General features: G+C 27.9%; 4 protein-coding genes and 1 long non-coding RNA gene across 5 annotated transcripts; 4 read left to right on the plus strand and 1 right to left on the minus strand.

Annotated features, from left to right (window-relative positions):
• The first annotated feature begins 5,025 nt into the window (after positions 1–5,025).
• LOC136081402 (uncharacterized) lies at positions 5,026–7,679 on the plus strand. The gene is made up of 3 exons (XM_065798716.1): positions 5,026–6,201; positions 6,774–6,918; positions 7,534–7,679. Exons 1-3 carry the CDS (start codon positions 5,026–5,028, stop codon positions 7,677–7,679), a joined length of 1,467 nt encoding a protein of 488 aa, XP_065654788.1.
• Positions 7,680–11,467: 3,788 nt separating this feature from the next.
• Positions 11,468–14,162, plus strand: LOC136081034 (uncharacterized). Its single transcript, XR_010638833.1, has 3 exons — positions 11,468–13,402; positions 13,722–13,910; positions 13,986–14,162. It is a non-coding gene; the product is annotated as an uncharacterized LOC136081034 (long non-coding RNA).
• A 6,531-nt stretch (positions 14,163–20,693) lies between these two features.
• Positions 20,694–23,286, plus strand: LOC136081403 (uncharacterized). The gene is made up of 3 exons (XM_065798717.1): positions 20,694–20,833; positions 22,228–22,943; positions 23,255–23,286. Exons 1-3 carry the CDS (start codon positions 20,694–20,696, stop codon positions 23,284–23,286), a joined length of 888 nt encoding a protein of 295 aa, XP_065654789.1.
• Positions 23,287–56,466: 33,180 nt separating this feature from the next.
• LOC136081404 (uncharacterized) lies at positions 56,467–59,672 on the plus strand. Its single transcript, XM_065798718.1, has 5 exons — positions 56,467–56,629; positions 57,258–57,392; positions 58,404–58,660; positions 58,733–58,890; positions 59,450–59,672. The coding sequence occupies exons 1-5, from the start codon at positions 56,467–56,469 to the stop codon at positions 59,670–59,672; spliced, it is 936 nt and encodes a 311-aa protein (XP_065654790.1).
• Positions 59,673–71,838: 12,166 nt separating this feature from the next.
• LOC136081860 (uncharacterized) lies at positions 71,839–102,021 on the minus strand. Its single transcript, XM_065800156.1, has 9 exons — positions 101,942–102,021; positions 99,496–99,544; positions 89,552–90,040; positions 88,958–89,446; positions 88,813–88,848; positions 82,108–82,596; positions 81,515–82,003; positions 81,370–81,405; positions 71,839–72,366 (listed from the first exon to the last, which is right to left on the minus strand). The coding sequence occupies exons 2-9, from the start codon at positions 99,542–99,544 to the stop codon at positions 71,876–71,878; spliced, it is 2,568 nt and encodes an 855-aa protein (XP_065656228.1). The 5' UTR covers positions 101,942–102,021; the 3' UTR covers positions 71,839–71,875.
• Positions 102,022–144,179: the final 42,158 nt, after the last annotated feature.

Genomic DNA, 144,179 nt, shown 5'->3' on the forward strand with positions numbered 1-144,179 from the left:
GACAAATTCATTTTTATTAATCAATGCAAAATTATAGCCTTTTATAATTCTTTCAATATTTTTTGTACAGCCATAGCTTACTTTAATAGTGTTTCTGTTAAAAATTTTGTGCAATTTATTAGACGGAGGGAAATGTTTCTCAACTAATTTTAAAAACACTTTTTCAATGTTTGTTGAAACATTTTTGCTATACGGACAGTTAAACCAAATTATATTTTTATTTCTATTTTACTTTTTTGCAATTTTTGTTTCAACTTTTAGCTCGAAATTTTTTCAAATTTTAACTCTGCAGATTTTTGTTGATTTTTTATTGTTGTTGATATGTTTACCACTTAGTAGATATGGGTACCACTTTAGACTATTTTTGATATTTTTATTTAATTTTTTTTCTCCTTTTTTTTTGGATAGTTGATATTAGGCTTAAATAAGTTATTAGAAGAAATACTTTCAACTTAAAAATAATTGATAGTTTATTGAAATAATTAGAACTAGGCAAGCTGAAAATAATTGTCATTAAAATATAAGAAATGCTACTTGGTAAGAAGAAAAAAATTTATACCTAAACTACTACATCATGGTTAGACGAGTTAAAAGTAATTATCACATAAATAAAAGAGATAACCTAGATAAGATTAATCATTCTCAAAATGTACGAAATGCTGCTAGACAATCAGAATATATTGTGTAGCAAGAGGTGATACTATTATAGATTATAATTATTTAGGAGAAATGAGCCAGATCTGTCAGCATTGCTGTGCTTAAAAATTTCTTGATGAAACACATTATTCTGCCATGATACAAAGGTAGTTTTGCTTCCATTTTCACAATTTCTGCAAGATTTACAGGAAGTTATATCATAATTTTTATATCAATTTTGCAATTCTAATTTTGGTCCTTCATTTAGATTTATTAAAATATCAACTATTTTTATTTTTAGAATTTACATATAAAGACTACAAAGGCTATCGCTTTGACAAGCTTGGTCCTTTGACCCAAAGATCTTTTTAAAGATGGGTGCAGTATGGGGGTCAGACCATCCATCATTTAGATGGGGTGGTCAATACCCCATACAGGGGTTGAAGTATCGGATAATAAAAAACTTTCGCGTATACAATTAACAGAAAGTAATCCTATTTATGTGTGCGTGTATATATATATATATATATATATATATATATATATATATATATATATATATATATATATATATATCTATATATATATATATATATATATATATATATAAATATATATATACATATATATATATATATATATATATATATATATATATATATATATATATATATATATATATATATATATATATATATATGTATATATATACAACCTACCAAAACGCTAATATTCGCCATTCATTCTTTACATGTTTAGTTTTAATTCCGTAATTAAAAATCCACTTCCATGTTAACAATGAATAGCCTGGTTTTTACATTAAAAGATTTCTAATATTCGCAACTATATTGCTAAGTGTTCATTATCGTCACTTTCAACATCCTATTTTAAAATTAAGCGCTGCGACCGTGAAAACCATGTCGTTTTTAATGTTAACATTTTTCAAAGTAACAAAACATAATGGGTTTAAGAAAATGGCAAATAATAGATTTATGATAGTCAATTTTGTTTTCTTTAAGTCAAAAATGGAGCGCTTTGGGTTGGTGTTAAAAGTGAAATGGATACCAATTTTCTTCATTTTAAACAACAATCTTTCATATTCTGCATTAAAAAAAAAAGGAGGGGGGAGTGCAAAAGTGCACTAACGCCTATTATTTAAATATAAGTTATTTATATATAATCATATACCTTTTCATTTTATTTTTATTTTTTTTTGTTATTCACCTCCTCAAGGCCGAGAAGGCTAATACAGATGAGGAAACTACTTAATAGTGGTTATAACCCTCTCTCAACTCTATAATTCCGAAACACGAACCTTGACGAACAAGGCCGCTGCGCGGAGAAACAAGTTGAGCGCGGTATTACCAGGGACGTGGTGGGGATCGAACTCGGAACCTCTTGCTTATGAAGCTAGCGCTTTACCACTACACTACTACCGCATAATACCTACACATACCGGATCTTAATATTAATACTTCAGAAACGTTTAATGTTTAATGCCGTTTTATTAGTTATGCTTTGAAAGAACGCGTTCTCTAAATGCACGCGGTCATCGGAGAAAGATCTCTTAAGCGAGTTGAAACTTTTTTCCTTATGAAATTTAATTATTAGTTTAGATATATTGCATAAAGAATCATACTAAGATAAATAATCATTGTTAAGATTATATTATAATTGAAGTAAGTATATAGAATAGTTGTATGTACATTTTTATTAGATAAAGTAGAAAGGATTTAAATGTTTATTAGATGAAGTAGCGGGGATTTTAAGTAGAAAGGATTTTAATTTTTTAAATCGTTTATATTTTGTTTGTTTTAGCTTTTCTTTTAGCAGTTTTTAAATTTATAGAAGGAAAATAGGGGTATGGATGTTATTTAAAGTTATACTAATGCTATTTCCATAAAATGGTTATTACTACTTTAAAATTTCTGTGATGCTATTAACTATTTTTGTTCTTTTTTAGAAAATTTAGAAAAATTAAATTAAAATTTGTGCCAACACTGACATGGCATGTCACATGTTATTATATGTAAAGGTTAAATTTTGTTATGAGGATTACAGTTCTTATGAAAAAAAAAAAAGGTAAGGAGTATTGTTTGTAAATTTGCATTTTGCTTATTTTAAATCTTTTTAAATTTTTTCGAGTCGTTTTTAAAATTTTTGTTTGTACACGTTTATTGTTTGCATTTATGCTTTTTTGATATGAATGTGTATGTGGTAATAAGTGCTTTATAGTTGTTTTATCAATGTGTTTTTATAATAATGTAAATTGTTTTTTATTTTTTGTGTATGTATCAATATGTGTTATACAATTGTTTTTAAAAATGTGTTAAAATATGTATATAAGGTATATATTTAACCTTACATACATATTTAAGCACATTTGTTGTGTTTAAAGTTAGTTCATATGTTTATATTATGTTGTTTCAAAGTGCTGTGACTTTGTAAACGTGTAGAGTAAGATTTGTCAACTTTGCCAGCCAAGTGATGTACTTATAACAGAGGGTTACACGATAGTCTTTAGTGGCAAAAAATACATAATAATGTATTTTAACAAAATTTTGCTTAATGTTGTTACTTATGTTCTGTTAAATATCCATGTTATCTTACTTACTGTTATAAACATATTATATTAACTTATGGTGTGTGCTATTGTTGTGTGTTGTTGCTGTGATGTTTTTTTGTTATCTTTTGAGTTGGTACACATTTGACTTATCTTCATGTTGGTGTCCATTTTTAAAAATGGTAAATAGGTAATTTTATTAAAAATCACTGCTATTATTCATTCTCTTAAAGCCAATACAAATTATTCTGCCATATATACAATTTGTTTTATCTCAATTTAATTTTTTGTCTTTAGCGCTGTTTACTACATGGCTTTGCTATAAATATTTTGGAACCATGATGTTCCAGCATAAATTATTTTGTAAAAGCTAACATGAAATAATAATATTTTACAACTGCTACTCTGGTAAATCACAACAGCTTTTCTTTATAAGGTGCATTGATTTTCATTTTTTGTATGTAATGTTTTTCTTATTTATTTACTTATTCATTATATTATTTATTTTAGATTTACCAGATAATGTATTAATGTGGTATAGAAGAACAAAATTTTGTAAAGTTTTGTGAATTTTTGAAAAAAACGTTTACTAATAACTTTCTTTGAAGAAATAATTTTTAAGTTTGCAACAAAGGGTTTACAACGTTTTTTTTTTAACTTTTCTTTGTTAGCAGTATGTTTATTATTAGAATTGCATGTTTTTAATAATTTTTTTTTATTATTATTTGCTAAGCTAATTTTTTTCCAACATCTCCTAGCTGATATATATATATATATATATATATATATATATATATATATATATATATATATATATATATATATATATATATATATATATATATATATATATATATATATATATATATATATATATATATAAGTCAAAGGATTATTGTGTAACTTATTCAAAATGAAAGTTAGTTATATAAAAAATTATTTGTGTGGGCTATTTAGAATAGAAAAAAATTTATATAAAAAAGATCGCAATCTTCAGGATTCCTTTAAGATTTTTTGTTACTACATTCAATTAAAAGTGAAGTTAAATGGATGATATTAGGCTAGAGGCAGATATTAGTTTAGAAAATGGAAATGTTAATAGACAAGTTATTTGTGGCACAAATGAAAGAGATAGACTTAGGCGAGATGAAATTAATAATGGACAAAATGCTGCTCGGCAAGCCGTAAATAATTCAAGCCCAAATGAGGAGAGCTTGGTTAGACGAGTTAAAAATAATCGTCGCAGAAATGAAAGAGATAGGCTTAGCCGAGATGAAATTAATAATCAACAAAATGCGAGAAATGCTGCTAGATAGAATATAATTATTTAGGAGAAATACATTATATTTGTCAGCATTGTAGTGCTAAAAAATTCCTGATGAGACACATTTTTCATGTTGTCATAATGAAAGGTAGTTTTGTCGCATCCTTTGCTATTTCCACAAGATTTAGAAGATTTATTTAAAGGAAATTATGCAAATAGAAATGCCAATCTGAATATTTAAAGTGTATTAGAAATTATAATGCCTGTCTTCCTTTTGCTTCATTTGAAGCTAATCTAGTTTAACCCATGAATCATGGGCCGCCATGTTTTAGAATATGAGGTCAAGTTTTTCATTGTATTGATAATTTAAGACCAAATCAAGATGTTTCGCCGACATATTGTCAATTATACATCTATGATCTACTTGCAGCAGTATATTTTAGAATGCAACAACGTGGTAATGATCTTTGCTTAAGTGATTTATTGTTTTGATTGCAAGTTATTATTAGTGAAAAAAATCCATTTGCTCTTGCATTTAAAAACTGAAGTGGAAGATGAAGAAATGGCTGAAGTGGAAGATGAAGAAATTTGTCGAGCAGCTATAGAAGGTTGCTCAGTGTCAGTTGTAAAAATGTCTTTACTTGAAGAGCATGATAGACGTCGCTATAATCTCCCTTCACATAATAAAGTTGCAGATGTATTTGTTAGTGAAGATGGTGCACCACCCGCTTTCAGGGAAGTTGTTATTTACCCAAGAGGTAGTCTTCTTAAAACTATATCAAGTATGTCTGCCAACTTAGATCCTATGGTTTATCCTCTATTTTTTCCGAGGGGTAATGCTGATTGGCATAATCAATTGGTTCACAGCCCTGAACGTACTACATTGGTTAGAAATCATGTTACATTATCTCAGTATTACAATTATAAATTTTTAGTAAGACAATTTTTTTCTTCACTCTTTTATGGCAAAAAACTGTTTCAGCAATATACTGTTGATGCGTATGTTAAAATTGAAGGCCAGCGCGTTGGTTTCATCAGAAATAACCAAAACAAACTGAGAAGCGAGCAGTATGATGCTTTACACGAACATGTAAGCAACCTTGGAAATGATAATAATGTTAGACCAGGGCGTGTTGTAGTTTTGCCATCAACTTATGTAGGAAGTCCTAGAGCTTTAAACGAAAACTTTGAAGATGCTATGGCTATAATTAAAAACTATGGTAAACCAGATCTTTTTATTACTTTCAGTTGCAACCCAAAATGGTGCGAGATAACTGAAAATTTATATCCAGGTCAGACTGCAAATGATAAACCTAACTTGTTTAATCGAGTATTTATACTCAAATTAAATAATCTTCTCAATGACATTTTTAAGGACGGTGTAGTAGGGGAAGTTGTAACACATGTTCAGTTTATTGAGTTTCAAATGCGTGGTTTGCCACATGTTCATATTTTACTTCACTTTGCAAATGATAATAAGCTTGAAACAGCTCATGATATCAATAATTTCATATCTGCAGATGTTCCAAATCCGATTGTTAATCGAGACCTCTATGACGTTGTTAAAACTTGCATGATTCACGGTCCATGTGGCGTACTGAATCCAAATTCTCCCTGCATGAAAGATGGGGTGTGCAGCAAAACTATCCTCAAGAATTTAATGCCGATACAGTTGCAGTTCATAATGGTTATCCACTCTATAGACGTCGTGATAATGGTTTGGTTATCAATATTAAAGGTTACAATGTAGATAACCGCTGGGTGGTACCTTACATTCCATGGTTATCAAAGAAATATCGAGCTCACATTAATGTTGAAGCTTGCATGTCTGTAGAGGCTGTTTAATATTTGTATAAATACATATACAAGGGGCATGACTGTGCCAATATTTCAATAAATGAACAAATTAATCATAATGAAGTAAACACTTTTTTAGATTGTTGTTATGTACGGGCACGTGAAGCATTGTGGTGAATTTTCAAATATCCAATAAGTCATATGTCACACACTATTATACGCCTTAAGGTTCATCTACCTGAAAATCAATTAGTGTATTTTAGAGAAGGAGCAGAACAAATGGCTTTAGATTGTGCAGCTTAACGTGATACGCATCTAACGGCATGGTTTAAGTTAAATACTGGAAATGAAAGAGCACATTGCTATTCGTATTTAGACATTCCTTATCATTTTATATTTACTGATAAACATTATAAATGGAAGGTTAGACAAAGCGGTGGTAATAAGGTGATCGTAAGAATGTATAAAGTTAATCCAACAGGAGAATTTTTTTTTCTTAGACTGTTACTTTAGCAAGCAAAAGGTGCAACATCTTGGGAGGATGTGCGTACTGTAAATGGTATTGTCCTTGAAACATTTCGTGAAGCATGTGTTTTGAAAGGTTTGTTGCAAGATGACACTGAATGGCAGAATACTCTTTCTGAGGCAGTTTTAACACGTATGCCAAAGCAAATTAGACAGTTGTTTTCATTTATTTTGACCTTTTGTGAACCTGACAATTCTTTGCATCTCCGGAATACATACAAAACTTTTTTGATGGAAGATTTCATTTACCGCTCAGTCCCACTTCTAATAGCTGAACAAGGTACTCTTTATCAAATTGAAAAGATTATAAATCAAAGTGGTTAAACGCTGGCTGGTTACAATCTGTCTGGTATTGATGAGTTTATGCGCCTAAATCTAGAAAATTTTGATGAAAATGTTCAACAATCTATTGACAAAGCCAACAGAATGAGACTGTTGTTTAATGTCAATCAATTAAATGTATGTAATACTATTGCTGCTGTACTGAATGAGCAACCAAGTGTAGAAAATCAATATTCTAGATTTTTTTTATGGATGGACCAGCTGGTAGTGGAAAAACCTTTACTTACAATTGTTTGATTGCTGAAACCATAAGTAGGGGCTTTAAATCTGCTACAGCTGCATGGACTGGCAAACTCTACTTACAAATGGATCTACATTGCATGGCTTATTTAAACTTCCTGTTCCAATATTTGATAATAGCACATGTAATGTAACTCCTAACTATATTCAAGGGCAATTTTTTAAGACAAGTTAGTTTGTTTTTTGCTTGATGAAACACCCATGATACCTAAACATGCCTTAAATGCAATTGATAGGTTGTTAAAAGATATTTGCAACAACAACTTTCCGTTCGGAGGAAAATTCATTCTTTTTGATGGTGACATCAGATAAATTTTGCCTGTTGTAAAAAGAGGACAACCAGCTGAAATAGTAGGATTGTGTATAAAGTGTTCTTTGCATTGGCCATGGGTGCAGAAGGTTGTATTAACTGAAAATATGAGAGTGCAAAAAGGTGAATTTTCCCATTGGCTACTAAAACTTGGGAATGGAACAATACCTATCAAAGAAGAGGATTCTTTTAAAGGATGCATTGAAATACAAAATCAGTGCATTATTAGAAAAAATGAATCGATTGTTGAAAAGAGTTCTGGAGATGCTGATCAAAATAATTATTCTAAACGCGTGATTTTAACACCAACTAATGTTGATTCATTATCAATCAATGAAGAAGTGCTTGAATGTCTGGTGGGTGAGATCAAAATTTATTTAAGTGCTGATCAAATCGATACTGATGACCTTAATGAAATAAATAACTTTCCTGTTGAGTTTTTGAACAGCTTAACTCCTTTAGGTATGCCACCTCATTGGTTAAAATTGAAAATCGGTTGTGTAATTATGCTACTTAGAAATTTAGATTTCAAAGCTGGGCTATGCAATGGTACTTGAATGAAAGTTTGTGCTCTTCAAAATAATTATATTGATGCAGAGGTTTTGACAGGTGTTTCCGGTGGTAAACCGGTTTTTCTTCCTCGAATTCACGTGGCTCCATCAGATTCTAATTCACCTTTTGTTCTGAAACGTCGTCAGTTTCCTGTCATTTTGGCTTTTTCAATGACAATTAATGAAAGTCAAGTTTAAACGTCTGATAGAGTTGGGGTATATCTCAAAAATCGTGTTTCTCTCATGGTCAACGATATGTTGCATGTTCAAGAACTAGAGCATTTAATTAATAGTTTGTTTTTCAAAATTGATAAACATCTCATTTATAGTATGGTAGGTGGAAAGTGTTACACAAATAATGTTATATTTTCTAATGTTCTCAATTTATAGTCTTTAGATTTTTATTTTGAAAATTTACTGTTTGTAGATTGTGAGCACATTTTGTATGTATAACTTTATTTATTATTTCAGTTTTTTTTTTCATAGTTTTTGATGAATATATCTGTCATTTAATATTGTTATAAAATGTGTTTATATGTGTTATATAAAATCATATTTGATTATAGTTGTATATATGTTAAAATTATGTTGTTTCCATGGTTTTAAAGTGGTGTGACTTAGCATTATGTTGAGCAAGATTGATAACTTGCCAGCCAAGCGGTGTACTTATAGCAGAGGTGTGACTTGGCAGCATTTGGTGCCAGGCGGTGTTACTGCTTTAGAGCTAGGTTGTGTTGTCTAGCCTTTTTTTTAATTTTTCTGGAAACACATAATGTCTGTTAATGTTTAGCGTAATGTGTATGAGAGAGTATGCAACCTTGATCTTTAAATCTAGGGCGTTTTAATGTCCTAAATTTGAAGTAATTGAACAACTAATATTGAATATAAAAGCAAATATACTTTTATGTATTTATATGTTTAGTAAAAAGATAAATATAGTTAACTTAAAATTGGTTTTCTAATTTTGTCTTTCATATTTTAATTTGGTTTGTTGTTTTCGCTGGATTTTAGGATCAAGGGTGCAAATATTTTATTGTTATGTGTTATTGTTGTGATGTTTTGTGTTGATAGACTGCTTGGCTTACCTTCACGTTGGTGTCTATTGTTAAAAATTAATAATTGGTAGTTTCATTATTGAAACTTACTGCTTTTATTTATTTACTAAAAGCCAAGACAACATTTTGCTAAAAATGCAATTTATATCTTAATTTGAAATTTGTTTTTTTTAGTATTGTTAATCCTTTTGTACTTGGAAACAGATTTTATAGTTACATTTTCGATAAATATTTATATTAACTGCCATGTCAACATAGGTTACTATAAATAGGTAAATCAATTTTGAGTTTTTATGTGGTATTTTTTTTTATTTTTTGTAAATATGATATCATAGTTCCATTTTTTTTTGCTTTAAGATTTGCGGTTGACGCATTTATACGATTTATAAAAAAAAACCTGATTTCCTTTTATTGTAAATTTTTGTCAGTAAAAATGATATAAATATATGCAATTAGTTCAATTTTTTTTAAATTTCTTTATTTTATGCCAAATAATTTGTTGTACGTAACTTAAGGGAGGTTTTTAAAGAGGGGTCGCAATTAAAAACAAACGAAAAACCTTTAAATACATGGAGAGTATTGTCGTTTTGCGCATTTGTCAAATACCAAGTTACTTAAATTTTATAACGGGTTTAACTAATTAATTAGCTTAGTTTGCATTTGCGACACTTTTGAGGAAAGAAAAAATTTTTATATATTTTAAACTCTTATATATATTAAAAAGAAAAAATTCTTAAAAATGTAAATCATTGTTTTACATTTTATTATTTTGGTAAAAGGTCTTCATCAAAAACTTGATTACTCTTAATAAAAATAACTTTATTCTCCTGGCCACCATTAAGGCAAAAACGAGGAAGGGAGGTCCTTTATTAGTGTCTAAATTTTTACAAGAATTAAATTTCGAATAACAAAAAGAATTTTTGGTAGCTGAATGTGATAGTACATGTGATAGTAAGTATAAATGTGATAGTATAGTAAAATAAACTATTTTCAGATTTTTTGGCTCATAAAATGGATTTAAGATTTAATTGATTGCGGTTAAACCGCAATAAATAACAATTAGAAGGTTATATGGCCCAAACGAAATATGCGACATAAATATCAAATGTTTATTTTATAATATATTGTATTTTACGTCTGCTGACGATCTGTGCTAAAACAGGTCGAAATATCATTAAAAAAAAAATTAGTACGATGCTGTTTTGATATTTCATAACTTATTATATATTTACGTACTTCAAGAAATGTCGCCTAAAAACTTAAATATTAAATTTGTTTTTTACTCATTCACAAAAAATGGAGTTAAGGCAAATTGGCCCTTATGTCCAGATATGTTTACCGCACATATTAGTAAATAAACTAATTAGTTGCGTAATGAGTTACATGCATTTATGAGTTATCTTTGGCATTGATTAAAATTGATGATTTGTTTATAAATAGATGAGTTATTTTAGGCATTGATTGAAATTGCTAATCATAATGTAATTAATTAAATATGCTAACCGTAGTTTAATTTGTGATAATGTAATGCAATAAGTTAAATGCGGTTTTACTTTTTTGTTACTCTTGGTTGTTTTGTAACACTTAGTGATCAACAATTTTGTTTGTGCGCTAATAGTTTTTCTTTTGCTCTGGAATTTTGAGATTGGAATTTCCAGACATTTAAAAAAGCACGTTTTTATTATATCTATTTTAATACATCTTATCATATCTTTTAAGTAAGTTATATTCTGTTTAATCATTTTAATAGTTTACATTTTTTTAAAACTTAATATGTCTATTACCTTTATTAAATTTGTTTTTAAGCATATTTTTTTTTTTTTTTTATATCGAATTAATAAAATGTCTAACATTGTTGAAGATGAAGGTTTGTATTTATTTAGATGTGTATTATGCTACTGATTTGTATCATGTTACTTAGTTAGTTCTTAAATACATGTTTATTTTTAGTCGCTGAATTACTAAGAAGTAAGTTTTGTTCCATTTTGTTATAATTAAATGTTATAAATTACAGTTCGTATAGGTTTGTTGATTTAAATTAACTTTACAACAATAAAATGGTTTAGACGAAAATTTTTGTATATTAATTCAATCCAGAAAGATTAAATATTTATTTTAATATGGAAGTAATTAAAGATGTTTAACAAAGAATCGGCTTCAATATTTGTTTGCTTTTCTGTTTAGATGACAATATTATTATTGGAAAGTAAGTTAAAAAGCACTTTTACTTTTTAAAAAGGAAAAGAATTACTTTTTAATATTTCTGTTTTTTTTGAAGTAGGTTTAAAATTTCAGGTTTTTAAAATCATATGTATTATAATCTTAAATATTTTTAATTACTAAAAAAATATATCTATGTTAAATTTAAACCAGGTTGTAGAAAATAGTTATAGTTTAATGATAAGGTTGAAGACTGTTAAAGCAGATTAAATAGATCAAAGATCAATTTAATCTATTTAATAACCTACTACCAAAGTAAAAATTTACTATCAGTTGTTTGTTTGTTTTTCTGTTTAGTTGACAACAATGAAGAGAGAGGTTGTAAGTTTAAAAGGATTTTAATTTTTTTATAAAGTAACTAAAATGTTTTTTAAAATTTTGTTGTTGATTTTAAAGTAAAACAGTAGGTTCTCATAATTTTATAAATAAGCCCAAGAACTTAGGTTAGGTAAAATTATATCGTCAATAATAAAGAGAAGAAATTTAAAATTCCCAGCAAAAAAACAGCTTTTTATTATTTTACATCAATTTAGTTTATTTAAGATTTATTTTCTTTAGTTGATCAAGAGAGAGTTAATAAAGGTATTAGCTACATTAGTTAAGTGAATTTATTTTTAAAAAGTTAAGTAGATATTTTAACGTCTATACATTTAAGTGCTTTTATTGTTTAGACACAGAATTGAAGACTGAAATAAGTCAGTATTTTTGCTATTAGATATTTGTTAATAGGAATTTGTTTAGTTGTACTGTAACTGGAATTTTAAAACTTCAAGTACTTAAGCTTTATTTTCTTTTTTCTTTTAGGAGAGTTGGAAAAAAAACTAAGTATAAATTATATGATTAGTATAGTCAAATAAATAAAGCATTTATATCTGTGTACTCAAAAGTCCAAGACAGTTGTCACATTTTAGAAATTGTCCAGGAGAGAGTAAATAGTAAAATAATTAATCTTCATTGGCTTATTCTTGTGGGTAAACTTATGTTATTTTTTTCGTGTTTTATTTAATTTGTCTTGAGGCACATGAAATATAATTTTGACAAAAATAAAAAGTTTAATAAAAAAAGTGAAAAGTCATTTCTGGACTACAGACGTTTTTCCTTTGAACATTGTGGGGACACCAGACCCTTTATATTGACCAAACTTTGTTTCACACTGTTGTAGAAAAACAGTCTTTATACCTATATAGACGCTGAAAAAACTAAAAAGGTGTCATACATAAGTCATTTTCAAAAAAAAACTGGATAATCGACCTTTGTCTTCTGAGGTACATATATTAAAATTTAAAGTTTATTTTAGTTTATAGTTTTGGTTTCGTTTATAGTTAATTTTAGTTCAGTTTTTGTTAGTTTTAGCTTCAGTTATCTTTTTTCTTACTTTAAACAACTTCATGGAAGAAATGAGGGGAATAGGTAAAAAAATTAATAGTTATATATTTATTTATATGTAAATATTATTCTATCAATTATTCAGGGGTATATTTTTTGTAATTACAGTCTGGTAGAAGCATAACTGGTAGGGCTGTGTTTTAAATTTTGTATATTTTTTCTGGATAAATATGTGCAATAGGTGAAAGAATTGTTTAATATAAATATGACATTTTTAAACTGTTTGAATTTCACTCATATTTTTATTAGAATAAAATTTTTCACAAGTTTAACGCTCTTTAATTTACTTTTTTTTTATTTCTATTATTTTTTGCATCCTCTTCATCCTGTGAAAATGGTGAGGTTATGCTTTATATTTTGATTTAAAAAAATTGTAAATATTTTTTCAATTTTATTATATCCTTCTATTTGTAATTTTAGAGTCGTTAACATTTGAGGAATGCGAAAGATATTGCTTCCAACACCCAGGGCCTCTCGGATAGAGGTCCTTCGATAAGTGGTGACGTAATGGCGGTATGGATTTTTTTTAAATTTTTAATTTTTTTTTTTTTTAATTGTTAATTTTTTTTTATAATATATTGTTATATATTTGGTTGGTTTTTGTCTTTTTTAATAAAAATTTTATTTGCTTTTCACCAATTAAACTTATATATAGTTAAATTGATGCATTACCCAATCATCATAATATGATGCAACATTCTATTTGTTAAAAATAATTAATTGGTAGTTTAATTTATTGAAAACACTGCTTTTAAAATTTACTATAAGCCAAGACTATTTAGCTATATAAATGCTATTTATTTATATCTCTATTTGATTTTTTAACTTTAAGGTTTTTAGTTTGGCTCCTTGAAGCATTCGTTTTTTTGCCTTTTAATTAAAATATTTTAAATCTATTGTAATGTCTTGTAAATTGAACTAAAGTTTACTAAAAGCCAACGTGAAATAACGTCATAAAACAACACCGACTAGCTGCATCATGACAGCAGTTTAAGTATGACATCAGGCTACCAAAAAGCAGGTAAATTATTTTCCAGTTTTTTTTTTGTTTTTTTTTTCTTTTATGTCTACTTATCTGTTACAACTTTTATTTTAGGTTTGTCATATGACGTGTTAATACAATATTAAAGATCAAAGTTTACATATTTTTTACGATTTGTTATGCACATGTTTGATTGTAAATGATTTTGATTTGTAAATACTTTTTTTTGTTTGAAACTTATTTGTACTCAATTGCTTAGTTATTTATAATAAATTTATTTAGTTGTGTGCATTTAGCGTTTTAAAGACAATTTCCTTTTTCAAAGAAACATGTATCAAGGGGATACCAAATAATTAATAACTCATGGATAATTTACATTCACTTCATATTAATCTTATTAATTAAAGTTCATGTTATAAAAAATATAACATGAATTTAGCTTCACTTTTTCGTCAATTTAAAGCATGATGAAGTGTTATTAATAAAAACGTATTGTGTTGAACTTTGTAATGTCTTGGAAAATGGTTCTGCCATACACTGATATGACCTATGTCAGTTGTAAATTACTCAAATAACGTTAAATAATTGGTAAATTAATTTATTTTAATTTTGCAGATGGTTTAAATTTTTAATTTGAAGGCGTTTTTCTTACATGGTATTAGTCAAGATTTCGCAACTTTAAATTGTGGAAAACAGCCACTATAAATTAACAGACCGACCGTAACCCGTATTACGGGTTGCTTTCTGCTGGTTATTATAAATAATATAATTATTAAATTATATGTAATATATTACATATAACATAATTATCATATATAATGTAATATATATAGTTATATATTAATTTATATATAAGTTATTATTATTAATAGTAACTTATACTTACAATCCTTATCTTGTAAATACCTATAATACATAACTTATGTTTACAATACTGATAAAATTGTTATTGATATGAACTTTTGCATTCAAACTTAAATTATAAAACTTTAAATTCACTTGATAACTTTAGCATATATAACGATAACTAAAAAAAGTTATTATATAAATCATGACCAAATGCTTATTTATTATAACTGAGTTATAGTAAGTTGAACACTGTTTTTATTTTCTGTAACTTAATTTTAAAATGTTGGGATAAAAGTATAAAGTTTCAGGTCATAGGTCTTGTATGATATGTATCTTATGTATATCTTCTATTTTGCAGCATGTTTAAGAATACTTCTGCTTGGTGCTCTCTGACTGTTAACAATATTTACATACTGACATGAGTTAAAGTGACTTCAACAACCAGAATATACTTTTGATAAATATTAGTAATGACAGGTTAGTAATATAATCATAATAATAATGGTAATAACTTTTATGTGTTAAAATAGTGAAAGACTTATGTATGATAGAGTTGCATGAACATTGGGGGACAAATGTAATGTAGTAAATATTACCGTTGTTTATAACCACGATTAGAGTAATGTAAGAAAATATTATTTTTATCTAAAAAATATTCTGCAAAAGTCAATATTTTCTTAAGTATTAAATATTATAAAAAACACTTATTAAAAAACAAACATATATTATAAAATAAAAAAATAAGTATTCAAGTATAAAAAAAACTTATGTTAAAGGATATTATGATAAAGTATTAACTATGTTGTCAGTAAGTTAGAAGTTGCAGCTGATATTTCATCTTCAGCTTTAAACTCATTAGCTTCAAATTAAAGCTGAAGCTGATCAAGTCAGTTCAATCAGTATGATTGAACTGACTTGATCAGCTTATAGTAAAAGAGAATAATACTCCATAAAAATTTTAATTTTAAAAAACTTGTAGGAAATTATTCAATGAAAATTTAAATAAGTGACAAAATTTTAAATAAAATTTGCAAAAAGTTTTTGCTGTTTATAAATGTTGCTGTCAGAGCCTAGGCCAAGGACTCACGTATTTGGGCGACCCAAATTGGATCTTTAGAGACTTGATTAAAAAGCGGTGCCCAAAAATCTAATTCCATTTTTGATTATCTACGTAATAGTTCTATTTTTAATTATCTACGTAATTTTTTGGTTGAGTTCAAAATTTTTCCAAAAGATGGTTTTATTTATTAAAATATTGAGTATGAAATCAATCTTGCTGTTATCATATGTGATGCACCAGCTAGAGCATTTGTCAAGTGTATTAGTGGCACAATTGTCATAACTGATGTAAGCATTGTGTTCAGAAAGGAGAGTAGTGTGGCAAGAAAATATTCCCACATATTTTATCAATTTTAAGCACTGATTCAGATTTTTGTCATTAAAAGAATTCTGAACATCTTAGTGGTGTGTTAAATGAAATGAAATTTTTTGACATAGTGATAAAATTTTCTTTAGACTTTATACATATAGTATGCTTAGGGGTATGCGAAGACTCATCAAATTATGGTTAAATGGACCATAGGTAATAAATTGTCTGAGATTACAGTCAATACTTTATATGGCGGATTGTTCCAGATATGTCATTGCATTCCAAGAATATTTTTTAGAAAACCAAGGTCTTAATTAGATATTAAAAAATGGAAAGCAACTGAATTTAGACTTTTTTTAGTATACAGTTGTTAAAATGGGATGATTTAACCAAAAATCTATTTAAGATTTTTAGTACTTTCAGTTGCAGTTCCAATTTCATGTTTTATTTCGTTGAAAAAATATGTTTATTTCGTTTGTCAGTAACTAACTCATTGTGTACAGTTAATTTGTAAACTTTACGGTAAGGATCAACTTGTTTACAAAGTCCATTCTTTAATACATATATGAAATAATGCAGTTAAAATTTAAGTACTTGATAGATGTCCCTCGTTCAAACACAAAACTTTTTTAGATCAATTAAAAAAGCTTGTTCAAAGAACAAAGGGTTGCTCAAATAAACACGTACAAGGGTATAAACAGAAGTTTAGTATTCCTAATTTTGATGGATCAGTAACCATTGCATTGAGATACTGTTTGCAATTTAAAATTATCAAGGTTTGGAATGTTTTGTTTCAGCTAATGAAGGTAATAATTGTTTTGAAATTACAAAAAAAAAAAGTTTAGTTTAAACGGTTTTAAAGAGCAGACGAATCCTGTGATGAATAGTTTATGTTTGAGGAATTTGCAATTTTTTAGTCGTTTATATTTATGTTAGAGTTATTTGAATTGGTAATTATTTAGTAAAGTAAAAAGACAAAAATGGGAAGAAAAGCTGTTTCAGACAAGGTACGATGGCAAATTGTAGGTCTGCTAAAAGATAAAACAAAAAGCCAACGAGAAATAGTTCAAATGTGCAATGTTTTGCTTAAATGTGTACAGATAACATTGAAAAACCACGAGCTACATAATGATGTCAAAGATTTACCAAGGCTTGGTAGACCTTTAAAGCTAACTTCAAGAGACCAAAGTTATCTCTATCGAAAGGTTAAACAAGACCCTAAAATTTCTTACCGCGAACTTGCTGAAGGGTTCACATATACGCCTGGTAACGTTAGTGTTAGTAGATGGACTGTACAAAAATGCTTTAATAAGTAAGGTTTAGATAGCTATGTCGCTGCTTGAAAACCACTTTTGCGTGTCTCAGATTGCCTAAAAAGAATAAAGTAGTGTAAAGGAAGACTCCACTGGTCTTTAGAAGACTACGCCATAGTTATCTTCAGCGACAAATCCAATTTTGAGGTGATAAATTGCAAGTCAAGATTAATTATCAAGAGGCTAGCTGGGAAAAAGTTCAAGAGTGTTTTTTTGTACAAAGGGTACAAGGCGGAGGAGGATCAGTTGGAATATGGGGATGCTTCACTCATAAAGGAACAGGGTCATACAACATTTATAACGGCTGAATTACCCAGTACAACCTCAAAGAGACCCTGGAAACTTTTGCCAACAGCCAGAGCCTTTTACGAAGACGACAACAATGGATTTTTCAGCACAATGGCGCTACAGCTCACACTACAATCTCGGTTAAAGAGTGGATTGATCTGAAAAATATTACGGCCATGCCTTGGCCAGCTCGTTCTCCGGATCCAAATCCCATCGAGAATAATCGGGTTTGGATAGACAAGAGATTGGTTAAAGAGAGCATAGTCAGTGTTGCACAATTACAGCAGGCGTTAGAAAAGCTTTGGAAAGAGATTCCAAGAGAATTATGCATTTAACTAGTTGCATCTATGCCTATACGTGTTCGTGCATGTGTGAAAGTTTTTTCGAAGAGAAATTTTAATTTCTTTTTAGTCCGAACAGGATTCTGGCTTTATATCTCTACTTTTTTAAAGTCTGTAGTGTCCAGAAGCACTAAACATGTTTGTTGACTTATGATCTGCTATAAGAAAAAAATTCATTGGATTTAATGACTTGAAACTTATTGTTTTTAAGCCTGGAGTCCCGGAGTCCTTGCCGCCATTATACTTCGGGACTCCGGGTTCAAAAAATGATTGTTCCTCTGACCTACAAGTCCTAATTTTTTTCTTATTAGTAGTCCATAAACTTATTTATATTTTTAGAGCTCCTGGATACCAAAAACTAGGATAAAGTAATCTTTTTGTGACTTTCAAATCCAAAGTCCTTTTTGGGACTCCGTATCCCTGATATGTATATATACAGGGTGTAAACTAGGAATAATTTTGATTCATTATTTTAACGAAATTGGGAATTTGTCGAAATATTTCCTAATCTTACCAGTCCCTCATCCCCCATCCCCTTTCAACCCGCCAAGATTAAAATGTGTTTGTGGGGTCTCCTTATTTACTTCTTTCCCTTTCTACTCCAAATAAAAAATACTGTAACATTTATCTAAGGTGAATATGAAATCAACACAAAATTAAGTTGACTTCATAATGACACGGCAAGTTAAACTTTGATTACTAAGAATTATGTATTTTTATATTATTTTAATCAGTATATATTAGTTATTTTTAAGAATTATATATTTGATTTTATTTTAACCCTAATATATAATTACCGCCTTCGTTTTAAGAGTATTCTTTCAAATATATGTTTAAAGAATCGTTTAAAAGTTTGCTTAAATTTGACTGTAATTTTAAATATTTTTTTTAAATAAACCAATCAAGTTATATATAAATTTGCTCTTTCTGTAAATTTTAAAACTTAAACGTAGTTTTTCAAATTTTCAATGGGTAAACCTCGTGGGACGCTTACGGGATACCCGGCGGGTATACCCACATGGGCCCCAGAGGAAAACCGCAGCATAATCCCGATTGGTCCCGATTGCAAACCCAAATAGGTCCTTTACGGTTTTGAAGTACAGGATTCCATTGGGACCCATACGGGATACCCAGCGCGCATACCCATATGGGCCCCATATAGAAACAGCGGCCAAGATCCGGGGGGATACCGTTGGCCTTCCCATACGGAACCCAGTTGACAACCCGTATGGGCTCCGTACGGTACCCGTATGTCAAAGTTGGCTGGTTATACAAACCCAAAAATAAAAATAACTATTTAAAATTTAGTTATTTGATAAAAGTATCAAAAAAAAGGTTGGTTGCCAAGGGCGTAACTTTTTTTTAGTAAATTTTTAAACTTATAATCAAAAAATTTTATTTTTAACCTATATTTTGTCATTAAAGCCATATCGTGTTATATATGGTTGAAAAGCCAGTTAAATTTTATAAAAAGTTAGCTAATAAAATAAAATAATTTTGTCAATGGAAGTCGCTAACATTTTACCAACCTAAGACTTATAAATTTTAATAACCACCTAAAATTTATAATTCTTTTTATACAAATTAAATTAATTTACAAACCCAATTTAAATAAATTATAACATATTTTCCTTTTATTTTAAAGAATACTTGCCCAAACCTAAACCCTCACATCTACTGTGCCTATCCCTATTTAAGTCAGTATACTCCACTGTGACTATATCTAAATCAGTCGATTTATGTATGCAGTAATGCATTTATTCTATGAAACTTTGAAAGATGAAAATAAATAACAAACTTAACTATAAATTAACAACAACAATAGTTAAAAACATAAAACTACTCAGAAAAAAAAAATAAAGTTAAAAATAATAAATCTCCCCAAAAAGGATTCGAAATGCAGCCCTGACAGTAATCCTCAAAAAAATATTACTTAAACACCTACGTCAGTATATTGATAGCGAGAAAAGTTAAGGTATATAAACATTTTTCGCGTACAAATAAGATTTTTATTATGCACCCTTATTTGTACGCGTGTACAAATAACGACTTTGAATAATATATGCTCGTACATACATATATATGATATATGTATTTTAAACACAGGCGCATCTGTATAACATTTATGTGTTTAATAATGTATAAAGCATATATACATGTACTTTGATTCATAAATAGACAAATACATGTATATACTCATTCATATATGCTTGTATATATATACATATATATATATATATATATATATATATATATATATATATATATATATATATATATATATATATATATATATATATATAGATAGATAGATAGATAGATAGATAGATGATGATAGTAGTATGTTGGAAAAGCGTGATAAGAGGTTAAGAACTTTTTGTTGAAACGTTAAGTGTTGATAGTCGAGAGGGGGCCGTCGTCAAAATGAGAACTCGTGGTCAAGTGACGGTAAAATAGTGAGGAATAAAAAAATGTCACGAATTTTAATTTAAATAAATTACCACCATTATCTATTGGAGGATCAGGTTTATAAGGTTCAACTACTGCCATTGTCGTTCTACTACTGCCATTGTCGTAAACAAAATACCATCATTATCATTAAACAACGAAGCGTGACGAAAAGTTTATAAAGAGTGAAAAAAATCAAATAGGTTCATATTCAATGGAATCGAAAAATAAACCGTTGCAACAATTTCAAACTCCAACGACAATGGCAGTAGTTCAACCTTATAAACCTGATCCTCCAATAGATAATGGTAGTACACATGACTCGCATGGGAATCGTATTCGAAATTTTGAAGTGTATTAATAAAGAAAAAATATTGTAAATATTAGCACTTTCGAGCTTGTTTATTGTTATTGTAGTGGGAGGATATTTATTTGGAGCGTTATTGGCATCTTTTATATTACTTGGAAAAATGTTGGGATTATATATTTGTGATAAAATAATAAAAAACGAATTGTAAAATTTTTATATATTATATATTATAAATGCTATTTTCCAGTTCTATTAATTCCGTAAGAAATTCCACCAGAGATAGCTCCACCCAAAACAGCTTTACCAATGGTAGGTAGAAGAGCGCTAGTAAAGGAAGATAAAACGACTTTAGATACCATTCCTAAAAGAGGTCCTAAAAATTTTCCACCCATTTGTCTTGTTTTATGTTTTTTATAATGTTTTTTATGTCTTTTTTTATGTCTTCTTTTATACATTTTTTTTATCGCGGTATAAGAGATGATAGTAAAGTTGGTGCTAAAACTGCAGTTAACAATGGAAGAAATTTACCATGCATGCGTTTTCTTAAATGTCTTCTTAAACGTTTTCTACCTGCGCCTTTTAATGGAGGAAAATAAACTCTTCCTCTTCCTCCTTTTCTATGCATTACGACATGTTTGATGTCAGTTAAAGTAAATTTATATTATAAAGTTGTGTTTTTTTAATATGATCAAATTTAGTTTTTTGCATTTGTTTCTTTTAAGCTACATACCAAGAGTAAACTTTAAATTTTCTTAAAGTGTTTGCTTAATCTCCTCCTCGTAAATTTTTTCGTCTTCTTAAGCGCTTTCTACCTGCGCCTTTTAAAGGAGGTAAATAAACTCTTCCCCTCCCTCTTTTTTTAAATTAACTTTTTTTTATTTTACAAGCGGTGCAACAAAATTTTTTACGCATTGCGTTGTTTTTGAAGATAATCCAAAGCGTAACCTCCTACGTTAATTTTAGTAGACGTTTAGCAAAATTTTTAACTTTGGTAAAATATTTTCCTTTCCGTCTATGATGTCGTGCGGAACCTCTATGATGACGACGATGATGACAACGGTGTCCGCTACTTCTTGCACGCCCGCGAGCCATGAACCAAGGAAATAAAAAAAAACAAGATTTATGGTTTTTAAGATTTTTTTTAGAAATAAATAGTCGTTTGCTTATAAAATAATGAATACAAATAGGGTTCGTTTAATAAAAGTAAAAATGTTTTTTATAACAAATTAAGACAATTTAAATTTGGTAGGAATATAGTTGACTTCATATTCGTCTCCTACCCCGCTTTCTACAAGTGCAGCTGGATATTGCAAATACATAACAAGTACACCTTTAAATTGATCTGTAAATTGTACATTGATTTGAAACGATATATTTCCAGCAATTGTGGCAGGAGGTTTATCATAGATGAAATTAAGTCAAAAAAATTTTACTATAGTAGCCAATTGCTAAAACACAAAAATGATATACAAAAAACTTGGAACATAATAAAAGAGGTTATAGGTAAAAAAGATATGAGTATTAGTCGTTTACCAAAAAAACTAATTATAAATGACTGTGAAATTATAAAGGACACAATAATTGCTAATTCGTTTAACCATGCATTTGTTAGCACAGGTCCAAGTTTAGCATCAAAAATAAATAAAAGTAAAACTTGCTTCAAATCATACCTAAACTCTAATAATAATATAATGGACAATAATATGCTAACAGAAACAGAATTGCTAGATGCCATGTACTTACTTAAACCAAATAAAGGTAATGGAGTAGATGATGTAAGCAGTAATGTAGTAATTAAATCAATGCCTTATTTAAAAATTCCGCTTTTGCATATATTTACGCTCTCTTTAAACCAAGGAATCTTTCCCGATAAACTTAAAATTGCAAGGGTAATACCTATACTAAAATCAGGAGATGAGACTAGTGTCTCCAATTACAGGCCTATCTCCATACTATCATACTTTTTAAAGCTATTAGAACACATTATGTATAAAAGATTGTATTACTTTTTAGATGTAAACAATATTCTCTATAGTAAGCAATTTGGGTTTAAAAAGAGCCACTCTGCTGATCAGGCTATTGTTCATCTTGTTCATGATATTTTTAAATCATTTGATGAAAATAAATATACATTAGGTGTATTTATTGATCTCAGTAAGGCTTTTGACACTGTCGATCATTACATTTTATTAACAAAATTAAAAAACTATGGTATTAAACATATAAATATTGCGTGGTTTAAAAGCTATTTGTCAAATAGAAAACAACACATTTCTTATAATGAAGGTAAAACAACCAATATGAACATAACATGTGGGGTTCCTCAGGGATCTATATAAGGGCCACTCCTATTTCTCATTTTTATTAATAATTTAAGCAAAGCTTGTACTGAACTAGATACAATTTTATTTGCAGATGACACAAATCTATTTTATGCACATAATGATATAAATATTCTGTTTAAGTCAGTAAACAAAGAGCTATTAAATCTTACTGAATGTTTTAATGCAAACAAATTATCTCTAAATGTAACCAAAACAAAATATACTTTTTTCCATCGTTTTCATGACCGAGATAAAATTCCCTTAAAACTTCCAAAACTTTGTATTGCCAATCAGGACATAAAAAGAGAAACCACTTTAAAATTTCTCGGCGTGTTTCTTGATGAAAATGTGACGTGGAGAGATCACATACAATATCTCGAAAATACAATCTCAAGGAACATAGGCCTGCTATGCAGAGCTAAGCCTTTTTTAAATCCAACTTGCTTAAAGCTTTTATATTTCTCGTTCATTCATTGCCATCTTAATTATGCAAATATTGCTTGGTGCAGTACAAATAAAAATAAAATAAAAAAGCTATTTAATAAACAAAATCATGCAATCAGAATCATTTCCAATGTGGGCCGTTATACACACTCCCAAGCATTTTTTGTTAATTTAAATATAATGAATGTTTATCAATTAAATGTCTATCAAGTTCTTATATTTATGTTCAAAATTAATAAAAATATATCTCCTAAAGTATTTTACCCATTATTCAAAATAAATCAGAATAGATATCTCACCAGATTTTCAAATAACAGTTATATTCAACCCAAAAGTTATTTTGCGGCGACCGAATTTTCAATTTCTACTAGAGGGCCGAAATTATAGAATAAAATATAAACTAATGAACTTAAAACAATTTCTATGCTAAATGAGTTTAAGAATTATTTAAAGCAAAAACTACAGATGATCGACGTAGCGCTCAGCTTTTTCTGAAGTTTTAATGAGGTAAAAAAATAAAAATATGTATATATATATATATATAAATATATATATATATATATATATATATATATATATATATATATATATATATATATATATATATATATATATATATATATATATATATATATATATATATATATGTATATATATATATATATGTATATATATGTATATATATATATGTGTATATATATATATATATATATATATATATATATATATATATATATATATATATATATATGTATATATATATATATATATATGTGTGTGTATATATATATATATATATATATATATATATATATATATATATATATATATATGTATATATATAATTATGGTTTATAAGAATTATTCACATATTTAAAGGTACATGCTGGTGTAAAAGGAAAGCTTCAGGATTATGCGTATTTACTTGCTTTGCTTTTTAGTAATATAGTTTCTTTGCACAAATTCCTTTTTCTCTTTTTTTTAATTTTTCTTAACCAACACAAAAACAAAAAGTTAAAGTAGGACTTTAACTTTTTGTTAAAGATTGATTTTTATTCTATTAAGTCTTTAGAAAAACGTTTTATATTATATAGTGTTGCGTTTTTTAAGTTTTATTGTCTTATATTTACGGTATAGACTAAGGGGCTTGGTGATAAGACCAATTATGTCTTCTTCTTGCCCCTGCTATTTGTATTTATATTATGCTTTACGACTTTAATAAATTTATATGGCAAAAAAAAAAAAAAAAAAAAAAGTCGCTGGTGGTGTAAGTGACTAATGGTTTGGAAGTATTAGTAGTACTAAATACAATTTAGGATGTCTCAAAAAACTATCATCATCACTATTATAAAAATGTGCAAAATTGTTAATATTAAAAGCAGAGGGTGTATTTCCTTTAGACCAGGAAGCATAACTTCTCCAAATCGACCATTGATCGTCTTGCTTTGTCAAATCGTATTCAGTAGTATCACCCGATGACTTAACAAATGTTCTTCTGTAATTATAAAAGCTGATTTTTTTAATAATGTTGCATGACATTTCAACCGGTGTAAAACAACCTTTGCTTAAATGATCGCTTTCTTTTTTTGAATTAACGAAAAATATAATGCTGTGGGGCACAAGATCTGCTGTTTTTATACTTCCCAAATTGACAGAGACTTCTGTAACATTTTCTACATTGGTTACAATTTGTTCGTAGTGAGCAATACGTAGTAAAGTATACATTTCGTCTTTTTTACTGTTGAGATATAAAGATTTTTCCAAGGGTAAACTGGGTTTGAGTCTATACGTATTGCAGTAAATTATTGGGTTTTTAATAGCCACCCCTACATTGGCAAGCGCTGTTATGTCGGCGTCTGTAATAGGTCTTACCCATTCTAATAGCTGATTCATATCATTTTCAATAAAAAGTTCCAATCTAATTTGTTTATTTTTTCCAAAGTATTCTTTCATTTGAAAAATTTCACTCAATAAACTCAAAGGTACTCTAAATTTACATCCTTTTTCTCCAGTCATGAAAGCATTATATCTATCTCTTAGCGCTGTTTGATAACCAGCAGGTACCACAGTGGCAGGTGCTGTTGCATTAAGAGGTCTAATGAGTCCATTAGGGTCTGCAGCTTGTATAAGCGCTTTGGTTTCAGCAAAATTTATAGGGTTTGTAGCATTTTCAGTGTCTTCAGTTAAACCTAAATTAGGATTAATCATCAATTCTCTAAAAGGTTTCATATAACTTTTTTTAATCAGCATTACTCTAAAACGATCATAAGAACGATTAATGACAGCGTTGTTTGCACAAAGAGTAGTATTTTTTTGATAATTGGGATAAAATTTGATAGTTTTAAATAACGCATGAATAAAGTTGTTGGAAAGACTTTTTTTGCTAATTCATTGTCTGTTGTAGCTGTAAATCTTGTTTGCGCGCTCAAATTTTTATAAAGAAGTAAATCAAAATCCAAATACCAACCTTGTGGATATGTCCATTCGTTAAGTATAGTGGTAAAAGAAATTAAATTAGCCATATTCGAAGTAAGATCGTAAAAAAAATTTTGATTGTTAACAGAAATGACTTCATCTTGAGCTTGAGCTGTTTGAAAACCAGGATATTTTTTATTTAATATAGCTGTATATTCTGCGCTAATATTACCACTTGTTGCTTCTTGCAATAAACGATTTTCACGGTCGGCTTGTGCTAAAAAATCTTCAATAGTAACATGACCGTTTGTATTGGGTGTATAACGATTACCGTCACCATTTCTCATATATTTAGCTAATGATCCGATTTTTTTTTTAAAAAGAAAAAATAATAATTTTTTTTCTACTTATTTATCCTCTGATTCTGAAGTGCGTTTTTTAAATGGTATTTTTTTATTTTTAACGTCTTTTAAAGCACGAATGTAACCAAGTTCAATTAAACTTTTTTTATTCAATTTTTTTTTTTTTTTTCCGTTATTCTGCATGAGTGGACTTGATAAAATGGCTCTTTGTTGAATAACGCAGTTTCTACATAATCCGTATATTTTGTCAACTGCATTGACTTCTTGAAAGCATTGTGAACAGATGTGTAAAGGAGTTGATTTCATTTTAGTTTTTTTTTCAACAGTTTCTTGTTCTTCTGAACTTTCGGTTTCAGATTCTGAATGTTTTCGTTTTTTAGGTTTGGGTTTGATTTGTACATTTTTTTTCATTTTCTTGGGAGGTTTTTCTTCTTGTATTTCTTCTTTTTTATTTTTTATTTTTTTGATTTCATCCAATTCGGATTTCATGTTTAGTAATTCAGATTTAGTAGAATATTGAGTAAGTTGATTTTGTAATTGTTGCATATGATTTTTAATTCGATTGAATTAATCTTTAGGATTTATTTTTGATTCTTGCATCATTTTTTCTTCTAAATTGACTAAATTTTTACGATATCTTCCTTTGGCGCAAGAGAGACTTATTTTTTTTTGTGAAATAGAGAGAGAAAAAAATAACAACTTTTTTTTTTATATATTTTCTTAATCATAATAAAAAATAAAAGACATTAGTTTATACTGATCAAACATTTTAATTGTAAAACGGAACCATTTGAATCTTTAACGTAGGATTAAAAAAAACGGTAGAACTAAGATTACTAAAGGTAAGCGGTTCAGATTTTGAATTGAAAAAAGACCATTTTGTTTGTTTCCAATCGTCTCTATCGTTGATATCAAAGGTGGATAATTGTCCTCGAATAGAAGTATTACGATCTTTTGTAAAATCAATATTGGTGGTGACTTGAGTAGATTTAGTATAGTCTAATAAATTGAAAAAAGTAACAATTCCAGGAATATAAATTTTGTTCATATACATTCCACATTGCACAGCTTGATCACATTTAATAAAAATGTAAGTGTCTGTAGTTAAAGGAAAATTGGAAACGGTGTTATTAAAGTTACTAATTTGAACGAGAGCACAACTAAGAAAGCCAGTCTTTTTTTTTGAATTTTAAAATCTGCTGACATAGCGTTGGTCATATTTTGATCAACTTGCATAATAAAAGGATTGATTTGTTGAGTTAAACTGTATTGATCTCTTTGTAAAAGTAAAGTATAAGGTATAGGATTGTTTCCAACAGGTTGATACATTTTTAAAATGATATTTTTTAAAGGTAAACTGTCTGTCCAAGTTTGTACAATAGTACCATCGCTCTTTTTTGATAAATGAATTGACCATTAAGCGAAGTGCAACAAAATATTAATTCTGTTGAATTGTTTCCTTGTAATATAGCTTTGACACTATTTAACCATGTTTTATGACTTGGTGTAGTAGCTCTTTCGAAACTAGTTGTAGTGACAAGAGGTACTTTGATGGTATTTGAAAAAAAAGGTTTGCTTTGTTCGCAATATATTAAAACTTCAATAAAAGTTTCTGCGCTATATTTAGCGATTAAAGTGCTATCGGATGTCCATATTTTATAAATGTTATCAGGTAAGTTTGAAGGTAATAATTGAAAGGGAGTGCCTTTCATTTAGGGAGTACCAGTAGAAACCCTATTCCATTTATAACTGGTATCATAATCTGAAAAGGAGTTACTTTTCATTTTAGAATAGGCGTTACTTTTCACAAGTAATGTGCTAATTTTCATGGGTGATAATAGTTTTCTTTAGAAGGATGGTAAAGAAAAAAAAGTATAATATTTTAAAGTTCCGTCTATAGGATCAGGAATGCATGAAGGCACACCCTTTGCTTTATTTGTAAGATATTTACTAAACATGTTAAAATCGGGCCCTGCATAAGTATGATCGTCAAAATTCAAGTTATTTAAATTGAGATTGAGTAAATTGTTTGTCATGTTTAAACTTTCGGTAAAAACATCCATCATTTTTAATTCTCTTTCAGGCCATATGACTTGATCTACGTTAAAAAAAGGTAAAGGTATAGAAGCTAACGGTATATTTTTTAAAGTATAACGATAATAATTTCTTTTTGATGTTAGGGAAAATAATCTTCATAAAAACTTGTTAATAATTCTGTAGGTTCTACGCCTAAATCAGCTGCTGTAACATAGATAAGTTTTGTACTAAATCCAGTTGGAAAAGCAGTTGTAAAAGCAGCTTTGATAATATCTACAAATTGTAGTAGTACTATTTTTTCATTGCTATAAACTCCAGGATAAAGTGGGTTTTTAGTGTCGACATAATCGTTCCAAATTTTCCATAAAGATTGAATACAAAGATTGACATTGTAAGGTGTGTTGAAATCGTGTAGATTAGTTTCTACGTTATATTGGTTGCCTTCAAAGGGTATTGTGTTGGTGTTGGTTATTATTTTTAATAAAAAGAAAGCAATTTGCCACGGTACAATGTGTTTCATTTTATATTTTGTGCTTTCTGCAATAGGTAAAAAGTTATTAACATACACATCTAGATCAACACTAAGAATATTATTGTCGGCGGTTAAATTTGTTCCAGTTAACGCCGGATTTTTATAATTGGGTGAGAGCATAACATGAATAAAAGGTCGAACAAAGGTTTCTTCTATACCATGTAGAATAGTTTGTCTTTCGGGTGAAATAGCTGCTATTTGTGCGGCGGTTAAAAGCGGATGTTTTGCATAAATTAAATAATTTTTACTAGTGTGAGTATTTAATGATATATTGTATATGTTGTCGTATAGAGAATTAGTAGTAATATAATCAAATTGTAATAATTTTGTAAAATCTTCTAGAACGTACACACTTGCACTTGTTCTATTTGAAAAAAAACCGAAATAAGATAAACCTCTTTCTTGTAAAGGCGAGATTAGGCTAAGGGTTTATCGAATAGGTTGTAAAAAAAAAGGATTTCTTGCGTATGCGTTTCTTTTTTTATAATACCATAATAAATTATAATTGGTTCTATTACTAAATGGGGAAGTATTAACGTTAAATAAATTTTGTTGAACATTGTTGTTGCTATCTAAACTAAACTTTATCATGGGTAAATCAATTACAGCCGTTTTGTATCTAAGCTCAGTTCAAGCATCAAATAAATATTTTGGATTAAAATATTTTGTTGATGAAATTTTACCATCTTTGTTATAAACTCTATTTAATTTAGAATTATAAAGTTCTAAGTTTCTAACAAAAAAATCATCTTGATAGGCGGTGGGTGTCATAACGCCAAAGAGTTTACCTCCACCTGACGCATTAAAGGTCCACATATAACTCAAATGATCGGCGTTCATGTTTTCCATATCTAATATGTCATAGCAAGGAAACGTGTTACCTGGTTAGGGTATATGATTGGTGTATAAGACAACATTTTTATTAACAAGATAAAAATATTTTATGAGTCTTGTAGGATTGCAAATCATATCGCTTTGAATATCTGATAACATTTTTTTTATAGCAGGTTTGGATTCCATTCTTAATCCGTAATTGTTTTCAGAAAACGATAGGTTTTCGTCTACTAGAGATAAATTAGTAGGAACATCCGTACTCGCTAAATGTAGAATGGTATTAATATTAAATGTGGGTTTTTCGATATCGTTGGGAGTTAACGGTAAACTAAAATCATTTAAGACATTATAATGCACGCTAGCTTCGTTTTTATTTTTAAATGTGGGTTTGTCGATATCGTTGGGAGTTAACGGTAAACTAAAATCATTCAAGACATTATAATGCACACTAGCTTCATTTTTATTTTTAATTTCGCTAAAATAATAAGTAGTACAATATATTTATTTACATCTAAAGCATCATCAAACGTTAAATTGTTCATTTTTTCTTTTTTTCTTTTTTTCTTGCAGTCTTTTCTTCAAAGGTTTTAAAAAAGTATTAACATATTCGCTAAAGTTTTTATAGTAAATGTCTTTATCTTCTTCGTTAATAGCTAATAAATCTTCTCGTTTTATTTTGAAAGTCGTTTTTAAATTGCCTACTAATCCAACTTTATAAATATAAACGGGTAAATAACCTTCTAGTGAAGGGTTAGAGCGTTTAGAGACTTTGATAATAATTACGTTTTTGGTAGTGTCCTAATAGTGTTGATTACGAGTAGTTGATTTGCTAAATGTGTCTTTGGGATCTACTTTATATTTTTTTAAGTAACATTCAGTTCCAACGGATAGAGGTTTATATATTTTTAATTTTTCGTTTTTGTATTCTTTTTCTACTCGATGAAACATGTTGGAAAAAAAATGAAGACCTCGTCTTTTGTCGTCGCGGTATTGATCGACAAAACGAAGAGCTTTACCTTTGGCGTCGTCAGCATCCAAATCTTCAGGAGCAATACCACTCGTCACTTTTTATTTTTCGTTGAGTTTTTGTTCCTTGTCCTCGATATAAAAGCTCCATTTGTTTTTTTGAAGTTCGCCTTGTTTTTTTAATTTTTGATAAAGTTGTTTTAAACGTCCTATTATCGATTCGGCCAAGTAAGCTTTTCCATAATTTTTAGAACTAAAATGAACAATGTTTTGTTCATAATACCATTCTTCCATTTTGTAGTTAAAAAACTCTCTACCTTGATCGGTTTGCAAGTAGATAAAAGTTTTATCGTCTCTTTTAATGTCTTCAAAAATATGTTTAAAACTGCTCAGCACTTTATCGGCAGTGTTTTTACTGGTAACTCTCAAATACACTTTTTTAGATACTCCATCTACAACAACTAAACAAAATTCAGGCCGATGAGGAGCAAAATTTAAACTAAAACTGTTCATGTCGGCCAAATCAGCTTGAAAATATTGTCGAGGTCTATCGTATGAATATTGATGCGTTTCGTAAACATAAGGTTTTCTAGGCGCTTGTTTTTTAACGTTGACATCCGTTGTTTTTTTAAAAAGTAGAGTGACGTATGACCAAGCTGTTATGAGACCGTTCCATTTGGCATAAATGGAACTTTCTAAAGGCGCTCTTAATTGTTCATAAATTTTTAAATCGGTTGGATTTTTTGTAAACTGTCTCATTGTAACAAAACTTTTTTAATTTTGGGTACGTCTGTTAAAGCAAACAAACGACTCGATCATTTGGTGAGTTGATCTTCTACAAGGTTGTCAATAGCATCTCTCAATTTGTCGTCCTTTTCTTTTAAAAAAAATTTTTATATGTTAGAATGGCTTTCGTTTTTTATCCTCTGCGCTTTTTCTAATTAATATCGATTCTAATGGTTTTCTTTTTATTCCTATTGTCAGTCGTTCTTTTGTACTTATGCTAGTTTCGCTATCATCATTTGTAGTAGTGCTAGCAGTAGCTCCTATTGGTTCTGGTAGTGCAGTAGCACCTAATAATTCAGGAGCAGTTTCAGGTGTTTCAGTAAGTTCAATTTTAGCTGTTTCAGTAGTTTCTTCTCCTTTTTTAGTTTCTATTGGTGCTAAATAGGGTTCAGATAATCGTGGTTCTTTTTTGGGTGTAGGAATATGTAATAATGAAGACTTTTTTAACGGATGAGTGAATAAATTTATTGCTTTAAAATTGGTAAGGAGTTTTAAAGCATTGGCAAAATTTTCAACATTATTAGAGTCCACTTCAAAACATTTTTTATAAGATATCAAAAGCGAATTTAAACGAGCAAGTTGAGAATTATACAATGTAGCCATAATCACCAACACTTCGAATAAACTTTTTTCTTCTATTGTATTTTCTGTGCTGTAAAATTGACTTGAATTAGATTCAATATGTTCCAATAATCTCAACGTTCCTCCTTTAGCACAAGTTTGCTCTACATCTTCTTTTAATAGGACTACATCTGTTACATCTCTAAAAAGTAAAGAAGGTACAGGGCTGAAAAAAGTTTTAAATGTTAAATAGAGCATAGTTTCTCCGATCGGTCTGTTGGCTAATGCGTTTTCGTCATAGTTATTTAACATTCGAACATAAATATCTTTATTGGGGAGTAAATAACTGTTCACTTGAATGTATTCTCTCAAAATTTCAAATTTGAAACCTCAAAACATTTCGCCATATTGTATACATCTTTGTTGAATAATGTCTTTTGTTTCTGATAATATTTCAAAACCTCTCTTTCCACCAAAACTTTTATCGGTTATTGATTCGCTTTCTATAAAACTAGAAGTTATAACAGTGTAAGGATCTCGAGCTAGAACGCCAACATATACACCTTCAGATGTTAATTTAGTTTCGTTTTGGAAGGTTATGTTGTATTTTTTAATAAAACTCCACAATTTCGCAAAAGTAAGTTGTCTTATTTGATAATAATTGGCTGTTATTCTCATGCTAGCTACAGAGTGAGAAGAGGTTAGTAAAGTTAAAATTTCGTTAGCATAAAAGGAATATTGTTTTGGATCGTTTATTTTTTGAAAGGCAAAGTTGGTGACATTGTTAATAATACTGGCTATGGATTATTCTACATCTACAACATTGGCTTGATATAAAATATAAATTTTTAAATTGTTCAGATTGGCTTTTTCGTTTCTCGGTTTATAAACGCGTTAAGAAATTTGATGTGATCCAAACCGATAATTGGCTTGATTTTTATACATATCGACGGGATGTTTAGGTAAGTTGGGAATTGTTTTTACAGATTCGTTTTTATAAAGCTGTTCTAAAATTTCGCTCGAATTGGATGTTTCGTGAAAAATTAAAAATTTACTAAGAGGTGTCAAGGTAAAAATTTTTTAATGAGTTGATGGAATAGTGTTTAAAGAAGTAGAATGCGGTAAAGTGTTTAATGTAGATTGAATAGAGGAGGGAGGCGTAGTAGCTAGAGAGCTGTCTTGAATAGGATATCTTCTTAAATTTCTCATCATTCTTAAAGATTCGCTTGTATTTCTTTGATCAATATAGTCATCGAATTCGCTTTGTTTATTCAAATTTAAAATAGTTTTAAAAGCGTTAGCATCTCCTTTCGCATTGAGATATGTTTTCCATTTTTCTTGATCGCTTATTAAACTTGTAGCTAGATCGCTGTTAAGCATAGTATCTAGAGGTGGCAAAGCATTTAAATTTTGTTTATGGCTTCCCAGTGGGCATAAAACGTAAAAATGACGTCTTTTGAACGTCTTTTTAACGTTGTGGACGTCTTTTGAACGTTCAAAAGACGTCTATTTTTAGTCCCGTGACCAATGGGTTACTTCACCAGCAATATGATTTTCAATATTGATAGGATTTGCATAATTAAGAGAAGATGGTAAATCATATCTCTGAATAAGTTGAGATAAATCTGATCTGTTTGTTTCTTCCGATTCTAGGTTTACTTTTGGGTTTTCTTGTTCATCCATTTGTAATAATTTTTTATTAAAAACATCCATGTTGTAGGCATTTTTGGCTAATATTTTACGTAAAGTTAATAAAGGAGACTCGTGACAAGGTGTATTTATATATTCATGTTTCATAAAAATACAAATTATTTTGAAGAAAGAGTTCTTTTTGACAATAATTAACGTCAAACTGTTGTCTTAATAAATCGATTACAGTTTTTGTAGGTTGTATAGTGTCGAATGAGATTAATTTATTAGCATAATAATTTTTCATTTCGTGATAAAGTTTAAAACGAGTAGAGTTGAAATATTCCATTAAAACGTCGTAATTGTTATAAAAAAAGTCTGATAAAGCTTGATTTTTATCTTTTCATTATGACTTTTCCGTTTTCGTTAAATTTTGGATACGGATACAAATATTCCTTTGACAAAGAGTTTAATTTCTATACAAACGTATTCTTGAAAAGCATTTTTTCTTTTTTCATGATGACTTTTCCGTTTTCGTTAAGTTTTGGATACGGATACAAATATTCTTTGACAAAGAGTTTAATTTCTATACAAACGTATTCTTGAAAAGCGTTTTTTATTTGTTGTCTATCGTGATCCGATAAAAGTTCGCGTTTTATTATTTTTACAACTTTAAAACGTGTCAAAATTTCTTTCATTCATATTTTAATTTCGTTTTCGTCAATGTCTTTTTTTCTAGTTGGGAATAAAAATTTGTCCTCGAACAGCCAACTTTTGTCGCATGGCTTGACGTTTAATCGCTTTGTTGGAAGGATTGCATAATTCGTTATCGTTTTGGAAAATTCGTAAAAATTCTTCGCTTTCTAAATCATTCAGAATCAGAACTGGGTCCACCGTCTGAAGATTTGTCTGAAGATTCGCACAATCCATATCGTTTTTGTCTTATGATTTCTTCGAGTAGGTGTTTTGCTTTTTCGCTTTCTCTCCATTTTCTTTTTTTTTATCGGATGTTCTTTTTCTTATTTTTATCGTTTTTATCTTCCTCGTTATGTTTATTCTCTTTCTCTTGATTATAGTTGTTGTGATGAGATTTAAGATAATAATGATTTTTTAATTGGATCTGAATCTAAATTTTCTGGACTTTTAACTGTTACGATATCATAAGCTTCTAAATTATTTTTAGAAGATTCGATAATATTTTTCCATGTTTTGTGTTGAGATTTGCAAGGTTCTCTCATTTAAATTACAAACAACATTTCAGCATCAGGAAATTTTCCACAATGTAATAATTCTCTAGCCATAGTCAATTTTCCACTGTTTGTAGGTCCTGTAATAATTGTACTTTCAAGATATACATCTTCAGTAGGTTTAAAAATATTAAATTTAACTTGTGAATTGGTTTCTTCGTCTTTGAGTTCAGTTTCTTTCGAAGTTCCTTTTAAATAAAAGTCATGAAAACCTTTTTCGTTTAATATTTCGGTTATAGATCTACCATCTTTTTTTTCTAACGGTATCTCCGCAGGTTGTTTTACAGTTTCAAGTTTTTGTTCAAGAGGTTTTTCTTCTTTTTCTTCCACTTTTTATATAATTAAAAAAAAAAATTTTAATTTATATCTTTTTTTTTACAAAAAAAAATTTACGAAAAACGGTCTAAAATAATTTTTTTAATGTCCATTCTTGGTATGTTATCCAATGCGTAAAGTAATTGTTCTTTTGTCTAGTTACGAATCCATTTCTTTATAATTTGAATACTTTTTTCTTCGATATATTTATAATCATCGTCAATAAAATCGAGTTGATTTTCGTGCTCTTTTAAATTTCTTCCACAAGGTTTCCAATTGATCGCCAATTGTCTTGCTAATTCTGTTAGTAATAGTGTCCTCTATTAAGTTATAATTCGTTTTTTTTCTCTAAAAGACAAGAGCGATTATAATGTATTCCATTAAAATCTTCACAATGCTCACAATCTTCTTGATAACAGCCTAGATGACATACAAAACTTAAATATTCAAGTAAACATTCTGTACAACAACTTAAAAATGCTTCAGGGATTAACTCGCGTCCGTTTAGAGTGATTAGAATTAAACGAGAAGTAAAAAATTCTTTTTTATCGTGATAATATTGAACTTCGTTTTCTGTATTTTCTACTAAATAAAATTTTTTTAAACCAATTTCTTTCAACTTGTTTGCGAGTTGAGGGTTGTTAATTTTTGATCAAAAAAACAAAACTCCATTTTTTTTATTTACAAAAAAAATTTTACAAATTTATACTCTTTTTAATATCGTATAATAAAGGTATCAAAACTTTTTGATTAAAGATCGCCATTGTATGATAACGCTCTGATTCTTTTATAATATTTTTATCAATTTGAAGTCAATTTTGAATGTGTTCATCGCTACAAAACTTTTCTATCTCAAGTAAAACTTTTAAATTGGCTTCTGGTATCGGTTTCAAAAGATAATGATCTCGAATTTCAGTCATGACTCCGTCATCAAAAACATAATTTTTTGTGTATATCTTTTTAAAAAATCAATAAGGGTGCCTTTGTATTTTAACTTGTTTGTAATTGACACCCATTCTATTTTGTTCGATAGGTTGATTTTCTTATACCACTGGAAAAGGAAGTTCTCTACACAATCTTTTTGCAGAAAAGGTATCAAAGCCGTTAACATAATTTGAAAATAAGAGTTTAGAATTGGGTACTCCTTTAGCTTTATTTTTGTAATAGTTTTCTTTTTCTTCGTCTCCGTTGACGCAGTTAACACTATAACATTCAGGCCCCATAGCAAAAGCTTGACCAATGTAATAAGGAGGGGGTATTTCGTTTTGTAAATGATCAGTTTCTTTGGCGTAAAGAGTGGAATAAAAAGGGTGAGTTTTTTTATAATTGGAATAATCCATCCAACGATCTCCAAATTTTAAAAAATAAATCCATTCTTCTACTTTTTCGCGAAACGTTGAAGAAAGCATATTGTTTTTCTTTTGCGTAATGAAAAAACAACCAGAATCAGTATCTGTTACTACTAAATGTTTTTCAGCTACATGATTTCCTAATACTTGTCCCAATTCCCAACTAAAACGTCCAACGTTGAGTTTAGCATAAAATAAAATTAGTGAAGTCACAATACGTAAAGATTTATTACTGAGTTTGCATTTTTCCCTGGTTGTTAAGATGAGAGCATTTTTATGATCTTTTGATTTTAAGAGTTCAAAGACGTCTTTCACTTCATGATGATTGTTTTCATCGTGAAATAAAATACTTTTTGTTTTGACATTGCTTATCAAATTAAAAAGAACTTCTTTAAAATAATCGTCGTAATTAAAATCTATAGTGTCGTAATAATCTATACATACTTTTTTTTCAAAAACATCCACTTTATTCTTTTGGGTTCAACACCAATAAGCATGGCTCCGTTATATAATAAATTTTGAAAATAAAAAGGAAGTAACAACTTAATACTTTCATCCATTTGACCTTCTCTAATTAAAACATGGCGAATGTTTTGAAAGTTTTCAATGATGTTTTGAAATGCTTTTTCTTCGTGGTTGATAAAAGTAGTATTTAGTTTTTGTGCAATTTGTTGACTTAATGCTCCGTAATGTCCGTTAATTTGTAATTTGCAAGAAGCATCGACTACCTTGTCACCCTTTTTAATGGCTTCTTTTCTTTTTTCCATATTTCTTTTTACCAATTTTTTTGCTAAAGGACAACGCCTTAAAGTTGATACTTTATAAATTTTTTCAACAACACATCCACAGCACGTAGTCAACCAGATTAAAGTGTCTAAAAATTCACTAGTTTCATGCAAACTTAATTTCATGACCAATTTAATGGTTTTGTCTTTTTCTATACCATAGGTTCCATTGTTTTTGAGATAACGTTTAGATACAATTTCAGTTGGAGAATAATTTTGTAATGATATAATTTCTTTTTCTACCATGGGTGAAAAACCTCCTACTTGATTTTGATACTCTGGTTTTATTGTAATTTGACTATGCACTAAAACACTAGTTGAGAATCCGTTTAAATTAACACGATAATATTTTCGAATCACATCGTCTAAAGTAATGCATTCCAAATCAAAAGAATATTTAATGTGAAAAGGTAAAGGTTTTAATTGAGTTCCTCCGTATTGACCATTTTCGTCCATAAAAATTAAACAACCTCCTAATACCCTGTTTAATCTAAGTTCTTTTATTTTAGGTTCAAAGTAATCTGTATCAATGGCGTATTTTTGTGTACCGTTGGTTGACATGCCACCTCTAATACTCTTTTCAATTATTTTTTGATGTTCGTTAGTCGGAGAAAACTGAGCAGGAATTAAACTGATGGCAGAATTTAATTTGTTTATATAACTAAAAATGCTAACATGATTAAGATATGAAATTTTGTAAATTCAAATGTTCTTGCATTAAAGTCAATCATAACAGAATCTAATACTACTGTGTCGAGTACAGTATAATTATGCAATAAGGATTTTAATACTTTTAAATTTAAAAAGTTTCACAATTTTTGAACACCTTCATAAACTGCTTTGATTTTTTTAATTTCTTCTTGTACGTTTTTAGACTTCATTAAATCGTTTGGAGCAAATAATTCAAAAGGAGGTAACGTTTTATATTCAATGTTTAATAGTTCGTTTGCTATTTGCGAGTAAGGATATAATGTTTTTTTAATAAAACAGTTTTTTAACTCTCGATTGTCAGTTAAATAATTAATTTCAGGATGAAAAGGACGTAAATGATGCAACATGGTGTTGACAATTTGATTTTGAGCTTTTTGAGATATTATACGACTGGCTTGTTCTAAGGGAACAGTTTAAAATTTTCAAGCAGTCTACAATTTTAATATGTTCACCGATGCAAATAATTTTAACTTTGCTCACATTTTTAGATATAACAAAAACATCTTTCATGTTGGTATAATTTTTAAAAGCGTTAAAAGGTGTAGTTTCAGATTCAGCCAAATGACCGTTTAACGGAATATCCAAAATATTTTTCAAACCTTCTACAATCATAATACGGTTATCAAAAGAGAAGATCAATGTTGACTATATCTGCCTAAGTTTTTGTTGCAATAATCATGAACTAATCCATAAAATTGTCCTGAAAAATGATCGTGATCAACAACGAGATAATCTTCAAAAGCGTTGAGAAAAAAATTGCATTTATTTAAAACGTTTTCTCTATTTTTTTCATCTTAAATAAAATCGGATAAACTAAACTTGATTTTTAAAAGACTAAATTGTTTATTAAAAGAAACCAACATGCAATGATACCATGATTTGTAGACGGGTGGCTTCAACTTTCTCATAAGAAACAAAAAAATAGGTTATCTGTATTTTGACTTCATTGATACATTTGCGAAAGATTTTGATTAAAAAGTAGGGATCATCTAACAAGTCCATATATTCTTGATCAAAGTATACTTTGAGTTGATAATCGGTCATGATAAGGGAAGCCAATTGTTTCATATAATCTACAAGTTCTTCACTGGTTATTCTCACATAACCACTTAACAAACCGTTAGTGGCAGGTAGTTATTTAAATTTTTCCCACCATCTACAACAAATGTAAAATAAACTTGATAATTGAAATAAATCTTGTTTTATGTTTTCGCATCATTGTTGATTAAATAATTTTGAACATTCAAAGGTAACATGAACAATTCTAAACGACCTACTCTTTGAAACATAATATTAACAATTTGAATTCGTTTATCGTTGTAAATACGAATTTCGTTATGATTTAATCTTTCTATTTCTTGAAGAGTCATGCGGGAAAATTTATTTTTATAAATATTAGATTAACGTATTTTATCTGCAGGATATCTACAAATACAACATAAAGGATTTTTTTCTTGCCATATTAAATTTCTTTCTTCAGGTGATATATTTAAATTTTGAAAACGCAGTAAACTAATTTCATAAGCAAATCGAACCAAAGTATCTGCTAAATCTATTAAATCGTAAACTCGTAATTCCATTTTTAAATTTTCATTATTTTCACGAGTCGAATTTAACTTTTCCCACAATATACGTCTGTGTGTTTTGTGAAGTTATGAAACTCCTGGTTGAAAATAGGCAAGTAGACATGTTAAAGGATTTCTTTCCAAACTTTCAATAGTATTTTCATAACAAAAAATCAAATGAGTGATCACGTGTTTGGTTCATCCAAACCAAAACATTCTCTTGCCAATGTTTTATGAATGCATATAATGACGATGGAATGACAATGATAACTCAACTCAGATAAAGGTTTTACTTTGGAAGTGGCATTTTCTTCAGACTTTGTAATCGTTTCACAATCAAACGTCATTAAAAAAGGAAATAAGTTTCTACTAGTACATATGAACGAATTTTGTGGACGATAGTGACTAATGCAATCGCCGTACGTAAATTTGTCCGATTTATAACAACCTTCACATTCGTGTGTCTCTGTATTAAATTTTTGTCCGCATTCTGAACATTGAAAAAGAACACGCGACTTGTTAGCAGAAAAATGTACAGTAGAAAATTTTTCATTCAACATGCTTATAGCATGAAAAGAATTGTTTTTTTGAAAAATACAAATTTTTATAGTGTTGTTTGTTTTTCTCCGTTAATTGGCTTTATTTCTTTCCTCGTCATTAATAAAAACTCTTTGAGAATCTTGATCGTCTTTGGTAATGTTTGCACTTTCGTAGACCACTTTTAATAATTCTGTAAGAGTACTTTTCTATTGTGATAATAATTTAGAATGCAATAAACGAATTTTGCTATTACTTTTGTTAACGGCAAAAATTTTAATGGTTATACGATCAAAAGAATTTTTATAAGCAAAACAGTGACACAAATCAATCAAAGTCTGAAACGACATATTTTTAGATTTTTCTTTTAAATTTTGTAAAACGTTTTTCCAAGCCAGAATATTTTGCTCATCTTGATCTTCAAACAGGAGTTGTAAAATATTTTCCTCTGAATATAAATCGCTCGCATTTTTTTCCAACACTTTTTATTCCGTTCTTCAATTGTGCACACATTCCATCGGCGAATTAACAAAAAGATTAGAAAAGCAGAATAAAAACATAATCCTGGTTCAAACAAAATACTATAATCTAAAAACATTTTTCTTTTTCGTTCATAAGAGAGTTTAGTATAAGACTGACCTTTTAGCGAGTTTTACCATTGTGTTATAGAATGAGGTGTATACCATTTACCAAACCATTCGTCTACATCAATTTCTTTGCTCCTCTTTTGTTGATTTTTAAATAAAATTATTTTTTTATTTTTTTCTTAATGTGTTTTGTTGTGTTTTTCTTTGCTCCTTGGTTTCTTTGGTCCTTTGTTATCTTTGCTCCTCTTCTGTTGTTTCTTAAACAAAAATTTTTAATTTTTTTCGTATTATGTTTTGTTGTATTTTTTCTTTTTTTGATTTTGTTCATCTATCGTGAGCAATTTTCTTTTCAAACCTGACAATTCAAAATCTCGTAATTTCATCATTGATCTTTCTGTTAAATTGGATAGAGTTTTAATTTTAATATTACATAATCGTATCAACCTCCATATGCTATCGTTTTCTAAAATATTAAAAACAGCTCGCACATTGGTATCTTGAATAAAGCGTAAATTAGTCGGTCCTTCTAACGGTCTTGTTAAATAAACATGTGAATTGTAACAACGCTTCATTATTTTACAATAATCATCTTCAATAGATTTGCAACACAAAGTAACAATATTATAACCAATTAATAAATTTTGAAACAAGTTAGTGAAATGAATACTATTTTTCATTTGCGTTTCTAACCCTTCCATTATTTTTTGTTTTACGCGATAAACAATTTCATCAGGACTTTGTGTTTCTGAGTGAAGTTATGATTCTTCCACAATATCTTCATCTTTATAATCATCTTTGATGTAAAAAAAATGTTCAGTGTATATACTGTTGTTACTAAAATTACTTTCCTCAGTTTGATATTCAAATTTCATTTTTTTATAACTAAAAAAAAAATTACATGTATTTTTTATTAAATTCCAAAACATCAGAATTGACAGTGATACTTTTAAATATTTTTCTAATTTATTATTATTAATTATAAAAATGTCATTAATATTACAAACTCGTGATAAAGAAACATAATAAAGACTATTAATAAAAGCCTTTGAATTAAATTGAACAACTGCTTTATTCATTGTACTTCCTTGAGCTTTATGAACAATAAAAGAAAATACTAATTTTAAAGGTAAACCAAATCTTGAGCCTACAACAGAGTGAGAGCAATCTAAAATTTAAAAAAATTGATTCCTTCATCAAGCCATTGAAGCGCTTTTTGTTGTTGCAAAGATAACATTTTTTTATTATTTTGCTAAAAAAATTTATTTTGAATATAAATACATAATAGCATATTTTACAAAAAATATCATAAAAATAATGTTCTGGTCAACGAGTCTTTCCAGTTTATAAGATAAATCGCCTTGTCCATGAACCAACAACAAAAACTTTACAGCTAACATTTCATCTTCTGTCAATAGGTTTTTTTGTTTGCATAATAACTTGAGCTTTTTTTTGTTATCATTTTCTCTTATTTTATTCATCTAAAAAAAAATTTTTTACATATAATTCACTTGTTTATCACAATATATACAAAAAATTCAATATATAAAAAATATATATAAACTTTACTTTAAAAATTTTTTATTCTTCATATAATTTGAACGTAATACAATAATAAAGTAAAAAAATTATTTTTCATATATATTTGTATCTCCTTGAAGATTCATTATATTCTGAAGGCATAATCTCAATATTGTTCTTTTAACATTTGAAACACAAATTTTTCTCTTGACAAGGACACAAAGCCAAAGAAAGAATTTCGCTTTTATGATATTCATAAGTATTTTTCAAAAAATCTTCTGACAAACGAATTTTTTTTTTGCTGCCAACATTATATTATTTTCCATTTTTTTATGTAATCTATAAAAAATTTTGAAAAAATAAAAAATTACAATAATGTAAAATATTATTAATTATTATTAATATATAAAAAATGTTTAGTTCTCTTCCTTCCATAATTGTCAAACGGTGAACGTATAACCGCATTTTTGATTATTTTACACTTTGAACACATATTGTTCTATTGACATGGACATGATGCCAAACTCAAAATTTCGCTTTCAACACGTTCAAAAATTTTTTTTAACAAATCTTCACTTAAACCTAATTTTTTTGCTGCCAACATTATATTAGTTTCCATTTTTTTATTCAATCTAAAAAAAATTTATTTTAAAATAAAAAAAATTTACAAGAAATTAATTTGTTATTTCCATTTGATATTTGTTCACGAGATCGTTGTCGTATATATATTTTTTTAATTTTATAAATATTTCTCGACAAGCACCACATGCTTCGAAATCACAAAGTTCTTTATAAGTATCGCAGGGAACGGAAGTACAAATCGCGCAATCGTTTGTAGAAGGCATATTTTTTTCTAATTCACCACTTGGATCAGATTTTGCAACATAATCTAAAAAATCATCAAAATCGAGACCTATTTTGTCTACTTCTCTACTTATATCAAATTTTTCCAAGATTGTTTTTGACATTTTTTTATTGTGTAATCTAAAGAAAAAAGTGTACATATTTAAAAAATTCTACAAAAAAAACTAAATCCAAAAATTCTTCTTAATTCAACATAAATATAACAAGAATTTAAATTACAAAATACACAATTAGGGGAACAATCACACTGTGCTATTTTACAAAGAGCTTCGTATACAAAATCACGTTTTTTATAAATAACTTGGAGTAATGTTTTCGTAGTCCCTATTTTTTTTGCAACTTTTTCACCCATTTCAGAAGCCTGTTTACTTAAACACCAACCTAAAAATGACAATTCCGCAAAACTTTGTAATAAAATTTCTCTTTCATTTTGAAAGATTTTTTCTTCTGAATATCTGATAACTCGTAATTTTTCCGGTTTTATTTGACGCACTTCTTTTACAAAATCATCAAATTCTTCTTAAGACATTTCTTTACGATGAAAATCTTCCAAACAGCCCCATTTATCTAAATCTTTACAAACATTTTTGTAAATATCACTTCCCACGAGTTCAAGATTTATGTTCACGATTTTATCATTAACGATATGAGATATTTCTTTACGATAAAAATCTTCCAAACAGCCCTATTTTTCAAAATCTTTACAAAGATTACTGTAAATATCACTTCCCATGTGTTCAAAGAGAACAGGTGCAAGATCAATTTTATCATTAACGATACCAAAACTTCCATCTACATTTTTAACAGTTTCACCTTAATAAAACACATCCATTTTTTCTTAATATGTAACCTAAAAAAAATAATAACAAAAAAAATTTATTTATAATAAAGTATAATTTTTAAATATTTCAAGTACAGTTTCTTTATATTTTTTTCGTGAATATAACGATGAATGAAATCATAAGTTCCTTTACAAGATTCACCAAGACTAAAACCAGTACAATTTTCTTTTGGACAATATTCTGCTTCTCCCATTAACCTTCCTATCGTTTGACTTTGATCGTGAATAGCAGCTGTTTTTAATAAAAGTAGAGTGATTAGATTTTCAACATGAAATTTAAAGTCTGACATTTTTTTATTATGTAATCTAAAAAAAAATACAATAAAAAAAATAAATTAAAATGAATTATAAAATTTCATCTCTTTCTTTTTGTTTTTCTTTCTCTTCTGCTAATTCTCTAATAAACCATTCGATATTTTCTCAATTTGTAGTAAATAATTTGTACACGGCTTGCATATACAGTTGTGAAGTTTTTAATCTGTCTTTAAAACCATCTTTCTTAGCATTTTCTCGTATTAATTTATTCATTTCATCTATAGCTTCTTTTAATCTGTTAACATGAAAATTTTTAATAAAATGTTTAGCATCTTTACCATATTTAACATAATATTTGATCATTTTATATTCAAAAGCAATATCTGCATTCAATTTATCCAACTTTTTGTATTAATGAGACAAGTATTTTCCACAATGAAACTCTGTCAGGAAATCCATTTTTATTAGTTAAACCTAAAAAATACAAAGTGTTTAAAATACAAAAAATTTAAATAATACAAAGTTAAAAAAAATTTTCACTCATTAAGAATATTTATAAAAGTAGTGATAAAATAATTTTTAATTGTTTTTTTTAACAATAATCTTTCTTCGTGCTTTGAAATATATTGAAATTCTTTCATGTCTACGTTTGTTTTATATGCGAGAACATGGCTTCATCTCTTCTCAAAAATTCCTCTTTTTCTTTTGTTACTATAAACTCATTTTCTTCAATTGCAAGATTGCAAATGACAATCATGTGATTTATGAATTCTATTAAAAAAATACGTAGATTTAGATAATTTTTTATCAGCTCGTCATTTTTATTTATAATTTCCGTTATTTTTTCAAACTCTCCCAATATTCCTTCTTGATGATCATCTTTGGTTAAAAATTCCTTAATGATAATAAAATGAAAATAAAAAACAGGTGATAATTCTTCCAAAATCTTCCACAATTCCTGTTCAGAATGATGTAGTTTGTAGTATTTGGTAATCCATTGAATGCGATCTTCAGACCAATTTTCATTATTCATTTTTTTTGATTATTTTTCTAAAAAAAATTACAATAAAAAATTAAATAAACAAAACACTATCATGAAAATTATTACTTGTTAACATTGTTCTTCTTATCAAATTTTTAAAATAATTTCTGAAGCATCTTCTACAATTTAAAATTTTTTTATCGTTTGGTGTTATAATAATATCATTTTTTTGATAATGATAAAACAAATTGACCGATTTATTACACTCTGTAAACATTTCCATAAGAAGTGACAAATACATGTTGTGTATTTTGATATCCTCCCAAACATCAGATAATAAACCACTATCTATAACACAAACATCATTTTTGATTTCTTTTATTTTATCATCATTGATTTACTCAATTGAGCAGCATCAACCATTTGTAAAATCTTTAAGACCTTTTGAAACGTATTATACATAACGTTGTTTTCTTTTTCAACCAAATGCCAATTAATTATTTTCATGTTTTATCAGTTAATCTAAAAAAAATTAAACAGATAAATGATTAAAATTACATTCTATATCATGAGTTTCTTCAATATATTTATAATAAAAATTTCTGCAATAAATCGTATTTCCTTTAAATGATTTTAAATGAAATTGCTCTTTTCTTTTAAATTCATTGTTGATTAAAAATCTAATTCCATGAGACTTAAATCGTGCCTAGTTTTTTTATTATTACATGTGTCATGAATCCGAGTAAAAATTTCCAAATATGCATTTCGTTTATTTAGCGAAATATTTTGAACCGTTTGCATAAAAGATAACTTCATATTATTAAAATCATTCACCACTGAAATAAGTGAATGAGTTTGAGAATTTACAATGTATACATATATTCTTGATAATCGATAATATTGTTCTTGATTATAACGCAAAATACTATTCCAACTTAGTTTGATATCATACCAGCAATTCATTTTTATTACCAAATTTTTATTAGTTAATCTAAAAAAAATTAAACAGTTAAATTATTAAAATTATATTCTAATTCGTGAGTATAAACATAATGTTTAAATTCAATATGATTATAACTAAAACTTATTAATTCAGACAATTTTGTTGCTATAAGTTTTAAATTTGTTAAATAATTTTGAATACTATAATCCTCATTTATTATAGTCATTGATGACAACAAATTTTTAACAGAGTCTTCTGTACTTTCACATTGTCGCTGAATATCAACAAAAACAACCAAATATAAACTTAATGAAATAGTTTGATGAACAGCTCCAATAGTTTGATAAAAAATCATTTTCATTTTAATCAAATTATCAAGTGCGTCACTATATGAAATAAGTTGATAGTTTTCTGCATATGCAAGTATTCTTTCTAAACGAGTATGTTGATTACAATCTAGTTTTTTAATGTCAGCCCAAGCAAATCTGGTATGATTTTCTTCTTGCTTTAGTCTGAAATTAGTTTCCCAAGGATGTTCGTCTTTATTCATTTTATTAATTTTCTAAAAAAAATTACAAAAATATTTATACTTTTTAAAAAAATACCTTACAAAATACCTTATATTAAAAAATTACTTAATTTTACATTTGATATATAAATTATTTTGAATTAAATAATCGTTAATGTCTGCTTTTTTATAAAGTTACAATATCCATATCCAACATTTTTTTCATTTTTTACAGGTCGTTGAAAAGACACATTATTTTCAGTAATAAAACTTTTTTTCATTTGTTTGCCATTAGGTTTACATAGTTTAAATGTAATGACGTGATTTATAAAAGGCCATTTTAATATAGCATCATAAGGTGAGGATCTCATTATACAATCCAATATACAATATACAATCCAATTTCTTCTTCCTCATGGCTATCACATTTCATATTGATATTCATTTTCATTAAAAATTGATAATATTTATAATAAAATGGTACACTATAATAAGCCTTGCTTTCATTTTTTAATTGCTCTTTAAAATTTTCAAAAATCCATATCTTACAACCATGTCCATTATTATTGTGCATTTCTTCTAAAACGGATACTCGAAAATCTAAATTCATTATCTTCTCATTATACAAACCATTAAATAAAATACTCGGATTGTTAGTATAAATGGAAAATGAAGGTTTACTATTCCCTGCAATTTTATCAGCCATAATTTTTACTGATCTATAAAAAAATTTATACAATATAAAAAAAATAATACAAAAAATTTATTTTCCAGTGAAACCAAACCCTTTCTTTCTACAACTTTAATCATTGACGTTTTTACTTGACGACAAGAACATCCATCAATTTCTTTTACATTTTTTATAGCTTTAAATATTTTCACAAATCCCATCTGAGCAACAGCATCTCCACGTTAAATAATATAATCTTCTTTTGAATGATTCATTAATATGACTTTAATTTCGTCTTTATAATCTGCGTCTATTACTCCTGGAGAATTTAACACCACAACACCATATTTATAAGCCATACCTGATTTTGAATATACATGTCCTGCTAAACCTGAATCTATTTCATCGATATAGACTCCAGTACTTACTAAAACACGTTGGTGTGGTTGAAGTATATAATCCATTGTGCTTCTTAGATCAAAACAAGCACTCTCTTTTGTTTCATAAAAAGACCAATCTCTAATTTCGAGTCTTTTAAACTCTTTTACTTCATAAAGAGACCATTGATCCTGTTTGCGATGTGCATCTCTTATTTTAATCATCTAAAAAAATTTAAATACATACATTATGTTTTTGTTCTAAAGAATAAACAATATGTTCTCTTTTTTCATTATGAGAAACAATACAATTTTTACAAAAACTTAATTTACAAAAAAAACAATTAAAACAAAACAAATATATTTTACTACAAAGTTCACAGTGTCCAAACCAATAATAATAAAATTCAAATTGTTTTAAATCCTTTTTGTTTAATGGTCTAATAAAAAGTTCATTAATATAAGGTAATAAAGGTATACCAGTATTAAACTCAGTATCTATCCACATATTTAAAAATAAATCATTTATTTTTTTTATTAATTTTTTATCGTACTCTTCTTCAAGTAAAATTTTTTCTAATTGAATACTACCATCAAAATGTTTGTATTTTAGTTTTACAATTTCCATTCTTGTTCTTTCATAAAAACTATTTTCTTCCTTTTCCATTTTTTTGCAATATAAACACATTTTTTTTTATATCTCACTGACTATATCAGAAGATGTTGATGATTTGAACAAGTTTTTTTTCTCCTTTTTTATATAAAATGGTAGTCATAACAACATCATCTCTAGTAATAAAATAGAATCAAAGTATCAAAGTACAAAGTTTAAAGTACATCACACCACATTTTGAACTTTAAACTCTTCATAAAGAATTATTATTTTTTTTAAAAAAACTTGTTTAGTACTTATTATTTTTTAATCTCTCTTTTTAACTCAAACAGTATAAAAGGAGTTCATTTTAATTTAAAAATTTATTCAAAATACAACTAAACAAAAATGACAGAGTTTGAAACTGTTTATTGCAACGAAAACACCTATGTCAAATTTGCAGATTTAGCAGCTGCTACTTTGTGGCTTATTGAATTTAAAGAAGAAAAAAATGTAAAAGATAAACAATATTCTACTGTTCCTCTCAAACCACTGACACAATTTAACTATGTTAAAAAAGAATTGATTTACAAACCAAAAAATGAGGGTTGTTAAATATTACTACCATGGAAGTACAGAGATATGTGTGATCTCAACAAAACAAATTATTTATTCAGATCCGAACTGAAATTAACAAAAGACGACAACAAATTTAAAATGTCCAAAGGTGAAGTTACTATTAATGTGGTTTTTAAATTTAATCATAACAAAATGACCAAAAAAGTATTGAAAAGTTGGATGGATAGTATGCAAACAGCTCAAAACAGAGCCTATATGACAGTGGCTTACCCTAAAACTCTCATATTAAAATCAGTCGAGTTTAACAGTTATTAGATTCGATTAGCAAAAGAAGATGATGAGGTTCATGTTACAGAGTATGAAAGATTATTGGCTGTAGAACCGTCTTTCCACAACACTATGAATAAAAATGGTGTTCCTAGAATTATAATCAGAATTTGAGAAAAGCTTGTGAAGAGTTTGCTCAAACAGAAACGAGTGAAGCAAAAAAAGCAAAATTCGAAGTACCAGAAGCAAAAGTAGAAGTACCAGAAGTACCAGAAGAAGACGAAGAATAATTTCTTTGTAATTTTTTATTTGAATTAAAAAAACCTGTTTTATTAATAAAAAACTTGTTTTTTTTTCTTATCTATTTTCCTATATAAAGGCTAAAAATAATAAATTCTAGTTCATTTTTGAAAGAGAAAATGGTTAGCAAACAACTCGACGAAAGTCTCATTAAAGCTGTTCAACTTTTTTACCCAGATAATGAATTACATCCTATGTTGTTTGAATTTCACCATTTAAATAACACGTTTGAAGAATGGCAAGAAATTATATTTACTTATTTAAAAAATTTTAACTTGGAGTTGAACTTGGAAGAAGAAAAATACAAGGATTTGTATTATATATTTATAGCTAAACACTATGAAAAACTGTCTTCATTTGTTTGAAAAACCTTCTCGTCGTTATATGAATTTTGTAGAACAATCACCTTCATGGAGAACGAGCATGTTTGAAGTATGTCGCAAGATAAACGATGATCTTTTAAATATAACCAAAACACCAGTAGAAAAACAACATGAAGAATTAAAAATAAAACTAGAAGAGTTTATTAAAGTATATAAACTTTATTACAAATCAAAAAACATGGGCAAGAAATGTACTTCATGGAAAAGCAAACTTAAACAGTCTTTAAAGTATTATATTTTGTTTCCTTATCTATCTAGCAAATGAGAGTATGATAACTTGAAGAAAAATTGTAAAATATTAAAAAAAGTTTTTCCTGCTTGCATGAACCAACCGCCTTGCTTTTCGTTCAACGATAAAGTTTTTCATAATGCCTATTACACCATTTATACACCTGCTCCTATTTATGAATATTTTATAGAAAAAAAAGTTCACCAAGAAGGAGATAAAGTTTACATTTATAAAGCCTTTGAACGATGTAATTTTCACGAAAAAAGTTTAATAGAAATGTACCCTACTGCTCAATGGTTTTTTTTCTTTAAAAGAAACTTTAAAATTTCAATGGTATTATACAGAAAAGAGGACGAAGTTTATAATTACAATACTAACGAAATAGTGTCGAAACAATCTATACACAAAAACACTAATTATACCAAATATTATGTGACTGCGAAATAAGGATTATAAACAAGACACTTTTTTTATTTTTTTATTTTTTTTCCATATCAAAAAGTTGATATACAAGTTTATTAACATGAAGTATATTGTCAAAACATTCACATTTTTCTTTTTTTTACACGTGTGCGCAACGAATATTGTCTTTTATTAAACGAATAAAACTTTCGTATTCAGCAACACTAAATTCTGTATATTGTTTTATGTTTCCTGTTTTAATAAAACCATTAACAAAGTCTTTTAAATAAGATGCAAACATAAATGTTTCATATTTTGGACAGTGTTCGTGAGTATGTTTTTTCGTATAGCTATGTTGATAATGTTCTAAACATAAACTTTCATTGTTAAAATAAGTAGGTACTTAACACAATTTTGGAAATAGTAATCTATTTAAATCAAATGTATATATTTTTTGATCTTTTATTGTAATCAATACATCTTTCTCCATGTTGCCACCTTTATAAAACACGAGATTAGATTAGAATTTTGAAAATATTGATTTTAAGTAATCCACAACAGAGCAGCAAAATATAATTTCGCTGGTATATTTGAAAGTAGGATAGTACTTTAATCCATGAATATTGTTCAGACAGTATAAAAATACTTTTTATCTTTTTCTTCCAAGTTTTCAAATTTTTCACAAGGTATTACTTGTGTGTGAAAAAACTTCTTATCACTAAGTGAACGTAAACATAACTCTCTAATGCAATTTCTTCCCCACGCATGGATCTCTTGATTAGTAATAAATTCAAAATCTAACAACCTCATCTAAAAAAAATTGCTTTTTTATTAAAAAAGAAGCGTATTTTTTTAATAAAATGAATAAAAAAGTATAAAAAATCAATTTTTAAAAAATTTTTACATACTTTTTTATTAAAAATGAATCGCGTTGATAGCATCATTAAAAAAATTCATAACAATTGCGCAGTGTGCGCGCTAGATGAAGTGTCTAAAATATACAAACATTATGAACACAAATCTGGAAATTCTTCACCTTTATCTGATTATATAAAAGAAGAACATTTTACAGATAAAAAAATCATTTGATTTTCTACAAAATGTACTCGATTCTAAAAGAATAACATTAAATTCTTACAGTATTGCAAAATGTTTTAAAAACAGTCAATTTAATAATTTACTCGAAAATCCTCATCTTTGTCCTATTCATCTCAACTACTTTGATGATTTGAAAGAGCAATTCGGTGATAACTATATAGCTGAACTCTATAAAGCCAAGTTTACAGTTTTGCTACCAGACAGAGAAATCAAACCTACTATGGATCAAACAGACGGTGATCAAACAAACGGTTTTGTAGATACGTTTACTACAAAAGTAATACCTACCGTCTCTTCTTTGATAGAAAAACTAGATGGAGCGTTAAAAAAGAAATCTGTTAAAAAAAACATTGAAGGAATTATAAAGGAAGGAACCAGCGATAAAAAAAACTTTATTTGTTTATATATTACACGCTATTGTAACTATATTTATTACGAGTTTTTTTAGTTTAGAAAAAGAAGAAGAATAAAAAAATTGCTACAGATGAATCTTTATCTCGTTTTTTTAAAAATTCAGAATTTAAAATTTATTTTATAGGAGTATATGCTTTTGACGAGCTAAGTCAAACAAAAACTCATATTCATATTATTAATCAAATGAAAAAAAATGGTTCTTTTATCATTTACAACAATAAAACAGCAAAAAAAGCAGGTCAACATTGGAGAGTGTTGATGAAAATAGACAAGGGTCATTTTATTTGTTTTGACAGTTTAGGAGAAGAAAGTGTATTGCAACAAATTCCAAAACATTTAAGATTTAATAAATATTTGTTTGAAGCAGTAGAAGAAGTCAATAACAATATACAAATCAACACTATTAACATAAACTACAATGAATTTGAAATTAATTTTTATATACGACAATCAAATCATTTTCCTACAGAATGGACAGCAGAAAATCGCGAATTTTATTGGTTTACCAAATTTATTTTAAAATATAGTGAAATCACTGGCAATCAAAACGCATTTTTTTCATACAACAAATTTCCTTTTCAATGGAATGATAGTAGTTTATGTGGAGCATTTGACGCTAATTTTGTAGCTCTAGTCTTTCGCAGTGAAAATGTATTATATACTGATCAAATTTATTTACCTTCATTGTGCAGACTGTTAAACCATTATTTTTATGAAGTAACAACTCTTCATGCCTCTGCAATAATTCAACTAAATCTCTATTCATTTTTCCAAATTATTAAAAGAGAACTCTTTCCATACCTTGATAACACTGCCAAATAACTGTTTGAAAAAGACATGCAATTACATTTACATATGAGAAAAAAAAAATCTGGAACGTGATCTATTGTCTATGAAAACAAAATAAATTCCTTTGACTTATGATATTTATGAAAAACAAATATTGGCACAAAATGCTATTGAAAGATTTTTAAAAGATTCTGAATTCTTAAGAACAAATTATGAAGCTACGTGGGAAAAATTATTTGTATTGGATATTCAAGCTATTCCATCTCTGATGAACGAGGAAAATATTTACTACATGATCCAAACTGAAATGGATAGGATTTATGCAAACAATTACACACGCTTCAAGACAGCCAATTAATTTTTAGATGTTCCTATTGATGAGTGCATGACTAAAAAAGAAATAAAAAGGCAGTTAGCTCTGAATTTAGTATAAACAATCATGAAGAGAACAGCACACACGCTACTTGAAGACGTTGTAGAAGAAAAATGTTTTACGTGTAATGGTTATGGTGAGCTGTTTTTTGTGATATTAAAAGAAAAAAAAAATAATACATTGTTAAAAGATTGTACTATACACGTATTAAACAACGAAGTATGGATTTATAACATAAATACAAAAAACAGTGCAAAAATACATCTTCACAAGACGTGTTGTTTAACTTGTATGGGAAAAAAAACAATTACCATAAAACGATATAAAAAGAAAAAAGAAGAAGAAAAACAATACTTTATTTATACATGTTTATTCTGTAGATGAAATAAAATAATATTTTTTTACAACTGTCTTTTTTTTAATATACTTCAAACACTTTATCCGGAGGCATATAAGGGTTGGCGGGTTTTGTAACAACAGGAACAGGAGCAGTTTTTGCTTTTTTTGCCTTTCCACGCTTTTTTTATACCGTATAACAGTGAACCCACTTGCAATGCGTTGGTTACATTTTTAGGGGTTATAAAATCAGCTAATCCTCTTCCTCGTCGGACTCTTCCTCGCTCACGTATCTTAGATCTCTAATGTCTTTTCTGCCTTTTTCGTCGATAAACCATCCTCCAAGAGATTTTAGAACTAACAATAAAAAATTTTTTTCACTTATTTCAATAGAATGTTCTTCTCCATCTTCATATATAAACACAATATTGAGTTTATCATTGGAACGAGTTACTTTAATAATTTTTCCCTGTTTTAAACGATGTGACAAGGAAAAATCTCCCTTTGCATTACTAGTAGCTTTAAATAGTGAAATATAAAAATCAGATAATTGTGGAAACGGATAACAATCCTCTGCATAAGTTTCAAAAGTCATTTTTTATAACATCTACTTCTTCGAGTAGCCAAATGTTAAATGACTCTTTAATAACATCAATAAAGTCTTCATATACCATTTCAAATTCGTGGTTGATTTTATCATAAATAAAATCAATATGAGCGTTTTCGTTAGAGCGAGTTACTTTAATTTCAGCTAATCCATCCAAACGAAATACTAATTTGAAATTACCTTGAACTTGTTTTAAACCATCATTTGCTTCAAACTTGGAAGCTTCTACATTCATAATAGGTTTATAAAATTCCTTTAAACATGTTTTAAACTCCACTTTTTTTTCTTCAAATGAATTTTTTTTTCAAATGAATTTTTTTATTTCAAATCCAAGCTTATAGTATTTTTTTTAAAAAAACAATAGAAAAAACACCATTAAATATTTTTTTTTATCAATTTATTTTTGGTATTTTATTACCAACATAAAACACACCGTCGTTTATATGTGAAAGACAATATAACTTATTTACAATTTCAAAATCTAATATAAAGCCACAAAAAAATGGATGTTTTCAAGTGCCCGTTTTCTTTATCACCGCTTATGATTTCAACAATACCGTTTTCGTATTCATAAGTAAGTATATAATCACCAAATGCACTAGTATCTGTTCGTAAATTTTTGAGTTTCTCGTTCTGTTTTCATATCTTTTCTTAACCATTGATATTCTTTTAAATTTTCTTGTACGTGTTGACGAAATTTTTCAATAAAACAATTTTCACAATACTTTTTAATATAAGTTTTTCTTCTCGCATGTTTACACACTTTTGTTGTGTTCATTTTTTGTAAATAAACGTTTTGCAGAGTTGAGCTTTTTTATACTTATTTTCTAATCCGATTAAAATATAGTTTTAAACACACCACCAAGTACGGGTATATTTCCTAATAGGCTACCAAGAATACCTTTACCATGCTTTTTAAGTATACGTTTTCGCCCTTTACCAATTAAAGAATGATGAGATCTAGGGTGAGGTCTCGATTTTCGGTGAACAAAAATATATCTTTTAGCAGTCCTATGACCTCTATGCCTTCTATGTCTCATTTTTAAAAAATATTTCTTTGTTTATCGCGATCCACTTTTATTAAAACAAAACGATATATCGGTTTTCCTACTCGATCCATTTCGCGATTTTGTTTATTATTTATATACTTGCTTTTTGTTTTTCGATAACACATCAGTGCTTTTCTACAATATTTACGCTTTATTTTTTCAAATTTTTCTTAATTCTTCTACGTTTTAGTACTCTTAGTTCTGTATTATTAGGATCCGTTAACTCATTTTCATCAAATGAGATTCTATCAAAAAATTCAAAAAAAGCATCTCTATGAAAAGGCCATTTTCCATCCAGTGTATATTTGGGTAATTTAGAAGTGTATTTAGGTCTTAAATTACTTTTATAATAGGGTGGTCTTGAAAATGAATTCCGTCTTACAATCATACGAGAAAAATCAATGTCATCTGCGCTCATTTTTGACTTTGACTATTTTGACTTTAACTTTTGCCTTTATCTTTTTTGACTTAACTTTTTTTGACTTGTCTTTTTTTTTTATATATCTTTTTTTTTACAAGATAAAAATAAAGGTGTCACCCTGACACAACCTTACTTATTCCATCACATCCATTATCACACACTCGTACGTTCACTTGTTCTCACACACTCCACATTACATCAGTGAGCGTTAGCCCCCGGCTCAGTGAGTACCCATCCCCTGCTTTCAGTGAACGTTTACCCCCTGCGTTAACATTGAACTTTCTAGTCTTTCTAGACATTACATCAGTGAGCGTTAGCCCCCTGCTCAGTGAGTACACATCCCCTGCTTTCAGTGAACGTATACCCCCTGCATTAACATAGAACTTCCTAAACTTTCTAGACATTACATCAGTGAGTGGTACTAGCGCTCCCTGTTATAACATAGAATGATATGATATGCCTTAAGCGAGATTTGAACCCACGGCGGGTAAATGTCATGGCGTTTGAAACATAGTGCGGAATGCGAATGCACTATGCTACGTCAACGTGATGGTTCATGAAGTTTTGAATTCATTTAAATTAATATTTTAACACTTTACGCTGAGTTTTTTCTTCGCAGTGTTTTTTAAAAAGTTGTTTACTCCGTTTTTTAATCTCTTTAATCTTGTTCATAAAAGCGTTATTAAGTGTTTCTAAATTTAACTAGCATGACACAGCATTTTCTTTTCATTGCATAAAGTTAGATCACTTTGTCTTTTATTTCGCATTAATCTGTAGAGATTAAATTTTATACATAAAAAGCGTGTTTCTTGCTAACAAAATCAAATGGCTCGAACAAGAATTGTAAAACGTTTTATAAAAATACAAGAAAAAAATCTAGAAAACCAGAACAAAATGGCGGAGTTAGAGTTAGAATTTCTGGATAAACCTATCCTAATTGAAGACGACGTTGAGGTATGCGAAGGATTATTTAACACAAAAAATAACACGGAAAGCAAAAAAGATGAAAAAAATGATCATAAAATTGATTTCACCATCGAACAAAATAAAAAATTGAGTCTTTTTTTATATTATTTTTATTTTTAAAAAATTTTGCAAGTTTTTTTATTCTAAAAGAGTTTTTTTATTTTTTAGAAAAAAAAGAACAAAAACAGAAAAAAATATGATGCAAAAAGACTTCACCAACTTACAATTAACAAAGTTTTGAATTTATCTGAAAAATGATAACTTTTTTTAACATAAATATATTATTTGTTTTTATTTTTGCGTCTTATATTTGCTTCTTTTAATTGGTGTTTAATATCGACATATGATTCAGCAGTATGAACCCAGCGTTTTATTCTTTTACCAACTCTTCCAAGTTTGCGGTTTGTTTTATTATCTTTATATCTATTATTTGTTCTTCGTAAACAAGATAATAATCTTTTACAATTGCTCGGTAACTACTGACTTTCAGTCTGTGTCGATGTTAAACTCTGTTTTGTACTTGTTTGTATTTGAACTGCTTTTTTAGTTCTAGGAACTGTTGTTTTTGTACGCGCCATATTGACATTGTTTAACGATCTAGGAGTATACCTTATTTTAGGCATTTTATAAAAAATGATATTTTTTTATTTATATATATTTTAGTTATTACAAAAAATAATGTAGTATTTATTTCTAAATGAACCTATTTATTTTTGTAGTTATAATGAGATATATTACAATTAATAAAATTCAATACGAACTTTTTAATGATAGTCTTAATGACCAGTTTTTCATTATACAAGATGGTAAAAAACGCGGCATCAATCAAGTGTTTGCATACAACGCAAAAAGAGGTAATTGATTTATGGTTTACATGTAAAATAAAAAGTTATTTTTTATAATGCTATTTTTTTTCTTATTGATGAAGAAAATTAAGACTAAGTAATTTTAGCAAATTTGTACAAAACTATGTACTCGAAAATGTAGAAGCGAGGCCTTCCCATACCCACACCCGTCGTAAGTTTAACTTTATTACTTTTTTTATTAATAAAAAATAAATACAATTTTTTATAATATTTTCCTCTCCTTTTTTTAGATAGTCCGTATCCAGTAGGCGTAAATAGACAAATCAGTGCCTCTCACTCTGACTAATCCCCTCGTATGTTTAACTTAATACTTTTATTTATAAAAAAGTATAAATTTTTTTTTTAACATTCTCTCTCCTTTTTTTTTTTAGAGAGTCCAGATCCTGAAATTGAAAACGATTAAAATATATATTTTGTAACTATTTTTTTTTAGAAAAAATTAATAATTGTCTTTTTTATTTCATTTATCTTTTTTATATTCAATTTTTTTATACGATTTTTTATATACCCTATTTTATGTATAATAGAAAAAAATGATTAAAGAAATAATAATAAATATGAGCAAGCAACTCAATGTCGAATGGAATCAACTGCCAGTATACTTAAAATTTAAAAGAAATCAAATTAAAAAAATAGATGACAATTATATAAAAAACTCGGATAAATTAAAAATTATTTTAACAATACTCGTATTTCAACACAACACAAATAAAAAAAGAGCAATAAAACATTTATACTTTATTTTATCAATGTGGGAAAATGAAATTGATAATGAAAAACTTTTATTTAGTTTATCACAATGTAAATTATTTATAAATAATTATTTACGATAAATTTTTATAATAAATATTATATTTTTTTTTAGCAAAAAATTAAAAAAATGAATATTACACGAATGAAACTCAAAATCACAAAAGATTTCAAAAGTCAATGGGAAACAGTTGCAGAATATTTAGAGTATTATTTGGACTATTTGTTACCACGACTTGTTATTGTCAGACAAAGAAGAAAAAGTAATAGAAGAAATAATGGAGTTAGAAGAAATGTCAGAAGAAGAATACGAAATTTATTTAGAACAATTACTACAAGAAGACATAGAAGACATAGAAGAAATGGAAGAAATGGAGGAAATGGATTTTATTGAAGAACTAAAAAAGCAAATGTTAGAAGAAGAAGTAGAAAAAAAAGTAGATCAAATAGAAAAAGAAATTCACGAAATTATCAACGAAATGAACATTGAACAACATCTTATTGAAGTTATAAATAAAATGGATGATCTCCCCAATTTGGTTTTATTTTTTTTGTAAATATATCTTTTTTTTTTTTAGACAACTAAAAAAATGAATAATAATAATGATTTTGATGATACGTTTCCTGGTTTTGGTGATGTCTTAGAAAATGAAGAAGAAGTAGAAAATATGATATTTAATGACGTATTTCATAATATAAACGATGAACATGTGATATTGAACATTGAAATGGACGAGTTTTTCCTTTTATTTAACCTGGTTGCCATGTTTATTAATTCTTTATATTTAATCATTCTATTTTTTGTTAAAAACTGGTGTATTTTTTATTATGTTTTTTTATATATATAAATGTTTTTGTTCAGCAACTAATAAAAAAATGGACAAATTTCCATGTTGTTTTTGTGATGAAAGTTTTTCTATGGAACAGCTCATGGATCGACAACTCAAATGCTCCAAAGACAAATTGGAACAAATCAACCTTCATGACTGTTTTACATGCAAAAAAAAAGTAAAAGATTTATTAAATCACGAATGCGATTTTGAAGTTCTCAAAATGGGACCCAAAATATGTTTTTTTTGCAACACTGTTATTGATGACAACTATTACGAACACTCTGTTATTTGTTTCCATCACTATAAAGATCAACAAAATCAACTTATGGAACAAATTATTCAAGATGGTAAAACAAACTTAAACTATTTAAATCTTGCGTTCAACTACAACATGAATAGCGTTAAAAACCTTCAAGAAATTATTGCCTGACAAATTGCTGATTATAAAGATATTTTATAAAGGCAAAGAGAAGACGACAAAGAAATTAAAAATTTAAAAGAACAGAATGCTAAATTACAACAAACCTTGGAAGAAACCAACAAAGAAATGCTAGAATTAAAAAAACTCACCTATGAAAACATGACCATGTTAACAAATCAAGAAGATGTACAAAATCTCAATCAAGAAATTATAAAACTCAATCAAATCGTAAAAGAAAACAGCACAGAATTCTTAGTATTATAAAAATCAATTCAACAACCAAAAGTAAAACAACACCTCTTTAAAGACAAACATATCATCAAACACGATCAAATGAATCTAAGACTGCTATCAGATGAAGCTTATAATTCGCAAGCTGTTTACTCACCAGAAGGGTATTATTATCGAATAAAAATATATACTCGAAGCACAAATGTAAACAATTTTGCCATTTTTTCTTCCAACTCATTCGAAGCGACCTCAATGATGTTTTAAAATGGCCCTTTGCCAAAAAAATAACTTTTACTCTAAGAAATAATGATAATTTTTTCGCTTATACCATCACACCTGAAAATTATATTCAAAGTTTAAACGCAAGTTCTTTTGATAAACCTACCGAAGAATATAATAAAGCTGTTGGTTTCCTTAATTTCATTTCGCACGAAGAACTAAAACAATTTAATAATAATAATAATTTATTTATTACGATTACTATTCAATAACATATTTATGTAAAAAATGGTTTTTTCTCATTTTTTATATGTATTCATATTTTTTATCTCTATTTTTTATACATTTTTTTTTTTTAGATTAACTAATAAAAAAATGAATATAGTAAAAATATTCAGACAAATCAGTCTTGAACTAACTATTGCCAATGTGAAAAGTATCAGGTTTATGTTGAAATTACCATTTGGAATCAAAGAAAAATTAAAAACTGCAATGGATATCATAGAATACTTTAAAGATAACATTATAGAAGACGAACAAGGACATATTTATGAAACTATGAAAAGTAAATTAGAATTTTTACTTGTAATGTGTAAAGCTATTCATCGTTTAGACATTGTGAAAAAATATAAAAATCAAATACCACGATTGCCAACATACAAAGAAAGCGTAGTTAAAAATCTACCACCTGTTTATTCTCCACCAAACACATTTTATCCAAGTGCTGTCATTGAGGCCAAGCAAGAAGAACTTTTCAAATTTTATCATTTTCTCAATGCTGAACCACCTGAAGCACCCGAATGCGCCCAAGAACCTGATTTTTTCTAAAAACTTTTTTTTGGGAAAGAATTCATAGTTTTTTACTTGTATAGTAAAATTATGACTTCTTTCACAAGCATAATTTTTTTATTGTATTTTTTATATATTCGTAATTTTTACATCAACGAATCCTTTTTGAATTTGAACAATAACAAAATAAAATCTTTTTTTTATTCGATAGAACCCAACTACCCAACAAATGGAAAAATAAAGATGAAATTAGATTATTATTTTACAGCTATCGTAGACACATCTTTAATGAATGGGTTGTCAAAAAAAAGAAACATTATTTTTTCATCTTCAAAGACGTTACCTTTACAGATTATTTCATTTACTTTTTACAGAAATATCGTATTTTGCCGATCCATATAAACAACTAGAAACATATTTAATGAAAAAACTATATCATTTAGTAATGGAATATATAAACTGGGCAAAAAAACAATATTTTTATATTACAGAACCTTGTTTTATTCATGTTAATATTGTAAATAAATTTTTTTAATTTTTTTTGATAACTAATAAAAAAAAATGCAAGTAGAAAGAAAAAGTTTCGAAGAATACGATATGCATTATGAAAAATGGGTATAGTTTTGTGGACAAACAAGACTAAACTATAAATATGAAAAAGTGCCTACGTTAAAACAACTGTGTAAAAGAAAAATGGGTTATGCTAGAATACTAGTCGAAATTGAAGCATTTTTAAAAAAACTACCTAAAGTGATACCATTTGAATACTACGATAGAAAATATATTATTTGGGATCAATCCTTTTACATATCAACTCATTGTGGACCTCGTTTTTTATATAAAGAACATTGAGAATTTTTTTAAGAACAAGCCTTTTTTATATATATAAGCAGTGAAATATTTTCATCTCATTATTTTCAACCTTTTTTAAATAATACTGAATATGATCATTTTTATATTTTATTAAAAAACTATGTAAATTGGGCTAAAGAAAAATATAATTTTATTTCATCTCAAAATTTTGTACATATGAAGGATGTTATTTTATATTTATAGCTAAAAAAAAATGAACAAAGCAACAAAAAGTGGCTATGCCAAAAAAAATCAAGCCAAAAAGTAAGAAAACAAATGAAAGGTACATTCTTTTCTTTTTTTTATTTTTTTTAAATAAAATTTTTTTTTCTATTTAACCTATTTTTTGCTTTTTTTCAGCCATGTATCCTTACTTTTTCAAAATAAATAAAGAAGCTTTACAACATTCGCCGTTAATAAACCAACGCTATTTCTGTGAAAAAAAATGTGGCGGTTGCCAAAGTTGTAAATTGCGAAAATAACTTTTTTTAATTAGAAATATATATTTTTTTATTACATTTTGTCTTTTTTTTATTCCTTATTTTTTATTGCTTTTTTATTCCTATTTTTATACAACTTTATACTAACATTTTATCTTTTTTTAGATAAATAAATGTGAACTCAACGCTCCACCTTTCGAATTGAAACCATCTAATATAAAATTAAAAAGACCTCTCCGAGGTCTTGATTTTGAAAAATTTTTAAAACTAGAACTAAAAATCATAATAAAAGAAGAAAAAGAAGCAGAAGAAGAAGTGTGGTTATGTGACGCTCCACCCTTTGAGCTTAATTGTAAATATTTATATGAATAAATTTATTTTTTTATTTTTTTAGCTAACTAATACAATCTCTGGAAATTCTAATTGTCTGGTGGTAAAAAAATTGTTTTATCTAGCGAAGAATTACGATTCGTAATAGAAATGTCACAAAAATACAACAAACCACTTTTAATGAACTCGATATTTATAATCACTACATCACGATTGGAAAAGAATCTTACCCAAACATGACCTTTGAAAATTTTGTGAAAAAAAACTAGCCTATTTTCAGAGAAGAAAAAAAGTCAGTATTGTAACCATTTTTTTATTGTAACATTTTTTCGTTGTAATAGTTTTTATATGAATAAATTTTTTCTACACCTGAACCTCTATCATATCTGCGCGCGCATCACGCTTCATTAAACAAATTAAAATTTCTAACCCTTCCCTCACTATTTTACCGTCACTTTACCACGAATTCTCATTTTGACGACGACCCCCTCTCGATTATCAACACTTGACGTGTCAACAAAAAGTTCTTAACTTCTTAACACACTTTTCCAACATACTATTATCATCAGATAGATAGTTAGATAGATAGATAAATTTATATTATATAGATGCATATTTTAATGCCAACTCAATCCGTGTTTTATTGCTAGAGTCCTGTAATACAGGACTGTAGCAGTAAAACATGGAGTGGGTGGGTATTAAAGCTTTCTATATGCTCTAAGACTAAGTCCTGCAGAGGTTACATGAATCTTTCTCTGTTAAAGCCATGCCAAGTATAATTAAAAGAATTTGGACACAACTTTTTACAAAAATACCCCTGTTTTTTTTGTGTAGCACTGTATTTTAAATATTATTTAAATTAATTTTAGAAGTTTTTGAAATATTGCTAATATCTTTTAGGTTTTTAGAGAATATTCGAATATTACAATTAAATAGTTGAATACTATTTTTTGTACGTTTCCTACTAAATATAAATAAAAAACCTTTCCATCAAAGATTCTATTTAGCATAAAAGAAAGTTCACATTAAAATTAAAATAACTTTTGAATAACTAGTTGTCAATTTTTTTAACAGAAAGAACCCAGGTACAAGGTACACTGTCGCATAACTCATTTTGGAGGTAATATATAGTTTTAACACTCGGAGAAAAAAACTTCCACCCTGATGCGATAAGGAAGATCGCGATTTCTTGAACAATATAATTACTCGGTTTTAATATTTTATTCCGTTTGCAAAAGTCGAAGAAAATAGAGAGCAAATACGTAATCCATATGAGTGAAGAGACATAAACATATAGTCTTAAATAGATACAAACTCTTTGAGTTTTTCGTATTCAGCGTCTTTTTATTAAATTCAAAAAATTACTCAGTTACTATTGTTTAAAGAACCACCGGCTACGATAAACCAATTATACTAAATCATCGTCTGTTGACATCGCAACGTTTAGATCCGATAAGAGAAATAGCACGAAAACTAGTTAACGGAGCAGGCTAACAGAGGGTTTTTAACAGAAAAAATTATTAGAGCGGTTAATATACAGAGTCTAAACGAAAGGATTAGAATACTATTTACTTTCGTCCGTTTTAAAACCGGCCGTTTAGAGTTTTTTTCTTAACGATCACTCATATTCTCCGTTAGTTTAACAACAACAACAACAACAACAAGAACAAAAAGCAATATATTTACCAGAAATATAGATGTTTTACATAAGAATGTTATACGTTATAAAAAATATTTGTACAGTCTACATTCTGGATGGTTCACTCTCATATAGCTAGGCTAAATCGAGGAGAGCGACCATGAACAAAACAAAACAAAAGAAAGAAAAGAAAAAAAAGAAACAAATAAAATAAATAATACACTCACAGAAGGTTGCAACTAGTCTACATTCATATTTGTATCTTATATAATTTATATGGTGATTTATCTACTATCACCATTGATACTATTGTTGTTTCTATTTATTTTGATGTAGCAAGTAGTATTTTAATTTGGTTTTGAGAACATATTTTTTAATATTGCTAAAAGGGATTGATTTTAATTTAAATTTAACGGAGAGATAAGAATACGGTTGCTGAAAAACCAACTTTTAGTAGCTAAATTCAATAAAAATATGCTCTATAAAATAATTTTATTTTCCTTTGCTTTACCTAATAATAGAAAATTACTTATTTGCATTATTTTATTTTAGCATGGTGATAAGCACTGAAAATAAATTTATTCATGAAAATAAGTAACTGACGTTAAAAGTATAATTCTTCAATTAAAATGTTTGTTAAAGTAAATTACAAACATTTCACCTAAATTTTGGAAAAAAAACTTTGTCTATTGGCTCTGAAGACGTTTTTTTTTATAAAGAAAAATTGTTTAAAATCTAAAAATGTTATTGCGGCATATTTAAAAGTTCGCCACAATAGTATAAATTTGAGTTTGATAAATAATAAATATAGCTCTTAGAAAAATCTCTTTAAATTATCAAAACCATAGTTTCAATGAAATTTTTAATGAATTTATTATTATTTATATTTAGTTAAAAATGCTTTCTCTTCCTTAATGTTTAATATGGTATCAACGCCTTAGTAACAGCTCTGATTTTTGTAAAAAATGATTTCTTAAAAAACGGTTTTGAAACTATTAACTAAGAAACCTATATTTAGACAAACATAAACAAAATTAGGTCTTATTGACAGGTCAGTTAATACATCTTTTGAGACTTTGATTAAAATCGCTTCCTCTTCATCTTATGAAATAAGTATTTGCGTAATGTTTTCAAAATTGTCTTCTTAATATTTGATTAGTGCAACCCAAGATCCCCATCTTGTTAATTTTTGGTGTTGGTGGTAAATTTTTTATTATTTAACTTTTATTTTACTGATTAAACAATATTACAATTTTTCATATAAATTAAATAACATTGTAAACATAAAAAACCTTTATAAAAAACGTTTTTAATCTTTTTAATTTATAATATATATATATATATATATATATATATATATATATATATATATATATATATATATATATATATATATATATATATATATATATATATATATATATATATATACTGTTATAATCAGTCAGGGACTCAAAGAAGGTAAGGATGATGCGTTTATCATCACAACCATTTCATAGAGCCCCTTTTGTCACTCATTAAAATGAAAATACAAAAAACACTTTATTTTTTAAAGTAAAATAAAATTTAATAAAGCAAAACTCATTTTTTTTTTTTTTTTTTGTGTAAAAAATTGAAAACAAAAAAAAATTAAAAAATATAAGAAGAAGAAAAAATAAAAAGTAAATAAAAAGAAAAAATACAAAAAAATCTGAAAACAAGTCCTGTAAACTATAATTAATATGTCAGGAATTAAGGAAATGCATTTTAGTTTGTTGTTTAAACGATGAAGGGCTTTTTAGATTTTTAATATTTTTATTTTGGAAACGATTCCATATTGATGGACGACAGTTTGTAATTAGAAAATTTGACTGCTGTGATTTAATTTTTCCTTGTAAAAACTTTTTACTCCAAAATAACACACTTTAATTGTCTTACTCATGGATTACATAGACTATATGAGCAAATGCAAAATATAATCCAAACATTGATTGCATTAAATGTAAAAAAAAGTATTTGTAAAAGCTTTGTCAAAAGAAATGTTCAAATATTTACAACCTGCGTTCAAATACCAGGAACGACTATCAAGTCGTTCCTGGTATTTGAACGCAGATTATACTTTTCAGAAAAAGGTATCAGGAAGTTATCTGAAAAATGCTTGGTCGAAGATTATACTTAAAAATGAATATCCGTAATGTGTTAAGTTTCTCAAGAACCATCATGCTTTTCATCATTGGAGCCGGGCTTACTAACCAGTTTTAAACAATTAATTGCTTTGCATACATGGTTTTGCAGACTTTTGCAGATTAGGCCAAAGCCTGGTTGTAAATATTTGAACATTTCTTTTGACAAAGCTTTAAAAAATACTTTATTTTACATTTAATACAATCAATGTTTGAATTATATTTTGTATTTACTCATATACTCTATGTAAACCATGAGTAAGACAATTAAAGTGTGTTATTTTGGAGTAAAAAGTTTTTATTGCTTGACCAGCTTTTGCCATATATGGTACAACATTAAAAATGAACGGCGAAATAGTGTAGTCAAAATTTTTACAAAAACCTTTACAGATTCATCGAAATGTTTTTGCAATAGTTCTATGATAATGTTCTCAAGTTTAGCAGATATGTTCTCAAGTTTATGTTCAAGATGATTTATGCTCAAGATGATATGTTCTCAAGTTTAGCAGAGCTCAGAGAAAATTTTTGTTTGGCAAATTCCTTTTCTGGATATAATTTTCTAGTAATAACATTTTCAATGTATCTTCTTGAATTTTTAGTTGTTTTATCAATTGACATCCACAAATAACAGTCGTAATTTTTTCTTTTAATGGCTTCAATACAAGATTTAGGTTTTAGACGGAACTTCCTGCTCTGTATACTTATGTAAGAAATCTGTAATCATTTTGTTACGAATTTTTTAGGGGATATTTCAGCAGCATCAAAAGCACAACACATGTCATGAGAAAACTTTGATATCTGATAGAACTGCTTGTATCCCCAATTGGTTTCTGTGATAAAATTGGTTTTTTTTTTATTTTATTTACACTTTTGCCGATAAAATAAAAATTTACAGTCGTAACTTATAAAAAAACAATTACATGACCGGGGCTAGAAGAAGACAAATTTAGTCTTATCATTAAGCCCCAAAAAATGCGTCATTACTAGACTAAAGATAGTTTGACAACAAAATATGGATTTAATGTATATATCTCTGATATATATTATAAAAGAAAATTTAAATATATCGCATATCGTTTAAAATTTACAGTTTTTCAAAAAATAAGATATAACAATTGCTTTGTAAAATATAAGAAACAAAATTTATTAAAATATTAAATGACAAAAATAACATTTAAGAATTAGTTTGAAAAATAAGAAGATATGATTTTATATAAAAACATTTTATTGGTAGAGCATTTTATAGTTTAATTTATTTAATTATATTTATAATACTTTTGATTGCCAATTAAGTAAAAGCAAATAAACAGTATAAAATATAAGTAAAAGATTAATAAATAACGCAAAAATAAAAAATAATTTTCTCAAAAAGAAGATTATCATTTAAAATGATAAAAATATATGTACAATTATTGATTAATTATGTATTAATAATCTAAAGTAATTAATTATTTAACGATTAATTATTGATTTCTAATATAAAGAAGTTTTATTAGAAAAAAATTAATTCCTTTTCAGTTAACAAAAGTAATTGCTTAAGTTTTGTTTTGAATTAGTTTAGAGAATAATTAGTTTTCATTTCATTATTTAATATTATATTCCACAACTTTGGTCCTCGGTTTGCAATAGAGAATTTAGTAGCGGAATAATCAGTTTTGGATTGAATGTAGTTGTATTTTGAAAATCTAGTAGGGTATATGTGATTTATTTTTTCAAAAATTGAATAAAATAAAATTGTTAATATATTTTTATCAAGTTTGAACATGAAAATAAGAACTTGATAGAGGTTTAGTTTATATACATATAGGATATTGAGTTCATTAAATAGTGTTTGTGTGTGTGAGAAGCGATCTACGTTTGAAATTATCCTTATAGCCTATTTTTGTTTGCTAAGCAATTTTTTTATTTTCGTCGCGTTAGTGCTACACCAAGCAATGTTCGCATAACTGAAGTAGCAATGAATAAAAGAAAAGTAAATGTTTTTTAAACAAGATCGATGTAATAACTGCTTTGTTTTGTACATTATACCTAAATTTTTTGATATTTTATCTTCAACTACACCTATATGTTTCCTCCAGGTTACATTTTCGTCTAGAAACACGCCTAAAAACTTTATTGATTGCTCTCTCTTTATTAATTGATTGTCAATAAAAAGGTCCGGAAGTTCTGAGGGAATATCTGATTTTTTATGTAGGTAATGGAGTAAAATGTATTTTGTTTTAGTAATATTTAAAGATAACTTGTTTGATTTAAACCATTGGGTTAGTTTGTCTAGTTCTTTGTTTAATCTTTGGAATAATATATTGTTATCTTTATTGGAATAAAACAAGCTGGTATCATCTGCAAATAAAATTGTATTTAAAATGTTAGAAAATTTATTTAAATTGTTTATATAAACAAGAAATAGAAGTGGCCCTAAAATCGATCCTTGAGGAACACCACATGTAATTGACTCATGATTAGTTTTTCCTTCATCATAAACTATATACTGCTTCCTATTAGTCAAATAACTCTTGAACCAGGACAAGTTAGTATTTTTTATACCATAACTTTTGAATTTCGATAGAAAGATTTGATGATAGACTGTATCAAAAGCTTTACTTAAATCGATAAAAAGACCAAGGGTATACTTGCCTTCATCAAACGATTTAAATATGTCCTGAACAAAGTGAATGATTGCATGATCGGTGGAATGACCAGATTTGAATCCAAATTGTTTATGGTAAAGAATATTATTTACATTTAAAAACGAATAAAGCCTATTATACATAACTCGCTCTAATATTTTTGAAAAAAACATAAGAATTGAGATTGGACGATAATTTGCAACTTCAGAAGGATCGCCTGATTTTAAAATTGGAATGATTTTTGCAATTTTTAGATTTTCTGGAAAAACACCATGTTTTAAAGATAAATTAAAAATATGTAATAATGGAATTGTGATGTATTTTATTGATTTAATAACGACATTACTTCTTATAGAATCGAAACCTACACTTTTTTTGGGCTTTAACAAAGACACTGTGTCTAATAATTTATTTTCCGTAAGTTTAGGATTAGACATAACACTAATGTTGTTTGAGGTTACGTAAGACTTAAAGTGTATTTTAGAAGTTGCTATATTTGATGATAAAATAGGACCTATATTTAAAAAAACTGATTAAGTGTTTCGGCCACTAAGGATTTATTTACAATACAATTGTTATTAACTTTAAGATTTTTCGGAGGTAAATTACCGTATAAACGTTTTCTACCGATTACCTCCTTTATATTTTGCCATGTTTTTTCGAATCATTTTTGTGTTTAAATAATTGTTCCGAATAGTAATGTTTCTTTGAGCGTTTTAAAACTGATTCATATAACCGTTTATAGGTTTTGTAATTAGTTTCATTTTTAAGAGTTTTTTTTTTAAGAAACTTGTTATATAAACGTTGTTTTTTTTTTGAGGATTTAAGAATGCCCCTCGTGATCCAGGCGTTTAAAAGTGTTTTTGTTTTGATAACTTTAGTAACTTCCGGGAATGCTTTATTATTAAGATTAAGAAATTCAGTTAAAAAGATATCATATGCTTTATTGGCATTTAGATTTAGTTGTAGGGTGTCCCAGTGACACCAGTAAGAAGTTTATGAAAATATTTGATGGAAGCGTCGTTTACTAATCGTGTTGTAAACAATTTTTTTCTATCACTAAGAGCATCATAGTCGATGCATTTTTCCGATAGAATAAAAATAGGGAAGTGATCAGAAATGTCAGATTTAAATATACCTGTCCTTATTTTAATATTTAAGAAATCATTTGTAATAATTTGATCTAAAGATGTTGCACTTTCTCTAGTTACTCACGTTGGTTTATTGATTAAGGGAATATAACTATTTTGAAAAATTGTGTTAAAGAAGTTCTTAATGTTTTTATTTTTGCCGTATTCTTATATATTAAGATTAATGTCACCAACAATATAAACCGATTTATTTAAAGATGATTTTTTTTTAATTATACTTTAAATGTGATTTTCAAATGCCTTAATACTTCCTGAGGGCGGTCTATATAAAGCATGGATGACGATATTTCTTGAAGTTTTATTAATAATTTCAACGCATAAAGATTCATAATCATTAGTGGTTGAACTTAACTGTGGTTTCCTTTTAAATAAAATTAAATTTTTTATGTATAACACAAACCTCCACCTTCCTAATTTGATGCTCTAACTTGATGAATTACTTTATAATTAGGTAATTGAAAATTGGAATTGTTTTCAATGCTTACATCGTTACACCATGTCTCGCTGAGACAAATTCTCTGAAATCTAATGTCAATTTTATGTAAAAATTGTTTCAATGAAATTTTTTTGAATACTTCTAATATTAATGTGAAGCATTGAAAACGAATTATCTTCCATTCATTTATCAATATTTTTTGAATTTGGGTTATAGTATATCGGGCTATTATTTTTAATTACTTGACTATCGTTAAAAAAATTATAATCGGGATCCGAATAGTTGTTTAAAATTATTGGCTTTTTCTGTGAATTAAAATTTATGTTTGATAAAACAATATTATCAGCCATTTTAAATAAAAAAATAAATCAATATAAATTTAACTAAAAAAATTAAAAATCATTTAACATAATTTTTTTTTTCTAAATTCTTTAACAATGAGCTTATCATATATAACAACAGAATATTTACCGTTTATCCTATGCGTTTTGCTTTCTTCAAGAAGTTTCTTTCTTATTATAGTAGTTTCTAGCCAAAAATCCTCGTTAATATAAATTCCAGAACCTTTTAGTTTGTTGGCGTTTTTTAAAATCTTTACTTTGTCTTTATAATTTAGTAACTTAATTACAATTGTTCTAGGCATTTTAGTATGGATAATACCAGTTCTGTGCGCTCTTTCTATGATTACATCTTTTACATTGAGGTTATTTTCAAGAAGGTTTATTATTTTTACTTCCGTATCATCCCAGTTTTCGTTATCATTTTCTTTGACTCCTTCGATTCGAAGATTGTTTCTCCTTTGACGATCTTCTAGCTGTCTAAATCTATTTTTTTCATTCTCCCCTATGGTTGCATTCGACCATATTTTTTTTTCCACATCACTGACATTTTTATCATTTATCAATTTTTTCTCCAAATCGCTGACTTTTTTATCATGGCAATCCTGATAAAACGTTAGACTTTCTTCAATATCTTTTTGTATTTTTTCATACTTTATCATCTGCTTGTTTGTTTTTTTAAGATCGGTATTTCGGTTTTCGTTTTCCTTTTATAAAACTTCACAAGAATTGTGAAATTTTATAAAAGGAAAACGATTGGCGATTTTTAATCCATTCTAACCAATTGTGTATCAGCTTCTTTAAAAAGTTTAATTTAATTGAGTTCCTTATTATTTTAAATGAGCTCAAATCATAGTTCTTAAAATCTTCATATTGACATTTAGGGATTAGCACATAGTTAAGTTAACTAATATTAGTTAAACATATAATTATATATCAATATTTATAATAAATTAACTAATTTTAAAAGAAAACAAATAAACAATATTTTACTTTTTACATTTTACTCTTTTGCTTTTATCCGCAAAAACATGAGTTATGGGAAATTATTTAGGGTTTAAAAAGAATATTTAACTAATAATTTATTTAAAAACTAATTAAAAATGCTTTAGGGAAATTAAAATATTAATATTGAAAAACGCTAAATTATTTCAATAATCTTATTATACATATATCTTCATTCGTATTAACTTTTTTGTCACAAATACCTTAAACAACTAAGTTACATTTTAATTACTCTTTACCAAACTAAGTTAAACTTTATTGACAATTTTTAAATTTTTTACTGATCCAGCTTGAGTAGAATACCACTCATCACCTAGGTAAACCTTGACATTTTTGAATTCACGTGCATCAATATTTCTGACAGTAAAAATAATATTGCCATTTAGACTCACTTCGTAAACATAGTCTGAATAATTAAGTCGCTGACGTATTTCGATCTTTGACCATTGGTTTAAAGGCAACGATGAAGTTGTAGTAAAGAAATAATTTTTTTTTCCATTTATAGCAGAAGCAATCAATAACTTTCCCGACCCATCTTCGTGGAACCATACACCTGGTGTTCTATCGCCATAATTTGCTAAATCCTGTCCGATAGTCATATGAAGCACACTATGCCATCCTGTTTGATATGAAATTGGTTTAAGTTCAAATGAAACACTGTATTGTCTCTTTAAGAGCATCAATGTCGCAACCAAGTTGTTTTTTTTAATCACGACTTCTGATGCATCGTCAATATAATCTAAAAAACCAAAAAGTCCTTTAGACATTGTTTATAAAAACTAATTACTGCAATATATATATATATATATATATATATATATATATATATATATATATATATATATATATATATATATATATATATATATATATATATATATATATATATATATATATATATATATATTATTATTATTATTATTGTTATTATTATTAATTATTAATATTATTATTATTATTATTATTATTATTATTAATGACCACGGAAATGATATTTAGTTGAGAAAAACCGGCAACATTTAAGTTTAGTATATCCGTAAAATGAAAAATTTTTGTTTAGCAGACATACATGGAACATATATTAACTTGAATGTTCTCGAAACATCTCGGTGCGGAAGATTAAAAAGTATATTCGCAAACACTAAAAACCCGCCAAATCTACGAACAAACTAATTCTGTTAGTTCAAAAAATACGCTGACTGACATCTGCAATGCCGTAAAACGTTTTTTAAACTATTATTTGATTGCAAAAACAAGTGTTTTAAATATATATTTCTTAAATAGTCAAAAATTTGAACGTTTATTAAATATTGTTGATTTTATTAGTATAAAGTTAATAAAACTAATTATGAAATAAACATACAGGTGGTTTCTGGATACTTAACACAAACATGCATACAAAGTAACTCGCGGATGAACAAGCACTATGCCTGAGGTCTCGAGAGAACACAAAGATAAGTATGTATATATATATATATATATATATATATATATATATATATATATATATATATATATATATATATATATATATATATATATATATATATATATATATATATATATATATATATATATATATATATATATATATATATATATACATATATATATGGAAACTTATTAGATATAAAAAAGTTTTTAAGTTCTTAGGTATTTGTTTACTAGCTATAAACATTTTTGCTTCATTGCCATTCTTATTAACTCGTTATACCAAACGTTTTTGTGTTTTAAATACTATTTAAAATTAAAAAACCCTCTCACTAAACGTTATAAGTGGTATTGTGAAGCGGTTCCGCTTCCTCTTCATAAAGTATTTTTATCCTTTTTAATTGGTTTCTATCTAGTTAATTTAATTTCTACAGTAACACAATGATTTTTTTTATTTCATTTGTTCATCTTACTAAGTAGAATTATTTCAAATATATTAAAATTTTCAAACCAAGCGAAACGTAAAATAGTTACTAAAAAAAATTAACTTTTTTATTTATAAAATAATTTAGCTTAAATAAAACTATAGCAAGTGTTAATTTTATTAGAACATTGTTAGACTTTTCGGGGCCGAGGACTATTTTTAATTTGGAGTCCTTTTTATGTGCCACAGCGTAAAAGTGTCTAAAAAAAAAAGATTTCTTGACTATTTTGGGGCCCTAAACATTGTGGGGCTTAAGGATATAGCCCCCTTTAACCCCAACCCTCCTTATTCCAGCACTGGAAATAAGAAATGATTATATGTATAAAAATTATAATTAGCTCTTTAATAAATAAAAGAACATTTGTTTAATTATAAAGCAATCGTAAGATGTTACTTTATATAAAAAATGTCGCTTCATTTTATAAAAAAAATATTAAAGAGTTATGTTTAGAATTTATTTGTTCTAAACGTAATTTATTTTGCTTAAAGTTTTTCGCGTTAAAAGTTATTTTCTTTTCCTAAAATATTTTTTTGTAATTGTCTCTTAACGGCCCAATTAATGTTTTTTACGCTTTATTTTTTGTTTTTTAAAATGTTCTTAAAAGGACAAGAAAATCTGGCCCGTTTTGCGCAAATAAATATTATTTTTGTGGTCAGTTCGCTCCCACTTACCGAGGAAGCCTGGCAATGAAGTATTACTTTTATTTATTTTTTATGTTATTGAAAAACCTGAACCAATGCAAAATACTGCTAGTACCAATATGTTAGATGAAATAAAATATTGGCCACATAATAGGTAAAAATTAGAGAGTTTTATAGATGTGATACTACTCAAAATTTTGTTTAACTGAATCTTCCGAAATTAATTTAACTTTAATTTAACTGAATGTTACTATTTAAACTTCAACTTGCTAATTATAGCAACTCACTTCACCTGCTTGCGTAGAAAAAAAGAAAATCAAATTTGCACCAAATAGAAAAGTTCAACTATTATTATGCAACTTGGTGTCTATGGTACCAATACATATGGGTTAAATAACTGCAAACAGTTTGATGACAAAAGCAACAAAATTAATTTGAACATACAAAAGCTATCTAATTTTAAAAATAAATAAAAAGTAAATCTAATGTAAGAGTAATTTACAATAGATACAGGAGATGAAACTAAATATAGAAAAAATGAAGTACTTGTTTCAACAGGAGAAGTTAAATCATCAACTTAAAAAACAGTCAACCTCATACTTTATTTAAAGTCATTCGACTACCTAAATTTACTTTAAAGTTTCCGAGACAGAAAAGATGACTGACAAAAAGATGTATGAAACAACAAGAACTATTAGAATATATCTTCAATATAATACTTTTGGTTACTATTTACCACGTTTGTTTATTTTGTGTATGTGTGTGCGTGAGCTAACTATTTTCTATGGTTTATAGCTACCTGATTTATAGCTAACTGGTTTCTATGGTTGATTTAGCCTAAATTAATTTTGAAACTTAATATAGAAACCATTACCTTGCAGGAGCAAAACCATAGTTGTTAAAGTAAATTTAATGTTTTTAAAAAAATTGAAAAAGCGGCTACTTAAATATTAAAGCTTTAATTTTTCTTGATTAATTTTTTTATTATGATTATTTTCAAAATTTTCATTTTTATTTCTTTAGATGTAATTTCATGTACAGTGAATTTAGGACTATTTCACTTTATTTTTACACTTAATATTTAATCGTATGTGGTTATTTTGGTTTTATTAATTTTACAACTGATATCATTTCAAAACCACTAAAAATGTCTTAAAAGAATCATTTTTTAATTACGTCAGTATCTAATCCTAAACTACCAACCAAAATGTTTATTTTTTAGAATAAAAATTATTTTGTTATTTGTTTTGTAAAATTTGGACAATTGAACCACAAGTAGCAGTTTGAGTGATTTTGATTCTCATTTCTAAAAAAAATAAAAACCTGTCCAAATATGCTATATAAATAAATCAGATATGAGGCACATTTCTAAGCTAAATGTAAAGTTAAAAATCTTACAAAGTTTACAACAAAGTTAGATGTAAATTAACAAAATTTACATACAAATTAAATACATTTAACTTTCGCTGAGAGTCAGAACTATCAACATTAACATAATTTAAACAACAGTCTTATTTTTAGAAGGTATGAAGAAAATGAATAACAAAATATAATAAAAAAAAATTTAAGTCAAGTTTTCCGGGTTTGATGAAATATACCCAGGGCCTTCCTTATTTATGCTGTTTCTCTAATATGTAAACAATGTAGAGTATTTTCTTTCTTTAACTAAAGCTCATTCATACAATATGTAAAGCACTCTCTTCAAGTTTTCTTAATTCTACCTTTACCATTTAATCCTGAAGCTGCTACCTCTCTACATGTTGGTACCTAAATCAATTTAATCTTTTTTTCTAATCTTACTTTATACTTTTGCCATCTTCATGTCTCTGTTTTATATACCATCTGCAACTTTTTAAGTCTTCAGTTAACCATTTCCTAGTTTTTTAACTCTATATTTTATTTTAAAGTAAATCATAACTTATTAGGAGTTGCTTGCAACCTTGTTGGAAGTAAATAAGAGTTTAAAAATATATAAATTTATGCCAGTATTTAACAAATTGTAAATGTAAGTATAAAGTTATAATTTAAAAAATGTTTTGAATTTTTTCTACCCCCAGCTATCAACCCTTGTTAAATCTTTTAATTTTGCCGGGGACGGGTTTTCAAAAAGTCTCAATTTTAGTGGGGCTCCTGTCACTTCCTATCTACAGATAAGAAGTTTTTTTAAAAATATGCTGGTACCTAAATCATTTTAATCTTCTCTAATAAACATTGTTGAACAAGACTTTTTTTTCTAACCTAGCTTTATTACTCTAGCCCATCTTCATGTTTCTGTTTTATATACAACCTACAAATTTTTAAGTCTTCATTTAACCATTACCTAGTTTTTTAACCCTATCTTTTATATTAAAGTAACTCATAACTTATTAGGGGTTGCTTGCAATTTTTTTGGAAGTAAATAGGAGTTTAAAAATATATAAATTTAAGCCAGTATTTAACATATAGTAAATGTAAGTATAAAATTATTATATAAAAAACGTTATAAATTCTTTTCTAGCCCCAGCTATCAACCCTTGCTAAATCTTATAATTTTGCCGGGGCTAGTTTTCCAAAAAGTCTCATTTTTAGCAAGACTCTTGTGACTTCCTATCTACAGATTAGAAATATTTGGAAAATATATAGTGCAATAGCATCCATAAAAAATGTGTTTTCAAAAAAATTGTCAAGACTAAAAAGAAAATGACGCGTTGATCATACATACATTTTTCCTTAAAGGAAATGCCCTGCCACATATTTGTAAGACACATAATACCTTACCCTTAAAATGGTCACTAAGGCAATGATAAATAAACAAACAACATTGTTATAATAGGCATAGATGACACTATAAAAGCTGCCAGCAACAAACTTTACATTTAAAGGCTAACCACATAACTGTTCAAGGACCCATTAGAAAGCATAGAATGTTTACAACAGGTTACTGGAAAATTTTAGCCACCCAAGCAGCAACACTGCAAGATATATACCTATAAATTGGAAAGTTCCGCGCTTCTATGTACCTGTACTTTGAAAGAAATAAAAGAATCTATCGATTTCAAGATTATCGACTAAGCCATTGACTGCTCATCCACATTGCATCATCTTAATGAAAAGAAAAGCAAGATTCTCAGGTGTTCAGCACATTTAATTCTGAGTGTGAATCAGCATGTCAATGAGATTTCGTAAACAAAGAACAGAACATTGGTGCACAGAAGCTAATACCATTTGCTGCCAGAAAGGTGTTCGAGCGAGGCTCTAGTAAATACACCTTTGGTCTTATAATTATTGGTAAACTAATGTTGGAAAGAAGCAGATTAACATTCATTGAAAAACATTCTCAAAAAAACATTGTGAGGACCAATAGATTTCTAGTAGATTCTTTTTTCACAAAAAATCAGTGAGTTTGATATTCCTGAATATCTTAAATCAGCAAAAATGAAATTAAAATCAGAAGATGCTGTCATATACTAAAGTCATAACATCTCAAGACTACTCAGAAGTGTCTAAACTTGAAATTAAACAGTATAGCAAAGTCCTTTAATAATAATGAACTAATAATTATCTGAATGTGGGAAAAACGGAAGCAATGCTATTTGGATCTAAGAAATTATAATACAATGTACTTTGTTTAAGTTATAAACAAGAAATTATTAAATTAATGAAACAAAAAAAATACTTAGGTTGAATACTTGAACCAACGCTACATATAGGAAATCAAATTACGGATAGCTATAGAAAAGCGTGCAGTCATTGAAAATATTTGAGTAAATTAAAGATTTTCCTTCCTGCAAATGATGCTCTCCAGATTTATAATCAAATAAATGTTCCAATATTAACACACGATATAAAAATCGATCTTAAGTTTACAACAACATACTAAGCCAAACTATGTTTATTTGACAGAAGAGCAAAAGAAATAATTGTTAGCCATTACAATCTTAAGGAAATCGAGAAAACCATCAAAAGAGACTCATGCTTATTTGTAAGTGTTTAAATAATGAACTTTATGAAAGTTTTACTGACCACTTTAGAACCATTAAAAAAAAGAAATGTACCATACAAAGAATATTGTCAGAACTTCCGAAAATAAAACTCGAAATGACGAAAAACTCTTTTTACTTTGCAGGAGCAAAACTTTTAAACAAGTTACTTTTAAACATTAAGAATACGGCAGAAATAACATTACTTAAAATAAAACAACGAAATAACCACTTTTTTAAAGTAGCATTTTACAACCTTCAATACTTTTTATAATTTTGTTATTTTCAGATATTATAATTTCTGTTTTAAGTTTTAGTTTTTAAACAGGACACGTTTTTGTTATAAATTCTGTTGATAACAGTATTTATAACAAAAAGTGTATACCCATGTAAAAATACCATTTTAATAAAGAATAAATAAATAGACTAGAGGCAAATTTGTGAGCATAGGTGGTAAACTCAAAAGAATGAATTTAACAACTGAGGATCTCAGAGCCTTGATTAAATGCAGAAAAACTAGAATACAATATCATTGTATGAATAGGTAGAAATGGTAGCAGGTAGCTTGAAATAATAAAAGCAATTGTAATCATTTTCAAGCTTTTATCGTAATTTATCGTGGCATTTAAAAAATCACGCTTAGAAAGCTGTAGATATTCCCAACTTCTAATTGTAAAAACAAAGAATACAATATTAAGCATAGAAAAATGTTTTAGACAATCCAGCTATTCAACTTTTTTGTTGCGCACATGATTAGATACCATTTGGAAAGCAAAACAAATTTTATGTTTTGATTTGCCATCTTCCATATATTAGTAGAAAAATGTCATTTTAAACAAATTTATTTAAACCAAACCGAAATGTCAACAAGGAATTCTTTAAGTGTGATATTTGGGCTCAGCATCCTTGAGAGCACAAGAATTCACCAAGCATTTATAAGATTTAAAAAAAAGTCCAACCTTATTTAAAAAAAAAGGATATTGAAGACAGGAAAAGCATGAGTATGAAAATATCAATCATAAATATCGCAGCAAAAAATCTAAATAATTTAATCAACTGGGAAATAGTGGAGATTTGTGAACCATTACTTTTTTGCTTTGTGTATTAACAATTATTGAGCGAAACTTACATATTTATGGTCAATCTATTAAATGCTTTGTCAAAGAGGTGCCAAGAATTGTAAAGTTAGTGTATGGAATTGAGGAAAGAGATGGTTTCATAAGAGCTACACATATACATACACACATAGAAAACTAATACTGTATGCCAATCAAAGTAAGACATACTTAATATTTTAACTTTATGTTAGTATGTGTATAAAATATACTTTTACATTATTAGGTGTAAACTTTAAAGATTTAAGAAACAAAAATCTGTCATCTATGGTCTAAACATAGTAAGTTAATCGTCTTACTTATTGTAAGAAACATGTGTAAAAATAAATGAATAAAATCAGTACGCCAAACTAAAAAAAGGCAAAAAAAAAAAAGAATAATAAGGACAAAAGTATAGATTGCAAAGCTTTTTTTTTTAACAAGTTCACTCCAAACAAGGCTGCAAGCAATCACTGTTGAGCTGTTAGTAAGGAAAGAATATTGTTAAAGAAAAAGGAAATAATTGACAGAAGAATTGAAAAGTTGAAGATGAAGTTAGGAAAAGATGATGTGAGAATTACAGAGCATTGGTGTGTGGGGGAAAAAACTTGACGAATAAACATGTTTAGAGCATGAAAGGACATATACAGTTAAAGAATGCGACTTTGCTGAATGATAAGTCAAACATGAATGAGTTTAAGTTAATGGACCTATAGTTTTGGTTGAAAACAGCAATCATGATAATATTTGTAGAAAAAAGGAAGTGGTGCAATAATACATCAATGAGAGAGTAACTCATGCTAGGCAGACGAAGCAGGTCCAACTATGTTTATAGTATGTTTTTGGACCTGAACTAGAAGCGAAAGAGCATCATTAGAAGTACCAGCCCAAATATGACAACAATATTTCAAACAGAGGCTATTAAGAGTTTTGTACTTCGCATTCGATTGCATATATGGTTTTCCATTACAGGTTAGTTATAAATGATAATCCTAGAAGGCATAAGGAAAAGGACTCAGTGAGAAAGTTGCCTCAAAATAATATAAGAATGTCCGCAATATTACGGTTTCCAGTAAAAAAAAATAAGTTTAGCTAGTATTAAAATTCACTTCGCCAAAGTAAAATCAGGTTAATGATGGATCGTCTGTTCTTAGCAATCAAATAGACTTTTTTTCAAGACAGGAAAATAAATTTATGTTATTATTAAATAGGGCCACTTTAGATGTATGTTTGACTGGAACGTTATAAATGTATATAAAAACAACACAGGATCAATAAGAGAGCGTTGAGACACCCCAAAATTTAGCGGAAAGGATAAGAGGAGTATAAGCCTTATAGAATAACATTAATACTGCGATTAGATAAAAAAAATTTGAATAATTTCAAAACATTCCCAGAAAAACCATAAAAGCAAGCTTATGGAATAAAAAACATTATGCAAAACTTTATAAAAACTTTTATTGTGTCTAGAGCAATGGTCCTTGCCTCGTCACCCCCATCTAATGCATAATAGAACCTTTCAGTTACATTAGTTAGCGAGTCCGCTCTAGAACAAGAAGACCAAAAACCAGATATTAGAAACTTGTTAATTAAATACTCAAAAAACATACAATTAATAACAAGAAAACGGACCAAACAACTGTTGGAGGGGTCGAAATATTTAACCGAGTTTTAAAAAATGGACCCACAATTGCATATTTCCAGAATCCAGGAAAAAATGATTTAGTTAAACTATTAAATTATTTAGAGAGGTAAAAAATAAAATAAAGATAGAAAAGGGTTTTGGAAACAATTTATAAAACACTTTAGTCGGGATAACAAGCTGTAGCAGAGTATAATTGAGAAAGACTGTGGACAACAAAAGCCAAAGTATATTGTCCATTTTTGGATTATTCAGATTAACTGGAACAGCAGAAAAAGTGTGGCTATTAAATTCAAGATATGAATTAGAAAAAATTTGCCTAATATCAAAAATAAATAACTGCGTACCTAAACCAAAACATATAGTGAACATATCTACATTGACTAATAACTAAATTTATCATTAAGAAAGAATGATCAATTAAAACAATATAATTGAAACAGCATTTAGGCATTAAAAAAGTAAAAAAAAGAAACATTATTTTTTATACCTGCAGGCAAAATAATAATTGGTTGCAACTCATTATCTAAAAAATATGTTACAGTAAAGAAACGTATAAAAACATATAGCAAAAAGTATAGTCTCAAAATCAAAAACAGATTGAACACAAAGAATGGATTCAATTAAAAACATACTTGAAATACCATTGATAATAAACAAATTTCTAGTTAAACCATCTTGAACTTCATACCAAGGAAAAGATGCATATACTTTCACGTTATCAAAACTTTGAACTTGGCTATTGTTTTCAGAAAAGACAACTTCTCCATTTAATCGAATTGTGTATACATAAACTGAGTTTCTTAAAAACTGACTTATTTCAACGTAAGACCACTGATTTAATCCAATCGGATTTGTAGTAAAAATTCTATCAACGTTACCTTTAAGTGGTGCAGATATAAAAAGACCATCTGTTCCATCACCAAAAAACCAGATACCGGGAACACGATCATTATAAAGACCAAATTCAGAACCAATAGACAAATGAATAACACTATGCCAATCAGCAACAAATTTTTTTGGATAGACATCAAACGAAACTAGATACTCTTTATCTAATTTTGGCAAAACCGCAATAAGTTTTCCTTTAACAAATGGAATAGAAACGCTGCCAACAAGGTATTCTACAAAAAAAGTACCTTTTAATAGTAACAGATATAAAAAAAACTTTCTAAAATGTTATTTGACATTAACAAAAATACCACTCTAACAAAAATCTTAAGCTTACGAGTATTTCCATTTAAAATTTGAAGGTTAGAGATTGAGCCATCTTGGCGAGCATACCAAGGATCAGAAGCATATACTTTTACGTTTCTAAAATCTCTAGCATCTGAATTTTCAACTCTATGGATGTTAACACCATTCAGATCAACGGAATACCAGTACTTGCCATCACTCAAAAATTGATAAATTTTAATACGAGACCATTGATTTAATGGAAGTGGAGTTGTTGAAACAGCATAGTTATAATTACCACTAACTGCAGCAAAAATAATAAGTGATCCTGAACCGCTTTCATGAAACCAAACACCTGGAATCCTGTCACCATAAGTTCCTAAATCTTTTCCCAAAGTTAAATGAAGAACATTAATCCAGCCCTTAGTGTAACTATTAGGTTTAACGTTAAAATCCACAGTGTACTCCTTTCTCAAAACATAGAGTGTTCCAAGTAATGATCCTTGAGTAATGACTAACTCGTTTTTATGGTTGATAAATTCTTAATAAAAAAAAAATTTTAATATATATCGTTTTACAAAAAACTAACTACAATATTTTTTATATTACTAGTAATTGTTTTCATTAACTTTAGAAATAAAAACCATAATACTTATTTTACAAATTTCAATTTAAAAAAAAATGTAACACCTATTTTTAGGGATTTACAAAGGCTGTGTGTGTGTATATGTATATTTATATATATATATATATATATATATATATATATATATATATATATATATATATATATATATATATATATATATATATATATATATATATATATATATATATATATATTTATATATATATATATACATACATATATATACAAAATATATAAAATATTATTATGGTGTATTATTAATATAAATACTCTTGTGCGTTTGAGAGTGCTCAATATCATTAAATAATAGAGCAATATTTGTTTATTTGTATAAAATGAATAAAAACAACTTTTAATGGAACTCTGAGTTTCATGCCTTTCTGCAATCATCAGTCATTGTGTATTTCGTCACTTAAAAACCGTTTAAAAATTACAAATTAAAATTCTAGTGGAAAGAGTTCTGACGTTACAAAAACAAGACAAAACAATGACAAAAAGACGTCAAAGGCTTTAGTCCCCGGTGTCGAATAAGGATAGTAAAAATTTCTTTTAATGCCGATACTTTGATACTATTTCGTATCTTTTTTTTAAAAATGTTTGTTTCCATTATAAGACAATATATGAAATTTCTCGCGGAGGCAAAGGTTGCGAACTTTAGATGTCATCGTAAACGTAAATATTTATGGTACAACCCCCTGTTTAGCAACAATGTTGAAACCAATGCTTTCCAGTAGGACACAGGCTTCATAAAATTTTTTATCGAAACTATATTAAAGTTATCTATAGTTGCATGCCTAATGTCAAGTCTTTAATAAATGCACATAAAAATAAAAATTTAAAAAGTGATAAAAATTAAGAATCAAAAAAATGCAACTGCATAAACGAAAAAATTTGCCCGTTAAATACCCATTCCTTTCATCAATCCTAATTTTACAACATCATACCAATCCAAACTATGTTTATTTGACGTAAAAGCAAAAGATATTATTGGTAGCATTCACAATCCTAAATAAATTGAAAAAACCATCATAAGAGACTCATGCTTATTTGTAAAAAAGGGTTTAAATAATGAACTTTATGAAAATTTTACTGATCACTTTGAACCCGTTAAAAATAGAAAATGTAACATACATGCAATATTGTTAAGACTTCCAAAACGAAAACTCGAAAAAACAAAAACTCTTTTTACTTTGCTGGAGCAAAACCTTTTAACGCATTATCCTTAGACATTAGATTACGACAGAACTAACATTATTTAAAAGAAAAACTAAACAACCACTTTTTTTAAAGTAGCGATGACATACACATTTTACTTATTTTAATACTTTTTATACCTTTTGTTATTTTTACCTAATTTATATTTTAAGTTTTTGTTTTTAAACAGGACACATGTTGCTAATAGTATTTATAACAAAAAGTGTGAACCCATGTAAAAATATTATTTTATTTATACATTTGAATAAATAATAAGGTATATAAACATATATTTTAATAAAGAATAAATAAATAGACTAGAGGCAAATTTCCTCTGAAGTGAAAGTAGTAAAGCAAATGGAACACAATTTCATAGAAACTGTGAATTTGTAAACAATTTTATCATTGTTAAAGTAAGACGACTAAAAGAAGATAGCCATCTGGACTCTAAATATAAAAAAAAGGTAAAAATATACACGGTGGACCGCTTGCAGATAAAAACTTCAAATTAGGGAGCAACAACTGCAGCAAACATTTATCAAAAAAGAAGAGTGAGCATAGGTGGTAAACTCAAAAGAATGAATTTAACAACTGAGGATCTCAGAGCCTTGATTAAATGCAGAAAAATTAGAATACAATATCATTGTATGAATAGGTAGAAATGGTAGCAGGTAGCTTGAAATAATAAAAGCAATTGTAATCATTTTCAAGCTTTTATCGTAATTTATCGTGGCATTTAAAAAATCACGCTTAGAAAGCTGTAGATATTCCCAACTTCTAATTGTAAAAACAAAGAATACAATATTAAGCATAGAAAAATGTTTTAGACAATCCAGCTATTCAACTTTTTTGTTGCGCACATGATTAGATACCATTTGGAAAGCAAAACAAATTTTATGTTTTGATTTGCCATCTTCCATATATTAGTAGAAAAATGTCATTTTAAACAAATTTATTTAAACCAAACCGAAATGTCAACAAGGAATTCTTTAAGTGTGATATTTGGGCTCAGCATCCTTGAGAGCACAAGAATTCACCAAGCATTTATAAGATTTAAAAAAAAGTCCAACCTTATTTAAAAAAAAAGGATATTGAAGACAGGAAAAGCATGAGTATGAAAATATCAATCATAAATATCGCAGCAAAAAATCTAAATAATTTAATCAACTGGGAAATAGTGGAGATTTGTGAACCATTACTTTTTTGCTTTGTGTATTAACAATTATTGAGCGAAACTTACATATTTATGGTCAATCTATTAAATGCTTTGTCAAAGAGGTGCCAAGAATTGTAAAGTTAGTGTATGGAATTGAGGAAAGAGATGGTTTCATAAGAGCTACACATATACATACACACATAGAAAACTAATACTGTATGCCAATCAAAGTAAGACATACTTAATATTTTAACTTTATGTTAGTATGTGTATAAAATATACTTTTACATTATTAGGTGTAAACTTTAAAGATTTAAGAAACAAAAATCTGTCATCTATGGTCTAAACATAGTAAGTTAATCGTCTTACTTATTGTAAGAAACATGTGTAAAAATAAATGAATAAAATCAGTACGCCAAACTAAAAAAAGGCAAAAAAAAAAAAGAATAATAAGGACAAAAGTATAGATTGCAAAGCTTTTTTTTTTAACAAGTTCACTCCAAACAAGGCTGCAAGCAATCACTCTTGATTGTTGATGTTGACAATCACTCCTTGAGTAATGACTATCTCGTTTTTATGGTTGATAAATTCTTAATAAAAGTAAAATTAAGCTTTATATTGTTTTATAAAAACTGATTAAAATTTTTTTAATTTGCTAGTAATTTTTTTCATGAACTTTAGAAATGAAAACCATAAATCTTATTTTACAAATTTTATGTAAAAAAATGATGTATTACTCATTTTTTGCAGATTTACAAAGACTGCGTGTGTGTATATATATATATATATATATATATATATATATATATATATATATATATATATATATATATATATATATATATATATATATATATATGTATATATATATGTATATATGTATATATATATATATATATATATACATAAATTATTGTACGCTTTTCTATATATATATATATATATTTATATATATATATATATATATATATATATATATATATATATATATATATATATATATATATATATATATATATATATATATATATATATATATATATATATATATATATATATATAGAAAAGCATGCAGTTGTTTAAAAAGTTTGAGTAAATTAAAGATTTTATTTTTCCTGCAAAGGCAGCTCTTTGGTATAAAAAACAAATTAATGTTCTTATTTAAATATACCATTTTAACATCAATTATTATTATGTAATTTAATAACTATGTTCATTTGACTAAAGAGCAAAAGATATAATTGGTAGCCATTACAATCTTAAGGAAATTTAAAAAAAAATTAAAAGAAACTCATGCTTATTTGTGAAAGAGTGTTTAAACATGGAACTTTATAAAAGTTTAACTTATCAATTTAAAACCGTTAAAAAAAAGAAATGTACCATACAAAGAAAATTGTTATGACCTCTAAAGATAAAACTCGAAATGACAAAAACCCTTTTTGGTTTGCAGGAGCAAAACATTTTAACGAGTTACCTTCAGACATTTGATTACGACAGAAGTAACATGATTTAAAAAGAAAACTAAACACCCACTTTTTTTAAAGTAGCACTTTACTAATTTAATACTTTTTATACCTTTTGTTATTTTCAGTTGTTATAATTTCTGTTTAAAGTTTTGGCTTTTAAATAAGACACATTTAAATAACAGTTTTTTAATTAAAAGTGTATAACCTGTAAAAATATCATTTTAATAGATAATAAATAACTAGACTAGAGACAAACTTCCTCTGAAGTGAAAGTAGTGAAGCAATGGGAACACATTTTCATTGAAATTGTGAATTTTTAAACAATTTTATCAATGTTAAAGTAAGAAGATTTAAAAAAGATAGCCATCTCGACTTTAAAGTTACGAAAAAGGTAAAAAAAAAAATGGTGGACCGCTTGCAGATAAAAATTTCATATTTGGGATCAACAATTGCAGCCGACAAAGAAAGTTTCATAAGAGCTATACATATTCATACTCACATAGAGAACAAATACTGTGTGCCAATCAAAGTAAGTTTTATCTAATATTTTAAGTTAATGTTAGTATGTGTAAACAATATACTTTAGCATTATTAGGTATAAACTTTAAAGATTTTAAAAACAAAGAATTGTCAGCTATGGACTTATCATAATAAGTTAATTGTCTTACTTATTGTAAGACACAGGTGTTACAATAAATGAATAAAATCAAAACGCAAAACTAAATTAAAGCAAAAATTAAATAAATAGGACAAAAATACAAAGGCATTTTCCATAGCTATTTTTTTTTATCAAATTCACTCCAAACAAGGTTTTAAGCTGCTTTTACTGAGCTGTTAGTGAGGAAACGATATTGTTAAAGAGTATGGAAATAACTGACAGAAGACTTGAAAAGTTGAAGATTATATGAGTTAGGAAAAGATGATGAGAGAATTACAGAGCATTGGTGTGTTGGGGAAAAAACTAAACGAATAAACGTTTTTTTAGAACATGAAAAGACAGATACAGTTAAAGAATGCGACTTTGCTGAATGATAAGTCAAACATGAATGAGTTTTAGTTAATGGACCTAGAGTTTTGGTTGATGACAGTGACCATAATAATATTTGTAGAAAAGTGAAAGTAGTACAACCATACATCAATGGGAGAGTTACTCAAGCTAGGCAGACAAAGCAGGTCCAACTATGTTTACAATTTCTTTTTGGACCTTAACTAGAAAAGAAAGAGCATCATTAGAATTACCGACCCAAATATGAAGAAAGTATTCCATACAGAGGCTATTAAGAGATTTGCACTTCGCATTCGATTTTTTATACGGTTTTCCATCAGAGGTTAGTAGTAAAAGATATTATCAGAAGACGTAAGGTAAAGGACTCAGTGAGAGAGTTTCCTTCTAATAAAATAGGAATATCCACAGTATTGCAGTTACCAGTAAAAAAATAAGTTTAGATAATATTAAAATTCACTGCCCCAAACTGAAATCAGACTCATGATGGATTAATACTGCGGTCAAAAATAAAAAAGTTTAATTGTTTCGAAAACTTTTCCATATAAACTAAATGAAGCAAACTTATGGATCAAAAAAACAGTATGCCAAACTTTATCAAAAGCTTTTAATATGTCCAGAGCAATGGTCCTTGCCTCCTTACCCCCATCTAATGCATAATAGAATCATTCAATTACATCAGCTAGCAAGTCAGCTCTAGAACAAGAAGATCAAAAACCAGATGTTAGAAACTTAATGAATAAATACTCAAAAAACATACAATTAATAACAAGAAAACTGATCAAACAACTGTTGGAAGGGTCAAAATATTTAACAGAGTTTTAAAAAAAAGACCCACAAAAGCCATTTTTCAGCAGGCAGGAAAAATGATTCGGTCAAACACTTAAATAAATTAGAGAGATAAAAAATAACTTAAACATAGTAAAGGGTTTTGGAAACAGTTTATAAAACAATTTAGTCGGGACCACAATCTGTAGAAGAGTAATTGGTTAATTGAGAAACGACTGAAGACAACATAAGCCAGAGTAATTTGTCAAACAATAGATTAATCAGTTTAACTGGAACAGCAGTAAAAGTCTGGCTATTAAATTTTAGATTTAAAATTGAAAAAAAATTTCTTTTTATCTGAAATAAATAACAGCTTACCTTAACCAAAACTTTTAGTGAATATAGCTACATTGACTAATAAATAATTTTATCATTAAGAAAGAATGATCAATTAAAACAATATAATTGAGACAGGATTTACGCAATAAAAAAGTGAAAAATTAAAATATCATTTTATATACCTGCAGGCAAAATAATAACTGGTTGCAACTCATTATCTAAAAAATATTATACAGTAAAGAAGCTTATAAAAACATATAGCAAAAAGCATAGTCTCAAAATCAAAAAAAGATTGAACGCAAAGAATAGATTTAATTAAAAACATACTCGAAATACCATTGATAATAAACAAATTTCTAATTAAACCATCTTGGACTTCATACCAAGGATCAGATGCATATACTTTCACGTTATCAAAACTTTGAACTTGGCTATTGTTTTCAGAAAAGACAACTTCTCCATTCAATCGAATCGTGTATACATAAACTGAGTTTCTCAAAAACTGACTTATTTCAACATTAGACCACTTATTTAATTCAAGCGGATTTGTAGCAAAAACTCTGTCAACGTTACCATTAATTGGTGCAGATATATAAAGACCACCTCTTCCATCAGCATGAAACCAGATACCGGGAACACGATCACCATAATGACCAAAATCAGAACCAATAGACAAATGAATAACACTATGCCAATCAGCAACAAAGTCTTTTGGATAGACATCAAACGAAACTAAATACTCTTTATCTAGTTTTGGCAGTTCTGCAATAAGTTTTCCTTTAACTAATGGAGTAGAAATGCTGCCAACAAAGTATTCTAAAAAGAAAGTACTTTTTAATCGTAGCAACTATAAAAAAAAATTTCTAAAAATGTGTTTTGACGTTAACTACAACGCCATTCTAACAAAAATCTTAAGCTTACGAGTATTTCCATTTAAAATTTGAAGGTTAGAGATTGAGCCATCTTGGCGAGCATACCAAGGATCAGAAGCATATACTTTTACGTTTCTAAAATCTCTAGCATCTGAATTTTCAACTCTATGGATGTTAACACCATTCAGATCAACGGAATACCAGTACTTGCCATCACTCAAAAATTGATAAATTTTAATACGAGACCATTGATTTAATGGAAGTGGAGTTGTTGAAACAGCATAGTTATAATTACCACTAACTGCAGCAAAAATAATAAGTGATCCTGAACCGCTTTCATGAAACCAAACACCTGGAATCCTGTCACCATAAGTTCCTAAATCTTTTCCCAAAGTTAAATGAAGAACATTAATCCAGCCCTTAGTGTAACTATTAGGTTTAACGTTAAAATCCACAGTGTACTCCTTTCTCAAAACATAGAGTGTTCCAAGTAATGATCCTTGAGTAATGACTAACTCGTTTTTATGGTTGATAAATTCTTAATAAAAAAAAAATTTTAATATATATCGTTTTACAAAAAACTAACTACAATATTTTTTATATTACTAGTAATTGTTTTCATTAACTTCAGAAATGAAAACCATAAATCTTATTTTACAAATTTTATGTAAAAAAATGATGTATTACTCATTTTTTGCAGATTTACAAAGACTGCGTGTGTGTATATATATATATATATATATATATATATATATATATATATATATATATATATATATATATATATATATATATATATATATATATATATATATATATATATATATATATGTATATATGTATATATATATGTATATATGTATATATATATATATATATATATATATATATATATATATATATACATAAATTATTGCACGCTTTTCTATATATATATATATATATATATATATATATATATATATATATATATATATATATATATATATATATAAAATAGATATTTTGTTTAATCGAATTTTATATACGTACACAAAAATAGTAAAACGCACAGCTTTGCGTATTTAAAAGAAAAGCGCATACTTTTTGCATAATTATGCAACCATTGTTAGGAACTAAAATATGTTTTAAATTAAAAGCTTTGAATACTTCTAAGTTAAAAGTTTGTTATTTTCATTTTTCTAATGTAATCTTTTTTTCTTTTTATAGTTTTTTTAAAAAATGGTTTTTTTCACTTTACAAATATTTTCGGTTTGAAAGTTTTTAAGAAAATTTAAAATTTCGTGACTTTTTTTAGTTATGTATACTCTTTTGTTTAAAAATATTCTAAAAACAAAAGAAGTTTTTAATTACTTTTTTTTACGCAGCGAAAAAGTTGCTCCTTTTACTGTTTTAGTTTACGAATATAAAATACGATTCAACCTAGATAATGTATTATTATGGTATAATAATAATACAAAAGGTCTTGTGAGTTTAACAGTGCTGAATATTATTAAATAATAGAGCAATATTTATTTATTAATATAAAATGAATAAAAACAACATTTAATGGAACTCAGAGTGTCATGCTTTCGGCAATCATCAGCCATTGTCTATTTCGACACTTATAAACCGTTTAAAAATTACAAATTAAAATTTAAGGTGGAACGAGGTCTGTTGTTACAAAAACAGTACAATACAAAAAAAAAAAAGATGTCAAAGGCCTCAGTCCCCGGTGTCGAATAAGGATAGTAAAGTTTTCTTTGAATGCCGGCACTATAATACTATTTCATATATTTTCTTTATTAAGTTTACTACTTTATATGACAATATATGAGATTTCACGTGGAGACAAAGTTTGCAAACTTTAGATGCTTGATTTTAAGGCTTAAGTCGTGCTATTATTTTCCACGTAACAACAGGTTTTATACTTTTCGTTTTTAGCATCCATATTTCTTTTGGGATGTTCAGTGTCATTTTTATATTTGGGTACATTGAATGATTTAAGATGTTTGGCATACCTTAATTTAAATGTGGTTTCACTTATACCAAAATAAACTTTGTCTTTGAATTGAGGATCTCCAGAATTTACAGTAGCTTGGTATACGACATTGTTAGAAAGGCATTGGCTATTTAACAGACAATTTTTTTGTTTATGCAGTTGCATTATTTTTATGTTTTATTTTTATGGCTTTGTAAAAGTTTATTGTTATGTGCATTTATTAGAGACATTAGGCGATTAAAAATTCTATGAAGCCTGTTTCCTACTAGAAAATGTTGGTCAATTAAAGCTAAGAAGCGATTTCCAATTTTCGTTTCAACATTTTTGCTAAACGGGGGTTTTACCATATAATTTTACGTTTGCAATGTCTTTTTTGATTTTTCTTTATTTGCGGTTGGTAAGTGAGTTTTGAATTGTATCCTGATTTGCGTGAAGCCTCTTCATACGGAAGAATGGAATTATTGAAAACAGTTTCATTTACTGTCTTAGTGAATAATCGTAACTCAAAAGTGCGAGGAATCTCTTTTAATATATTAGGTGGTCTGAGTCAGATTGAACATACAAAAGTTGGTTATTAGATTTACAATATGGTTGATAAGAACTGTCAATCAGGTTCAATGTTACACCAAGATAATTGGCAAGTTTAATATTACATTGGATTGAGATAAGTAGGATGTTACTTTTAAAAATATGTGTAAAATGATTTTTGATTTTTTCCATTTGTTGGCCGCTTTTGTTTTCAAAAATAACAAGTCTGTCGTCACGATACAAGCCAAAATTATTTTTATCGTTGTTGAGAGAGCTGAAACAATATAAAAACACCAACTAGTTCTCACACTTCAGCTCAATCAAATGCTCCCATTGTGACATCAAACAATTCGCCTCTTTTTTTTATTGAAGCTTCATCGTTTTTAAAAATTAAAGATTTTCTTGCATGATATATTATTTTTTTATCGTCGTCATTTATAACAACATATTGTTCGGCGAAATTGATCGCATTGGTAAGAGTGTTTTCACTAATAGATGGGTAAAAATCATTTATATCATAAACTAGAAATTTGCAAAGGTGTTTATTTTTGATTTTTGTAAACCAATCTATAACAAATTGGGTGCTTTGCCATTGATTCAAGCGTAGTTTATTTTTTAATTCGTGAATAATTTTAAATAAAATGACTTTACTAATTCTTCCTATTTCGTTTTTCAAGGGATTCAAATAGCGAACTGAAGAGTTGTTAATAAAATTATCCTTATGGTCTTTGAATGTAAAAAAACAGGCGGTAGATACGTTTATCTCATTATTGTTATACGCTTCATGGTGGATTAAAAGGTTTTTGCCTTCCTTATTTATATGATCTTTTAATTCTGGCATCAATTTTTTGTAGGTAAAAGTAATTGTGTTTGTTAACAGTTTGTTGCATTCATCTTTAGATAATTTATACAAATTAGATGTTTTGTCTTCCTTTATTAATTTTTCATGCGACGTACGTATAGATTTTTAACCTTTTTGCATATTATTTTAAAACTTGCAGTTTACGTTGCAAAATTTTATTGATTTAATTAAGTTTATAAGGTATTTTTCGAAAGAAAGCATTTCATTTATTTGTAGTGGGGATTTGATGATTTGATTCCGTAGTCTGTGCAATTTGAATAATTTCTTGGGTAGTCATTTATGAAAAAGAACGTCTTCCATCTTATTTTTTTTACGAGCATTTCTGTTTTGTTTTGGTGTTTTAATTTATATTCTTTTTCAGATGGAATCGGTATATTTTTGATTAAATATTTCAAGTTTATTATTTCCATTTTGTTGACGACTTGAGAAGAATGCTCAACTTGTAGGAGCAAATTTATACAAAATAGATAATGTATTATTATGGTATAATAGTATTAATATTACGAAAACTCATGTACGTTTAAGAGTGCTAGATATTATTAAATAATAGAGCAATATTTATTTTAATTATTTATTTATATAAAATGAATAAAAACAACTTTTAATGGAACTCTAAGTTTCATGCCTTTCTGCAATCATCAGTCATTGTGTATTTCGTCACTTAAAACCCGTTTAAAAGTTACAAATTAAAATTACGGTGTAACGAGTTCTGACGTTACAGAAACAAAACAAAACAAAAACAAAAAGACGTAAAAGGCTTTAGTCCCAGGTGTCGAACAAGGATAGTTAAAAGTTTTTTGAATGCCGGCACTTTGATACTACTTCATATCTTTTCTTTAGTAAGTTTTCTCCTTTAGATGACAATATATGAAATTTCTCGCGGAGACAAAGTTTGCGAACTTTAGATAACATCAAAAACGTAAAATTGTATGATACAACTCTCCGTTTAGCAAAATTGTTGAAGCTAAAATTGGAAATTGCTTCTTAGCTTTAATTGATCAACACTTTCCAGTAGGACAGAGGCTTCATAAAATTTTTAATCGAAACTATATTAAAGTTAGCTATTGTTGCATGACTAATGTCAAGTCTTCAATAAATGCACATAACAATAAAATTGTACAAAGGGATGAATTTCTAACAATGTAGTATACCAAGCTACTGCAAGTTATGGAGATCTTCAATTCAAAGACAAAGTTTATTTTGGTATAAGTGAAACCACATTTAAATTAAGGTATGCTAATCATCTTAAATCATCTTAAATCTTTAATGTACCCAAATATAAAAATGACACTGAACTTCCCAAAGAAATATGGATGCTAAAATTGAAAAGTATAAAACCTGTTGTTACATCGAAATTAATAGCACGACGTAAGCCCTACAATCAAGCATCTAAAGTTTGCATCCTTTGTCATCGCAAGAAATTTCATATATTGTCATATAAAGGAGAAAACTTGATAAAGAAAAGAAATGAAATAGTATCAAAGTGCCGGCATTCAAGGAAGTTTGTACTATCCTTATTCGACACCGTGGGATAAAGCCTTTGACGTCTTTTTGTTTTTGTTTTGTACTGTTTTTGTAACGTCGGAACTTGTTCCACCGTAATTTTAATTTGTATTTTTTAAACGGTTCTTAAGTGACGAAGTATACAATGGCTGATGATTGCCGAAAGGCATGAAACTCAGAGTTCCATTAAAAGTTATTTTTATTCATTTTATATGAATAAATATATATATATATATATATATATATATATATATATATATATATATATATATATATATATATATATATATATATATATATATATATATATATATATATATAGAAAAGCGTGCAGTCATTTAAATTATTTGAGTAAAGCAAAGATCTTCTTTCCTGCAAAGGCTGCTCTTCAGATTAATAAACAAATAAATGTATTTGAAACCGTTAAACCCTTAGAAATGTACCATACAAAGAATATTGTTAAGACTTCCAAAAATAAAACTCGAAATGACAAAAAACTCTTTTTACTTTGCAGGAGGAAAACTTTGAAACGAGTTACTTTCAGACATTAGAATACGGTAGAACTAACATTATTTAAAAAAAGAAAACTAAACAACTACTTTTTCTAAAGCAGTATTTTACTAATTATAACTTTTTATAACTTTTGTTGTTTTTAGATAATTACAATTTCTGTTTTAAGTTTTAGTTTTTAAATAGGACACATGTTGATAACAGTTTTTATAACTAAAAGTGTATACCCTGTAAAAATATCATTTTAATAAATAATAAATATACAGACAAGAGACAAAATTCCTCTGAAGTGAAAGTAGTAAAGCAATTGGAACACAATTTCATAGAAATTGTGAAATTGTAAACAAATTTATCATTTTTAAGTTAAGAAGACTTATAGAAGATAGCCATCTGGACTCTAAAATCATAAAAAAGGTAAAAAAAAAAAAAAGCATGGTTGACCGCTTGCAGATAAAAATTTCATATTTGGGAGCAACAATTGCAGTAGACATGTATAGAAAAGAAGAGTGAGCATAGGTGGTAAATTCAAAAGAGTGAAACAACTGACGATCTCTGAGTCTTGATTAAAAATGCAGAAAAATCAGAATACATCATCATTGTAAGTTTGAATAGCAATTCAGATTCGAGGACTCTGGAATTATTTGAATTACTCTGCAAATGTTAGAGATTCAGTAAGAGAAATAATACTGCTATATATTAAAAAAATGTAACGCCTTGGATATGTATACGTAGTTAAACTAACTGTAGTTAGTGCTTGTAAGTGGTACAATAGATTCGTCTCAACCAATTGCTTGGTAAGGAAAAACAAATTTACGTTTTTTGAGCTTTCGTAAACCCACAAGTAAAAATGTCAACCATTTTTTGTATTGTATTAACGGCAACATTTAATTTATTATCTGATACAATTTAATTTACCTATTAACTTTTAAGCTAGTTTTTTAGAATGCACATTCTATTGTCGAGTGAAATGACCTTTCCTTTCTATGCTACTTTTTTAACTCGCTTACTTCTAGCTTTTTAATCGTTTTACTTCAGTCTTCAAAAACCTCAAAAACTCCGTATAGATAGCTTAATTTGCATTCTGCGGACCGTAAGTCGCTCCATATGGTACTTACTTGGGCGATGATAAGCTACATTACCGTAATTCAAAACGGTGTTGTATATTCGGTTTTTAAACCCATTTCATTACTCTTTTTTTTTTTTTAAGTTCTGTTCTAATTTATTTAAGAGTCTTAGGTATTCTTACTTCAAAACAATTTTTATGCATATTTAGCATATAAATATTATTTGAATCAGTTATATTTTTCTAATATTTATTTATTTGCAAATATTATATGAATCAAATATATTTTTTTTAAATTTGTTTATTTATAAAATATCATGCGTTTTCACACCTTATACAGTTAAATCTCCTTACGCAATAATTTTGTCATAAAAATAACAGACATTTGATAGTTCAGGTTGCGTAAAAATGTCATGTTGTACAAAAAAGTAAATTTCTAACAAACAAAAAAATAGCAGAAATTTGTAACAAAACCGTAACGTATTATCATCATTGTTTTGCGGTAGACATGGGGAAGGTTGTACTAGATTAGATGATACTAGTAGCAGAGTGAACGGAATAATGCTTAACCTGAACCAGGTTTGACTACTAATCTGCTTTTTGAAGCAGTACTTTACTCAAGAGCTTTTAAATATAGATTAAGAAAAACATAATCTGATGGAAAACTGGAAATTAAAGTGAGGTTCCTGTTTTATGGTTATAGTCATGGTTAGACACACCACACTAGAAGTTCAAATAGATCAGAAACATACATCAAGTAACTTACAAATATGTTAAAACCATGCTCAAATTAAAAAAAGTACAAACGTGCAAATTTAAGACTGCATCAGTAATATTGTTATTGCGACAGCGTTAATTATTGCACTCTCATAATCTTTATTCGTTCAAATATTTTATTAATAAAATTTGCTTGCGCAAACTTTGATGTTGCTGCTTCCTAATAAAAAATTTTAGTGCGCAAGAGACTAAAACTCCAAAACAGAAGAAAATTTTTTTTCAAGTTTTAGTCTATTTACAACTTGGAAAGTCAAGTAGAAAGGTCTATAAAAAAAAGGGAGAATAATAGGCGATTAGTGCATAATGAAGCTGGAAGACGTCCAAAATCATATTTTTCTTCAAAAAGCATAATTTATATGTTTTTGAGGTTTATAAGGTTAAAAAAAAACGTTTTTAGTTAAAAAATATTTTAGATTGTTTGAGGTTAAAGATAACGTTTAGCGTTCTTTAGGTAAAAGATACGATAGCGTTCTTTAGGATGAATTAAAATATGATTTCGAATAGTTGATAAAACACAGACCTGGAACCATATAGTTAGTATTTGTATTCGTATCAAAAGTTATGACTTTTGGGTCTGCGTTTTACTAAAACTATCAAATTTTACTCTAAATCATCCGAAAGAACGTCAACCTAATATTACACATAATTAATCTGACTGGTTTGTTATTAACTCGATGAATATAAGGGATGTAAGTAAGTATGTGTCAATTTGATTATAATTTCTTAAATTTAAAGGAGTTCTAAATCTGCAAAAAAATAAATAATAATAAAAATCTTTTACTACGAATATTGTAATTATTTTCTACTCTTTCCCGGAATGCTTGGGAAAATGACGAAAATGTTACTATTAAACAAGAATAAGTTTTAACCAGAAATAATAAAACTTTTATTATTTTCCTAATAAACTCACTTTTTATCAAGTTGAACTTTTCCAAATTTAATATTTGATTAAATTTTGGCATTGAATTTCCTCTTAAAGTACATTGCGAGAAGTGAAAAAACGACAAAAGTATAAATCTGTTAATAATATAATTTGGTATTCAAAATTAAGATATTATACATGCGTTTATGAATTTATGGTTTTTCAGAAGAGGAAATTCATTTTTGTTTGTAAAATTAAAATTAGATAACTCTGACGAAACTGAACTAGTAAAATTTTTACGACATTTCACTAACTATATATTGCTGCGTTGTACAATGAAATTACTAAGATATGTCTTTATGTGTCGTAGCATTTTAGGTTGCTACAGCATAACAACAAATTTGTAGACAGTCAATTTCTACATATTGCAGCTTTGTAACTAACAATATTGTTACGATATATAACTACAGATCATAGGAATGTAGCTAACTACAACATATCAACAAATCTAAAGCTAGTTGTTGCCTACCTATAATAGCTTTTTAACTAGCAATGTTATTACAATTTAACAGTATCTTCATATTATACTTTTATTGTTAGCTATTCCATAACGATAGCCTTACAGCTAATAGGAGGATATAGCCATCTATTGCTGTAGTGATATTTATGTACATACCGCGGGTTTTTTGTTAGCGTTTTTAAAACAATTTGTTGATAGCTACATTTAGTAGTTTCTTAGCTTGCATAAAAACAACTATACATCTTAAGTTAGTCGATACTGCCAGCTAATACGCTGTGATGTTTGTGGCACAGATTTTTAGTTAGCTATTTATTATTATTATATTATTGTAGCTAACTAAAACATGTCGACAATTCTTTGACTATTTGATACCTACGTATCGTAGCGTTATAATTTTCAACATTAGATTAAACTAGCCGCCTGTGACTATAGTAAATAAATAATATATAATAATAGTATTGTATATGGATAAATATGAATATATAATATAATGCGAACTTTTTTAGCTATTTGTGGCATTGCATTGCTGCCTTTATTGATAAGAATATTGCTAGCCGATTTCTTACTGGGGATGCTTTATCAGATCCAAACTTTAGACTAAAAAAATAACTCTTTTTACAACTTCTTCTTAAAAGAAATATTTACTTCTTCTTAAGAAGAAGATATATTTACCTCTTCTTCTTAAAAAGAATTATTTCTTTCTCTTCTTAAGTAGGAATAGGTAATAAGAATATGTATAAATTTTATCGTAAAGTGACTAATAATCTTCAACAGTTTAAACTTTAATGCAAATGTGTCAAAATATTAAATAATTAATATTGTAAATAAATGATAGATTTTGGAAAAATATTATTCAAAACTATAAACCAATTTTTATCAGCACCGTAGTGTTGTAAAGTCCAAATTTTTTAGCAAAGAAAATCAACAAGGTAACTTGACATTAGAAATAAAGAGGCAAATTCGGGCGCCTAATGTGTTCAGTAAGTTATTTAAATTTCTTTTAATAGCTTATAATAGTCATAAAATTATAAAGGGAGTGTATGTACTTGTAAGCAAATGGCTTTTAAATTTCTAAAATAATACTAAAATTTAGTAATTTATGTGGTTTTTAAATTTTAAATTATCGAATAACAAAATTTAAAAACATGCGTTAATATTTTGGATCCTTGCTCGTTAAACTTTTTTTAAATTAAATTTTTTTTTTGGAAAACCTATTGGACGGTTGAGGTCTTCCTAGACTTTAATTTTTTAGTCTTAATTTGTTCCAAGCTCAGAGCGTTGCCATTTTTCGCTTAACAATCTTATATGACATAAATATAAAAATACAAAAATTTTGATTTCTTTTTTTCTTTCTTTAAACTTTATAACAGTATAAGTAATATAATACCTTGAGCATTAGCAACCACGCATAGTAAGAATGCAAGTAGAATCTTCATCTATTTGAAAAACAATTCTATTAATAATTTTTTTTTAAAAAGTAACAATAAAGAACAATAATATATTGTTTTACGCAATAGTAAAATAGAGTACATGTATATGCAAAATGTATAGTATCAGGGTTAAGCTCGGTAAATGGTAACTTGATGTATTCACCAGTAAATTTACTGGTAAACTATTAGTATTGTAACCAATCTATCCGATGATCAAGCTTGCAAATATGGTCAATATAATGCTCCATAATGTTGTTGATTGCTGTATTAAAAATTTACCGGTGAATAAGTTAACTTATCCTTTACCATAATTACCAGTTTTACCGGGCTCAATCCTTCATAGTATGTTGGAAAAATACAACATATTATAATGTGTTAAAGCATTTATTGTGTTGCGAATGCATGTATTGTTTCATTTATGCATGCATTACCTTGCAAGTTGTTGATAGACAATTCTCACGTTGTAAAAATATTTATATAGGTATGTTTTTTACCATACATAGTAAAATTTTTATCTAAAACATGTTTAATACAACATTTTTGTTCTTTAAAATACTTTACTAACACTTATAAATGTCACAAAAATACTAATTAAGCAGAATTTTTATTAAACTTTTACAAAACCTCTTATGTTATGTTTATATAAATATTTATTATAATATAACATATAAATAAATTAACCAAAATTAAATGCAGTTTTATTTTAATTTAATTTTGATTTAAATGTTTTCTTACAATCTTCAATCTTTAAGTTTTCAATCTTTATCTTTAATCTTCAAGTTTTTCATTTACTTTTTAGTTTAATAGACTTTTAATAGCACCTATTTTTAATTCTTTCTTTTCAAAAAAAACCTGAAGTTGGTGGTACTGCCCACTAATTAAGAACTATGAATGAAAAATATTACAAGCTAGAGGTGCAGTTATTATCAAAAATCTTTTTCGGACGGGAAAATAAAATTTGTTACTATGATGTGGTACTAATACTCGGCCTTATTTCCACTGATTCAATCAATGCATTTTTTAATTGAAGAAAATTTACTAAAATAGTTGGTACCTAATTGTTTGATTTATAAGGAATATAATACAACGCGATACCAAAATCATTATTCACAGCCAAAATGCGTCTTAATAAATATTTCTTAAACCTATGCAAACAATATGCCCGAAACACATCATAACACAGACAGAACCTATTTAACTTTGATGTAACAATAAAATAATGCCTCAACCATTTAAAATAGGCTTTATTTATAATTAAAAGTTTAAAAAGATCTCTACACAATAAGAGATTCTACTCGTTTTGGAAATCCCTACACAATAAGAGATCCTACTCGCTTGGGAAATTCCTACACAATAAGAGATCCAACTCGTTTTGAAAATCCCTACACAATGAAATGAAGACTTAGATAAAATAAACGAGTTGTTTACAAGTAAGTGACTTTTATTAAATGTAGGAAAACTAAATTTACTCAATCATTTTACCCATATAAAAGTTACTTAAATGGTATTGACCGTAAACATTCTCGAAGTTTTTTAAAATGGAAAACATTCTTGGCACTTTCATAAAAATTTATTGAAAGTAAAACCTGCAAATAAATTTATCGTAAACCGAAAGATGCTTTTAGGACAATATGAGAGGTAAACAGAAATAATTTTGCGAACCTCTCATATGTGAGCTATAATCTTGTTTTGAATATTTGTATGTTATTAATAATATCCACCAAATCCAACTATTTAAATCAAATCAAAACGCTAGTCAACTCTAATAAAATTTTAAAACTACTTTAATAATGTTCCTTCAATTCACCTTTAAAAATTTTAAAATGTTATTTCAAATTTTTACTAAATTTAATAATGCAGAACTCTTTTTTGAAAAAATTTTCAGAGTTTAAAATATAAAACAAAGTTTAGTCTTGAACGGCAATTTTGACAGTTTTCAGGCAGTACCAAAACAGGATCATCTTAACATGGGCTTTAAGTTGTTAGATTTCAAATATCTTATTTAAAAATAATTTAAAAAGCTCAAATTAAATTAAATTTTTAAAAATGCCTTACTTATATATATAAAAAAATGGATTTGTCCAATAGCGAAAATGTAATTTTTTTCGTAAATTTTGTTGAAAATGGAGATGTTTAACAAAAGTTCGTAAGGTTTTTTATAATTTTTTTTTGACTAAAAACCAATATTGTTTTTAAAATCATATTTTCATATAATATAATATATTCCTGAAAAGACTTTGATTTTCATAAGGACCCGTCGAAATTGTTTAATCCCACTCCAGAGATTAAACAATTTTGACGATTTTAATGAGTTTTATGAGTGTAAATTAGAGTATTATAAGCCCTTGAGCAAAAATTTGAAATATAATCAAAAATATTTCTTCTAAAAATTGCAACAATTACCTTGCAGAGCCGTTGTTTTGAAGTAAGTTTCTGTTTTGATCGCGTTTTCGACTTGTTTCTTAATTTTCGATTGCTTACCGATCGCAAGTTATTTAAGGAACTGATTGAAAAAAAACATGAGCGGAACGATTAAATATGAGAAATGATTGACGCTCAACAGATTATAATGAATTAAAAATAAAATAGCAAATTTAAGTCTTTAAATTCTAAATAATGTTTCAGACACTTTGGTATTTATTTTTTAAGTTGATTATTAAGAAAAAAGAGAAAAAAAAGTTAATTGGATGTAAAGGTTTTTTCTTTGATAAATTCTTTTTTATAAAAAGTAATCTTTAATCAAAAGTTTATGTATTTAACCGTTATTTATGAGAATTATATTATTAAAAGTGGGTGATCGTATTGCCCATGCAAGCAAAGAAAAAGAAAAACCTAAAATACAGGAAGACATAGGTGACGAAAATACCAGCATATTAATAACAAGCAACAAAAACTAACGTTTTAATTTTTGAAATGGGATCTAACTTTTTGTTTGTAAAATCTCTATAAACCTTATTTCTGTTCTCTTGACTGTTAAGGTCAAAAAGTTGTTCAATAAATCAATGTTTATTTTAAACCTCCTCTAACTCCTTTAATCATCATCCACCTCATGTTTTTTTCTTTAAAAATAGTTTTAAAGTTGTTTATTTGCGCCTTTAAAGGTCTTAATTTTTAGAAATAATTATTCACAACAATTGTAAATTCAAACTGTTTATCACATTTGTCACACTTATAATACAAAAATGTAAAATAAATACTGATAATAAAAAGAAATTTCAACCAAATGCTTTTTTTGTTTTTGTTTTTTTTTCGGATTTGTTTTTAAATTTACTGCAAGATTTCTATACAGCTCAATCTTCTTCAATACTTTTTTCCTTGTTCAACCGTAAAATAGTGCTTTGTTCTCTTCGTTATGTACTAAATTTGCCAAATCTAGCACTTGTTAAACTGCGATTTTCAAATTCAAAAAATTTTCAAATTTAAAACAATCATCAACCATAAAGCAATCATCAACCATGAAACAATCATCAACCAAGTTCAGTTTTTCACATATTCTGCAAAAATTTTTACAATTCTTTGTGCAAATAAATTTGTTAAACTATTTATTATGTAAAAATTAATTTTTAAAAATTAGACAAAATGTATATTTAAAAATACAACTTTTGTCCTATAAAAATTATTTGTTAATATGCAACAAAAAAAATATTTTTATTATTAATAATTATATAATATTAATATATAATGTAAAATTTACACATTTTTCTGTTTATTAAACTATATTATTTTTCTCTTTGTATTGACATTTTTTCTATTTTAATTAAAACTACAAAAATTCAGTCGATATTTTTTTTTTGCTTTATTTATATATATATATGTACGTATATAACTAAATATATATATATATATATATGTATATACATATATATATATATATATATATATATATATATATATATATATATATATATATATATATATATATATATATATATATACACATATACATATATATATATATATATATATATATATATATATATATATATATATATATATATATATATATATATATATATATATATATTCATCACGGCATTGTCAGGTGTTGTGTGTTAAAAATTTATTTGAGACAATAATAATTATATTATTTTAAATAGCGCTTATTATAAATATAATTTTCAGATAAATGTCAACTATTATAATTTTAACTATTGCATTTTATCTTATAATTTGTAAGCGCCAGTTGAGTTGAACAACAATCTCATTAAATTATCATGAGACTTATTCAATTAAAATTGTTCAAGTAAGATTGCAAAGTAGGATTATTTAAGTAAGATTGTCTATTAACACAAATTAAATCAGGATGGATTAATAACTAACACAATTAAATTTAAAAACCAAATAATCAAATAAAAAGCAAACAAAAGAAATAAAAAACCAACAAACGTGTAAATAACGTATTACTTCTATATTTATTTAATTCGTCAATATGGACTAATATTTCTCGATAACATTCTACAATGTTATTGTTAAAGTTATAATCTATATATTTCTTTGAAATCTGAATGGAGCAAGTAGAAATAACAAAAGGCAAAATATATACGTGAAGTATAAAAAGATTAAATAATTAAATAAATTACAGTATGCATTCTTATAAAAAGTGTTATGTTAAAAATAAAAACATAAAAAAATAATATATACGATAAACTGAAATTCATAAAGCTTTTACATTTCGGTCACAAAGAATAATAATTTATTAATAGCACCGCCTTGTACCAATAAAAAAATTCATGGATTCCAATATCTGTTTTATACTATTTTGAATGTTTTGATTTCAAATTTGAAGTATAATCATGCTAATCACTCAAAGTTTGAAGTCTTTTATGTGTTTCTAATCACGCATTACTTTTATGAAAAATTGTAATTTGGTTTTGGATTTTTGAGAATTTACTTGTTTTACTGAAATATTTGGAAATATTTTTTTACTATAGTAAACTTCACAGTACTCAAATAAATTGTAATAAACAGTTAAAATGACATGGTTATAAACATTTACTCTCAATAAACTGTATAAACAGTTACAATTCTTACTAACAGTTTCCATGAACACCAGACGTGTTTGGTGTAATATTTTCCGCAAAAATCAGCTGGAATTGCTAGAGACCATTTTCCTTTGTAACTTTTTCTTCCATTACAGTAATGATTTGGTGAAATCACTATCCGTGTATATATAACTTACACTATCCTTATTGTCAGGGGAATAACTAACAAATTATATTATAATTTGTTAGTTATTTGTTTTTTACTCTTACTTTTAAAACCTCATTTCATTGAAATATATAATTTTTTCAGTCTCCTGTAAAATTTTGCTTTTTACACATGTGAGATATTACCTGGCCAACGACGATGTGTAACATATGAAATTGGAGCTTCAGGAACATTTTACATTTAAGAGCCTCATATAAGTGGAGCAGTTGTTAAATGAGATGCATGTAGTTGGGAGGACAATAGTTGCCGAGAAATTATTTTCATACAGCTCGGAATCCTTTCCAAGCGGTCAGTTAAAAGTCATCTTCTATCTTCTCAACCTGATTACTATCCTTCAAAAATACTTTCCTTATTCTTGAAACTTTTGAACCAGTAATCTAAATTCTGCGCTTTTCTTCACAAGTTACCTAATAAGACCTAGTTTGATGTGTAGAGGTGGCAATGTCACATTTTGCCTTTCAATTAAAGGAAGGTAGCTCATATTGCTGGTACCAAGAGTACCCATCTCATGTCACAATCTTTTCTTCTATAAACAAAACAAAAGCAATATATTCTGGCATTGATCTTCATTGTGAGATGTATAATTATTATAATTCTAGGATAAAACCAATTTTTCTCTCTCCACAATCGCAATTCACATTTAACATACAACGCTACAAAAGTCTTTAAAGATGCAAGCTCTTAGAAGTCTCTCTCATCAGGTACCGCTCCACTAGCGGTATTGTTAAGAATAAAAAGAAGCCAGCTCTCATCTGTGATTAAGTACTCAATTTTAGTGTAAATTAAGTTAGATAACGGGTGATGCGGAAGTTATCGGACAAAATAAAAACGTCTATAACTTATTTATAAATAAAAAAACAAACTACTTTTATATTTATTTGAAACAAAGCATTTATCTTTTAATAAAAATATATTATTTTTTATATGAAAAAACATCACCATCTGCAATTGATCTCAATTTTGCTCTGACGCCATTCATATGCGACTGTAAAAAGTTTAAATCAATTTCTTGTAGTTTTAGTTTAATGCAATTAATCAAAACTTGCTCTGTTGAAGCTTGCCAATCTCCCTCGTAAACCTTCTGTGCCAAATGTCCCCAAAAACTTTCAATTGGTCGTGCTTGAGGCACATTTGGGGGATTGGATTCTTTATCAACGTAATAAATAAATTCGTCCATACAATTTAGAGAATCTTTAAAATAATGAGAACTTGCAAAATCTGCCCAAAATAAATAGTTAAAGTCCCCATGATACTTGTGAATAAATGGAAGAAGTCGCTTTTCTAAACATTTACTAATATAGATTGATGAATTGATCGCTACAGCCTTGGAAGTGCGAAACAATGACTTGGACATACCACGGTCAGATAGGGCTATCCACATTAATAATTGTTTTGGAAATTTCTCTTTTCCTATAAAACCAACACTTTCTGGGCATGTCTTTTTGTTGTTTGTGTAGTATCCAGAATTTTCAGGCATGTTGTCCCCGGCAAAACAAAAGTATTTTTCGTCATCGATGACTAGAAGCGATTTTGTGTTATAGAAATGGTTAACTAGTTTCCTGCTTCTTTTCTTTGCCTTTATTTGTTGTTCTATAGTGTATTTTGGAGTCTTTTCACGTTTTTTATATTTAATATTCATTTTTTTTAACTGACGAATAAATGTCGATTGATTTACACAGAATTTAGTACCTATTTTTCTCTGACTGACCCCTTTTCGATTGTTGACAAGTCTCGTTAATTCGGCTTTCTTTTCTCTAGTCCAGAATGTCAGACGACCAGGGTGCTTTCTATCAGAAAACGATTGAACAATTTCAAGTCTTTTTAGGTTATCATATATTGTACTTCGAGCAAATCCTTCCTTTTCAAATGATTTACGATTTATTTATTTTTTATATTAGGTTTATTTACAAAAAACATTTTTAGTCGCTTTCGAAAAGATTCTCGTTCAGCTGCATTTAACCTCATTTTAAATAATTGTGTTTCAAATAATAAAGTTTATATTTTATGGAACGTTTATGCCTACGCATAAAACCACAAAAACTAATTATTATGCTCAAATAATGAAATTAGGATTTGTCCGATAACTTCCGCATCACCCGTTATCTTACCAGGAGTTTCTAAGCTGAGATCTTTTTAGTTCAATTTAGTAAATGTAACTAACCTATTACAGCAATTTTGGTAGACCTGCCAAGATCAGGATTAGCCGAAGCCATAGTGACACTCTTAAGGGAAAGATACCAAGTATGGTTGTTAAGACTTTTTTATAAAGCACTACCGATATTATAATCCCAATTCTTTTGGATGATTTTAGCTGCTTTGTATGCTTCAAGGTCATTTCCTAGTGCAAGTTCAAGTTTGCTGGATTTCAAAAATGGAGAAGAAAAGTATAGGACAACAAAAGAGTTAGCCTTAGAGACCAGAGTCTTTTGATCATTACTTAATAAATTAATAATTGGAGTTGTTCAATTATTAACTTCCTGAGTTCAGTAAGTCCCAGGTAAATGCCTTCACACATAAACCTGGCATTATGGTTAACACCTAGTTGGTACCCATCAAACTAAACAGTTATCTTGTATTGCATGAATCTATTAACCCTGAGGGAATTAATTTACAAAAAATATCTGATGAAATGACTATTAGGTGGCAATTTCTTGCTAGGTAGACAGCCCGGTGGAGTTTTAAAGAGGTAGACAGGCCTTCTTATATTGTAATTGGTCAGCGTTACAGCTCCTTTTTTATCTTTGTTTTTTCCCTTTTTCTAATATATTCAAAAACTTGAACAAAATATTAATTAAAATATTTAGAACAAAAAAATAATCAACTTTCCTTTGTGTGTATTGACTATTTATATTGTAAGAACTAAATAGCAAACAGAGGTAAGGGTGGGCAGTCCTTCAAAATGTTTTTTACTTCCAAAACTATTTTTTGTTTTTCTTTGATCAACAATATATATGGTCTTAAATTATTTTACGTATCACCTTATTTTGGAACCTTTTTAACAAAATAAACTTATTGCATCAAACTTTAATAACTGTTGAAATAAAGTTTACTGCTAAAATAAAGTTTTTGTAGCAAGCATAGCTAACATGATAGTTTTGTACGATAGTGCATAGTTGCACTGTTAGTAACTTAAGATAACTGTCAAGACAGTTCCTGAGAAAACCGCGGTATTCCTGTGAAGGATTATGACTATGGGATTTCAAAAATGAAAAAGTTTAAATCATTCTGCTTACTTCCGATAAAAATAAAATTAGTTTTAAAAATTTCTTTAATTGCACTTATAAGTGAAAACTTTTCCGATCATTAACATTCAAGAAAATTTGCTGCCGTAGTTTCTTCCTGTTGTAAAAACAAATTGCATTTTCGACTTGAAAAAAAAAATTGATGCTATTCGGACAGGGCCGGCGCCAGTAAGTGTATTTGGGAGGGATAGGAGCAAAAACGGTCTTGGCACATTTTTGCCGACTTAAAAAACAATTCCTTTAATGCAAAATTTTTCATGCCAAAGACCTTGCCCGAACTAAAAATTACTGCTCTGAATTTATAGCGAACAAAAAACAGAAGCAATACACCATTGCTTTATTTCTTATAGGGGAAAATACAGACGCCCAATAAGTCTTTCAAAGTATGAAAAAATGCATGTAATGTGCCTTGTTGATTTCAACGCAAGAATTCAGTTTGATTAAAGAAAACTTAAACCAAACTGAAATCTTGTGTTGTACTCTTAGTATGTAAGGCCATATTTTATTTACTTTATCTAAATGGGAAAATGAAAGTGCAAGTGGTCTAAAAATTTACTGTTGAGGTTTTTAAATTTTACTGGGAATATTGTGTTGTCGTCAATATATGATTTTTTGTTGTTGTAATGTCTTGCCAACTTATTTGCGGTGTTTCTATTTGTATTGTGAATATACTAATCGCTAACTGCTTCATGAATAAAACAAAATAAACAGCAAACACACGTCAAACACAATGAGCTGCTACTATCTTTCAACGTTATAGTCAAATTAAGATTTAGTTCATTTATCCCGAAAATATATCAATTCATAGAAATTCTTCAATAACACCCATTGGGCACGGGACCTAAAAAAGACATTTGTAAGTCCCGTGCCCACTGGGTATTTATTTTAAATATGAAAAAAAAATTGACTTAGACCACTTTAGCTTTAATCCACCAAAATAATAAAATGTCATAAGAAGATTAGTAAATGTTCAATATTTTAATATACAAATATTTCAAAATTAATGAAATATTTGAGAGTATTTAAGTACACTTAAAAATATTTCATAAAATTTAAATAGTTTTAGAAATATGTAAACAAATTACTAATGAAACTGGCACAGCTATTTTAAATAAATATCATGTCTTTAATAAATTAATTATTGCTCATGAGCTTAAGAAGTTTTTAAATGAAAAATTTTTTTAAGCTTATTATAATTTAAACATATCGTAAAGTGATTAAATTGAATTTAATTAATTATCACAGAATTACATTTTTTTGTCTATCAAAATACACATCTGTCTGGTACTTGTTTCAAATTTTTAACCCGTTACATTTGAGCTGTTTGAACGCATTTCTTTTAAATGCGACAGTTAACAGAAACGCGTTCAAATACAATAGGCGTCATTTAATTAACAGACGTTTGCAGTTAACTTTTGATGTGATCAAGTGAGATAAAGATTGTATTAAAAGATGTTTAAGAACATTTAACGCATTTTTAAAAAGCAATAATATACACGCTCTTAATTGTTATAAATTAGAAGAGTGTAAAGTATATGTGATTAAATGTATTTTACTATTTTGTTAAAAAATATTCTACATATTCTATACCCTTGTATAACTCTTGTATACAAAAAGTTGAATACATGAAGATAAAATCTATTTTACAAAAAGTCTTTAAATTATCTGAACTCTACTAAAATAAATATCAAATTCAAATACCAAAAAAAAAAGAAAAACGAATTTGTGAATCAAAAAAGTTTTAATTTTAGTCAAAAATAAGAAACTTAAACTATTGAGAGATTGTAAAATCTTATTGCATGGAGTAGCGATTGCAAACAAAGTTCAATCTATTAATGAAAGTTACTTTTACTTACAATTTTACTACAAACTCTAACTGCAATTTTTATACTTGAATATATTCACATTTTTACGAAAATGATGGTGAAATCGAGGACATATAAGTAGATGCATTATTATAGATCAAAGGTGTTGCCAATTACATAAATTCTACGCAAGTTTTAATTTTCGACATCTGTTTTTTTTAAATAACTACACACAAAAAAACCCGACATTTGACCGACACTTTTGCTTTGATTAACTTCTGTCGGTAAAAATGCTATATGACTACATACTAATATGAAAATTGTAAAGTAAAAATAATTTGCTACGTGTTGCAGGTCATATCATGGATCATTTAGGGATTGAACTAGAGGTTGTTTGCAATTGCTACTCGATGCAATAGGATTTCACAATCTCTTAAAAATTTAAGTTTCTCATTTTTGACTGAAATTAAAACTTTTTTTGTCTCGCAACTTCGTTTTGCTATTTGTTGGTAATCGAATTTGGTAATTTAAGTTTATTTAAAAGCTTTATGTAAAATAGTATTGTTATAAGCTACTTATACAGTATACAAGAGTTATACAAGGGTTAAGGAATATATAGAATAGTTTTTAACAAAATAGTAAAATATATTTAATTACAAATACTTTACGTCAAAATTTTTTTTGTTTTTTTGTTTTTTATTTCATTTGGATAAATGAGATAGTCATCGTTTTGATGTATAATTCAATAAAAAGAAATTAAATTTCGACGCGACGTTTTGCAGATATCTTTGCATTTAAACAACGCGTTTAAAGCCCGTACATCTTCAATGAGATTAAAGATATAAAATTAAAAATTAAAATTAATTTATGTGTCTCAGAATATATTCATATCAAGATTACAAGAGAGTTTTTTCAATAGTTTCATTTTTAATTGCTTAATGTAAATTTTTTTTTTTTTTTTGTATTACGTGTCAAGTACATGATATATGAAAACACGATTGGCTTCGATGTTAAATTATCATGAAAAACTTGTCCTGCTATCTCTAACTTCTCAAATCAGACATTTATACATAATGTTACCAACACAATAGATTTTCAGGTGTCCACTGCAATAAACCCTTGTTTAAGATTCGCGATGCTCTGTAATAAGATATAGACTTCTGGGAGTAACTTGATAACCACAACAACAATAACAATAAAAAGATACAAAATATCATTTTAATGACGTCACACCAAATACTTATGTTTTCAAAACACCTACCCAGAACGTCTTTTTTTTTCCAGATTTATCTTCAACAAACCACCCTTCGCCCTCTAGTAACGTAATTTTTAAAAAAAAAAAAGAGGAAGTAAAATAATTTATAAACATTTAAAAGTTCAAAAATGACTTTAAAATGCAGCCTTATAAAAAATTGCATAGACCATGCTGCTTAGGGTTTGAGCCATAAAAATAGCACTTAAGTGCCATAGTTTAGGGCTCAAACCCTAGTTTTAATTTTAAAATAAAATTTATTTAGTAAACAAAATTTTTGACAATTTAGTTAAATTTTAAAAAGTTTTTCTTTTTTTTCTTCTTTTTTTTTCAGGCGTAAAAACATTATGCATCCACTAACAAGCACATTTGCATAAACCTCAAACTGAGAAAAAAAAAACTAATAATATTTTATATACTATAATACGATATAAAAATTATAATAATTATTATTATTTCAACATAAATATATTTCTAGAAATCTTTTTACCATCCACACTGGGTCGCAGGGTGGCCAAAAATCAAACAAATTTTGGTATCGGTTTGGATTAAACTACCCTGATTAAAAACTAACACAATAGATAAGAAAATCCTAAATTATTATTCTCGTTTGATTTGTAGTTTTATAGATAATGGTATTTAAAGTTACAAATTTGTATCTTCAAAAATTTTTGCCTCATTGAAGGTGTTATTTTGATACGTTTCGCTAAGGTGGTATAACCAGATAAAGATATATTGTTTGAAAGTTAATTAAAACTAATTTCAATGACAATAAAAAAAAAATTTAATAAATTATATAAAATTTTTTAAATCAACCATTTGTTAAAAAAATATTGTTGCAAAAACATTAAAGTTCAATTTTGACGGAGCCGAAAAAAAACCCGTTCAAAATATATCTTCCATTTTTAAGTTCAATACGTCCTTAATAAACTGTACAACATAAAAAAAAAGATGCCCCGAAAAAGGATATGCAGATTTGAAAATGTCTCGTTATACTGAAAATGCAAATTTGTAAACTTTTAACCCAGTCAACAAGGCCCTGAGACAACTCCCTTTAGGATAAATAAAACAATGTCTTTAAAATTGAACGGCAAACAGTGTTACAGAGCACTATGTTAAAAAAAAAATTGAAAAGACAAAAAACAAATTATTATAAACATAATAAATGTTATGATTGTAAATGGGATGACAGGAGTAGTGACGAAAAAGGAACTACGGAATAGTGTCGAATATATTAAAAAGGCCAAATGTCGCAAAAAGAGGAATATCGTCGCAAATGAATTTAATGAATAGTGTCGGCAGTTGGCTATTTCAGTATAGCATCATATATGTTATCTAAACACGCATTTATAATTATTATTTTTGTTTTTTTTGTTTTTGACATTATTCATTAACAACATTATTCCTTTTTTATTTCCATAAATCCTTTACGTCATTATTTCTTTTTCTATTTTCGACACTATTCATTAAATTCATTTGCGACACTACTCCTTTTTTGTTTTGTTTTTGATGCTATTCTGAGTTTACTATTTGCGACACCATTCCTTTTTTTTGTTTTTTTGTATTCATTAAACTCCTTTGCGACATTATTCCTTTTTCTATTTTCGGCACTATTCATTCAATTCACTTGCGACATTCCTCATTCTTTTATTCGACATTTAATAATGCGACAATTTGCAACACTATTTCTTTTTCACATTTTCGATAATCAAATGTGCGACGATAAAAATTTCCGACAATCAAAATTTTGCAACACTATTCCGCCACACCTTGTAAATGACAATGGCGAACATAGTACAAAATGGCTATAACACAATAAACCTTAATAACTGGTTTTGTAATGTGACCAGTAAACAAAACAATTTTTACCTTGACGTAGAATTATAGTTTCTCCTTAACTCCTAACTAAATGATTAATACAGTAAGTTTCACATCATATTAACTTACTTTAAACTCATGTTTCAACAGTATTTAAACTAATAACGACAGTAGACAAAGAAATAAGAAAGAAAACTACAATATAAAAATAAAATATTTGAACTTTAAAAAAAAGTACCATTAAAAAAAAAACTATAATATTTCTTTAATCAATAAGTTCTGATATTAGTCTTGAATATTATTCGTAGAAACTTCAAATAGGTTCATAAAATATTCAAAAATTTATCAGTCGTGATATAGTAGAATATCTGAAAATATATTTAGAAATGAAAAGAAGAGTATAACAAAAAGAAGATAGGCGCCTATAAAAGAAGATAGTTGCTATATAATAAAAAAAGATGTCTTTTGAACGTTCAAAAGACGTTCGAAACATTTGAAAGACGTCTTTTTTTGTCCCGTGATCATAGGGTATTTATGTTCAATAAACAAGATAAGTGTTATTTTTTTATATTTTAATTAAAATACAAAAAAATAACACCTATGTTTTTTGGTTGATGATGCTGATAGACTAACTAAAGAAATCGAAAGAAAAAATAAAGATTAATCAATTCCAGAATTAATATTTAGATACTAATTATATCAAAGTTTATACTTAGCTTTTGTTCCAAAGTGTCTTAGGAAAAAAAAATTATTAGACCTAAACAACGCTTGGCACTAAATGCTCTCAAGAAGAACCACAACTTTAAATAACACTACTTTACTGGGAAGGATAACAATAGTGTTCTACACACTGCCAAATAACAATAAGTAAATATTGCCCTATAAATTGCCGTGCAACATGGAAACAGCAGAATATAACGATATATGAATTATAAATACAGCGGTGGCCAAAAATTTAAGACCACTCATTTTTTTTCAAAATTTATTTTTAACCTTAGTATGATTTAATTTTGGAAAAAGGTATCAAAAAAAGAAAAACATTTTTAGAAAGAATTTTTATTGTATTTTATATTTATTATAAAAGAATTTATAATTTTTTTACAAAATAATGTAATAAAATTAAAAAACTGACTAGTAAAAAATATAAATGGGAAAAAAATTGGACAAAATTTTAAGACCAGTTACAAAAATATTTCAAATAGCAATAAAAAAATAATTTAGAAGCGTGTTGTTCCTCCATTTGTTTTCAAGCACTCTTATACTCGTTCTGGCATTGAATTCATTAAAGTTTTGATTACTTCATCAGGCACATTTTTCAAACGATGAGAGATAGAAGATTTCAAATCTTCTAAATTGTAAAGTTGTTCTTTACCAAGCTTGTGATCAAGCCACGACCATAAATTCTCTATTGGATTCAAGTCTGGACTATTGGCAGGCCATGGAAGCACTTGAATTTTATTAGAATTGAAGCAATCGCTAACAAAATACGCTTTATGACACGGCGCATTATCTTGCTGGAAAATAAATCCATCTTGCAACTGTCATCAATCAATGCTAGGAAGAAGCAAGTTTTCCAAAATTTCGATATACCTTTGTTTGTTGAGTCTACCATCGAATAAATGAAAAACGCCAACTCCACAGGCACTCATACAAGCCCAAAGGCCTATTGAACCACTGCCTTGTTTTGTCCGTTTCAAATTGCATGATTCATCGAACTGTTTGCTTGGAATTCTACGCAACATTACGCAACCTTTTCTGTTGTCTGCATCAACGTTCATTTCATCACTAAAGACCACACGGCTCCACTGATCTGTTGACCAATTTTTGTGTAGTTTGCACCACTCTTTCCTGGCAAATTTTCGTTTTTTATTTAAGCGTGGTTTTTTTGCTGCAGCACGCTATAAATAATTTAAATTGTGGAGGACTCTTCGCACAGTTCTAGGGCTTGCTTTCAGACCATTTGACAGTGTCCATTTCGTAGATAAGTCTGTAGATGATGCTTGTCTGTTTTCTTTCATTAATCTCACTAACGAGCGAACATCACGGTCATTTGAAACTTTATTGCGCCCAGTCCTATGACGATCATTAATTGACCGGGTCTCTTTGTATCGTTGAATTATGTTAATAATGCAAGAGTGAGACCTTTCGAGCTTTTCTGCTATTTGTCTGATGCTATAGCCTTCTTCTTTTAATACAAGAGCCGCGTATCTGTCTTTTTCTTCGATCTTTGCACGCATTTTTGCAATATTTTTATATCCTGATTGCAATTCAAAAAATTAAATGTTTATTTGATCTCGAAACTCAGGTTTCGACATTTTATTTTATAGCCTACGTAATAAGCAATTAAGACAGTTAAAAAAAATAATGGATTATTATTTTTAATAAGTGCAAATTAAAGATTTGAAAGTGGTCGTTAAATTTTGTCCAATTTATTTAAAGAAGATTTATAAGTACTCATCAGTTTTTTAATAAGTTAAACGCTATTTAATTAGAAATAGATTAAAAAAATTATACCACTTTAATCCGTATGTTTTAATTAACAAGATATTAAAAAAAAAAATTTCTTATGTCAATTAGAATCTTCTTAATTTTAATTTAAAGATTAAGAAACCAACTAAAAAATGAGTGGTCTTTAATTTTTGGCCACCGCTGTATATAAACATACATATCATAAACTATAAATTTTTAATATTTGAAAATACAATATTAGAGTAATATTTGCTATTTGTTGTTTTATTAAATTAATTAATTTATTTATTTAAACTTCATGCTATATTTTGCTATAAAATGCTCATATATCTAAGAATATTTTTGGCTTAGTTTAGGAATAGTCACGAATAGTCATAAAGACTGATCCAAAGTAGCGTCCATTATTGACCATCAATAAATTGAGATCTTTGAGAACCGAAGTACTACTTAAACGCAAAGGTGGCGGTGACTGGATTTAAACTCGTATCGCACAATAGTCTGAGTTTTAACAATTTGTTTAACGCTCTAATCATCTGATCTATCCAGTCATTGCAATGCATGTTATAAACCTTAAAAGAACCACAAAAAAAATGCAAAATTTTTTTTGTAAAGTAGGTTAGTTTAATTAAACCTTACCCACATCCGCACTAAAATTGCTGCTGACAGGCTATTTTGAGACTTACACCGATGCATTATGCATCATTAGATTGCTTAGTCTTTCAGCTGCAAAACTATGCAAAATGTTCTAACTTTTGTAAGCGTGTTTGACATTAACATTAAAAACTGTTCAGGGTGTCAAAAGCACTGAACTTCGCCCATTTGAATCTCTGGTCAGAAAAATCGCAGCTAAAAGAAGCCGATATTAGGTGTTTTACTCAAAGAATAGTAATCACTTCATTTTGTAAAGTTATAAATTACAACTAACTTTTTGGGTTAGTAGATAAGGTTAAATTATGATCTCCTAATGATCATAATTTAACCTTATCTACTAACCCAAAAAGTCTTGCTCTTACCATGGATTCTTACTTAAATTACAATATCAACTTACTAAAATTACAATATAATCATATTGCAAATATTGTACGTGCATCAAACATTCCAGGATATTTAACTCTTAAGTCTTTTAAAAGTCATGATGCACGTGTTATGGTAAAAACCTACAATACTTACATAAGACCGATTTTAGAACATTGCGCTTCGGTTTGGTCGCCAAACCGCACTGACATAAACAAAGCAATGGAAAGAGTGCAAAGATGTTTTACCAAGAAAATATTTAAGCTACCTAAGTTTTTATTTTTAATAGTCTTTGAGTTCTTGGTTTAGAACTACTGGAGATTCACCTTAAGCTAGACATGATTACAAGCTACAAGGTTCTGAACAATTTAGTTTGCCTAAATACAATGCTGGAAAATATAAAAGGACAACCATTTTAAGTAGCAAATTTTATTCAAATTTGCCAGTTTGTTCATAAAAAAGTAACTTTTTATTAAGTATGATTTTTTTAAGATTTTAGTTTTTAATATTATTTTTATATAAAAAAAAATGAGAGTATTTTTAGATTTTTCAAAAATCATATATATATAAAACATATATATATATATATATATATATATATATATATATATATATATATATATATATATATATATATATATATATATATATATATATATATATATATATATATATATAAAACATATAGTAGTAAGTGAACATATCAATTTTTTGATTAAGTGCTCTGGAAAAAAATTAATGGAACACATAACATTAATAATTTATTAGGAAAATTTATGGTTGAATTAATATTGTGTGACCTCATTTAGGTTTTATAATACTATTTAAAAGTTTTGGCATAGATTCCATTTTTTATTTTGTAATATTAGAACTTAATCATCCCAAGTCTTTGAAACAGCAGTTTTTAATTCTGTCTTTCGCTTCAAGTCGTGATTACCTATTTGTTTATCTGAAATCGACCATAAATTTTCAATAGGATTTATATCTGGACTTTGTGCTGGCCATTCAAGAACATTAAATGGATTTGGTTTGTAAAAATTCTGTTGCTTTTTTAAACTTATGTTTCCGAACATTGTCATGATGAAATATGTAATTTCTACCTAATCTCTATTTACGCGCGGACGAAGTTAAATTATTATTCAAAATATCATTCCATGTCTTACAGCCCCATGCCGTTATATATTACCACCTCCATGTTTTATGGTTTCTTGCATGCAACTTAAACGGTAAGCTTCAGCAGTTTTTCTCCACAAAAAAAATTTACCATCAGAATTTACCAAATTTTATTTGGATTTATCTGACCGTAGTATTTTCTTCCAAAATGATATTTGCTTATTAACATGAGTTTTAAAAATAATAATCGTTTTTTCTTATGTATCTGTGTCAAAAATGTTTTTTTTACTTAGCGTGTTTTTACAATATTTATGTATTTTCAATAATTATGCAACATTTGTTTGTCTGTGTCAAACAATTCAGATAAAAACAAAAAGAGTACTGTTATTTAGGATAGAAGCAGACAATACACAATTATTACTTGCTAGGCAGCGTCGTTTTATTTTTTTCCCAATATATATTTTCAACACTGTATATCAAGTTTCTTTTTAATAACAACTATATTTACACTCGAAATTACGAATTTAAATTACGCAAACTAAAGTTCAAAATGTAAACTCGATGTCCAACTCCTTTTCGCTCAGAGTTGTTAATGTTTGAAAATATCATGAGCTTCAAAACTAAATTTAACTCTATCAACTTACTTTATTAAAAATACATATATAATTAGTTATAATATAAATGTATTATATATAACAGTGGCGGATCCAGGTCATTGTCCCAGGGGGGTATTTTGAAAACAAAAAAATCCGCCTTTTTTTTTGTTCAGGTAAACCACTTTTTATTTGATTATTTGGAATATTTTTAGAAAAGTTTGCTAATAAATATATTGAATGTATCTGTATATAAATATCTTGAAAAAATCAAATATTGAAAATAACTATTTAGTCTGTAATAGAGGACGGATTTATATCCTCGAGGGCCCTTGGCAGAAATAATTTTGGGCGCCCTAAACACTACTAAATACCACAATTTTTTTTCCACGATACCCCATTTAAAAATTGAGTCTGCTAAAATTATGGTACACAGGCTGCGATTTTGTCTGTCTATATGTAAGTCTGGTCCTGTCTATAATGTGGAACAAAAGATAAAATAATATCTTTAGTATATTCTTTTCTTTAATAAAGACTTTTATAAATTTAACAAACTACAATATAATATTGAGCTTTCTGGTTTTCGAAGATGCAAAACTATCAATAATCTTTTCAACATTTATTTATGCAATCTCTATGGCTTTGCATCATAGCTGAACCATTTGATCGTTCTTGTCCTATATTGGATATTAACCAAGTTTTAAGTCTTTTTAAAATCAAGTAACTCCGTTCTCCCAAAGCAATGCTAACAAGAAGGGTGCAAAGCAGTTGCAAAATACATTTTATTAAAGAGAAGACATTACCATTAAAATGCTTGTATGCTTCCAGTGCAGTTTCAGGTAGGTCTTGTTGGTTTTTGATTGCGTCTTTCCAATTTAGCTCCCAAATTTCAAATTCTGAAGAAAATTTCATTAATTGGACATTCTCATCAACAGTATTTATGTTGGGCAGCCCTTTCATAAAACTCGGTATATTAGTTATGAATGCTGCAAACTCTGTCTTTGTTTTATTTAATAATTTTTTAGGTATTGCTACACTTATTTCAATAGAGTTCAAGGTTCCATCAGAAAATCTCAACAGTAAATCTAGAAGTTTGCTATCAAGTAACGTTAAATAAACATCGACTCTATAGTAAGTTAGAGGATCATTGGTGTTGAGGTTTGCGCGATTAGTCCTGCAATTTGTGGAGTCTTGATTTTGAAACCTAAGTCTTCTAGTAACTTTGATGCAGTCATAAATATAGCATTAAAGTTTTCTTCGTTCTGTCATCTTTATGGTATGTTTAAAAATAGTTTTTGCATATTCCTTATGCAATAATTTTTTTTGAAGAGCCTCATTTAAAGAAACTGTGGTATTTAACACATTGGCTAATGAACAAAGTGTTATTACAAATAAGGGCTCAGATATTGCATTTTTTAGTAATGCGACCTTTGTTTTTGAAGCATCGGTTCATTCATTCATTCCACTGAGATATCAAATCAAGAATTTCTAATATATTTATTAAACAAGATTTAAAACTTAACACAGAATCATGCCGTTCAATCCATCTTGTTTTGCATAGGCTTGTAAGCATTCCATTTTTTATATATTTAAGAACGTTACTTCGCTTCGGCAAAGCTTTTAAAAGTGATATTACTTCTTTCATTGTACCAATTGTATTTCTTACAGCTCGCACAGACGAACATTGGGAAATTGATAAGTTTAAAACATGGTTGTAACATAAACTTTTTATTGTGTTTGGTAGGATCTTCTGTAATATAGTGACTGCTCCATTGTTTTCACTTCATATAAGGCAGCATCCATCGGTACCTAAACCTACCTTTAAATTGAAGCCAAATATTTTCAATGTGTTTGCAACTGTGTTTGCAAGTCATTCTCCAGTTAATACAGGTTCATAAGTAAAATCAGAATAACTTTCAGTATGGCAGTTTACAAAACCAATAAAATCTTCACGGATTTCACAGTATTAACATGAATATATCTTAATACGACTAATTTGAGAACTATGACTGGTACCCGTTGTTTCATCAATTATAACGCTACAATTCTTGTTTTAATTAAGTCCTGCATTTGTTGAGCGCATAGTTTAATTATTTCATTTTGAATACTTTTACTAATGTATGTTGCATTAACAGAATAAGAGTTATTCAAATGGTTTTTTAAAATATTGTCCCCAGCGCTCACTCGAAAGCGATGCAATTCCCGAAGATTGCCATCATTAAATACATAGGAGTTTTGATTAATTTCAAAGATCTGTCCATCATTGCAATGACCTCGCAGAGCAATATTCTATCGACCAAGAAATATTATAGATTCAATTATAGGCTTTAATTGTTCTTGATTTTCTTTAGCCTGTTTAAGTCTTCCTTCGTTAACTAAATTACGTGCGTAGACGGACATTCATATGTTCTGATGAAATTTGATGCTGCCAACATAGCTACTTTGCGATACGCATTACAATCATGTAATTGTAAGTCTCCATTCTCACCCAAAAGCTTTGAATAACTTTTAAAAGGTAAAGTAATTAGCTTGAGTAATTGCATTGCAAAAAGAAAGAAATAATTACAAAAAATTCCATAAAGGCATTCTGAAATCATTATCTGCGGAAATTTATGTATATGTTTCTCGGACAAAAAGCAATTAATTCTTACCCTACTATAAATGCACAGAATATGGATATTTACAATTTGGACCAGGAAACCAATTGCATTTCAATATTCGATATTTATCTTGCTCAGTTACCTGACGTGTTAAAAATGCCCCAATGTCTATAGGCAAACAGCTGTCATCTTTTGTCGCGGGTATTGAATCTTCTTTATTAATTTCTGCGTTACTTTTACTTGTAAAATTAGCAGCTTCCATACCAAGTCCAGGTTCTGGAGAAAAAGGACTAAGTTTCATTGTAATTTGATTATTTTCAGCCCCGCCAAAAAATGCTCAATTAAATCGTTCGGATGATGACACCGAAGATAAAGGTAAAACAATATGACCAGTATGGTCCCGTATTGGTAGAATTTTAATTCTTTTGACAAAATAGTTATCTAACGAGCTTCTCTTCTTTATCCTGTTGGTCATTGTAATTAACAAAAATAATTTCATTAAAAATAGTAAAAATCGTTTGTCATTTATTTATTTAAAATAGAATTAAGCACACTTTTGTTTTCTAAATAAGAAATTAGTTCGTAAGAAACTCATTCAGTTATAATTTTAAAAAAATTATTCGTATCTTACATAAATACAACTTAAAGTGTATATAAGTATAATATAAATTTAAGTGTTGCAACTTCAATTGTTGAAAAATAAATACTTTTTTATTAAAATTTTAACTACCAAAAACGGCATCGCGTATATAAATTATACTACAAATTAAAATTAAATTAATTAAAAAAAAAAAAACTTACCATTAAAACCAAATCTATATTTTTTTTTTTATATATAAGTTTTTAAAAACAGTTTAAAAAATATTTCAAAATAGAACAACTGTAATTTTACTGTTTTTTACTGTTATCTAATTATATAATAGAATGAATTAATGGTGATAACATTAAAATGTTTCGAAACTTTCATCGTTTTTCCTCGATATCGTAAAAATGTTAAAAAGGCAACAATAGATTTTTTTATGAAATAGTTTTAGTTTTGCTTTAGTTTTAGTTTTCGTTTTAGTTTAAAAAAAGTAAATAGTTAGACGTAGAAAAATTTTTTGTATTTCTTTTTTTTTTTTCAAATTTTTCAATATTATTTTGAAGTTTGACATTTCTTAGGGGGGTGGGAGTAGTTAACTTACCCCTTACCATCCCCCCACCTTGATTTCCTTTGTATCCACCACAGGTAAATAATAGTTATATATATACCGTAATTCGGGGTAACTTCGTCAATTTTGGAACTTATTTTTTTCTTTGTAATGATTTCAGAATGGAAAATGAAAATGAGTTTGTTAGTTTTGTTACAATGCAGCATGCCCCTTAACGTTCAACTTATTTTTTAGTTACCTGTTTAAATAATAAAGTAGTTGAAATATCATTATAAAGAGTGACAAAGTTGCCTTGACTTAGGGGCAACTTCGCCATGTGCCGAAATATTATTTTATTATGAAGTTGGACATTTCTTGCGCAACTTCGGGATGTTTGAAATTAAAATTCACTATTTATGACACTGTAGAGATATCAAAAATAATAAAAGGTAAGGAAATCTCATTAATTTACGTTGATTCTGTTGCGATCATTAAAAGTGAATTTAAGTTACAAAATTTACTCTGGATTTTAAACATTTATAATTATAATCAGTGAACATACAACAACATTTACAATAACGTATTACAAATACATAATGTTCCAGAAAACAGTATTCAAACTTAGTCTTCTAAACACCGATCACAAATGCACTGCGACTCCTGAAAAGAACTGTTACAAACTCCGCATATTCACTAGTGGCATGAAACACATTGTATCCAATCTGGACCTTGATACCCTTTATATTCACATTTACAAATTCCAGACATATATTCGTCATATACCAGCTGTCTAGATGGACCAGGTTGTTGTATTTCAGGCATAATTGCACTTCCAGGATAAATTTTCTTCCCTCTGGATCGTTTATTTTGCTCTGTTTGACGTCTGTGTTCTTTAATATGTCGGTGATTGTAGCATCAAGGTTTCGACCAATATTTTCAGCATCTAGTTGAGAAGAACCTCCTGAAATAACTCGTAGAATCTAGTGTAGATCAAATGAATACAGACCAGTTTTTCTGAATCCCGATTTTGAGATATCCCTTCCAGTTACATGAAACTTTGAGTGGGGCTTTGTGAGCAGAATAGGAAAATGTTACTTTGAAATTGTCTCCCTAACACGACTTTCTTTTCTCCATATTTCAAAAACGCTTTGCTAGTAACTTTTAAGTGGTTTGAAAAAGAACAACGTCTGTTGGCTGCATCAGGTGAGTTGAGTTTGGGGGAATAGCGGTAAAATAAATGTTGTTTTCTCTGCACATAGATACAACAGTAGATGCTGTATTACTGTGAAGATAAAGGTACGAGTATTAAACCACCCAGTTTTTGCTACATCATATCTGGAACCTGTTGATTCACCATTGCACCAATTTCCATAGAGGTTTTCTGCTTTATAAACCACAAAGGGAAAAATGATGACACCAGAAGCAGAAATACAAAACATAAGAGATATTGCTACTTTTGAATGTTCCATAACACCTTTAACTCGCTTTGTCTCTCTTAAAACTACAACTTTAGTAGCACAAGGATAGTCGGTCAAGTTGGTTTCGTCAAAATTAAAAATCTTTTCCGGTGGCATGTTTTCTAGCTTCTCCCTGGCGTTTTCAAAAAATTCTGTAACCATTTCAGAAGAAACTGTTGTTCTGGAACGGCTGATGTTTGTAGCTAAACGTTGTGTGAGATTGTTACGTGGCATAAAATTGTTCATAAAATCCTCACCAGGCATATTGTTGGCAAATTCGATTACAGTATGACCTTCTTTATTTAAACAACTGTGAATTGTGAGTGGGATATCAAGCTTTGCAACTGATAGAACCACTTCGTCAATTCAATCAACGTCTTGACAATAATTTTCCCTTCAGTAGTGTTCAGAGTAGTAGGATGTCCAACTGTTCTATTATGTCGACCATGCAACTTGTCTTGAAGAGTTCTACGCAGCACTTAATGTTTCTTGTTGGCAGATGCAACTAACATTCCAATACCAAAAACTCGAAGAGCATTCTCAACCTTAATTGGATCACAACGCTGGTAATTCCGTCCTCCAGTTAGTTTCCTTTTTTTCTTAGGCATTTTTTAGATATTTTGATATAGACTGGAAAAAACAAATTTACCCCAACGTTTACGCCGTTTATAAATACCTAAAATGATCTATTACGTGCACAGAATAATCTATTACTGTCATTCAATCAATTTGCGATTGAAGCTATCAGTTTACTTGACTGTTGAACTTTGAAACTCTGAATTCAAAAAATATCTTATCTTCACAGTAGTTGACGAGGTTGTACCGCTTAACGAAGTTGCCCCGATTTACGATATATATATATATATATATATATATATATATATATATATATATATATATATATATATATATATATATATATATACTTATATATAGTTTAAATTATCTTGCATTTGTATTATGTGATTATTAGGCACGTTGTCAGAGTCCTTCATATTTTATGAACCTGCGTGTCCTTTAGAACATGCATCACTGATCTAATAAATTTTAATATAATATAATATAATTATGTACAGGCGTGCTGTATATAGCTGTGCTAAATGCTCCAAACACTCCAAACGTTTGGAGCATACAAATGCCAAATACTATAGATCTTTCTTTGCCTATTGCTCAAATCGTTGTGTTAATTTTAATCACTTTATAGCTACTTATAGATTATAATAGATTATATAGATTATAAAAGATTGCAGATTACATATAAATTTTATAGATTACAATAAATTGTAATCTATAAAAGTGCTTTTTAAAAAGTAATACTTTGTAATATATTTAAAGGTATATTACATTATAATACATAATTCCATGGGCGGATAATAGATATAAGAAATAGATAATAAGTAGATAATAGATATAAATAATCTTATATAAAAATCAAATTACAAGTAAAATATACTATATTAAAGTTACTTTATAAAAATACGACCAGCAAAACAACACGCTTTTTCAATATTGTTAGCCTTGAGTATTAACAACTAGATAGTATGTTTTTTTGACACTTAACTGGTTTAGTGTTTTTAAAACAATTTCCTCCATCAAAATTTTAAATTCACTCGGTTCTTTTGAGTTCCATAATTGAAACGATTCTCTTAATACTGTTGCAACATCTGCTGACAGTTCTTCCGTTGACTCTGTAAATTTGATTTTTTTTTTACTTTCTATCATACACTGGAAGGAGTTTAAAACAAGAGTATTGCATGTAGCAATCACTTCATTTGAAAGTGATTGCTACATGTGCAAGAGTAGTTCATGAAACAAGAGTAGTACATGTAGCAATCACTTCATTTGTAATAGATTTTTTTTGTGTTGCCAGTAACTGTTTCAATATCAGTGAATAGCAAGTTTGATTATTTTACAGCCTGATAAATAGATTTACTTTGCTTCGGAGAAGAATAGTTGAAATAACCTCTATTTTAAAAAAACAAAAGCAGGTATTTTTTACTATATTTTGATATACAAAAAATAAAAAAGGTTTATAAAACTGCACTTTCAACGGCGTCTAACTTGCTAAGAGAACTGGTGCTAAACTTGCATAGCTCAAGTCAATACGAAGCTTAGGAACTGTTAATAAGTTATACAGATGAAAAATTGTAGACGGCTCGCAAAAAACGAATTCCACTGTCAATTAGAGCTATTGCAATCAAATTAAACTGAAACATAAACTCATTTAGATTTGTTTTTTAAAGTGCCGCAATCCTGTTCGTATTCCATTGGAACCTGAATGTTTCTTGATTTTTTTGAAGATATATTGAAATTCCGTTAATTTGAATAACGTTGTTTGAAATAGGACTTGATTCAGAAATTAGAAATTCCGTTTTCTCAGTGTTTAATTTGATAAAATTAGCCACTCCATAGGTTTGAAATCGGTCAATTAGTTAAAAACTTGAAGACCAGCAGTTGTAGGACTTGGCATGATTACATCATCTGCGCATCCAATAATAATTATAATTGACATAATAAGATTTAATTGTGGTGTTTACTGTGTAAAGAATTCCTCGTTTCTACATGATGTAGAAATACAAATTCCTAGTTTCTACATGATGATAAATAACAATAAATATTGGATTTAGACACTTTTGTTTACCTTTTTATAGTAAGTATGTTTTCATCTTGATAAATTATATGTGAAGACGAGAGAAAATCTTTTTTAACAATGAATGCGTTCCCTCCAAATGGTCTTCCATATGCTTTTTTTTCTGCAGCATGAAAAAATACTTTATGTATCGGCGTTGCTTTGATGTTTATCAAAAAAAATTCAATATCTAAAAACCAATGTTCTGATATAAAGATAATATTATATTACTTGACCAGTTCAGAAATATAAACTGAGTTTGATTTAAAACTTTGTCAGTTAAATGCAAAAAAAGAAATATTTTCAAAGATTTTAATTACTTTGTTTCTTTCCATTTTAAACTAAAATTTAGTATCTGATTTGCGTAAAATTGTTGTCTAGCTAATGAAGGCTGTTTTTCAACTGTAGAAAGTATTGGATGTTTTGCTTCTCAAGGTATCACGATATATTCTGAATGGTTTAACGAAAATATTATTGTCCCAAACATCAGGGTTTAGGGTTTTATTTTTTTCAGCACTATTTATTTTTTTAGCACTATTATCTTTACTCTAAATGAACAACTGCATTTATTTTCACAGTTAAGCTTAACATCAATCAGTTCAATACTTATTTCCTTTTTGATGTGGTTTGACAGAACCTCTTCTGATATCCCCCAGGAAAAAATTTTTTACAGAATTTCTATAAACTTTTGTAACATATGGTCTATAGAAATTCTATAGAATTTCTATAGAACCCCTGTTAATTTCTATAGAAATTCCAATAGAACTTTTTTTCTACTTTTTATTTTATAGAAAAAAAAAATTTATAGTAATTTCTATAGAAATTAATTGACATTCTATAGAAATTCCATAGAATTTCTATAGACCATATGTTCCAAAAGTTTATAGAAATTCTATAGAACTTTTTTTCCTGGGATTGAATTACAGATCACTCTTACAAAAATATAAAATTCACGCACCTTACGTTCACCATCAATAGAATTTCTGTTAAATGCAACTTTATTTCCAAAAATAGGCTCTATTCTAGACTTTTCTGTCGGGGTTTTTATTGCTACATTATTTTTACCATTTACCATAAAAGCACAAATATCTTCGTTACATTCCTTACTTTTTTCTTTATTATGTTGTACTATTTGAACGTTTTTAGCATAATTGACTTAATATTGATTTTCGTTTTCATATCTCTTAAAATTAGTCTGCACCCTGACAGTCTCATCATGAAGGAAATCTAAAGGTTTATCATTCAACGAATTTTCTGTATTTGAAGAATGATCTTTCATTGAACAAGAAATAATAGGTTTTTCAGTATAAGTGCTATATTATTGCAGCTATTAGAATGTAACGCTTTTTTTCTTATTTTTAACACGTTTGCTATAATTCATTATATTTTCCTTGTAAAAAATGTAGGTCTTCATGATTTTTTTTGTTTTCTGCTTAGATTGTTTTTACACAATTGACAAGCTCTTTCAAGTTCGATTTGCAGATTTACTTCGGGTTATTGGTGTAATTAATGACTATTTTGTTTAAAATTTGCTTAATTTATTAAAATCTTTTTGAAACTGCTTTTCATTAGTTATCGGCATCAAGTAAATGTCATTTACACATGTTGCAATTTCATACAATATTCTTAGATTTTTTCTCACAAGATCTTTAGCGTCAAGATTAATTTTGGTATAAGAGAACCATATCAAAACTTTCAAATATTTTGGTGATTAGTGCTACTCTCAGATTAAAAATATCACCTTCTCTAGTTTGCGAAACCCTTAGGTTATAGCATCTGGATGAGAACATATTTCCGCGACGTTATTTAAATAATATTTAAATATAACAGTGTCTGAACTTACCTAGGTAAAAACGTTCTATAGAATTTCTATAAACTTTTGGTTATAAACATATAATCTATAGAAATTCTATAGAATTTCTATAGAATGTCTGTTAATTTCTATCGAAATTGCTATAAAACTTTTTTTTCTATAAAATAAAAAGTGGAAAATAAAAGTTCTATTGGAATTTCTATAGAAATTAACAGAGGCTCTATAGAAATTCAATAGAACTCTATAGAATTTCTATAGACCATATATTCCAAAAGTTTATAGAAATTCTATAAAACTTTTTGTTCTGGGTCCGAGAGAAATTAAAAAGATATTTTTAAGTCTATAGAGTTAAAAATATCTTTTTAATTTCTCTCGGAGCCATCTTATTTTCATTTTAACATTTTATTTTAGTTTTTCCCTTAATTCAACTGACTTAATAAGCACGCCCGTTCACCAAAATAACAATGTAGAAAAAAAAAGAAGAAATTAATGAAAATTTAATTTAGTGTTGCATAATTTATGGACGACCTCACACCAGTATAATCATACAAGTATTGTATGGAATAGTCTATATAAGAATTGCATGGGATAATCCATACAAGTATAGTTTGGAACAATCTACACAAGTATTGTATGGAATAATCCATACAAATATTGTATGGAATAATCCATACAAATATTGTATGGAATAGTCCATACAAGTATTGTATGAAACAATCCATACAAATGTTGTATGGAATAATCCATACAAGTATTGTATGAAACAATCCATACAAATAGGGGTGAGCAAAAATATAATATTTAAAAATAATAATTTTATAGGTAATGTTTCAGAATAGCGGCAAAAAATAAATTTATCTATTAGCGTTTTTTGCGCTCGTCTGTAAAGAACTAAATGATCACTATTATAGCAAAGGGGTGTACTGGAAGAGAAATTTTAAATTCCGGCTGAAACCCGATTTGCCGGAGTTCTCAATAAAATTCCGGCCGCAATACCAGCCTGATCAATAATTATAATAATGTTAGTTTTTAGTTTTTATTTATTTTATTATTTTAATTTTAGGTGTCTCAAGAAGTCCTTACGGTTTAATAGCAGAGCACCGTCAAAGAGCATTTAATAATATTCTCAAGACTAAAGTGAAAGCTTGCACCTTAGTACCGTGGCTTTTCTTGGGGTCACAGTAGCGTCACAAAATATGCTTCCATTTTGGATACAAACCACCCTCATTTATTAAATTTAATATTAATTTGAAGTCAGTAATTTGATCAAGTCAGTTAATCAAAACCAATGTTGTTATCAGTAACATATTCGTGCATTAAATAATTTTCCGCTTTCCTGCAAATGATTTTAAAACAAAATTTATGTAAGAGAAGCTGAAAGAGTCTATTGGAAAAAGATTCATGAATAATGTTCCATTATAAAGTCATTTTAATGTACTAAATAGTAAAGTACATGTTTTGTCCACAGCTGTTGATCCAAGGTATAAACGGTCACTTTTCCCTAATAAGCAACACATTTGCTTAAAAGTTGGTTTTTGTCAAAGATATATGAAGAAGCAGTGTTAAAATGGTAGAGCAATAATAAGGATTACTATCTTCAATATGATGTTTAGCACGAAAACTTTTCTTTGCCCCCTGCTTCATTTGTCTATTCAGAGAGACTTTTTTCAGAGGCAGTTAGCATATTTTAGTAATAATAAAAAAAAACAACCTGAAGAGCAACTGTTTTATTTTTGTTTTTGTTCTCTGTTTATATTTTTGTCGTTATTTACAAAAATAAACAAACAAGGCTTCTGAAAGAAGATCACAATGATATTATCATCAGAACCCTTTACAATTTTTTTACATCAATACAGAAACAAGGCTAATAAACTACAATAAATCGTGATATGTAATAAAAGTAAAAATTAAACCACTAAAGTTATATATTATAAAAAAGTTGGATTTTATCGTCGGTCCAAGTAAACCAAAATTAACAATTAATTTTTTTGATTTTTTTTTTAATTTCAATTTTTTTTTTTTTTTTACTTAAATTTTAAAATTTATGCTATAAAAATGTAAAACTTTTGGGTTAAGTTACCAGGCTTGAGTTAAAACAGCTTCCTATTCGTTATAAACACTTTTCTTTTCAATGAACTTTTTTTAATAAAAGATCAATTTTTTACTTTTATGAATCAAATGCATCCCAATGAAAAACTATGAAAAGCGAGGAAACAACAAAAGTTATGGTATGTCATAATTGCTGTATTTTTCTATCAAATATTTTGTTCAATAAAATTACATTGCTCAGTAAAATTAATTAAATATACAATACTGTGAATAAGTTTTAGCCCACTCATATAATTAGACGTATTTACAATTTTTTTCCTATGTAACTTTTTTAAAGCGTACTTTAGTTTATTGATATATAAGAAGAGTTGAAAGAATATATTATTTTTAGTAAATAAATAAAATTGATGAGGAAACATGAGGGATTTGTTTGTTTATTTATTAAACCGATGTGTCATAACAACTACATCTAAAACAGGATATTCGAAGAATGCTGTTACAGAAATCAGAGAAACTGGCTCCCTTGAAGATAGAAAGAAAAATAGTAGACTTCCTAAGCTAACAAAAGATGACAATAAATATTTAAAACCCTATCTTTAAGAAATGCAAAAAAAGCATCAACCGAGTTGGCAAAGGACATTAACATAGCAACTGGGAAAAATGTCAGCTTTTCTTTTATTCGACGGCACCTACTTAAATTGGGATTAAGAGGGTGTATTGCAATTCGAAAACCATTATTACGGTGTGGCAATAAGGAAATAACGACTTACATATGAAAAACAACACAAAGATTGGACCCAGGAAATATTTAATCGGGTTCTGTACACCAATGAGCCCAAATTCGAAATTTTCAGAAAGAAAGGACGCTAATATGTCTGAAGAAGAATGGAAGAAGCCCGAGTGTTTAAAGCCTATTATTAAACACAGAGAAGGCTCTTTACAAGTTTGGAGCAGTTTATCTTCATCTGGAGTAGGTTATTTGATCAAAATAGGGGGGCGACTCACCGAGGAACGTTATATGGATGTTCTAAGGCACCATGCTGTATCATCCGGAATGAGACTTATAGGTCATATTTTTATTCTGCAGCAGGACAATGACCCAAACCATTGTTCCCGAGTGGCAAAAAATTATTTAAATGAAATGGCTGAGGAAGGAGTACTGGAATTGATTACATTTCCTCCCCAGAGTCCAGTTTTGAACATAATCGAATATATTTGGGATTACCTGGACAGAAAGAAGGTCGAACATGCTCCCTAAAATGCTGAAGAATGTTTTGAAGTACTTCAAAGAGAATGGCACAACATACACCAGGATTTTATGACTAACTTGTATGAATCTATTCCCTGGCGAATATTGGCTGGGATTGAGGCAAAAGGAGGACATCGTAAATATTAAGAGTTTTTTATGAAGTTTGATACTAATAAGTTTGCAATTGTTCCATATTTTGTGTGAAATATATGTGTTTTAAAAAGTTTATAGTTTAGAACTACAAGTTTAAATATTAGAGAAGAATTCTCCGGGATTTTTTGAAAAAATGTAAATGATCTAAAACTTATTTACAGTACTATATCTTCAATGTTTTTGCCCAGTTTTGCAAAAAAGAATTAAAGTATGATGCTAACATTCTTTTAACATTTCTTTACCTGACACTCTTCTTGAAAGATAAATTTAAAAAAATTAAATTTTTTTGAAATAGTTTCTTAATTTTTTGTGTTTCTAATTAATAATAGTGACATTCTTTAGAGCCTATGAAGATAGAATTGATGAGGTAATTTTTATAATTTATGTTTTTAATAATGCATACATACAGTGGTGTCAAAAATATTAGAATCAACAACGTAAAAAGCATTAAAAAAATGACTAGTGAAAATAAATTTGTAAATTCTTTATATTTTTTAAATCAAACACTTCATTAAGACACAATTTAGTTTAACAAATATTTCAACATGTTTTAGTGTTGTTGTTTTTTAAATTTTAGGCACATTTTTTAAATTTTAGGTTCATAAACATTTTTATTTTCCAAATAATAATTAAGGCAAAATCAATGAGATTTTCCAAGTTTTTTAATGCTGTTAAGCTCTCTGAATGTTAACTATCTTTAAACTTTAGATTGAATTCAAATCTGATGAACTTCTAGGCCACAGAAGATTGGAAATTTTTTATCAGGGTTATTGTTACGTAGATCACATGACAAATATTCTGGATAACTAATGTAGCAAACAGATTTAAATTAGGAACTCTGCTTTTCAAAGGTCTAGGTTGCATGTAAGAAAAAATGATTAAAAATCGTTTTTGCCCAGAAGAATGAATGCGATAAAATAATGTGATTAAACTTGGTTTTCTCCAAACTGGAATTTTATGGAAACTTTACACAACTTTTAGAAGTATTGATATTATCTTTGTTTTTCTTGCACTAACCCAATCAAAATAATATGACAAATGCTATTGTAACTTTTAATCTAAAATCTGAGGATTTTAGGGTAAGTTTCTGCTACATAAAGTTTTTTGGATAGCGTAAACTTACTAACTGTAAACAACTATTTTAACAGTCTTTATCTGAGTAAGTGAATAAAATTTTATTAAGACTTTGACTCTAACTTTTGCTTTATTTAAGGCAGTGACATAGGTCTTGAAGTTGTACTCGTACTATCTATGTTTAAAGTGTCTTATTGCTACTTTTCTGCAACCATTAAAAACTTAATAGTAAAGATAAAATATATGAAAATAGCCACCAAAATATTATTTATGTGTATTTTTAAAAAGAATAAAAATTATGCAAACTTGCCCTAAAGTTAAAAAACTTTTAATAAAATAGTTAAAATTTCATGTTTCGTTGTACAAATGTAACTTGTAATATAACTTAAAAAAATTTTTTTTTGACTTGGACTTTTAAAAAAAACCCAAACACCGTTCCTTTTTTTGTTGTTGTTGCTTTTTTTTCGTATCAAATATTTTATTTGGCAACAATTATATTAAATTTTACTTTGTAAAATTATTAATTGTAATGGCAAAATTTATGTGCATCTAAATAATGAGCAGAAGATTTATTCACCTGGAACTCTCTGTGAAATGTATGAATGTTAATTTTCTAGATAGTATCCTCGAAATGTGTTGTTAAACAGCATAATAATAAAAGAAACAAATTTTTTAGATCCTCTTAAGATGAATGTATGAGGTAATTTTTTATATATTTTTTTGAATATATTAGGTAATTTTTTAATTAATGCGAATATATAATTTTATGAATAAGATTTTGGAACAACAAAGAGATTGGTTAACTAATTTTATAATTTAATGATTTGTATCAGAACTTGGCATTTTTATTTTTTTAATGAGTCATTTCTTGTATATTTCCTTTAAATTAAGTTTATAAGATTGTTAATGTTGAGGTATCTTCAAAGTTTAAATGCTTAAAAAAGTTATAGATGCCTAATTTTTTTTATAGTTTCCTATGCTTTATTTGACTTTGTTTACATATAACTGAAATATATTGTAAAATTTTTAATAACATGATTTATTTTCAGCAGACTGGTAAGATAATGGTGATGACTAATAAAGTGGAAAAGCTATAAAATAAAAAAAAATAAACTCCGCTTATAAAAAAAATTTAATTTCTTTACAAAGTTTAAAAATTCTAAAAGTCAATTTTTCACACGGTTTTTAGAATTTTTGAGGAGGTAATAAGTTTCAATTTTGTTAATTATACTTTTTTTTTAACAATCTAAAATTGATCTAATTAAGATGCATGATAAAAGTGACAGAACAAAACATTGTTTATAAAACAAACCAATTGAGTGACAGGTTTTAGAATTTACTCAAAAAAAAATTTAACTTACTTTTAAAATGATTTTTAAAAGCAGCACATATGTATTGATTTAAAATGATAAAATTGTCTAATCCTTTTATTTGAATAATCCATAACTTCCTTTAATGAGAAACTTTTTTCATTTTGTTTTGAGTTATATTATATTCTAGTGTTTTGGTACCTTTACTACTAGTGTTTAAGAAATTTCCAATGAAAAACATAAAAAGACTCATTTTGAAAAAAACATTTAAATTGAGCTTTTATTATATACAAAAATCTGAATCGTGGCCTTTATTTTAGAAGTACTTGAAAATGTGCACAAATATTTTTGACTAAAGACTTTGAGACGTTTTACAGGAAGAATCATAAAAAATAAAGATTTTATTTCAAAAAGTTTTGTTAATTAAGATATTTATATAAGTAAATATTAATTATATTATAGGAATCAATTAGGTTTTTAAAAATTAGCCTCCACCAAATAATAATTTAATATTTTCTTTATTTCAGTCTCTTTAAGAATAATCATTCTTAAAGAGACTGAAATATCTGAAATATATCTTAAGATATATAGATGTCCTTTTGATGGTTGTTTTAAAGAAGTTGTAAATTTGTCAAAACATTTACATAGCAAACGCTTAAACCACTTTTGGAGTAAAGAAAGTGCACAGAAAGCTCTTACCTACTTCAATCATCGTAAATGACCTTCTGATATACAAATCCTTTTTCAGTGTCCATACCAAAATTGAATGGCTGCAGTTAAAAGAATGTAAAATCATCTTAAAAGAGTTTATAAGTTTAAATCTAGTGATCCATTTTACAAAAATATATTAAACAGTGCAAGCAAAATTAATATTAATAATATGCCACCAAATGTCATTTTCTCTCCAAAAAATTGTTTAAAGAAAATTCATCAACTGAAAGCAAAAGTGCATCTACTTGTTCTAGCAATGATATTAGTATGCCCTTATTGCATCATGCATACAGTAATATAAATTTTGGTAATATCATTAGTGATATAAATTCCTTGCCTAATGAATATACAAGTATAGTTTTGGAAAAAAAATCTCTAGATACTAATATTATTTCTAGCAGTGTAGTAAGTTTAAATCTTTCATCTACACCTTATATTGCTAATATTCTTTCTACTATAGCTTCAGAGTCAGATTTAAGCTCTTCAGGTTTTGATGATGACAGTGATGAATTATATTTACCTGAAGATAATTTCATATTGCAACTTGATGCTAATATTGAAATACTGTCAAATAATAATAAAAACTTTTTAGTCGGACCTGATAAGAAACGAGTATCTGAATTTGTTTGCAGAACATTAAGAGGTGTGCAGAGGTATTTGCATGCTTCTAACCTTTTCACTATGAAAATATACGGGACATTTATATTCCAAACTTTTGAAACCTGGCTCAATAAAAAATTTTTTTTGTTTTTTTTGCTAGATTTTTCTAATTTTTTACTATCAGAAATCTATCTTTAAAAATTTCTCAATGTAATTAACCAGATTTATATGATATAAAATTAAAGTTAAATACATGGATAAAAACACATATTCGCGAAAACAAAAATGAAGTCTAAAAACATCAAAAGAAATACAATCAACTTAGACATCCAAAATGTTCAATCTCCTATAATTTATGACATAATTAGAAATCAATCTTGTTATATTTTCGTAGTCACTGAGACATGGATAAAATCAGAGAACTCTTCTGCAATCCGAAATAGTATGACGCAATCAGTATTCAAAACAATTCAATATTGTTAATTAGACCGTCATGGAGGAGGTGTAGCTATGGTTTTCTGAGACTACCTAAATATCAAACCCTTGTTACTATTATTCACCTGCCATTCCTACGAACGCCCAGCCATAAAAATAAGTTTAGCTAATAATGTATATTTCATCATCGCAATTTATTGATCAAATTCAATTGATTCAACTGAAATTTTTTTTCAGAATTATACGAGCTCTTGGAAGAACTTTAAACTATTTCTGGTGAAGTTTTATTGTGTGTTAATTTTAACTGTCCAGGCAATAGTCCAACAACTATAGACTTGCGACTTACTGATGTTCTTGGTACCTCTAATATGATACAACGGATTCATAACTCCAACTCGTATATCTTTAATTATTTATACTGCTAATCTACTTGACCTTTTAACCAATCGCAGAGACGACAATTTGCTTTACAACCTTAAGGTCAAAGATCTGGGAATTTTAGATCAATACATGATTTAAGCTGCATTACAACACCATACTTCGAAAAACAAAACTGTTTGGTTCTCTTAACAAAGTTTCTTAAAGCTAAATATATTATGCTTCATAATCGAACTCCAAATGATGCCGTGTTGCACTTCATTGGCGATAAGTGTTGACGATTATGTTGAACAAACAAAACTAACGCGACAACTGTTCCTGATTGATTGGCACCAATGAAGAAATATGTAAAAAGACTTAGTATGCACGATGATAAATGGCAATCAGCAGATGCCAAAAAAATTAAAAGCAGACATCAAAAACTGGAACATCGTTTCAAAATTAGAGGCTTATTTGTAGACAAAAAACTCTACCAAAATGCATGTCGTGAGGCATCTGCAGCAACCAACAAGTCAAGGCGTATTTTGAACAAAAGCAAAATTCATTTCAGGGTAATCAAAAAGAAATATGGAGTATTGCTAAAAAGTTACTGCGCAAAAACTCTAAAAATGTAACTAAAAATAATAATAATAATAATAATAATAATAATAATAATAATAATAATAATAGGAGAGGAAAAGTGTGAAACAACAAATCAATATTTCATTAAGAAGTTTGAAAGAGTCAGGAATATAATCCAAAAAAGGCTGACTGCCCTTCTGAAATAATATAACATTTCAGAGTTATCACTCCTTTCAGCAACTTTAATGTCAACACTCGGTACAATTGCACCTAAAGATGTCTCTAAAATAATCAAAAATCTCAAACTCAAGGCATCACCTCTCGATTTTATTCCTTCCAATATTCTAAAATTTTTTGCTGAAGTAGTAGTCCTGTTATTGTTCACTTAGCTAACCTATCATTTAATTTTGGAATTTCCCTGCCTCAAATAAGATTGCCCAAAAAACAAAAATTCCAAAAAAACCCAGATCTAACTAATTTTGATCCTATCAATCTACCTCTTATATTAAATCTGAACACTGTTACCGAAATTCTTGGAATTCTTAATTTATCTAGACTTCTTCCGCATGTAACTTTGTCTGTAAACTTTAACCCTTTACAATCTAGTTTCCGATTTAATCATTCAACTGAAACAACACTCCCCAAGATTTGCATTGACATCCTATCAAACATTCATAATGTATCAACTACTATCCTACTCTCTCTAGGCATATCAGCAGCCTTTGATCCTATTGATCCCAAACAACTAACAGAGCGTGCAAAAAACCAATTTTGGTATCACAGTAACTGCAACGGAATGGCTGTCTTCATACCTTCAAACAAAATCATCAATCTCAGGTATTTCAGCAGGAGTGCCATAAGGTAGTGTTATTGGCCCATTTCTTTTTTCCATGTTTGTGTCTCCCGTAAATTGTATTATAGCTAAACTTGGATATAATCTTGGATATAATTGATGATACTCAACTGTATACTGCCATCAGACCCGGTATAGACCACATAAACCATATAGCTCAATGTGCAAATTCAATCACTCTATGGTATTTTGAGAAAAGACTACTGCTTAATCCAAAAAAACAGAAGCTGTTTTACTTGGAACTAGTTTACAAACATTTAAAAGTTAAAGACAAACCCATTTTTTATTCTCAGTTTCAATTCTTACTTCATCAAATTTGGTAAAAATTCTTGGTATTACCTTAGACTCGACACTCTCTATGGACCAGCACATAAAGACTAATGCAAAATCATGCAGTTACCATATTCGTGCACTTCATTTATTTTTTACCCAAATTGCAGCAATAATAAATGCCTGTGGACTTGCAAACTCTCGACTTGATTACTGTAGCAGTCTTCTATCTGGAACTTCTCAAAAAAGTTTAAGCAAAATTTAACGTATTCAAAATAAGTTAGCTTGTGTTGTTTGTCACTCTTCTTTCCGTTCACAATGAGAATATTTGTTTCAATCGCTCCATTGGTTACTATTTAATCTACAAAATCTCATAATTTATAAAACCATATCATCCAAGTCGCTCCATACCTTTCCGATTTCTTAAAATTTCAAACCTCCCAGCTCCCCAACACAAGATAGTCAGTCTTGACCTAAACAAATGCTTGTTTTTTAGTGCTTCTGCATCACTTCATCATATTTATGATTGTTGTCGAACTAACACACTTTAATCTCTAATTAATATTATCATCATTGTTGTTATTATTAGTATTATCATATGTATATATATATATGAATGTGTGTGTGTGTAAAATATATACATATATAAATATATATACGTATTTATATTTATTTATATATATGTTTGCATCTATGGTTTACTTTGCAGAGTATTGACAAAGAATTTTGCTGTGTGTACACAAAACAGAATTGTTGCATTTTTCAAAAATACTTCGAACTTTTTATAAAGTGATCTAACACAGAGTTTGCACCTACCTCCTTTTCTTTTTACACCAAAATTACTATCATCTTTTGATTTATTTTCATAATTGCTACTTTTTGTGATATTTAATGTATCATTGAATATCTTAAATCAACTTTTGTAATTAAACGCTTGCAAGTTTAATAAGTATGTTTATTTTTATTTATGTTTATTTTATATATATATATATATATATATATATATATATGTTTATATATATGTAATACATTGTTTATATATATGTAATATATGTTATATATATGGCGGAGGCCACATTTGGAGCCCTTTCTTTCGGCTTAGGGTTTATTAGTAGTAATGAGGCAATTTTTTGGGCTATTAAACGGTATTCTAAGTACTATCTATGCTTTGTGTCAAGTTCTTCAATCTAATTTTAAAATTAATAAAGTACCAAAAACTATAAAACACAAACAACCATCATCATCACCAAGTTCTCTAAACCTATCATTCACTAATATTCGTGGTCTTCGAAGTAACTTTCTTCTGTTGAGTCTTATCTCTTGCTAAGTTCACCAGACTTACTTGCTCTTTGTAAGACTAATTTGAGTTCAGCTGTCTCATCTTGAGATCTTAGTGTTGATGGTTATCTTACCTTTATTCATAAGGACTTCAATAGTTACATGCTTGGCCTGGGCATTTACATTCGTACGAGTTCACCTATTTGTCGTGAAACTAGGTTTAAACCCACAAACTGTTCTTTCATGTGCTTTTGTTTAGCACCACTTTACTCTATCGCCTTTATGTTTGTTCTATATCGCTCTTCTTCATCTCAAGACTGCACTCTTTTTGATGTTATTTCTGATCATATTGACCAAGCCCTCTCTCTTTATCTATCAGCAGATATAATTGTTGTCGGTGACTTCAATGCTCACCACTCTGAATGGCTTGGGTCTAGTATCAGTGATTCTGCAGGCATTAAAGCCCTCAACTTTTGCCTTTCACAATCTCTAACTCAAATATTCAACTTTCCAACTCGCTTTCCTGACAATCCGAATAATTTACCTTTTCTACTTGACTTATGTCTTGTTTATGATCCTAGTCAGTGCTCAGTTTCTCCACATTTACCCTTAGGTGCTTCTGATCACAGTTTGATCTCTCTAAAACTAATATCTCATTCTTCTTCATCGCCTTAATCCCCCTATTATCGTACCTCTTACAACTACAGTTAAGCTGAATGGGATTCTTTCTGTGTTTCCTTTGTGACGGCCCTTGGGTAGAAATCTTTTGTCTTCCTGTCGATAAATGCGCATCTTACATAACTTCGTGGATTCAGGCTGGCATGGAATCTTTTGTTCCCTCTCGACAATTAGAGGTCAAGCCTCACTCTCCTCCATGGTTTTCCTCAATCTGTGCTGCTGCGATTGCCAATCAAAACAGTTACTTCCATATTTATCAGCAAAACAATTCTCCAGAAAACAGACATCTGTTTATTATTCCTTGAAACTATTGTAAAAAGGTTTTGTCTAACGCCAAAGCCCGCTATTCTCAGGTCATAAAATCTAGTATCTCATCTCAAAAATTTGGCTCCGTGACTTATGGATAATCTTTAATAGTATTAATAATATAGGCAAATCTTTAATTCCAACTCTCTTCTATAGTTCAGACTTTGTCACCTCACCTAAAGACAAAGCTGAATTGTTTGCTAAACACTTTTCATCAATATCACGTCTTGATTCCACTAGTTGCGTTCTACCTGATATTGCCAACAAACAGGTTGATCCATTGCTTGACATTCTTATCACTCCAGCTTCTGCATCTAAAGTGATTTCCTGCCTAGACTCTTCTACAGCTTTTGGCCCGGACAACATACCTGTCATCGTCTTGCAGAAGTGTTCTCCGTAGCTGTCGTCTATACTCTCTAAACTATTTAACAAGTGGTTATCAGAGTCTTGTTTTCCAGCCTGCTGGAAAACAGCATCTGTTATCCCTATTTTCAAAAATTCTGGAGAGCAATCTGATTCGTCTAACTACCGTCCCATTAGTTTTCTTCCTATCATGAGCAAGGTTTTTTGAATCTTTAATTAACAAACACTTAATTTCTCATCTTGAATCTAATAACTTACTTTCTGACCATCAATAAGGATTTCGATCTTCTCGTTCTACAGCTGATTTGCTAACAGTAATAACTGATAGGTTTTATCGTGCATTAGATAAAGGTAGAAATGTTAAGGCCATCGCTCTTGACATTTCTAAACCTTTTGGTAAAGTTTAGCATGCTGGGCTTCTCCATAAGCTTTCTTCTTATGGTGTATCTGGCAACATCTTTAAGATTATTCAATCCTTCCTTTCCAATCGTAGTATAAAAGTTGTCCTCAATGGACAGCACTCTTCTTCTTATTCTATAACTTCAGGGGTTCCTCAATGTTCTATCCTTGGCCCTATACTCTTTTTATTTTACATAAATGATCTTCCAGATATTATTACATCAAAGGTGGCATTGTTTGCTAATGATACTACCATATATTCTTATCGTTATAAGAAACCAACACTCTCTGATTGCTTGGAGAGGGCATTTGAGCTTGAAAAGGATATCGTTTCTGCTACAGCATGGGGCTCACAGTGGCTGGTAAAGTTCAATACAGATAAGACTCAATTTTTTTCAGCCAATCGTTATCGCAATAGTTTAGATCTTCCTATTTTCATGAACGGTGATGTTCTCGATGAGTCATCTACTCTTCATCTACTGGGATTAATTCTTACTTTCAACCTTTCTTAGAAACCGTATACCAAATCAATTATAAAATTAGCATCTGCTAAGGTGGTATCTCTTTACCGAACTCGTCACTTTCTTACTTTGGATTCTATTCTCTATCTCTATAAATCTCAAATCCAGCCTTGTATGGAATACTGTTGCCATATCTTGGGCGGACCTTCTAATGATGCCCTTTCTCTTTTAGACAAAGTACGAAAACGCATTGTACACATAGTCGGACCTGCTCTTGCAGCCAACCTCCTACCATTATCACATCGTCGTAATGTTGCTTCTCTTTCTCTTTTCTACAAATACTATAATGGGCACTGCTCTAAAGAGCTAGCGTCTCTTGTGCTATCAACTAAAATTCGTTCTCATGTTACTCGTCATTCAATTAAGTCTCATTCTTTTTCTGTGACTGTTCCTAAGTGCCCCTAAAACGCTTATTGGTCTAGTTTTTTTCCTCGAACATCATCTCTTTGAAATTCGATTCCTTCATCGTGCTTTCCTGATTCTTATAATTTGCGATCTTTTAAGTCGTCCGTCAATCGTTATCTTGCTCTACAATCTTCATCTTTTCTCTTTCAGTAACTTCAAACTTTTATTAGTGGCTGCTTGCAGCCTTGTTGGAAGCGAAGATTTTTAAAAAAAAAGGAGAAAAAAAAAAAGTGATTTGCGAATAGAAACGTGTAACTTTAAAGACAAATTTGGAACTTGACTGGAGTTGGTTTGCTACAAGAGGTTTACCAAGTTCTTTTAAAAATAATCTTCTGCGAAGCTTCTGTTTATTTCAAGTAGGATTTAGATGCATTAAAATTACAAAAGCATTAGCAGCAGAAATATCTAGGATGTTGTAAAAGATTACTAAAGGACACCTAATTTATAAGATTAGTCGAACGAATAATAGATTTCATTAATATTTATAGAGCATTGCTATATTTTTAATTACCTGCGGGTCATTCTCTTTGTAGAAAAAATAGAGATCATTTGGTCAAAGGTATCTACCACCCCTTTCGTTTAATTATAGTCTTGATTTTTTTTTCTGGGCCCTCCCCAGGAACACAACTAGTATAAACTTGTGCATTTCAGACTTTTGCTGGTTCGGATTTTATACTTGGTTCATTTGATCTTAAACGATATGCAGGGTGAAAAAGTTTTTTTAAAACACGTACGCTCTATGCATGCTAAAATTAACCTCATCTGTAGAAAGTTCAGCTCTACACAAGTACAAACAAAGATCATGTTATTTAATGCCCTTTGCAGCCCAATCTATGGATGTCAGTTGTGGTATTTTGGAGAAAAGACTCATTCCATCGTCTATGGGTTGCATATAATAATGCACTTCGCTTGATATTAAACAAGCCACCACGGAACAGTGCGAGTGAATAATTTGTGAAACATAGTGCTCATTCACATAATGTTGTTATTCGCAAGCAACGATACTCATCACTGCTTCTGCTGCGGAATAGTAAAAACCTCGTCATAAAAGCTTTTGTTAACTTGGACAGGTTCTTGCAGTCTCCACTAATGTTTAAATGGAGAGCTAAGTTATATTTATAACATTTTAATTTCTTATCTTTCTTATTTATTTATTTTTTTTCCTTTTTTTTTTTTCTGGGGTTCTGTTTATATTCAAGTGCGTTGGTCTTTGTTTTATTCTAATCCACTTTATTTTACCCATTGCCTATTTATTATATTGGGCCTTGAGCATGTCAATAAATTTGATTGATTGATTGATTATATATTGTCTATATGAACAACGTCCGCTAGAGGAAACCAGCTGTTCATCAACAGTAATATTTTTATATAGTTTAAAACTGTTTGAAAGTGTTTGAAACTGTTTGAAAGTGTTTGAAACTGTTTGAAAGTGTTTAAAACTGTTTGAAAGTGTACCCTAATGTCGAAAACCTCACGAATAGGTTCAATTTTGTGTTTGCTTCAAAAGTGTAACAATTCTGTATGCTTTACACACAGCAAATCAAGTGGCTTTGTCGTAAAATCTCAAAATTCTTTAAATGGTATTATAATGTTATTACATGTTAACCATATATTTACCACTCTCCTTTATGGGATGGCATTAGTACGGCCCATATGTTGCTATGTTTATATCATTAAAACCACACTAAATGAGAACGAATGTCACACTTCATTTGTGCATGTGGCTCACGTGTAGGAAGTAAACGTTAGCTATATATGTACCACTCCTCTTTATGGGATGGTGTTGGTGCGGCCCACATTTGATTATAATGCTTATATCATTCACAACCACACTAAAAAAGAACAAAAGCCACACTATCCTTTTACAAGAAAGTTTAACGTGGATACGATGGAAAAAAACCTATATAAAAAAGTCATTATGTTGACATAATAACTTTGTTATTTAGGACTTTTATATACTGTAAAAGTATAGTGCGGCTTTCGTCTCTTTTAGTGTAGTTTCTCTGTAGTGTTGTTTCTCTGTGTGTGAGCTTATGTGTAAATAATAACTTTCATTAAAACTTTATTCTCAAGCACATAAATATACAAGAACATTTCATTAAACTTATTTATTCGTTCTTCTTTCGATGCATACGACTACCACCACGATCTGCTGAGTTATGCAGTGAGGCGGTGATGGCATTGTTAACATCTTTGTCTGTAGCAGTTTTGCAATGCCTTCGAATAGCAACTAAAAATAGTTTATTATTATTTATTACTTAGTTGATACAAAGAAAAAGTTCATTTATTGAGGAGTAATGTAAATTTTGTTAATAAAAATAATTTATGAACTTTGAAATATGACGCACTCTAGTATGATGTAATATTAGTAATAGCTACTTTACTTACTTGTAATAAACTTTGCAAACGTCTCAATTGAATATTTGCGTTTCCCAGAGCGACAACAATTCATCTGTAATTCATCAGTCATGAAGACATTCAAAATGATTTATACAATGTCCGATATGTATTTTCCACCTGCTGTTGCTAGCCAGTTAATCTAAATACAGAAAACTAAACTATTTATAATAGTTGAGTTACATTTAAACTATATTATAAATTAAAAATAATTAAACAATACTAAAAACACAAAATTTTATAAATACATACATACATACATACATACATACATACATACATACATACATACATACATACATACATACATACATACATACATACATACATACATACATACATACATACATACATACATACATACATACATACATACATACATACATACATACATACATACATACATACATACATACATACATACATACATACATACATACATACATACATACATACATACATACATACATACATACATACATACATACATACATACATACATACATAC

This window comes from Hydra vulgaris, chromosome 06, assembly GCF_038396675.1.
Source record: "Hydra vulgaris chromosome 06, alternate assembly HydraT2T_AEP".
In the NCBI taxonomy this organism is placed as follows: Eukaryota; Metazoa; Cnidaria; class Hydrozoa; order Anthoathecata; family Hydridae; genus Hydra; species Hydra vulgaris.

Excerpts from the sequence above, each read along its gene's own strand:
- LOC136081860 (XM_065800156.1), bottom strand. The coding sequence starts at position 99,544 with ATGAAGATTCTACTTGCATTCTTACTATGCGTGGTTGCTAATGCTCAA. Across the intron at positions 89,447-89,551 it reads AATTTTAAATGGAAATACTC|AATACTTTGTTGGCAGCATT; the intron begins GTAAGCTTAAGA and ends CTTTCTTTTTAG. Across the intron at positions 72,367-81,369 it reads AATTATTATTTTGCCTGCAG|ATTATATTGACGATGCATCA; the intron begins GTATAAAAAATA and ends TTGGTTTTTTAG.
- LOC136081403 (XM_065798717.1), top strand. The coding sequence starts at position 20,694 with ATGGAATCGAAAAATAAACCGTTGCAACAATTTCAAACTCCAACGACA. Across the intron at positions 20,834-22,227 it reads CGTATTCGAAATTTTGAAGT|TAGCCAATTGCTAAAACACA; the intron begins GTATTAATAAAG and ends ATTTTACTATAG. Across the intron at positions 22,944-23,254 it reads AGGTGTATTTATTGATCTCA|TCAGTAAACAAAGAGCTATT; the intron begins GTAAGGCTTTTG and ends ATTCTGTTTAAG.
- LOC136081404 (XM_065798718.1), top strand. The coding sequence starts at position 56,467 with ATGGCGGAGTTAGAGTTAGAATTTCTGGATAAACCTATCCTAATTGAA. Across the intron at positions 57,393-58,403 it reads TGCATACAACGCAAAAAGAG|ACAAAGAAGAAAAAGTAATA; the intron begins GTAATTGATTTA and ends TGTTATTGTCAG. Across the intron at positions 58,891-59,449 it reads TTGAACATTGAAATGGACGA|GCAAAGAGAAGACGACAAAG; the intron begins GTTTTTCCTTTT and ends TATTTTATAAAG.
- LOC136081402 (XM_065798716.1), top strand. The coding sequence starts at position 5,026 with ATGGCTGAAGTGGAAGATGAAGAAATTTGTCGAGCAGCTATAGAAGGT. Across the intron at positions 6,202-6,773 it reads TTTGGTTATCAATATTAAAG|CAAGCAAAAGGTGCAACATC; the intron begins GTTACAATGTAG and ends CTGTTACTTTAG. Across the intron at positions 6,919-7,533 it reads TTCTGAGGCAGTTTTAACAC|ACAAGTTAGTTTGTTTTTTG; the intron begins GTATGCCAAAGC and ends CAATTTTTTAAG.